The sequence below is a fragment of the Triplophysa dalaica genome, chromosome 11, assembly GCF_015846415.1.
Source record: "Triplophysa dalaica isolate WHDGS20190420 chromosome 11, ASM1584641v1, whole genome shotgun sequence".
NCBI lineage: Eukaryota > Metazoa > Chordata > Actinopteri > Cypriniformes > Nemacheilidae > Triplophysa > Triplophysa dalaica.
In genome coordinates, this window is record NC_079552.1 from 20465193 (window position 1) to 20609371 (window position 144179).

Genomic DNA, 144179 nt, shown 5'->3' on the forward strand with positions numbered 1-144179 from the left:
TATTATAGGGGTTCAGTTGAACAGTAGTATGCTGGAATCCATCTACAAAATGTTTCAAAGCATTCTCTTATATATCACCATGCAGTTTGTGGATAAAAATAAACAATGACCAGTCACAGCACCAAATTATACAGTTTTTCTCTAAAACATTCAAACCTTTAACCTTAAACCTTGGATGTGTTATGCTTTAGCTGGCCACATGACATGTTTTGTGTGTGAATTTCAGTATCGATTGACAGCATTAGTTTAGAGCACAAGGTTCCAATACAAATTTCCAGCCCAATGGCAAACTTAAAACCGCCCAAAACAAATAAAACCTTGCCCAATTATTTCTTGTGTCCAATCACAGTTGAAAACTGTGTGATTACCACAAATTGCATTAAAAATATATTTAGCATTGCTTTTCATTTATTTTACTTGGTCTTGTTTAGATTATCTTGTCTTGTTTATGTGCATTACATGTATGTTTGTATTACATACTACACCCTGCACATACCATAAATGAGCAAATTAAAATGAATTGTACTTAAATTTTCTCTTCCTTTCACTGCTTTCACTATTTCTCAATCTTATTCTGTCAACACCACGCATCAAATGACCGTATACTGCCATTTTAATATTGTGACCAATACAGTATATGCTTAACGGAGAACATGAACACTGCCCACTGCCCTGGAAAACATCCTGTTCTTGTCTGCCTTCTTTTTTTCAGATCTCATGTTGAACTTTATATTGCAAAACTGTGCTGCCTCCCTTTTATCACAGCTTTGAACTATGTACAGTCTTAGGGCTGTTTTCTTTTAGAAATCTGTGCTCTCCTCTCTACCCTCTTCAGCAGGTGCTGAATATATTTCAGCAGTAAAGAGGGATAGAATACAGTCAGGAAAATAAATATTTGAACCCCTGCTGATTTTGTAAGTTTGCCTGCTTACAAAGAAATGAAGGATCTATAATTGTTATGGTATGTTTATTTTAACTGATAGAGACAGAATATAAAAAATAGGGGGAAAAAAGTGATATAATTGTTATAAAATGATTTGCATTTCAGTCAGTGAAGTGAGTATTTAATCCCCTACCAGCTAGCAAGAATTCTGGCTCCATAGATTGGTTATGTGGCTATATGGAACACAGATTAGACCTGTCACTTTCAGAAAGTACTCCCTGTAAGATTTCCCCAATGGAGTAAAGATGATCATGAGAAAGGTTAAAGATCAGCCCAGAACTACACGAAAGAAGCATGTTAATGATTTCAAGACAGGTGGGACCACAGTTAGCAAGCAAACCATTGGTAACATGCTATGCCACAATAGATTCAAATCATGAAGCACCCGCAAGGTCCTCTTGCCCAAAAAGGCCCGCCTGGCTCGTATGAGGTTTGAAAATGAACATCAAAATGATTCAGAAAAGGCTTTGGCGAAAGTGCTGGCACTGCTGTGAGACCAAAATTGACTCCTGTGTTTGTAGGGAGAGAAATGTTGTTTATGACTAGGGATGTGCACATCGATGCTGCAGTATCGATATATCGATAGTCAAAAGATGCTATTTAGGTATCGATATTTTCAGAAAGTATCGATATCTGGTAACTAATTACATTAATAGTTTCAGCGTAACTAATTGTTGTTAGCTCTGTGCATGCCGATCAGTGACACTATGTTATGAAAGTACTAGCTCTTGCGACAGTTTGACGTCACACACGGATCGGTCTCCGGCTACGCAGCGCGGTCACATAGATGTGCTATTCAGCTCCGTAACGTACACATACACAACACGCATGCATTGCACACTTCCGCATTAAGCAGAGGAGAGAATTGCAAGATGGCTTAGAGGAAGCGTAAAAGTTAAGTTAATGTATGCACAGTTTATATTGTTTGTAATTTTATTAATTGTATTAAGATTTTTGTTAGTTAAGCAATATTTTTTCCTTCAAAATACAGTATATTACAGTACAAACAAAATGTTAAACCTAAGAAAAATTGCCTGTTTAAAAATAAGACGCAATAAATATGCAATTTTTTTGTTGGTTGTATTTTTGTTTATTTTATTAAGATTTATGTAAGAAGGTTGTTAAAACATTGTATTTATTTGTTTAAATTACTTTTTTAGTAAATTTGCTAATAATAGCCAGTACAAGTATGTAATTTCTCTTTAATTGTAATTATATTTTTATATAAAAAAATATATATATAAAAAATAATCTCCATCATCAGTATCGATATCGGTATCGATAAAATTTCAAGAAAAAGTATCGTTATCGTATCGCATCAAAAAAAGGTGGCATCACCCATCCCTAATTATGACCCCAAGAACACCATCCCTACAGACAGGGGCGGGACAGTTAGGACAATTCTAAGGGCCCATGACTGACAGGGGCCACAAAAATAGGTAAAAAGTAATATAAAATTATCAAACCATCATCATTCATTATATATATACAGTTGAAAGAAAAAGTGTGTGAACCCTTTGGGCTTACTTGGATTTTTTCATAAAATGTGTTATGATCTTCATCTAAATCACAACAATAGAGAAACACAGTCTGCTTAAACTAATACCGCACAAACATTATACGTTTTCATGTTTTTATTGAACACAACATGTAAACATTCATAGTGCAGGATGGAAAAAGTATGTGAAACCCTAGGCTAATAACTTCTCCAAGAGCTAATTGGAGCCAGGAGTCAGCCAACCTGGGGTCCAATTAATGTGATGAGATTGGATGTGTTGATTAAAGCTGGCCTGTCCAATAAAAAACACACATCAGTTTTGAGTTTGCTGTTCTGAAGAAGCGTTGTCTGATGTGAACCATGCCTCGCACAAAAGAGCTCTCAGAAGACCTACGATCAAGAATTGTTGACTTACATAAAGCTGGAAAGGGCTACAAAAGTATATCTAAAAGCCTTGATGTCCATGTGTCCACGGTAAGACAGATTGTCTACAAATGGAGAAAGTTCAGCACTGTTGCTACACTCCCTAGGCGTGGTCGTCCTGTAAAGATGACTGCAAGAGCACAGCGCAGAATGCTCAATGAGGTGAAGAAGAATCCTAGAGTGTCAGCTAAACACTTACAGAAATCTCTGGCACATGCTAACATTTTTGTTGACAAATCTACAATAAGGAAAACATTAAACAAGAATGGACTTCATGGGAGGACACCACGGAGGAAGCCACTGCTGTCCAAAAAAAACATTGCAGCACGTTTGAAGTTTGCAAAAGAGCACCTGGATGTTCCACAGCACTACTGGCAAAACATTCTGTGGACAGATGAAACCAAAATTGAGTTGTTTGGAAAGAACACACGACGCTATGTGTGGAGAACAAAAGGCACAGCATACCAACATCAAAACCTCATCCCAACTTTGAAATATGGTGGAGGGGGCATCATGGTTTGGGGCTGCTTTGCTGCCTCAGGCCTTGGACGGATTACTGTCATCGATGGAAAAATTAATTCCAAAGTTTATCAAGACATTTTGCAGGAAAACTTAAGACCATCTGTCCGCCAACTGAAGCTTAACAGAGGATGGACGATGCAACAGGACAACGACCCAAAGCATAGAAGTAAATCAACAACAGAATGGCTTCAACAGAAGAAAATACGCCTTCTGGAGTGGCCCAGTCAGAGTCCTGACCTCAACCCGATTGAGATGCTGTGGCATGACCTCAAGAGAGCGATTCACACCAGACATCCCAAGAATATTGCTGAACTGAAACACTTTTGTAAAGAGGAATGGTCCAAAATTTCTCCTGACCGTTGTGCAGGTCTGATCTGCAACTATAGGAAACGTTTCGTTGAGGTTATTGCTGCCAAAGGAGGGTCAACCAGTTATTAAACCCAAAGGTTCACATACTTTTTCCACCCTGCACTATGAATGTTTACATGTTGTGTTCAATAAAAACATGAAAACGTATAATGTTTGTGCGGTGTTAGTTTAAGCAGACTGTGTTTCTCTATTGTTGTGACTTAGATGAGTTCAGAACACATTTTATGACCAATTTATGAAGAAATCCAAGTCAGCCCAAAGCTTTCACATACTTTTTTCTTTCAACTGTATATTTATATAACAATACAATTAATAATATCTTTGTTTTTGGAAGTAAAAGTTAAAAATTCACATTGACCGATCACCCCACTGTCTCTGAATGAAATGGTTTGGTCCTGCCTTAGCGCTCTCAGTCAAGATGTTTTGTTGCAGTCAGTAGATGCGCCAGAAATACAGTGACGACAATGTTCCCTAATCAAAATCTGGTTTTCTAAAACTCAACTACGTGAGATCCACTTTAGTGCCGAGTTCAGCACCAACTCTGATAAAACACCTGAAGAGGCTAATCAGTGACTTCAGGAAACGACGCGTTCAACTTAATGTTGGGCTGCGCAGATTGTTTGGCATATCGCATTAAAGTACCGCGTGAGCGATTCAAATGCAAATCGCGCAATCTGCAATTGAATCTCATACGATGATAGATTTACAATACAGATTTACATTTACAATACATTTATGCATTTGGCAGACGCTTTTATTCAAAGCGACTTACATTGCATTAACCTATACATTTATTCAAGTGCAATCCCACAATTCGAATTCGAACCCACAACATTGTTAACGCAATGCTCTTACCACTAAGCTACAGGAAAACAAATGTCTAGTGTTAACCAACATTTAATCACCATTTACTTTAATAACCCTGGTGTGGAAATTCCATTTTACATGTCCCCTTTATTTTCTTGTTGGCATATATGTGCAGCTAAGTATAAAAAACTGCCGTTTTCATTGTTTTGAGAGGAGGATGTTACTTTTGAGTTTGTTCCTTTTTTTTATCTTTAATTTATAATCAATAATAATCAATAATAATAATTTGTTAAGATCATTTTACATTTTGTCAAATTTTACAATAAAAATACATTGAGACAGCAATTTTTTATGGTTGCTTTTAATCTTGCATCAAATAGTGAACTGCATAATAGATTTGCATGCATGTACAAATCACCAGCAGTAAATATTGTGCTAGTACTAGTATTGAACTACAAGAAGCAAGACAGTTGCAAGCCTTTAATTAGAGTTATGTAAAGCTTTTTATGGTTAGGTCCTAGAAATGTGGTGACAAAAGCTGCGCAGAGGGGGCCCAGTTTGATTTTTTTGTCATGGGGCCCAAAATTCCTGGCGGCTCCCCTGCCCACAGAGAAGCACAGTGTTGGAAACATTATGCTTTAGGGCTTTTTATCTCTTCTATGGGTACAGGATGACTTCACTGCATTGATGGGGCTGAGGGACAGGCCAGTGTACCATAAAATCTTGAGAGAACCTCCTCCCCTTAACTTGATCACTGAAGATGGGTCGTGGATGTGTCTTTAACATGACAAAGACCCAAAACATATTGTCAAGACAACCAAAGAGTGGCTTAAGGAGAAGTATACTAAATAACCTAGACATTCTCTAGTCCTATAGAAAATCTGTGAAGGAGGCTACAACTCCAATTTGCTGAGCGACAACCAGGAAACCTTAAAGATTTACAGAGGGGTGGAGTAAAATGTATCCTGACATATATGCAAACCTGGTGACCAGCTATCAGAAATGTTTTACCTCTTTGCTTGCCAACAAGGGTCTCTACACCAAGTAAAAAGTTACGTTTTACTCGGGGATCAAATACTTATTTCACTGACTGAAATGCAAATAAATGTATAACCTTTACATAAAACATTTTCCAAGATTTTTTTATATTCTGTCTCCATCAGTTAAAATAAACCCACCATAAAAATAATAAACTCTTAATTTCTTTGTAAGCGGGCAAACTTACAAAATCAGCAGGGGATCAAATGATTATTTCCCTCACTGTATGTGGTGACGTTTTAAATTCATGGCAGCAGATTTTTCTTCTTTGCATGTAGGCTCGGATCCTCATTATATTTAGCATAGAAATCTTCTCTGAACTGTTCCTGAGCTTCTTCTTTATTAGTGACATTTGGGAAAAGGAACACTGAACTGCTGCATTGCTGAATGGTAAAGCAAGAAAACAAAATGCTAATTTGCCAAGTTCTTTAAAGCTTCTGTCACCTGCAGTATCTGTATACCCTGCAACTTCTACCCAGAAGTCTTGAGTTTTGCTGTCCTCTTTATTCTCCAGTGTTGCTCTGCTTTTCCTACAACTCCCTTGAAGAGGTAGAAAAAAGGAAGATCATCAAACCTCAGCTTACCTGAAGTCAGAACATGTCTTGGTGACAGGACTTCGAGAGCCTCTAATTGTTTTATGTTTCCTGGAAGTCTCTTCCTAATCCCTTTAGATGACTCCAGCACATAGTTCCTGCACCTACTGTACGTTTCATGTCCTGTTCTGCTTGTTCGCTAATTCTCTTTGATTCAAGCAAAGCAAGCCGGTACTGGACCCCAAAGTCTGCATTGCAAACGTTTCTCATCAGAAAGGAAATTTATGGAAACTCCATAACAGTACTGAAATGTCTTTGGCAATGCTATACGTTCAGGAAGGGACTGGTAAAATGTCAAAAGTTCTGTAAGGAGCTTTCCAGGATTGGTTTTGTCAAGTTGAAAGATTTTCTTAAGTCTGTTCAGCTCAGAAACATCGTTTTGTCCCTGTAAATTTGATACTGGTTGACACACTTTCTGTCTAGTAATTAAAAATGCAGCGGGAAAACGGTCAGACGCTGTATTTTTATATCTCTTCTCATGTCATTTTAACGTTTCTACATCAACTGCATGATTCAAGAGTGGACTTTTATCCGTTATTTTTATGCATTTGGGACTTTTACTATTGCGCTGTCAGACATGGCGAGCAGGTTTTGCTCAAGCCGTTGATGAGCTTTCCCAGATAAAAGAAAACCATTTTACGTGTTTACATGACTTACAAGTTATCATCTTATTAAGCATAGTCGGAGTAAGACTGTAAGTAAAGGAATTAATAGTAGGGATGTCCCGATCACATTTTTTGTGCCCATAATGTATTAAATAGCAAAACAATTTGTGTTAATAATTGACACATCTTTTTTAAGAGTGTATGTTTCATACCAAGAGTGCTTTATCTCAATGGGACCCGATAGATATTGTCATAAAATAAGGAAACAATACATTTTTTGATCAACCCCAAAAATTGATACCTGTAGCTCAGTTGGTAAACCTGTAGTCCTTTGGTAAAGCAGGATTAAAGCTAAAGTTCACCCGAAAATAAACATTTTGTCATCATTTATGCACCTGATAAGGTTCAACATCGGTTTATGTTTGAAAAATGTCTTGTTGGTTTTGGGTCCACACAATGAAGGTCAATAGGGTTCAATGTTGTCTTGTCCCCACATTCTTTAAAATATCTCCTTTTGTGTTCTGCAGAAGAAAGAAATGAAAACATGGTGAATAAATAATGAAATAATTCTCATTTTTGGGTAAACTAACCCTTTAAAAAGGAAAGTGAATGTACAAATGCATAAAGAAAAATGTTGGTAACAGATCTCTCAATGTGTGAACCTTCAAAGATAAACTAAAGAATTGTAAGGAAAGTCAAACTTCCCCTATAGGTTCAGCCTGTTTTTATAGCTTTATTTATGTAGGCTATACATCAGATGTTGCTGGCAGCAAATTACTAAAGATAAAGAGGAAAATACAATACCCCATGCCCCACTTATTAAAGGTATACTTCACCCAGAAATGAAAAACAGTTCTGAGGCACTTTTGACAACCATTGTATTTTTTCATAGTATGGAAGTCAATGAGGGTCGAGATCTGTTTGGTTATAAGCATTTTTCCAAATACATTTCGCTGTGTTCAACGGAACAAAGACATTTATACAGATTTGGAACAACTTGAAGGTGAGTAAATGATGACAGAATTATATTTTTTGGTGAAGTATCACTTTAAGTTGCCAAACCAGATGTAAGAACTAAAATACGTTTCTCTTCAAAAGGTGGATTTCTGGGATTTGTGCAAACTATCTGAAATGTAAAAACTGAACAAAAAATTCTGTATGAATATTCAATGTATCATTGCTATAAAGTCAGAATCTGTGTAAGATGTGTTTGAGAGATACAGTATGAATTTTGTAACTTTAAACCCAAGCATGTACTAAACAGAGCTGATTTCATGAATTTCTGATATTCAGTTAAAGTCAGGGTCGTGTATTACAAAAAACATTAACACTACAACTGAAAACTGCTTCTTAAGTGGAATTAGGCTTTTACGGTCGGATGAACTGTGCTTGTTTATTGTTTTATACTGTTATATGAGGTCCACTTATGACGTTCGTGTGGTTTTTACATCCAAAAACATCAAAATCAATAAGTAATAGGTGATTTTCTACCCAGGTTTTGAGGCCAGCTCTGCAAAAACTCGATTTTAATTAATTAACATTAATAAAATGTCGCATTGAAGAAATTTGGAAGTAAACGCCCACCAATTTGATTGGATAGCAGTTTGCGTAGTTGGAGCCTTCTGTAAATTTGGTTTGAGAAGTAACGTTAGGTAACACATTAGCACCATTCACAGTTTTCGCAGGGCATTAGTATTATCTGAAGACCTCCTTTGATTTATAAATTACCTCCCCACATCAGTATTTCATGTGACGCTTTTGCGCGGGATGATTTTACTTAATTTTACTTATTTCCCGGATGTGATGGCAAGGCTTTGCATGTAGTTTGTATAGCCTATACTTGTATTGCGTTTCATGATATATGACCGTAATTGTTGGCATTTGAGACCAGTGATCCAAAACCAGACAAAAGATCACTGAGATTGTGGGTCTAAAATGTTCAGCAGTTTCCATTATAAATAAACAAATGGGAGACTCCCGGTCCCCAGGTAATACTAATCTCATGTGAATAATGCTCAGGGCACATCAAACGATCTGAAACAAAGCTTAGTGACGCATAGTACAAAAATTTTTACTCACATAAGATTGCTGCGCCATTCCTATTGGAATCAATATTGAAGGCACAACACAGCTTTTTAATTTTAAGCTCTCCACAAATTCAGTGTCGACCTGTGCCTTTCCTTGGAGAAATTAAACGATCACACGCTCCATGTTTTTCTCAAATGAGCTGGAACATCTTTAAAAGTAAACTTTAACCCCGCATTCCTAATATTGTAATCCGAAGGAAGGTTATGCAGTGACTGTATTCTTCCACAAACAGGGATGGATAGATGCTCTATTCTGTCATGCGCAAACCAGTGGCCAGGGCTAGAGAAGTAGTTATTGATATTGTCCTGTGGAGGTGGTGTTCAACCTATCAATGTGGTCATAGATAGGTGCATTCCAGAACCTGGCATTCGCTAGGCATGGTGTCAATAACAGATGTAATCACAGTAACAAGGGCGTTTTCAGTTCTGACACTTACAAGATGTTCGCATGAATATGGTTCCCTCTTATATAACAAAAGCTCGGGTTAAAATTGTGATTTTAATTCATGCCTCCTTTAAATGTTGTTTGAACTGGGGCTAAATAATTGATTATTAATTATACTCAAACGGCACCAAAGTTGGTTTAGCCAACTTTGATGGTGCGCCACCCCCAGTGATTACATAATATTACAAATAAATAAAAAATTGAGCAAATAAAAAGTATTTCAAAGTGCTTCAATGTGGAATCAAGACGTTTCCAGACAACAAAAGCAACAGATTTTTGCAACAATGCTTTTGTATGCTGCCACCACATGCTCACAAACAGATGTTTTAAATGATAATGAAATAATTTTAATTCAGCGTTGAGACACATACTCGCTGTAGCACCCCGTGTGAAATGTGTTTTGCGTTGGGAAGATCAGCCTCAAAAAACAGTCAAACACCCTAAGCGTTCATCCTCATGGAGGTGGTGTAGACTGGAGTCTTCACTGCACTGCTGACTGATGTGACAACAGAAATCTTACAAAGTCTAATTAGCTCATGGAAACCTCTTCATAAGGTTCAAGAAAAACAACAAATTCTAGTAGAGTAGATGGTCTGTCCTCTCCACTTTTCTCTCTCCTGTCAAGAAGTCGCTTAGTCTGATGAACCTCATGTTTAGGTCCTCTAAATTTGACTCAAAGATCTGAGCAAAGCCTCCTAACTTTTAAACGACTCGGATTGCTTAATATTAGATCTCTCTCAAATAAAGCACTTTTTGTTAACGATTTGATAACCGATCATAAAATAGACATGCTTTGTTTGACAGAAACATGGCTAAAGCCAGATGATTATATTACTCTAAATGAATCCGTTCCCCAAGATTATTACTATAAACACGAGCCTCGTCTAAAAGGTAGAGGGGGAGGTGTCGCTGCATTTTACACAAATTCTTTTATTACCTCTCAAAAGTCTAATTTTAAATACAATTCTTTTGAAGTCATGGTACTTCACCTATCGACACCTAATACTAAGGACAAAACATTTTTAAAATTTATTCTATCTATTGTATATAGGCCTCCAGGGCACCACACAGATTTTATTAAAGATTTTGGTGGGTTCTAATCAGAACTAGTACTGGCCACAGATAGAGTCCTTGTCGTCGGTGACTTTAATATCCATGTAGACAATGATACAGATGCCTTGGGACTGGCTTTCAAAGACACTCTTAACTCCATGGCCGTTAGTCAAGATGTGTCAGGACCCACTCACCTTCGTAATCATACTTTAGATTTAATACTTTCTTATGGTATAAATGTGGACGATGTTAAAATCGTTCAGCAGAGTGAAGATATTTCAGATCATTATCTGATATTATGTTTGCTTCAATGGCCTACGGCTGCAAATCAAACTCCTTGTTACAAATATGGTAGAATGATTACTTCAACTACCAAAGATGCGTTTCTCGATAATCTGCCTGAATTGTCTAAAATATCTAGCATGAGTAATAACGTTGACGATTTTGACACTACTATTGAAAATTTTAACTCTACTTTCTCAGAAATATTAGACACAGTTGCTCCTCTGCGTTTAAAGAAAATTAAAAATAGCAGCCCAACACCGTGGTATAATGAACACACTCAGACTCTAAAAAAAGCATCCCGTAAAATGGAGCGCAACTTTAAGAAAATGAATTTTGAGTTATTTCGTATAGCATGGAAGGATAGTACTCGAAATTACAGGAATGCCATAAAAACGTCTAGATCCGCCTACTTTTCAACACTAATAGAGGAAAACCATCACAACCCTAGGTTCTTATTTAACACCGTGGCTAAATTAACAAAAAATAAGTCGTCATCAACGTCAGATTCCGATTATCAGCATAACAGTGATGAATTTATGAACTACTTCACGAGTAAAATCCAAGATATAAGAGAAAAAATTATAACAATGCAACCTGTAGTGAAATCCGCTGAACAAACTAACTACAGCACCCCTAAGGAGAAATTGCAATTATTTTCTACAGTAGATCACGATGAACTGTCTAAAATCATTAGATCATCTAAATCAACAACATGCATGCTAGACCCTATACCTACAAAACTACTGAAAGAAATGCTCACAGAAATTATAGATCCTCTTCTTAGTATTATTAACTCATCTCTGACATTAGGACATGTGCCTAAAGCATTTAAGGTGGCTGTTATAAGGCCTCTTTTAAAAAAAACCAAACTCGACCCTAAAGAACTAGGGAATTACAGGGCTATATCGAATTTACCTTTTATATCTAAAGTTCTGGAAAAAGTAGTTTCAACTCAATTATGCTCCTTCCTCCAAAGGAATGACATTAATGATGAATTCCAGTCAGGATTTCGAGCATGTCACAGTACAGAGACTGCTTTGATCAGAGTTACAAATGATCTGCTTTTAGCGTCTGACCGTGGCTGTATTTCGTTATTGGTGCTGCTAGACCTCAGTGCTGCATTTGACACCATTGACCACAGCATACTTCTACATAGACTCGAAAATTACGTCGGCATTAACGGAATAGCATTGAAATGGTTTAAGTCTTATTTATCCGACCGTTTTCATTTTGTAGCAATAAACAATGAGGTGTCCCGCAAATCACAAGTCCAGTACGGTGTACCACAGGGCTCAGTCTTGGGGCCTCTGCTCTTCGCTTTATACATGCTACCTCTAGGAGATATAATAAAGCGACACAGAATTAGCTTTCACTGTTGTGCTGATGATACTCAACTTTATATTTCCTCGATGCCTCATGAAACCCAGCAGTTTCATCGAATAAAGGATTGCATAGTTGACTTAAAAATGTGGATGAGTAACAATTTTTTACTACTAAACTCGGACAAAACAGAAGTGTTACTTACTGGACCGAAAACTGCTATGCGTAACAACCAAGAATACTGCTTAACGATTGACGGATGCTCCATAAAATCCTCGTCATCAGCTAAGAATCTTGGCGTTGTATTCGACAGTACTCTCTCATTTGAAAGCCATGTCGCCAACACCTGTAGAATTGCATTTTTCCATTTTAAGAATATATCTAAATTACATCATATGCTGTCACTGTCAGATGCAGAGAAATTAATTCATGCATTCATGATATCAAGAGTAGATTACTGGAATGCACTTCTAGGTGGTTGCCCTGCGGGCCTATTACAAAAACTGCAACTGGTTCAAAACGCGGCAGCTCGAGTTCTTACACGCGTCGGTTCTGTCACCCTTGCACTTGTTACCTATGAAGCATCGCATTAACTTTAAGATCTTGCTTATTACCTATAGAGCCCTACATGGTCTAGCGCCGCAGTATTTGAATGAACTTCTATTGTATTACAGACCTCCACGTACATTACGCTCTAAGGGGTCCTGTCAGTTGGTAATACCTAGAATTTCAAAATCAAGTGCAGGTGGTAGTTCCTTTTCTTATCTAGCGCCTAAACTTTGGAATATTCTTCCCTGCACGGTCCGGGAGGCAGACACACTCTGTCAGTTTAAATCTAGACTAAAGACTCATCTTTTTAATCTTGCATACACTACACCTCCATAATATTAATCCTCAGAGGATTTAGGCTGCATTATTTAGATCAACCGGAACCAGGAACACATCCAACAACAAATGATGTACTTGTTGCATCAAAGAGTGCAGAACAGTACTCTACTCTCAGCCAGTCTTGTCTCTTTGTTCCAAGGTTACCGCAGGATGCAGTTCATGCCCAGACCTGATGGCAGAGCTGAGAATGGGAAGCGGTGACCTGACAAGAGCTAAGAGGATAGAGCTGGATAAAGGACGCGACAACTTTGTTTTTCCTACAACATTTCAAATGCTATTAGATTGTTAATGATAATCTTAAATCCTTAATTTTTATATTTTTATTAAGCCTTGTTGTGCAAGCATTGTTGAGCTTGTGCAGAGGCAGCAGCTTTTGCCAGAGGGGAACTGGAATCCCCTGGTTGGGCCTGGGTTCCCCTGAGTTTTTTTTTCTCGATGGGAGTTTTGGGTTCCTCACCACCGTTTGCATATTGTTTTGCACTATCTGCCTGGCCAGGGGGGCTGCTTTAGAATTCATACTTGTATTAAATGTGTCTCATGTACAGCTGCTTTGTAACAATGAAAATTGTAAAAAGCGCTATATAAATAAAGTTGAGTTGAGTTGAGTTAAACGTTGTACTCTTTGGGTTAAAAGACTGGATCGCTTGCATTATTTCACAATTCTTCTTTAAAATACACCTCTGCTTCTCAGCTGTGAGACTGTCAAGCACTTGATAAAAGGTAGCTCTTTGGAAGCTCTCAACATCACTTCACAACATCCGTCACTATTTCTCGGTCCTACGGTGCTCATCAATGAACCATTAAATCTTATGCTTGTTTTAAGCTGTCTTTTACACATTGTTTCTAAACATATTTTGCAGTACTCTGCAATCTCTTCAACCTCTTTCCACAGTTCTCTAAAGTAATCCTCACTTCTGTAGTCCTCTTGTGTCTGTAAGGGCACCTACTAAACCCACACCCCTTGCTAGGTCAAGAGAGCTTGATTGGAGCATGTCAGAAAGACACTTAGCATCACCAAGAACTTTACAAAGGTAACCAAAAGCCCTATGAAATGTAAATCTATCTGAGACAGAAATCCCTTGCCCTCCACTGATCTATTGTCACTATTTTCAAGTGCTATATCCTGTAACATTCTCAGCACTGTTGGAAGTCTGTCTCTTGGATTACGCAATGCCGTGTATCTGCATGCCCACCTTACATCTGTAAGGCTCTGTAGTTCCCTCCTGCTGCTGTGGATACAACTCTTTCTGAACTGCAAGCCACTGGAGATGAACATGTGAGCCAGATACAAAGGAATAAAGCTTCTGCATGAGAGCAAAAAAAGTTGACTGCCTCAGGCACTGATTTTACAGCATCGACAAGAACCAAATTTAAACAACTTGCATTACAGTGCACATAAAATGCAAATCGTGCACTGTTTTTAATGCGTGCAGACACACCAGAATGCTTTCTGCTCATAACGGATGCACCGTCAAAGTGATTATCTCTGGCTTAAGAAGGGGTGTTTTTAGAAACCGGAGAAGAGCATTTGACAAGTGGATCCTTTTTTCTTGGTCCTCTCCAGTTATTTAGTTTATAAGTTCATTAGTTAATTATTCTTTCTTTATATATTTTCTGTATTGTTAATTTTGAATTTTTCTTTTGAATAAATGTTTATTTGTTAAAACTTATTTCACTGTGTAGTGGAGTAGGCGGGGCGAGACCGTGGTTCGAGACCGGTGAGTAATTGTTAATGAGCGGCAGCTGTGCGCGCACCGGTCTCGAATCACGTAGGAGATCGGGAGCATATAAGAGAACGAGCGACCGGCCTGTCGAAGAGAGAGGACCTAGCCTGAACATGTTTGTATTTGTATTTATGTTTTGTCTGCCGGCGGTCGGCTGAGAGGGGCCGCGGGCTGTTATTACTTTATTAAATGTTTAAATGTCTTTTTTAAAAAAATCTCCTTCCTTCCTTTTATTGAATCTCTCCACATTGGTGCCGAAATCCGGGAGGAAGGTGAGACATGCTGTCTGAGTTCCCCGCTTCGCATGGTTGTCGCGGTGCTGAGGAGTTTGGGCAGCACGGATGAGGGACGTCCGCCAGCGCCTGCCCGAGGCGGTGGTGCTGGAGTAAAGATTCGGTTGGGACGGAGAGCTCGCTGCGACGCTCCTGGGCCAAGGTGGGATGGCTACAGTTAAAGTTGAGGGAGCGGAGGAGTGTTCGGCGCTTGCAGTGTGCCGGAGCCTGCTGCCGGCCGCCATATAAGGGGAGGAGCTGGAAGCGGGACACTCCTACCGGCTGTCCTCAGCCAAAAAGCCATCGCCAACCGCCAGGGGGCGGAGGAGGATCGGCCTGTCCACCGAAGGTCCAGCACCGCCCCATAGCACCGCAAGGAAGACCCTCTCGGTTGGGTTGAGAACAAGCGGCAGCATGTCGGGAAACCGGACCTAATTTATTTTTCTCTCTCCTCTCTCGTCCCTGTCGCTCCTGGTGCTCCCGTCTCCGTTCTCTTAAAGCACAAGACTTGTGCTCTTGGATTGTTTGATGTTGTTGAACTGCACGTTGTACCTCGTTCCTTTTGCTTGTACCTGTTTCCTGTATAGTTCAGTGTTTCTTGTATTAAGTTACCTGAAGACCTATGTTCCTTGTTCCTGTTCAACTCAGGAAGTTTTAGTTCTAGTGTTGTACAAAGTGTTTGTATTCCTAGTCGAGTGAGGCCGTGTCCTTGTTTTAGTTTATGATTAATTTTTGTCTTGTGCTCTTGGATTGTTTGATGTTGTTGAACTGCACGTTGTACCTCGTTCCTTTTGCTTGTACCTGTTTCCTGTATAGTTCAGTGTTTCTTGTATTAAGTTACCTGAAGACCTATGTTCCTTGTTCCTGTTCAACTCAGGAAGTTTTAGTTCTAGTGTTGTACAAAGTGTTTGTATTCCTAGTCGAGTGAGGCCGTGTCCTTGTTTTAGTTTATGATTAATCCTGTCCTGTTTTCCCCCTCATGGGTTTTTATATATATATATATATATAGGGTATTGTAATAGTAAATACAATACTTTTTTGCTGTATTTTTAATACGTTAAAATTCTTTTATTGTAAAATGAATTACAGCAGTTGTTTTTAATGTTGTATATTAAAATGAACTGCATTTTGCTGTACAGTAATAAAACAAAGATTAAAACATATCTAATAAAATACATAGATGCTTTTCTGTAAAGAACATTTTATACAGTGATGATACTATTTTTTGAATGCCATACTTCATCAATTACCACAAGACTCCAAATTAATTTAAAAGCGTTACTCGATAACTCATGGCAGGGAAAATGCAGATCCTACATTTCGGATAGGTCTACCTACAAAACAAAAACACGGAACAATTGTTGGGGTACAGTTTGTCTAAATGGGATTCATTTAAAAGCTTTAAACTAGGTTAGTTTCTGGAAAAAGATCTCAAACAGATTACAGCCAAAAACTAAGATTTAGTGAAACAAAGCTATAATTTAAACACATTTGATGATTTTTAGGTGTTTCTTCAATAGTTTTAACATTTCTTACCTCCGTATAATCTGAAGTGGCACACTCAGTTGTCTGAAAAAGGTTGGGAACAGATCTCAAACAGAGATAGAAACACATAAACTGCTGAACATAACTGATCTTACCAAACTGTGAAACAAAGCTACAATTTCAACACATTTGATGATTTAAGTGTTTCTTCAATAATTATAACATTTCTTACCTCTGTACAATCTGAAGTCAAAAAATGAGATAGAAACACATAAACTGCTGCAGTGTTATCACGGATCGCCTGAAATTCGTCCCAAGAAGATAGGTAACTTGTATATGTTGACTGAAGTTAGCCCATTTCCACCTGCGCTGCATGATAACACTGCGCCTGCTGCGGCAGCAAACCATGTTACAGCAGCAAACTTTGGTGATTATTACGCCGGAATAGGAGTACATATAGGAGTGAAATCGTAACTTTTAATTTTCTGCCTGGCTTAGTACTAGGGGTGGAAATCTTTAGACACTTCACGATCTGATCCGATTCTGTCCAATGTTCCAATGTCCAAAAAGTTTGATGTGGTCCTCGAGGGTGTTAGTTCCCTGACGCAGGCGAACAAGGGCCACTGATGGATCCATAGTTGGCCGTTCTTTCTGTAATAGTGAGATAATTCAGGCAGAGAAGCGGATCCAAGTACAGTTGAATAAGTATTACGTTTAATGAAAATAATACAAGATCCACCGCAAGATCCGCAAGATCTGCATATCCATGAAATCCACAGAACACCGGCAGTACAGAACACCGGCAGTACAGAACACAGCCAGTACAGAACAAAGCATAAAACAAAGAGCATGAAACAAATTCCAAAACCAAACAAATGAAACACTAGGGCTTAAATACACTAGGATAACAAGAAAAACCTGGGGATGCTAATCAACAAGAAAGAACTACAAAGAACTACAAACATGGCACACAACAGGAAACAAATCAAACGTCCAAAACAACATGGAAACACAGAACAGAATCGTGTCACTGAGGAGCTGCCTCCGACTTTTTTTTAAATCGAGTCTCATATCTGCCAAGATACCCACCTTAATCTAACTCTTAGCGGCCCTGAACCTGACAGGGGTGGGATGATTTCTATACATTAGGAGGCTATTTAAGACACCTCGTAAATAGGGGAGAAATGCCGCCCCGTTGATTCATACCATCACTCGTATCTCAAAAATTTACCGGCACTATTTGTGCAACTAATTTAGACCATTGACATGTGCCACATTAATCCAGTAATAAAATGCATTTGAGGTAACGTTACAGTGAATAGAAAAAAAGCGAACGAAACCGCACCCATCCATCACATGATTATTCCAATAATAAAATACACTTAAAGTAACTTTAGTTAAAGAAAACAAACATGCGAAATCGCACCCTCGTTGAAACGCGGGAAGGCTGTGGGTGCATTCTTCTGTGGAGAGGCAGAGAGTAATTCTGCGCGAGTTTAATGGTAATTAAACGAACATTGCAGCCGTTGCGTGTTTACTGAGTGTTAAGTTATTTACACGAGTGTACTTGATGTCCACTGTGGCCTCTAACTGTACTTCAAATAGATGTTTCTTAAAAATTGTGCTTCATAAGGGAATGTGCGAATCGATTTCGAACAGCAACGTAAGGCTGTAAATGTAATTTACGAGCAATACACTTTTATTCACTGACAAAAACATTCGGTTTCTTTATTCCAATCTTGCAAATATTAACCTACATGCATTAATACTAATCAAAAAGGTCCCTGAGAGACTCCTGCTTGTTTCTGATGTCCTCCAAGACTGAAAGAAATTCAGAGTGCGGGTTGACCGTTAAGGTGGTTGGTTGCCAGATGCATAATCCGGTTTCACTTTTCATGGCATCGAATTGTGTAAATCGCAACAGCATACATTTAATGAGAGGTTTTATTAATGTTATTTATATTATTCGTCCCTGCTGGGTTTGAAACAAGATCTGTCAATTCTTAGGCAAATAAAAAAAATCACAATTTACTGCCTAACTTAATGCGTTACTTATTAAATGCTTTCTTATATGACATCAAACGTTAAATTATCACAATAAAGTGCAAAGCGTTCTCTGTCAGTCTGTTGAATTTCACTCAATCTAAATTTAACAGTAAAATTACTGTCATTATTTTCATAAATTAACACCTATATACAGTAAATAGTTTCGAACGTATAGGGCTACACTGGAAATACATCTATAATACTGTTAAAGCTAAAAATATTATAGCAACACACTGTAAAGTGTTTACACCGTAACACATCACTGAAAATACAGCAATACTACTGTTAAAACAACAAAAATCATTTACAGAGTAAAACTTATTCTGACAAAATTATTTATTACAAACTGAAGCTAAAGTCTGAAATGGATGTGTGACTGACTGACTATCTGCAGGATATTCAAACCTGTTGGTGATTCTTGTGAAGCCTGACCACATTGACTCTGACTAGTCTCAGGTAGGGAACTGCTCTGGTGACCGGTGGTCATGCAAGGGTTGGAGTCTGTCTGCACCTGATTTGCCTCTTTTTGCTTCTTTAAAAAGACGTCTGTTATCTCTCCCTTTCTCTTCATATTTAATTGACCCTACTCAAACATATAGTTACATCTGAGCATCCAATACAGATGTTTTTTTTCAATTTTTATTTCCAGTTCCATAATAACTATAGTTTAAAATCAATTGAAGCATATATAATTAGATTACTTACATGGCTGTGCGTATCATGCAATAACTTAGCTAGCTGTATTTTCTTAGCCCTTTATGATATACAAACAGGCTATCTGCAATTGAGGTAGCGTTTATCTTTTGAGTAGCACGAGCGGATAAACAGTTTACTAATTTCAAATTTATCTTATTTAAGTGTTGTCCATCTGAATGCCATCTAATAGTTGAGCTATTTTGGTTCTAACTACTCGCACAAGATTAGCCGGGGACCTTGCGTGATTTTGAAATTAAGTTTGTATACACAGTATATATAGGCTGTGTTAAAGTATTTTGACATTATTTCGGATGCGTGGTCATATCCATACCTACTAACACTGCCGTTTTGGCCAGTAGCCTCCTATTTAGTTGTTTCTCTCGTGAAACTCTGTAGAGAAATGCACCCCTGCCAGATTATGCATCACATTCAATAACACGCTGTCCGATTGGCTAATTCTAACCCCTCCCCACACCTAATCCTAACCGCTCCCCTAACATCTAATCCTCACGCCAACCATTGTGGGGAGGAGGGTTGCATAATCTGGCAGGGGTGCACTTCCCAGCACAACAACGGAACGAGGGTCTCATATGCTGACAGGTATGGTCATATTGTTATACACAATAAATACAAACTATATGCAAAACCTTGCAATCATATCCGGGAAATAAATCTGTCAATTTGATTTAGACCACAGGCTTTACTTATCCTGTGCGAATGTGCGACTTGAAATACAGATGTGAGGAGGTAATTTCTAAATCACACAAGGTCCCTAGATAATACTAATCCCGTAGAATAGGCTTTATGGCTTTAGAGCTGTAGAGGCAAACACACAACTTCTTTCAAATTTTCAAATTTGCCCAAACATTAGAACTATGATTTTGGGAAACCCTGAATCCACATAGTTCATAGTTCAGTCAACAACAGAACTTTGCGAACATAGTTTACAATGCTTTTGGGAAACAAACCTGAGGAACATCTGGCAAGGGAGTAAGTAAGAGGAATATGAAATATACATTTACAAAAAAGTGTGCTTAAAGTGTATTATAGCAGAATAAGGCCAGCAGATGACAATACATTTATATCAACAGACTTCAATGAGCTTCAAATAACAAGAATAAAAGGGTATCTGCCTAAAAACTAGTAAATAACACAATTACAGCGTGAAATAAGCTTCTGATCCCAAATGCTTTTACCAGACCACATGGCATTACACTATAATGAAAGCAGAAACATTCATAAAACGACATAAAAGAGCCCTGCACATTTGGCTGCTTCTTTACAGTATATATGGCATGAACTAGAGAGTCTATGAATGGACATGTGCTGTCTACATTCATCACAATGTTGCACTTCTATTCAAGTCCAAACAAATACCATGGGTCTCCTTGATAAGAAAGGCATTAAAAGTGCATTACTGTTACATAAAGCTAGATAATGTTACTTTTATTCACATTTTTCTGGTTGTTCTTTGTGTAAAAGCATTGAGAAAGGCGCTCTGTGTGGGCCTCTAAGTGAAAACTGAGCAGTCTGAGAAGAAATTGAAAATTGAAACAAATTGAAGTATACGGGAGTTGTTTCCTTAAGACAGACACATCTCTTATAGTACTTTATTGAAGTGGAAATAATTCTTTTTTTGATTTTCATTGAATATAGGATATATAACTGATGAAATGCACATATAGAATCATACCGTGTAAAGGTGCAATGTCTGAAATTAAAGAGGATCTTTTGACAGATATGCAATGTTATATACAAAACTATGTCTTCACAGGTGTATAAAGACCCTAGTGAAGCTTTTGTAGTACTGTAGAACAAGCTATTTCTATCTACACACACCACAGGTCCCCTTACATGAAATGGGATGTGTTGCCATGTTTCAACAGTGGCCGTAAATGGCTCAACAGAGCGTGCTCTGTAAACATGTTATCTCCGGCAAAACATGCCAACATCTGTGTCAGCCACCATAGTGCTGCTAAAGGGAGGCAGGAGGGGTGGTTTTAGCTGTTGGTCTTTCACTTTATCACTAGATACCGCTGAAATTCACACACAAAACATTTAACCATTTCATTTTAATAAGTTTTTCTATATTAGATTGAGAGGAATTTTACTTCTTAAAGGTTCTTTTAGAGAGCTCTGAAGAGTTTCTGGGGTTTCTCTAAAAAGGTCTAAAATAAGAACAGACATAAATGCGTTATGTTGTGGACACACTTTATGGTAAGAATATTATTAAATTTCAATATGGATGCATCATATTAAAGCGTAAGTAGGTCTAGGAAAAATAGATGAGAAATCTGAGTTACTGAAGTTTCTTGACAGCAAACTTTATGTATTGACAAATTCGGCTTGTAAACAGTATTTAGGAGATCGTGCAGGCTCCATCCAATAGTCTCGAGGAGACAGCGATATTTTGTTTTCTCTAGAGAAAGAGGAGAGTTCAGCATTTAGCATAACAATGAGATTCATAGGATAAATGTGATGATAATGACACCGACATACAGAAATTTGAATCCAGATTTGGAATCAATTATGTTGTCAGAGGAACAAATAATTTGTCATTTATGATTTTTAAGACATTTGTTGAAATGTTTATACAGTATTTGTTTTGTTCTCTGTAATAAATAACAGATGAAAAGACCTTGAAAATGAATTCTGCTCTTAGAGTGCAAACTTGTCTCACAAATCAAACACAAAAAGGGGCACTGTTCCGTCTCTGTGTTGTTTTGGTAAGGAGTAGCCGGTGTGGTTCTTTTCCATCAGGTTTCCACATTTCAGAACAATTTAGCATCAACACAGACCTCGGTGAGCCTTTAATCTGAGCCGCAATCGACCTCTGTCTCTGTGAAAGCCCATAATAGCCTCCGGGTTGCCCTTGTCTCTCTGTATGTGCATGTGTCTGTGTGTTTTTGTAAACTCCTCAGGGCATTGACATTGGACCGCTGTAACAAGGAGTGTTTGAGAGGGAGGAGGGGGCGTGTAGTTGTTCTTCCACTTGTTTGCTGAAATCTTTTCACCACTCTATCAGCATTATCCCACAAAAAAACACCACAACCCCTTATGTGTATGCAAGAACATGCAGAATTGATCCCCCCTCGTGTGGTTTAAATCTGTATATGCCTCTCTCTCCTGTGGAACACAAAATAAGATATTTTGAGAAATGTCTCAGTGGTTACAATGAATTCAGTGGGGTTCAATGTTGTTTGATTATAAATATTCTTTAAAATATCTTCTTTTGTGTTCTGCAGAAGAGTGAAAGCCATATAGGTTTGAGAATCAGAGAGTTTTGTGATGGGGCCAATAAGCAGGTAAGCAGGTAGCAACCACCCAGAGTACCATAATCTTATCACCTTAGCAACTCCATAGCAACCACCCCCAATTATTGATAAAGTTTTTACAGTTTCACTCAAGTTCCCATCCAAATGTGTAACAAATCTAGCTGAAACTGTGTTAGGAAATTATACAATATTTTGTCATGGTAGAAGATCATTTGTCACGGTTCTGTCTCGTCTTGTAGAACTTTTCAGTCCTGTGGCAGGCTCATGACACTATCTGTTTATCCGTGACATTATTATGAAGAATTTGCTCTTTTTTAAATGTCATGTATCACATTTAACAAAGTTCCACTCATCTATGTCTTTCTCTTTTCTTCACACGTTATTTAAAAGCAATATCTCCTAATGACTGCCTAAGTGACATTTAGGAAACGTCGCCTGTAGGTCCACGAACACAAGCATTAAAAGCAACTTAACCTTATCTTGCTGTAATGAATGTGCTTTGCAGAAGCTTCAGATAAAAACAAACCACAATTACCCACACAAAGGTACCGCCAACACAAACATACACAAACTAATTTTCACTTGTGTGTCGTATTGTAGTTATTAACGGACACCACTGGAAAAGGTCTTTATGCGTATTTGTCTGGCTGACACTCATCGGTCCGAGACACCTTGAGGGATCCTTCGAAAATCTAAATTATATAAAATCTCTCATCTGTTTACAAGTCTTAAGTGGCACCTCCTCCCTTTCATCCGCAAGCTTCTCCCTCTTCAGAAATAATGTCCTAATAAGAAACCTCCCGTAAGGAAATGCTATCGAGCAGCGGTTATTTATTTCTCCCGGCCTGCTGAGCTGAAGGTGGCCCAGAAGTTAAACCAACCGCACAATATTATATCACACCGACCCTCAGGTACACACAAATTAAAATGGTGTTTCAGCAGTATAATTTCAAGCCGCGAAGAGGAATGGAACCATTAATGGCGACAAGCTGACACCTTTATGAGACTGTAACCTCAACACAAGCTGTAAATGCTATCTGGCAAAGCTCATTCAAAATATAAACATATTGTAAATGGCAACCAGTTTGTTTGTCATGCACAATATACAGGATCAATAAAATGGTTTAATGTCACCTGTTTTACGCGACTGAATAAAAACACACTCAGAGCGAATTTTGCTTAAGTGTCTTTGGGGTATCAAGTCAATGCTTTTTTTCTTTCACTGAAGTCTAAGCGTTTTTGCAATCCAGATGTGGGCTCAAGCCTGAAGGGACATCTCATAACTCATATTTGATTTGTCATTTGCTTTCACCCCGATATACCCATTAGGAAGTAGCAGCTGGTGGACAACACTAGTTGTCCTCATCTAAGCAAATAAGATCTCAAAATAGCAACAATTTATCCTGTTACTGAATGAATAAAATAATAAGGCCAAGTCCTTGGATGTGACACAAATGTGTTTTGTTGCCAATATGCTGAACCATTTCTTTATTTTAACCCTCAAAACAAAACCCCCGTTTAAAGGAGTTAAGACATCAGAAAAAGATGCAGAAGTTTTCTTTTAAAAAAGTGATATAAACATGCATTATGAATGTGACAAAAAAGGACACAGTTTTGGTAGACAACAAATTTGGAGGATTCCTGTGAATTAAAATGGACAAACCTGAAGCAATTTTACCCAACAAATAGAGAAGGGATGCCCCTTCAACGGACATAAAATAGTTATTTTAATTTTTATGTGCCCATTTAGAGGAATATGTACCGTTACAGATGTGACAATCCTGGAAATGGCAAAATCATGCACTAAAAATTAAACTAATGCTTCAGAATCTTGAAGAGAGAACTTGCATGGGTATTAGAAACCCTTAATGTTGATTGTTTCTTTCATGGTAAGCTTGACATTTCACTGAATTATATATACAGTCAGGGCCATAAATATTGGGACATCGACACAATTCTAACATTTTTGGCTCTATACACCACCACAATGGATTTCAAATGAAACGAACAAGATGTGCTTTAACTGCAGACTGTCAACTTTAATTTGAGGGTATTTACATCCAAATCAGGTGAATGGTGTAGGAACAGTATGCATGTGTGCCTCCCACTTGTTAAGGGACAAAAATTTATGGGACAGAATAATAATCATAAATCAAACTTTCACTTTTTAATACTTGGTTGCAAATCCTTTGCAGTCAATTACAGTCTGAAGTCTGAAACGCATTGACATCACCATACGCTGGGTTTCATCCCTGGTGATGCTCTGCCAGGCCTCTACTGCAACCGTCTTCAGTTCCTGCTTGTTCTTGGGGCATTTTCCCTTCAGTTTTGTCTTCAGCAACTGAAATGCATGCTCAATCGGATTGAGGTCAGGTGATTGACCTGGCCATTGCATAACAGTCCACTTTTTTCCCTTCAAAAACTCTTTGGTTGCTTTTGCAGTATGCTTTGTGTCATTGTCCATCTGCACTGTGAAGCGCTGTCCAATGAGTTCTGAAGCATTTGCTTGAATAATATTGCCCGAAACACTTCAGAATTCATCCTGCTGCTTTTGTCAGCAGTCACATCATCAATAAATACAAGAGAACCAGTTCCACTGGCAGCCATACATGCCCACGCCATAACACTACCACCACCATGCTTCACTGATGAGGTGTTATGCTTAAGATCATGAGCAGTTCCTTTCCTTCTCCATACTCTTCTCTTCCCATCACTCTGGTACAAGTTGATCTTTGTCTCATCTGTCCATAGGATGTTGTTCCAGAATTGTGAAGGCTTTTTTAGATGTCGTTTGGCAAACTCTAAACTGGCCTTCCTGTTTTTGAGGCTCACCAATGGTTTACATCTTGTGGTGAACCCTCTGTATTCTTCTGGTGAAGTCTTCTCTTGATTGTTGACTTTGACACACATATACCTACCTCCTGGAGAGTGTTCTTGATCTGGCCAACTGCTGTTAAGGGTGTTTTCTTCACCAGGAAAAGAATTCTTCGTTCATCCACCACAGTTGTTTTCCGTGGGCTTCCGGGTCTTTTGGTATTGCTGAGCTCACCGGTGCGTTCCTTCTTTTTAAGAATGTTCCAAACAGTTGTTTTGGCCACGCCTAATGTTTTTGCTATCTCTCTGATGGGTTCGTTTTGTTTTTTCAGCCTAGTGATGGCTTGCTTCACTGGTAGTGACAGCTCTTTTGATCTCATCTTGACAGTTGACAGCAACAGATTCCAAATGCAAATAGCGAACTTGAAATGAACTCTGGACCTTTTATCTGCTCATTGTAATTGGGATATTGAGGGAATAACACACACCTGGCCATGGAACAGCTGAGAAGCCAATTGTCCCATTACTTTTGGTCCCTTAACAAGTGGGAGGCACATATGCAAACTGTTGTAATTCCTACACCGTTCACCTGATTTGGATGTTTTTCCATGTCATCTCTGCAAATAAGCATGTGTAGACAGATGACATCTATTTTAGAAACAAGATAAAGAAACAGTTTGAATATTCACTCCGGTCAATGCTGTAGGAAGTCGAACGCATGCACTGCAGGGGCCTTCGATGATGTAATATTGTACTCCTGACAGTACAATAGTAAATCAATGAGAGAGATTAACTTTGAGTGATAGTAAAACTGACCAATCATATCATCTTTCTAAACGGGGACACTTTGTTTTTTGCTTACTGCCATCTGTGATGTGTCTTACCAGCAGTTCTGTAAAGCGGAAAACTTCAAAAGAAGAAATGCAGAAAACGTCTTTCTAAACATCATATGGATGAACTTTGTAATCAAGTCTCAGAAAAAAAGAGATAGGCTGATAAACGCGGTTAGCAAGAATTTGTTATCAAGTAATTTGATCATGAAATTTTAAGTTATTTTTGATTTATTAGGTTGCATGTGCGCAGAGGGCCAAGGCTCAAACGTCACAGTTCTTATACAAGCCTAACATGTCAATAATCTCCTGCATATTTTATTACCCCAGTATAAAACATACTTCACTACTCATACACGATATTCATCAAAAGTACGGTCTGGGTGTTGAATATTGGAGTATTATAACTACAAACATCTTTCCAGCTGGAAAATAATTATAACCTTATGATCTATCTATCTTCGAGTATTCAAGACATTTTTGTCTGTCAAACTGATTCACACAAAACAGTATAAAAACTAATCACAAGAAGCATAGGTTTAATGTTTAATTCAAGCATTGTTCATGAAAATGAAATGAATGCCACCTAAAGTTTTGATAGAAATCTGACAGTGCATCTGTATCAAATATATTTTCATTAGATTGTTATGTGCAGAATCATTTGCAGAATCTGGTCATTTATCTATCATCATCTGTGTATCAGATGCTCCTTCGTGCCAGTTTAGAAACAACATCCAAATATGAAAATCCAGGCTCAATGTGTCTTAAAATGGAAACTGGCTTCGTCTAGGATAAATATAGCCAAATATAGCCTTTGGTGTAGCCTAATGGTGAATCATGCTAAATAATACCAAGAATATGTATTTAAACACAAGGCACATTTCATATAACTTTGATACATTTTTGTGAGGCATTTTTGTGAGGCACTGTGGGAAGGGACGCTGTTATTTTCCAAGCCCCACACAAGAAGTGACAGCACAGATACAGAAATAAATACGAACAACGATGCTCCTGTAGCTGGTAGAGCATTGTGTTAGCAAATGGTTGTGAGTTCAAATCCCAGGGAACACACATGTGATTAAATGTTTTGGATAAAGCTTCTACCAAGAGGTTTATATGTAAACAATGTGACGGTGGTAAGAGACACGACACAGACATGGCGGTGGTGTAAGCAACCCCATCAGGGATTTTAATGCACAACTCATAAATAAACATAAACAAAAGGGTGTAATCCAGGGTGCTCTCCGCCGCTCCGTGCTTGGACAATCGGGTCCTCCATGTCCCCCTCGCTGGGGACATCCTCGCTCTCACTCGGGGGTATGTGAGACACAGCATATAGTGCTGTGTGTCCTGGGACCTCAAGTGCTGGGAGAAGGCGGCTTATATGCCCGGCAGCTAATCGGCGTCAGGTGCGCTCAATCAGCGCTAGCTGCCGGGCTGTGTCCCAGGTGACGCTGATCCCAGAACAGCGCCTCGTCACATTCCCCCCCCTAGCGTCAACCTGGTACCCGGGCAGCTCCTGGGTGTGCCTCGGGAAGACAAAAAGGGATGGAAGGGAGAATGCCGTCTGACAGCCGGTCCTATCTTGACGGGACCACGGCCTGCAAGACGGGCTGGACGACGGACTGGATCGATGGCTAACGCACAACCGGGACTCCCCGCTAGGCAGCACTTGCAGACGGCTGAGCAGCATCCTCTGTCGGCTCGGCAGCCATCCACGGGGCTGAGCCAAACTCCTCGGCATCTGGGCAGCGCTCTCTGGCATCTGTGCAGTGCTCTTGGGCGGCTACAGCGCTCTCCGGTGGCTGGGTAGCACAGTCGGGCGGCTGGACAGCGGTCTCTAGCGGCTGGGCAGCTCTGTCGGGCGGCTGGGCAGCACTGTCGGGTGACTAGGCAGCGCTCTCTAGCGCCTGCGTCATACTCTCGGTCGGCTGGGCCGTTCCCTCGGTCGGCTGGGCCGCATTTTCTGCCGGCTGGGACTGACCTCCAGTTCGGAGCCGTCGATCTCCCTCTCTCTTGCTTCTTCAATGTCCTCGGGATCCTCTCGAACGCGCAGAAAGTGGGTCTGTCCGTCCTTCGCTGGTCCCCGGAAACACGGAGGAAAACCCGCATGGTTGTCGTGTCGGTCTCTCACCTCTAACGCCCGCATTCTCCACCAGTTGTGACGGTGGTAAGAGACACGACACAGACATGGCGGTGGTGTAAGCAACCCCAACAGGGATTTTAATGTACAACTCATAAATAAACATTGTCCTCCATGTCCCCCTCGCTGGGGACATCCTCGCTCTCACTCGGAGGCTATATAGTGCTGTGTGTCCTGGGACCTCGAGTGCTGGGAGAAGGCGGCTTATATGCCCGGCAGCTAATCGGCGTCAGGTGCGCTCAATCAGCGCTAGCTGCCGGGCTGTGTCCCAGGTGACGCTGATCCCAGAACAGCGCCTCGTCACAACAATATAATAACAAATATTTGTTTGAAACAACAGTGATAGACAACTGGAAAGGTTTTCTGATATCTCAGACAACAATTTCAGTGATGTAAGGTAACAGGAACATTGTAATATTGCCTCCTAAAAACGCTAAGAACAAAAAATAAAGAACCCTTTCCTGACTTCAGATGTGCCAATTGAGATAAAAATGTATTGTTGTGTTTATTTTAGAGATGAAAGTTGTGTTCATTTAGGGTAGAAGGTTGTCTTCTTGGATCATATGAAATCTATCTTCATATGCCAATAAAAATATGAATGGAAAGCATGCAGCCAGAATGACTATCTCAAGCTACACTGAACTCTTAAATCCCTGAAAAATCTTGTTTCAAGAGAAGGCGAGAATTTGCCTGTAAGACGAAAACACATAATGAAAGTAATAGCAATGCACTTGTTTGAAAAGACAAAAACAAAACGAAGTTTGCGTGACAAACAAAGTTCTGCGTGAAAACTGCGTGCATGAAAATCATGATTCAGAAAAACTTTCGTACTAAAATTTATTCAAAACATAAGAGAAATATAGGAACAGTTGAAAGCACACGTACGCAAAAATCACCAATCTCTTTATTGCTTCTCTCACTCTCTCCCTCTCTCTTCCTCTCTCTCTCTCTCTCTCTCTCTCTCTTAGACAAAATTACGAAATGCATGTTTCATCTTAGGATAATAGTTCCATCCATCCATCCATTTTCTACCGCTTATCCGAACTACCTCGGGTCACGGGGAGCCTGCGCCTATCTCAGGAGTCATCGGGCATCAAGGCAGGATACACCCTGGATGGAGTGCACACACACTCACTCATTCACTCACGCACTCACACCCTACGGACAATTTTTCAGGATAATAGTTATTCATTTTAAAGTATTTATACATATATATATATATATAATTACGCTTAGATGTATCTATAATTTTAATAAGAGTTCATGATATACAGTGAAAGAATATTAAAAGCTGTGTTTAGCTCATGCTGCGAGGTTTCTCTGCATAGCAGCGCTTTTACAGCCGACTAACAAGAACTCTGTAAACTTTGTGTCTGTGTAAAAGGTGTTTCATTGTGTATGAACTGACTTTGAGGACTGTGCACTTGAAATTACTTGCGAGAACGCGTCTGTAGACAGCGTCACATGGGGTTGCCTGGGGTAACTTTGACTGAAATGACGAAAGGTGGTAAAGGAAAAGTTTGTTGGAAAGCCTTAATATAGGGGACGGACTGGGTGTCTTTTATGCAAATGACTAAAACTTGTGCACGCGGCCGCTCATTTATAATACTGCAAATTCACTGACATCAGGACGAGGTTAAGAAAAAATTCATGTACGTTTGCACGTGTTGAGAATTAGGTGAAACGTTTTCGTGGGAGGTTCAAATATCTGTATAAATACGAAAAACCTAAGCAATTACTAGTGAATGAGACCAAATGTTTTGAATGCCTTCTTAAAAATTGAGTATGCTAACTGAAACCTACTGTACCGTAAAGTAGATTACTGTGTTTTAGACCATTTTTAAAGCCATGTTGTATCCTCCACACTCAATCAATAATGATAAATAATAAGTTGACCTTATTCTGTTATGTTTGAGTTGCTGTTCATGTAAAGCTTTTCTAAGATGCTTTACATAATCTTTAGTAAGACCTGCCACGTGGAAGTCATGTCTGGTTTATACTTGTTTAAAAAAATTTGACATGACTTGTGACTAAACTGTCCAATGTGGATCTTTGATGCAGTGAAATGTATCACAAAGATGTACAGGTATTTCTGCATATGCATACTTCAATGCTGGCCAGTTTCATGTGTAAAGAGACTGTAATTATGTGGATGTGTGTATTTGCGACATCACAGTATTGTGATTGTCAGTAAAGTGTGAAAGATGTCATCAACATGTCACACCAGGGTTTAGGGAACATTGATGTAACCTTGAGCAGAAACCCATTAAAAACTCGCTGTGTGCCTTTCAAGGACCAAAGCAGACACATTTGACATGAACAATCCCGCAAGGGCGGATGACAAAGTGACAAAAGCTCTCTTTCTTTGATATGTGCTTTTATATTATGGAGTCCCAAGCTGCTCTTGTATGTAACACTTCATATTTATTTACGTTAATCTAAAGCTTTAATATAGAGATTCAAGTACTCAGATACACAGGTAATAAAAAGTATAAGAGATGGAGTCACACCAAAATAGGACAGAAGATATATGACATATTGTTTACATAATGGTATGATAAAATTATGCATGGCGCCTCATTGTCCATTCTTACAATCATTCAGAACATTTTCGACATTTATATTGATTTATATTGATTTAGAGAATGCATTTGCAGGTGTTGACACATCATTGATTCAATATTAATAGACCTTCTAGAAAACTTTCCTCCGGATTCACAAATTCCATTGGCTAAGAATTATAGCTACGCAAATTGCGTAGGCAATCTTGGAATGCCGGAATCCTCTGGACTTCATTCTCTGGTTTGGCTATATTATATTGTATAAAATCCATAAAATGTTAATAGACCACATTTTTACCAATAAATTAATCAATTTAACTGTTTTCACCAAAGCGTTTTCAGCTAGCTAAAATAACAATACCTGGCGTTCTTCTGAAAACCACCAGCTGGTGGCTCCTGAGTACTTTTTGAAAGCACTGCGCGTTATTCTGAAGATGCGTTAGTTGGTGTGATTTAGAATATCCGCAACAGTTATAACTTGTTACTAGTATCTTATTATTAAGACTCTTTTCAGACATTTTAAGACCTCATCGCCACAACAAGTTTCAACCGGTTACATAGGCGACACTTTAATTACAATTTTATATATACTGATTGTAAAACAGCACATCATAACAGTCTTAATTTTCAATACCTTTTTATTAATCCAACATAATCCAGAAGGGTGGGAACGAAGAACAAGATAATTAATGGAGTGATTTACCCAATGCAAGGTTTAGTAGAAAGAGAAACCAGGTTTGTGGCTAGCATTTAGCATTTGGGACTGGACAGTGTTGAACCCTTTTCCATCCATGAACAAGTATTTGATGCAAACTAAATGCTGCAATCTTCTGACAGGCTCCATGTAGAAATCATTAGAACCTCTTCTTACATTACCCTGGCAACATGATCATCAATAGACCTCTTTCACAGTACAGCGGTGGTGACCGGAAGTAGGGTAAACGTTTTTCTGGATGCGCCGATGTAGCTATGATCGGTATTCATTGTCATAATGGATTGCGACCTGACGTTTTTTCCCCAGTCATTAGCGCATTTGCCCAAAGATGCAATAGTGTATGTTGTGGGTTTTGTTGACAAACTTCAGGGAGATGCACTCAGATCAAAAATCGACAAAAGTTATAAATTGTATTTTGAGCAATTCATTTATGATTACAAAAGTTTGCATTACATTACACAGTAGCCATGATAGCTTACGGCTAATTTCCATTTTTTCACTTGTAATTTTCAAAACTAAAAAAAGACTAATTTGATGAAAACTAAGGTTACGTTTCTGTGTTTGGAAACTGTAGTCTCAAATATTATCACAGGGAAAGTGATAATTAGGGCAAGATGCAATTAGGATTGATGTAACGCCGTGTCATAAAAAATGTCTATTATCTATATATTTTATCTATCACTGTCTTCAGATCTCACATGAAACCACCACACCTCCTAAAATGACAGCATACACATGTTCTTGTGCTGCTGGAAAATGTTTGTGCAACCATCTGGTTGCATAACTTTACCAGACAAAACATTTTAGTACACTGGGTACCAAAAATGTTCCAGCTGCCCTTGCATGCACAAGCAAACACCAGACCTGGTATAGGCCCAGGTAAAATACAAAGAAAATTACTTTTTCTTCATTTTTTATGACAACAGATTAAAATTAATGTACAGTTCATAAAATGCAAATAAAATCACAATCTAGAGCAAGACATACGTATACACATTTTGTTAGGGCATCTCTCCAGAACCAGTGGATGAGCTTGGGGTGCGCAAGGCCAACGCATCTGGTAGGATTTGTGTGCAGTCAACTCTGTATAAAGCAGATGGAGGTAATCTTCAAACACACATTTAAATTAGATAATAAATAACACACTGAGACATGAGCAAGAGACATGACTCTTTGTTTTAGGACCTTTGCCTGACAGCGATGAGATTTCTGGAGCAGCATCCCTTATTCCCCTCCGACCACAACCACTCATAGCCAAGTTTGTTGATGGAATGTCTGCTATAACCATGGTGCCATCTAAATTTGGAGGGGTCCCAAAATGTTCACGTCTATCTTACCAGTGTCCAGCTTTGTTGCCCAAGGATGTAGTTGTTCACCCAAATGCTCCAATGTTCCCAACACCACCTGTCTCACAATGCACACTTCCACCTTATTATTTTGTGCCTGGTAGCTCGGCTGAACTTGTGCATATCCAGAGTCTGGAGGTGAAACCTGAAATGTCACAGATCATTGAAGAAGGAACACGGGATCAGTCCAAAAGCCCACTCCGAGTTAGCTTGCGTCGTATTCGGCTTACAGCAAGCTAATTCTACAAAGCAGGTCATGTTAGGTGCAAAGTCACATGCTGGCAGAATCATTAGAGATGCCCCCCAGACTAAAGCAATGCGTAGAGGACTGGAACTTGAGCCACAGGTTCTCCTGTGCTCCGGTGCCGGTTCACCTTTGATATAAATGTCCTTCCCTGTGGTCTCATATTCCATCTCGATACTTCACACCTCGGCGGCAGTCTTCACACCTCGGCGGAGTTGTGGACCCAAATGAAGACCCACCCTATGGTGTGGTAGAAGTCCCCTGATGTGAACAACATTGGAGAGGCATCACACAGTTAGATGGAGATCAAGAAAAACTTTAAAAAAAGACACACCTACCACTGGCAAGTCCAATGTCAGCTAATGGTTACTTGCTAAGTTTGGTGTGATCTGGTGACACAAACAAGAATTGATTTCACAGCAGAGAGGGTATGGCGAGATGATGAGCTGATCACAGAAATGAAAGCTAAAGTTGGATTCCACTTTGGCACATACATACATGTTATGCTAGGTGGAAAATATGCAAGACAATAGTGACAAACAGTGATGTTTCTATAATGTAGTTTTGGCAAAGTCCAGATTCCTGACTGCCTTGTCAACTTCTTGTCAGAGATAGATCCAGTGAACAAGTTTGATGCAAAGGTGATTGCACCACAAGGTGAAACTCCAATTAAACCTTTAATGGTGGTGTGGCTCTTGTACGTTGAAGACATTCAGAGTGAAGGTTAAGTGCATCTGTGCTCTCACATCTGAATTCTCTGCAGTCAATAATGACCCTGACGTTTGGGCAATACTGCTGAAATTTAACAGGCACTGTTCGCCTCACCAGCTCCTGGGTCATCCAGATGTTCACTGATCCCAACACAAGGAACAAGGTGTTTGACCAGGTGATTAACATGTGACTCACTGTGGAAGTACTCACTCCAAATATCTCAGCCAAAACTCTTTCTCTGAGGCCAACAGCGACTCGCAAGGAAAATATAAAAAAACTCATCAATGATAAGCTGCATCTCACTTTGAAGGCTTGGTTTAAGAACCTCTGTCTCTACAGTGGAAATTCCCATTCTCTTCGCTTTGGACCAGAAGACAATTTTAGATGCAGAGGGCTCAATGGAATGCCAGAAAACAAGAAATATTTTTTTCAAAGAGAATCTTGTAACATACTTGAAGTCTTCATCAGACACTCACCATCTGTCCAACAGAACCCCGAGAGATGGTAAGGCTTGACACCAGTTCTTTCATCTTCCTTATTTTTTCTAAAGCCTCATCAACTGCACCTAATTAAACAGAACCAAACAATAACCTTTTAATACATGCTAATTGTTCTAGGACGTTTCTAAACAAAAAAAAAATCTCCTTTGTTGCATATAAATAACTTAGAGGGTCTTTGATTGTTTTTATTATCTTTCTGTGTAAGAGAAACCAGCACAAAACACACAGAATAAGGTATAAAGAGGTGCTGACAAGGCAAAAGAAACGCATTTATTAGTGCGCAGCTTACACGCTTGTTAACCATATGCTAAAATATTAACATTTGCCTAGCACAAAAAATATACATATATACACATTAGACTTGTTGTTAAGGTGTATACTTATTGTGTAGTTTAGAGTTATATCACGTTTTAGTATGTCTAATGTTATCGACTTTTAAAGACTATTTCTAGTTAGCAACATGCTAAACTCACCCGGTTGAGGGCGGTTGTCAATCATACTCCTTCATTATCACTGCTGCATCAACATTCTCAATTTCAACATCATCTTCTTCCGTCCGACCACAAACATCTTCTTTTGCCATCCGTGTCGGCGTGCTTTCATTTTTCCCAGTTGTTCCACCTTGTGGCGAGAGATAACTCGCGATGCACATGACCTTCGTCATCCTTGAAGTGCTTAGTGCACACTAAAGTACTGCCTTTACAAACAGTAAATTCCACCCCCTTGTCTGTTCGAATTGCTGAGAAAGCTGTGAAGTGATAAATACTGTTGTTTTCGCTTGGAATTACAACATGAAGGTATGCTACACACCTGACTGTTCTCGGTCTCGGCCGACTAGCGTCTTAAGTAGAAAAACTTTAACCCTACTTCCGGTTGCCGCCGCTACCTTTTTTTTAGGCCTATTGTTAAAAAAAATAAAAAATCTGAGAGAAGCTATGGCGTCATGATTCCAATCATGAATCCTACCAAATTGTAGTAGGTCTGGCATTTTATTTTCTTGTTATAAAAATATGAGAAGCCGGATACACTTTCAAGTGTGAAGATGTGTTAAAAACCTTAATGAGCACAACTTGGGTCTCAGTAAGCTTTTAAAAAAGAGGTTGAGGTAGGGGTCCATGTTCTTTAAATGCATTATGTTTTGCGACTTTCATAAAGGCTTTAGCTGGACGCTATCCATATTTTTAATTCCATTTTCACAGAAAAAAAAAACTAGTATTTAAAATGCTTAAACCCGTGAAAGATTTATTTAATTTAGTGTATTTGAGTTTGTGACATGAACAATGGCAGGAAGAGAAGGAGGTTTAAAGCTTTAGAAAAACATTTTTTTTTTATTTGTGTACGAAATTTTTGTGATGTTAGCAATTCTGTCAGAGTGATGAAAACTGACAAGGTATTTTGATGAATCTCCTGACGTGAAGAAGAGTGAAGGGATAAAAGGCATTGGGCAGTTCTTCAGGGATTAAAGTGATGGCATTGGTCTGATTTATTGTGTTAAAAGCAGAGCAGCAGAGCAGAACACCACATGTTGAATGACTCCATAGGTTACTGGTACACTGTGTTCTCTTCTGCTCACTCCACTTATGGACTGTGAGTGCTGTGGCATCAAATGTCTGGAACGGACTGAGACTGGCCATCCTGATGACGGATTGACTCATCCGGCATGGGCGGGTTGGGGCTTAGAGCTTCATTATTAAAAGCACTCTGATGGCTTGATGTCCAAGGTGTGTGAACCTGATACTCAACTCAACTCAACTTTATTTATATAGCGCTTTTTACAATTTTCATTGTTACAAAGCAGCTGTACATGAGACACATTTAATACAAGTATGAATTCTAAAGCAGCCCCCCCGGCCAGGCAGATAGTGCAAAACAATATGCAAACGGTGGTGAGGAACCCAAAACTCCCATCGAGAAAAAAAACCTCAGGGGAACCCAGGCCCAACCAGGGGATTCCAGTTCCCCTCTGGCAAAAGCTGCTGCCTCTGCACAAGCTCAACAGTGCTTGCACAACAAGGCTTAGTAAAAATATAAAAATTAAGGATTAAAGATTATCATTAACAATCTAATAGCATTTGAAATGTTGTAGGAAAAACAAAGTTGTCGCGTCCTTTATCCAGCTCTATCCTCTTAGCACTTGTCAGGTCACCGCTTTCCATTCTCAGCTCTGCCATCAGGTCTGGGCATGAACTGCATCCTGCGGTAACCTTGGAACAAAGAGACAAGACTGGCTGAGAGTAGAGTACTGTTCTGCACTCTTTGATGCAACAAGTGCATCATTTGTTGTTGGATGTGTTCCTGGTTCCGGTTGATCTAGATAATGCAGCCTAAATCCTCTGAGGATTAATATTATGGAGGTGTAGTGTATGCAAGATTAAAAAGATGAGTCTTTAGTCTAGATTTAAACTGACAGAGTGTGTCTGCCTCCCGGACCGTGCAGGTAAGAATATTCCAAAGTTTAGGCGCTAGATAAGAAAACGATCTACCACCTGCACTTGATTTTGAAATTCTAGGTATTACCAACTGACAGGACCCCTTAGAGCGTAATGTACGTGGAGGTCTGTAATACAATAGAAGTTCATTCAAATACTGCGGCGCTAGACCATGTAGGGCTTTATAGGTAATAAGCAAGATCTTAAAGTTAATGCGATGCTTTATAGGTAACCAGTGCAAGGTTGACAGAACCGGGGTTATATGCTCATACTTTTTTGTACGTGTAAGAACGTGATACGCCACATCAGAAAACACAAATACTTTATTTTGCTTTTCCCATTCTGATTGGTTTGTTTTAAAGTTGGGCCTGGAGGGAAGGGCTAAAAATGCATGGCCGGTCAGTATAGTCCTACCTCTTTTTTGTTGCTGATATCATGTGGTGAAGAGTTGTTGGTGAGAGGGGAAAGGGAGCTTAATGCAAATGAAAAGGAAAAGGTGTGCACCGATGAATCATTTATAATAATCATTGCAACACTTTGAAAACACTTGGAATGTTCCTGTTTGATTTCATGGTGACTTTAAATTTCTTTTTTATTAGGGTAGTCACATGGCATGTAAAGCTCAGGTTAAGATGGCAGCAAGTGAGGCTGTGAACTTCATGCATTTGTCAAGCAGCTGTCATTGGGATGAACATGTTTCTCCAAGGATAATAGACCTGTCTGTTGGAACCATTAAGAGATATTTTCTGCATGAGAGCTTGTAAAAATATGCTTGAATTGATTCATGTTTACATCAACAGCGCACAAATCCATTTCTGTTCAATCAAGCAACCTGTGTCCCATTGTTGCTCTGATGAAAGACTCTCCTCGGGAGTGTCCAGATTGTGCTTCAAACTTTAACCAGTTTCAATAAAAGGACAAGATTTCATACATACTGGGAGAAAACTCTAGAAGCTTACACCTGGCTTCAAGATATGTCAAGTCCTGCCACGACAAAAGAACAATCAGCACAACATAACAAAACATTGACCCAACACACACAAACTTACACAATATGAAAGGATCCTGTCACCCTCACTGAAAACTTTTAACAATGCTCGTTTTCTGTTCATATCGAGATGTATATATAGATACTTTATACTTTTGTTTTTATCTTAATCTGTATTTGTGCATGTTTATATTACAATTCTCTGTGCTTTGGCAATGTAAACAATTGTTTTATCATGCCAATAAAGCTTTGAATCTTGAATCTAGAACTGAAATATTTTTCTTTTCTCTTAGTGAGAAGCACCTCCTTGGATATAACCCTAAATAAAATGATCAAATACAAAGTAGAAGACTGTGGAATGAGATGCAATTGAAGGACAGCTCAATAAACAATGCAGGCAAGGAATTTCTTTTAGAAATACAGTCAACGTTACAGACCTGTCCTTGACTATACAGAATGTATCTGGCCAGGGTTTTGTTGAACTCTAGTTTATCTAAAGTGAATCTGGTGGTTTTATAAGAGAAAAGTTTACTTAAGGCCCGGAGAGCAATGCATAAATAAGAGAAAGCGCTGAGTGTCTGCTTGATTTCATGGCTGCCAGTGTTTTCTGACAAGTGTGAAGGCACTAGAGACAGAATGCCTTAAAACGCTTGGAGGCCATCTGTGCTATGAATGTCTAAAAGTGCAAGCTACATGCATCGAATACATATTCGGAAAGGTGTCTTCAAAGGTTTGAATGGAACGCTGAACCTGTATTGACTCTGCTGGTATTGAATTAAACTTAAAGGTGTTTATAGCATGCAATTCCAATTGAGATGGTAAATCACTTCAATCAAGCGCTCTGAGGTCCACCCGTTGATAATCAGTCTCAAATCATTTTATGCATGAGAAAATGCATTCATATGGTCTGATCTTCTCGTTAACGTAAAAAATAAGAACCCAGTAATTTTATTTTAGTGTGCCTTTCTGTGCAAGCATTTGAGAAATCAAACCGTTCAGATTTCGGTCCGGTTGTGGTGTCCAAAGCAGATTTTATTATATTGTTACCACCCCTTATTCTACACAGTTTCACCCAACGCACTCCACAGTTGCTGTTTTCACAAGCGACAGCGGTTTAAGTGACACCATGGATAAAGTTCGTGGAAAACATGCAATGTAGTCGCTGCACAGAGTCCAAACCTAGGAGGAGACAGAAGTGGATTTATTTTATTTTTAATGGATCCCACAGACACCATAAGTAAAAACCGCCTTGTTTGTGCAAATCACTTCCAACCGGAGTGCCTTTTCAACCTGGGACAGTACAAGCAGGATTAGCTTCAAAGTTGTTCCTCAAGTGGTATCGAGACCGACTGAATTAGACAAAACTGCAGATGTGAGTAATAATTATTTGTGAATTGACGTAAATGTTCCATATATATGGGAGGGTAATGTTAGCACATTATAGCGAAGGGAGCTAAGTCAGTCACAGCCTAAATAGAACATTCAAAGCCAGTGTTAAACTTATAGTATATAAGTGCAGATGGACACTTGGAGTTTAATTGTGTGATTGTTAATACATTTTGTGCGTTAATATTCTTAGCTGCGGCAAGCTGTTTGTTTTGCTAATGAACAGGGGCGAACACTGCAGGTTAGTTTAATTTTCAGACTGAAAAATGATTTACAGCTTACTAGTTATGCTTTCACGTTGTGTGTGTAACAGTTAACGTTATAACTTGTCAACGACAAACGTTGAAGCCTTTTGTTTGAGCCATCATCTCTTCTGACCCACATCAAGTAGAAAGACTCATAAACTTCGGGTCATACGCTATTGAGAAAATGTTCTCTAGTAAAGCTAATTGAGTTTCGAGACATTAAGTGTTATTAATCAGAAGCTGCCATTACCATGTGGCATAAACATTATCATTAAAGTGGAAACTGCATTATACATGGTCATATTTACAATCTCAATCTGTCTTTCATAGACTTGGATATATTTAAATGCAGCGTGCGTTCACATCAATATCCATATAGATGTGATTATACAGAAGAATGGAGAGATGATTTTACATTTGTCGCTTTTATTAGCCTACAAAGCACAGCAACGCATTATGTGTGACTAAAAGGCTACATTTTGTAAAAAAATGGTTATTACTGTGCTCTACGTGCATTTCCATTAAATTGACACATTAGTGTCACTTTGCATTCCAGGCACACTCACAGTCAACAAACCCCAAACAAAATCCACAGAGATCATCTAGCAACATAGCTTACATCTATCTACGGAACATATTCAACATGTGTGGTTCTTTGAGTTGCTAACTTGGCTTTAACCTTGAATAATCTCTAGGATAGAATATATGACAATGATATGACAATATTTAGCAGTGTTCACTTTTATGCCCTTTGATTCTCTGTCAGATTTTTTTTTTTCTTTTTTGTTCAGCATTCTCGTGAAACTTGGCAATGTCATACTACACATATTGCGGCTCTTGTCTGACAAATTGCTTGTGACAGTTCTGATTTGTAAGTGACTTTGGATAAAAGCTTTTGCTAAATGATTAAAATGGTCATTTTTAATTAAATAAATTATTTTATTAATTCTCTAATCAGGCCTGCTCATGGTCAGACTGCATTTGGCTGAAAGTCCTGTCTCTGGGTGATCCAAACAGACAAAGTCAGTTGACATATGCTCAGCAGGGAGACGCAGTCAAGGCTGCGAAATAAAGAAGTGGCTACTGCCTCTTTGATGATTAAGATATACGTGAGATACAAGTGAGAAATGTCGCTTGCACAACATTTACAATTGGTCTGTGGATTAGCCGACACATCAGTGACGCGGTCTGATTTACAGTGTGCCATTATGAACCCTGAGAACCTACGTAATTGTGTTGTATGATTTAATTTCCGTTTTAGCAGGCACCTACACAGAGAGGAAAGAGTTCCCTTTCTGTCGGTCTCTCGACGTTGTGTCGAGAACGACAGATGGGGTTCGCCCTTGAGAACCAATCAACTCTGACTACTATAGAAAAGGCCAATGAAATTTGGCGAATGCAATTTGCATGCGGGACTCCGCCCCCGGAAATCCGGTATAAAAGGAGGCCGGCGTGCAGCATTCACTTACCTTTTGTTCTTCAGAGCCATCGCTCATGATTACATCTCAGGATTCTCAAATCCACTTCAAACTTCACTACCGGATCTTCGACGTGATGCAGCGGATCGTCCCTCCTGCAGCGACCTTCCCCTGGGCGTCTCGGTGGTTCCAGTGGTGTCAGAGCTATTTCCAAAAAGTCCTTTTCAGGACTCGGCACTCTACAGCGCGGCATGTCCCGCTGTTCTCTTGGGTGCGGTACCCTCATCGAGGAGGGGGATGGACACGATCGCTGTGTTAGGTGTCTGGGCGTCCAGCACGCTGAAGCAGCGTTCGTTGACACATCTTGCCCGCACTGCGGGCAGATTGTCATGCAGAAGTTGCGGTCACGGTTCGCTGTCTTCCTCCGGGAACCAGCCAACATTTCGTCTGCTACCAGGGTTGTGGCATCTGTGGCTACGGCCCCGATGTCCTCTCGTGTTAGCAGCGTTAGTGATTCGGGGGCTACTGTGAGCGTCAACCCGCCAGCCAAGCGCTCACGGGCCGTTCACACCCCAGCACGCTCTTCTGATCGTTCCCCAACCGGCGGTGGCATACCGTCCGGATCCTCATCCATTCACTCGGAAACGGGGCGTGGCGAAGATGAGATGTCTATCGCAGCATCGGAGGGAGATCTGCTGGCATCCGACAATGACGAATCCGAGCTTCCCCCTACGGGGGGCCAAGCTCTGGAGGAAGCAGACGTTGAGATGTCGGCCATGCTAACCCGGGCTGCCGCGAGCATTGGGTTGCAGTGTACGGCACTGCCTCTACCCCAACGCTCGCGGTTGGACACATGGTTTCTGGGGTCGGATCGTGGTGTCAAGCCACGCCCACCCCCGGTTCCATTCTTCCCGGAGGTGCATGAGGAGCTGTGTCGGACATGGAGCGCCCCACTCACGGCTCGCTCCTCTCAGTCCAGCTCCGCCTCCCTCACCTCCCTCGATGGTGGGGCGGCCAAGGGCTACGTCGACGTCCCCCAGGTGGAACGGGCGATTGCGGTGCACCTGTGCCCGCAGACGGCCGCCACCTGGAGGACCCGGCCTCGCCTTCCGTCCAAAGCCTGTAAGACTTCGGCATCCCTGGTGGCGAAGGCTTACAGTGCTGCGGGCCAGGCCGCCTCCTCTCTCCACGCCATGGCCATCCCGCAGGTCCACCAGGCTAAGGCGTTGAGAGAGCTCCACGAGGGCAGGGCCGACCCAGGTGTTATGCAGGAACTCCGTGCCGCCACTGACCTCGCTCTACGGGCGACTAAGGTGACGGCGCGGGCCCTGGGTCGGACGATGTCCACTCTGGTGGTCCAGGAGAGACACCTCTGGCTCAACCTTGCGAGAATGAGTGACGCCGAGAATGTCCGCTTTCTCGACGCACCCATCTCGCAGGGTGGGCTGTTTGGTGACACCGTCGAGAGCTTCGCACAGCAGTTCTCGGCGGTGAAGGAGCAGACGGAGGCTATAAGCCATATCTTACCGCGTCGCGACTCGGCCGCCCCCAGGCCTCCGAGTTCCCGCGCACCACCTGCTCCCCGACAGCCCCGGACCCCTTCGAGCTCTGCACCGGCTCAAGTGCACCCCCGTGCTGCACCCCGGAAAAAGAGCCCGAAGGGAAGACCTCCTCCTCGTCAACAGCCTTCTAGGAAGAAGCGGCCCTGACGAGAAGACACCGGAGGAAGCAACATCTGGCCCGACCCTCACAGTACCATCTCTGACCGGTCGGTATGGGACGATCCCTGCCTCGTCAGGGCCTGGCGCCCACTTACTCACAAAGAGAGTTGCTTTCCCCGGGCGTTCATTCCAGCCGATCGCACACTCCACCGGACTGTGCTCGGCGAACCGACCTCACACCCTGGCGAGGTGTGAGGCCGTACACATGCGACAACTGTCACCACTCTCAAACCGACAGTGCGTGCCGTTGTCCCGCCAGGCAGGCAAAAAGGCGGAGTCAACCATCCCTCCGGGGAAACCTCCGCGACATGCGGTTGGCTCTGCCTGCCAACGAACCACCCTCGGTCGGAATGATGAAGCAGGCCGTCCCCTTGGTCCCCCTGTCACAGTCCATGGGAGCTTGGCAAAAGTTGCCCACACTGTCTCGGTGGCTAATGCGGACGGTCCGTCTCGGCTACTCGATCCAGTTCGCCAGGGCCCCTCCCAAGTTCCGGGGCATCATCTCCCCCTCTCTCAGAGGCAGAGACGCCTCCGTGCTTCGGGCAGAGGTCTCCACCCTCCTGGCGAAACAGGCGATCGAGTCCGTCCCACAAGCCGAGATGTACAGCGGGTTTTACAGCCCGTACTTCATCGTTCCAAAGAAAGACGGAGGGTTGCGTCCCATTCTGGACTTACGTACCCTGAACAGGCACCTTCACAAGCTGCCTTTCAGGATGCTAACCCAGAGGCGCATCCTGACATCTATCAGGTGTCAGGATTGGTTTGTGGCAATCGACCTGAAGGACGCTTACTTTCATGTCTCGATTCTTCCTCGACACCGACCGTTCCTACGGTTCGCTTTCGAGGGTCGGGCATATCAGTACAGAGTCCTCCCCTTCGGTCTGTCCCTGTCTCCACGAGTCTTTACGAAGATCGTGGAAGCCGCCCTTTCTCCTCTCCGGGAGAAGGGCGTGCGAATACTCAACTATCTCGACGACTGGCTTATCTTGGCGCACTCGCGAGATCTGTTGTGTACGCAGAGGGACATGGTGCTCCGGCACCTAGATCGATTGGGCTTTCAGGTCAACCGAGAAAAGAGCAAACTCTCCCCAGTGCAGAGCATCCTCTTTCTCGGTATGGAACTCAACTCTGTCACCATGGCGGTGCAGCTGTCCGCAGCACGCGCCCAGTCAATGTTGAACTGCCTGGAACACTTCAGGCAGTCGGCGGTCCCCCTGAAACAATTTCAGAGGCTCCTGGGACACATGGCGTCTTCCGCGGGGGTAATACCCCTCGGATTGATGCACATGCGACCGCTTCAGCATTGGCTACAGAGTCGAGTTCCGAGGACGGCGTGGCACACCGGCAACAGGCGTATGGTGGTAACTCCTGTCTGCCGACGCACTCTAAACCCATGGTCTTCCATGACCTTTCTCCGAGCGGGAGTTCCCCTCGGGCAGATTACGAGGCACGTTGTGGTGACAACAGATGCCTCGCTGCAGGGTTGGGGTGCAGTGTGCAACGGGCACGCAGTAGCGGGGCGCTGGACGGGCCCCCGGCTGCGCTGGCATATCAATTGCCTAGAGTTGTGGGCGGTGCTGCTTGCACTGAGAAGGCTCCGGCCTCTGGTGCAGGGCCAGCACGTACTGGTCCGCCTGGACAGTACGGCAGCCGTAGCGTATATCAATCGCCAGGGTGGCGTACGCTCTCGGCAGCTAACACAACTTGCCCGACGCCTCCTCCTCTGGAGTCAGCAGGTGATCCGCTCCCTGCGGGCCACACACATCCCAGGCGTACTAAACGAGACAGCCGACGCGCTCTCTCGCCAGTACACGCCCTGCGGAGAGTGGCGACTCCACCCCCGCGCAGTTCAGCTCATTTGGGTACAGTTCGGCCAGGCACAGATAGACCTCTTTGCCTCCCGGGACAACACCCATTGTCCGCTTTGGTACGCCCTGACCGAGGCTCCCCTCGGCACGGATGCCCTTGCGCACAGCTGGCCGCGGGACAAGCGGAAGTACGCCTTCCCCCCAGTGAGCCTCCTTGCACACACACTGTGCAAGGTCAGGGAAGAGGAGCAACAAGTGTTAATGGTTGCGCCGTACTGGCCCAACCGCACTTGGTTCTCGGAGCTGATGCTCTTGACAACAGCTCCCCCCTGGCCCATTCCCCTGACAGAGGACCTGCTCTCTCAGGGGATGGGCACGTTATGGCATCCCAGACCAGACCTCTGGAACCTCCATGTCTGGTCTCTGGACGGGACGAGGAGATCCTGAGCAGGTTACACCCCGCTGTGGCTGAAACCATTGCACAGGCCAGAGCGCCATCCACTAGGCGGTTATACGCTTACAAATGGCGCCTCTTCTCATCCTGGTGTCTCTCCCAAGGAGCAGACCCACAGAGATGCTCGATCGGTATCGTGTTGTCCTTCCTACAAGAGAAATTGGAGACTAACATCTCCCCTTCCACGCTGAAAGTGTATGTAGCCGCAATTGCCTCTCATCACGACTCAGTAGATGGAAGGTCTCTAGGACAACACGACCTGATCACCAGGTTGCTAAGGGGCGCGAGAAGGCGGAACCCGCCTCGTCTCCGCTCCGTACCCTCTTGGGACCTTAACGTGGTCCTGGGGGGCCTATCCAGGCCTCCCTTCGAGCCCCTTGAAGCTTCCGATCTTCCTCACCTGACGAGTAAGACGGCCCTTCTGTTGGCGCTCGCCTCCTTCAAGAGGGTAGGGGACCTCCAAGCATTCTCTGTGTCCCCGGATTGCCTTGAATTCGGGCCTGGTAACTCTCACGTTGTCCTGAGACCCAGGCTCGGATACGTGCCCAAAGTTCCCACTACTCCCTTTCGGGACCAAGTGGTGAACTTGCAGGCGCTCCCCATCGGGGAGGAAGACCCCACCCGGTCCGTGTTGTGTCCAGTACGCGCACTGCGCCTCTACTTAGACCGCACACAGAGCTTCCGCAGCTCTGACCAGCTCTTTGTTTGTTTTGGAGGACAGCAGAAGGGGAAGGCTGTCTCCAAGCAGAGATTAGCGCACTGGATCGTAGATGCCGTTACGACGGCATACCGATCACAGAATCTCCCATGCCCACTGTCGGTTACGGCTCACTCCACACGGGGTCTGGCCTCCTCATGGGCATTGGCCAGAGGCGCGTCTCTAGCAGACATTTGTAGAGCTGCGGGTTGGGCTACGCCCACCACCTTCGCAAGGTTTTACAATCTTCGCGTAAACCCGGTGTCAGCCCACGTCCTACGTGGCGACATGTAGGACTGGCATCCGGGAGGGCGTATGCCTGCGAAAGCACCATCCCACCCTCTAGCAGGTTGGGTCAGTGTGCTATATATACCTTTTCTTCTTACCCTATCACATGGCTAAGGAAATCGGTACTTCACCAGCCTCCCTTCTTACCCAGACTCTGGTTAAGAACAGGCATTCCATCCATCACTAAGCAAAGCACCCCCTGCGGATTGGTTGGGCAGAGCAACCTTTCCCTTAGGCCGGGATACCATATGACCTATCACAGATAGTTCTAACCGGCCTGGTGCTGTCAGACGCATCAACACCCCCACCGTGGGTTGTTCCGTCTGCTATACTCTCATGACTATGGTTCCCACACATGGTAACCCATGAACTTCCCCAGGTGGACCTCCACCTCGCGGTTAACTACCCAGTCCGCACATTCCATGCGTTCTCCTCCAAGGACGAGACCATACTTTTATCCACCATATTCCTCCCCACGGGTAGGAGGTGGCCTCTGTAGCGCTTCTCTGATTAAGAGTCGCGCTTACCCGGTGTAAACTGATCCGGACGGCCTCTCGCCTATAGAGAGCTAAGGCCCCGTCCGTGAAAGTTACCGGTCAGGGCTGTACCATCTTTCTCCAAGAAAGCTCTGGAACCCCCCGACCACCACACTGGAAGGTTACAGTCTCACGAAAGCTTCGAGATGACACGCCCAGGCTTGTTACCGTCGCTTCGCTAGAGATTGTGACGCGATACAGCGTTGTGGCGTTTTCCATAGGCAACCCCATCTGTCGTTCTCGACACAACGTCGAGAGACCGACAGAAAGGGAACGTCTTGGTTACGTATGTAACCTCAGTTCCCTGATGGAGGGAACGAGACGTTGTGTCCCTTATGCCACGAACACGTATCGGATTCTGCTGCAGTTTGAGAGGTCTCAGGCTCTTCAGAACAAAGGTAAGTGAATGCTGCACGCCGGCCTCCTTTTATACCGGATTTCCGGGGGCGGAGTCCCGCATGCAAATTGCATTCGCCAAATTTCATTGGCCTTTTCTATAGTAGTCAGAGTTGATTGGTTCTCAAGGGCGAACCCCATCTGTCGTTCTCGACACAACGTCTCGTTCCCTCCATCAGGGAACTGAGGTTACATACGTAACCAAGACGTTTCTCTGAAAGAATCACAATACTATTGAATTCACATTTGACACAATAAAGAATTCATTTAATGATCACATGACATATCATATGATCAAGAGACTCTATATCAGCATGATTGTGTTTTACAGTCACAATCCCAGTGGGATTTTGGATTTATATTCTTCTTTAAATAGAATAAAACCATTCATATTGTTCTTACACTCAGCATTTTGGACAATTTCCTTTGTTTTCCAGGGAAATGGGGGTTCTGAATGGAAATAAGGGTACAAAGACAAATAATTAAACAGAGTAAAAAATTTGAGCAATGTAGAATGTGAATACATAGTATAGTGAGCAACTTGAACCTACATGCTTGCCAAGCAGAAGTGGGTAAAGCTTATGAGAACTTTTGAAGATGGGATGTATTTCAAAATCAATTCAAAATGACATTAAAAATGTGTTTTATTCAAGTTAATATTTGTCTAAACAGTTATTACACTGGTCAAGTAAACTATTGGTAAATGTTAAACTACGGAATGTATTCGAAAATAGAATCGTAAATTATTTTTAATGGCATGGCTTACCCCAATCCACCCAATGGAAATCTCTAAGACATTCTAGAGTAGCCTGACTTTTATTTCATCTGTAAAGCTTTTTTGAGAGGTGGGGGTCTTTGTTTCCATTCTAGCAGAGATTCTCTGATTGGTGTATGGAAGGAGTGTTTAGTATGTATTTTCCAATCCTGTACGTAAAGGCACCCCAATATTGAACATGTTTGATGTGTCTTGCTGAGCTCTATAGCTTCTGACTAACCGTCCCTCAGGAGTGTAAAAAATGAGGCTAACAAAATGTATAATGTTGAGGGATGCCTCCAGAAACAGCTTTGGGATTCATTATACCCAGTGTCAGAATAAACATGCCAAAAATACAGTAATATGTGACCATGGACACCACAAACAGTCTGACGTAGCAAACGACAGCAAAACATTGTATGGGTAAAAATGATTGATTTTTCTTTTATGCCAAAGATCATTGGGATAGTAAGTAAAGATCATGTTCAATGGAGATATTTTGTAAAATTCCTACCATAAATATATGAAAAGTATTTTTTTTTGAGTGGATACAGCAATATCGACCAGAAACACGGCTACAAACTTAATTCCCTGCTGCCTGCTCTTTGAGAATTACACCCTCAAGATTGGTATCCATGTAAAGCTTTGAATTTCTGCTTTCGGGTTCATCTATTCTCCACAACATCACAGGTAAGAGAGTTCACATACACTCTTCAACATTACTCTCAGATTTATCATAAAAATAGTTTTCCACCTCCCAAACAAACAAAGTGAGATTGTTTCTGCAATAATAACACACTCATGCTCTCTCACACACATAGATTCTTACATAGCTCAAATCATTGTTTAGTTCTGCAGTAACACGTGTGAATTAGTAACAGTGGTTTGAGTCTTCCCAAGTAGAAATGCACTTTTGAAAATTCCAGCACGATGCCTTTCCATTTTGAAAACACTTCTTTAAAGATTTACACATTATGTATTGCTTTAAATTAACTAGAGAAATATGGGATGTTTCTCTTCTGGAACCCTGCTGTTGCACCACATATCTCGAAATCTCTCACCATTATCATCTGCCTGTGAGAACGCACAAGCATTTCAAAGGAACTTATAAAGGCATCACAAATAGAAAATGCAGGCGAGATGATCAATAGAAGATTTCAGTTTGCACATAAGTGTAAGGTTGCTGGTCTGTGAGTCACGGCTACAGAGCTTCTGTGTGGTTTAGAGCTACTGAAAAACAAAAAGACAGAAAACAGCCCTGATATTGTGTTAATTAGCAATACTTTAAAAACACTAAAGAATGAAAAATAGTAATGTTATAAGAAAATGATGTTGTCTCAGACAAGATTAACATAAAAAAGATGCTATTTTCATAAGCAACCAGTTGTACTAGATTAAAGTATTAAATTGTAATCTCCATACAAATGAATGCCACAAGGATTTCATAATTATAGGTGGGTAAATCCGAATTTTCTCAGATTTTAGAAAGACTTCTTAAAAATTAATCTTAAAAATTAACAAGGTAAAAAAATCATGGCAGAATAAAATTTGTTTTGATCATAATTAAGTTTGATGACTCTCAACAACACTGCACCTGTTAAAAGTTCAATCTAAAAGGTAAAGATGACGAATATTGAACAGTTGTAACATCCTGTCTACTCTAGACACGAGCAAAATCAAATATTACTTGGCTTTTAATCAATGATGCTGTCTGTACTGGAAGCCATTGTTGCATCACACCTTTTGTGTGAGGAAGCTCTGTTTTATTTTTTAAGTGCTGCACAGCTACTCCAACCAACCACTTGGTTCCCTGTATGTCTAAAACAGAAAAATGTGTATATTATTTAAATGTGAGTGGTATTTTTTTAGTAATTTAGTACAGTATATATTTAAATAGCTTTCATTCATTTAAAGCCAGCAGAGAATCATATCTGAAAAATAGTTGTCAAAATGAATGACAAGCAGAAAGAGCTTCTGTCCGGTTAATTGGAAACATTCCCATTTATTTTTACTATAAACATAAAGAGATTTAATTTAAGTGACACTCATTTATGCTCTAAATATATTTGCATACACATAATTTCAAAGGTTATCAAGGGAACAAAAATATCTGACAAATATTATCATGTGTTTTTACTATGCAGATCAGATATTTAATGATGTTTCCATGAAACATCTCGAGTACATTGAGCAATAATCCTCAATAGTTGAATCATTATATGATTATGAACAGGTTTGAGAGAAGTCTGAGACTGCTGTTCGGACTATTTGTTTTGACAGTGGCTTTGCATAATCCTTGCTGTGTGTCAGGTGCAGGTGAATTTATCCTTCATTTTAACAGAACTTCCAGAATGGCTGTCACTGCAGTGTGATTATGCATCAATACTTTACAGTAATGGTATGGAATGCTTTCAAATCATACAGCTTTGGAAAAGAAATTAAAACACCACTTCAGATTTATCATTAATCAACATTTCTACATTTATGATACTCTGGCTGTTTCATTCCGGTGAATTTCAACAATTGCAGAAACCTCAGGAGTGACATAAAGTCTCCCAACAGCGATATGAAAGACTGAGAGCATGACAAGACAAAGGAAATCTGTAAGTGAAAATCAGGCTTTTCCCATCAAATATTACTTTTTTTGTATATGAAAAAACATAATTTTCTTTATGCCTTTTTAATTTTTGGACTTTTGTTCACATAGGACTGCGGAGAACAGACAGGAGAACAGGGATGAATGATAGAGGGGAGGTGACAGACATGCATGTCGGGACGTGTGCACCAACCACTACACCACATGATCTGAGACAATGCAAAAAAAAAAATTGTTGTTTAAAAAAGAATATTACCTCATTTTCCTTAGTATTCCAGGTCTGAAAGAATTCCACATTTTTATTTTGGCAATTTTTCTCCTAATACAATCAAATAAATATATTTGCAATTTGGGAAAAGTTCTTATTTCACAGAATGCAAGAAAAAAATATTTATCAAATGTATCATAATTTGTGTTTCTGGACTAGAATCTCACTGCAATGGTGATTACTAATGTAATATAAAATATTTTTTGTAATATGGTAATGTCAGATGATATATTGTATGTCCCCCTCACTGTTTCTCTGAAGCATGCACAATTTCTCAGTGTAGAAGTTATTGGATGATTAAACAGAATCTTTGTATTATGGGTAATCTGGCCTTGGATTTCACATAAATTGCAAACCTGCATTAAAGGGCATGCATGAAGATGATTTCTCCTTTTGCACATGGCACAAACAAATATTTCAACAAACAGATCAATACGCCTCTTAAATTGTGAATATAAAGTTCAAGGACTACATGACACTGTTTGGATCTTACGATAACTTTATTTGGCTAGAATGCATGCAGACATATGAATCAACACAAATATTCATTATTTCATAATATACAAAAAAACCTTCTAAACACATAGTGGTGGTTCTCCAAGACTATAATTGTATTTCTACAAATGTTGCTTTAAACAAAAAAATCTATATACTGTATGCTTCTGTAAAAGCCACATGTAAAATAAAAATCATGCAAATTTGCCTAAATGACTAAACTACCAAAACTTGTGAAGAAAGCTCCACTAGTCACAGAAATAAAAATGCTGAACAGTGACATTAATCCTATAAAACACTGAGAATGTAGAGTTAACTTTCCTCATCCTAAATATGCAATAGACTTAAATATATATTGTTTCTTTTATTTTTTCCCATTTGATTATTTTATATACTTTTTATATTTTTATATAATCAATAACTATAAATAATATATGAATACAAATAATATTTTTATTGTACAATCCCTTTTGCAATCATGTAAATGATGAAGCTTCAAATAACATCTTTGTATAATACATATCTGCATACCCTCGTCGTTAAGATCTCAAAGATTTATTCCTTCAAAGCTACAGTTCTCATCTGGCTGGTTTGGATCATGTGTTATATATTTTTTCATGTAATTCTTCCATAAACAGATTGAAAATTACCTAATTTTGTGCCAAAGAATGTACCAAAAACATAACCCAAAACCAAAAAACGCTTTCGAACAAGGTATGGATATGGCATTTCAGAGGATAAACCACGACATTAAACACAGAATTTGTATCTTCTTAAATCCTTAAGATCCAAGATTTAGATCCAGTCAGGAAAATGACTATTTATGTTATTCAAAGTCCACTTTCTTGTGACTTAAGCACAAGGCAAATAGAGAGACAAGGGGATAATAGAAAAAATTAATAACGCGTTTAATTAAATAATCCTATTTACGAATCAATACTCAGTCTGATTTCGTCTGACCAGAAACAGATTCAGCTTGTGAAGACATCGAAAATAAAGTAGAATGGGAAATAATAATATGAAGAAAATATGAATGAATGCATATGAGGAGAAGCAAGAAAAACAACACAGCACACTGAAGTCAGCATTGTTAGATATGGTTGATAACACACACATTTACAGGTTGCTTTTAAGAATATTAGATCCTTCGGTCCACATAACAATGCATCCTTCATAACCCGTACATGCAGCGGTCTTTAATCATCTGTAATGTGGGTGACATGAAATCCGCTCAGTTCAACTCCCTTTTTACATTCACTAAGATTGGGGTTTATGTCTGTCTCATCCACAGTCTTTCTGGACGTGTAGGTGGACTTCCATCGTAGGAGGACGATCCTCTTGAAATACTTCACAGTGTTGTTCTTCACACTGACGAAGCAGAAAGTGTTGATCATACTGTTGCTCATGGCGATGCACTCGATGATGTAGAAAGCCACCAGAGAGTTCTTCTCTCTGGAGATGAGCGTTGGGTGAAAATCACGCAAGATTGTGTAGCCGTAGTACGGAGCCCAGCAGAGGATGTAAGCCGTCAGAATTCCGATGAGAACCATGACCGTCTTCCTGCGACAACGTAGCCGCTTGCGGATCTGCTCCGTCTGGAAACCTGGAACGCTCTTGAACCAGAGTTCCCTGGAGATTTGCACGTAGCACAAGGCCATTGTGAGCACCGGGCCGACAAACTCTACGGCAAAGATGAACAAGAAATAGGAACGGTAATATAGCTGTTGGTCCACAGTCCAAATCTGGGCGCAGAAGGTTTTGCTGTGGTTGGCTCCGTTAGGAACCTTGGTCGCAGAGGCAAAGTAAGCAGAGGGTATGGAAATGAGCACTGGAACGATCCATACACCGGTTATGAGGAAGTATGCCGTCTGGTACTTCATTCTGGGCCTCAACGGATGAACGATGGCCATATACCTAAACACAACATATGACTAGATTAGATGTGTCATGGTCATTTTTCAATAGACATCTCTGTACAATTTTTGCTTTTGTGGCACAATGTGTGTTCAGTAAAAATTTCTCAGTTACTATAATTACATAGAATGCATCTTTTTTAAGGAAGATGAGTCATTCTGTCTGCATTTCATTTACACACAATGGTATTAACAATATCCCAGAACAACACTATTTCTTACTTGTATGTCCTTCATTTAAGTGCTGATCTAATTATATTTGTCCCTTAGATCAGAAATGTCCTATAACTTTTAATCCTTGAATTAAAGGGAAACTTCACCCAAAAATTACAATCTGTCATCTTTTGCTACCCTTCGATAGGTTTCAAATAAATGTCTTTGTTCTGATGTACACAGAGAAATACATGCTTATAACCAAACAGATCTCGACCCCCATTGACTCCCATAGCAGGAAAAATTACCTTATCATTTGCTTTGTTCTGTTGAACACAAAAGAAGATATTTTGAAGAATGAAGGACAGCAAACAGTTCTGGGGCACTTTTGACTACCATTTGATCTTTCCTACTACGGGAGTCAATGGGGGGAGAGAATATGTCTGTGAGTAAATGTTTAATTTTTGTGTGAAGAATCCCTTAAATGCACTACAGTCATTACAGTTGACAGGAACCTCAAGGCATTTTTAATCTGCTTGAGGCTCTTATCACAAATTTGAAAAAAGAATGTGAGGAAGTTCAAACAAATTCTGGACTGTTGTAATGGGGCCGTGTCCATAAAGTGTCTGGGGAACTACTAAAGCTATTTCGATTAAAAATATATTATGCTACTGATTTCAAGACATTTTAACTTCTGTTTGAATAAAAGGATTGTAAAAAGAGTAGTAAAACATTCTCTAAAGATGACCTTTAAAATAAAAATAACTCACAAAATGTTTAAATCAAAAGCTAATTTCATTGACCTCCCTTATTGAGGTCACCTTAAAACATTCCTGAGAAAAATTCCTTGTCTGGGTTCAAATTCACTGATAATATTAATGAAGTATTCCAAACAGTCTTCCATATGTCACCATTAACACTGCATTTTACACATGGTGTTTGGAGATTTACTTTATTAAACTGTTTTACTTACTATAAATTCTGAATGCGCTGTTTTGAGGTGTTGTAGAAAGCCGATAAACAACACACACTATATTTATGCAAAATGTTTCTTAAGTATGTAAGCCATAAAACAGACAATTTAATAAAATATATTACCTGATGGGAAAGTGTTTTTCTAGTTTTTAATATTACTAAATGTAAATATTTTTAGAAACAACTGTAGGCCACTGTTAAAATTACATTTTTGCATGTTTAATAACATGGATGTAGCAAAACCTTTACAGTACACCTCAAATGCGACCAAGGCCGTCTTGTGGGTCAATTTTTTAATTGAATTTTTTACATCACTGGGAAGCTGAATAATTAAGATTTCTAATGATGTTAGGATAGTACAATATCTGGTGGAGATACAACTGTTTAAAGAATCTGAGGGTCAAAAAATCTTATATTGAGAAAATTGCCTTTTGAAGTTGTTAATCAGGGGCACTGTAGCACCATCCTCTCACAAAAATAAAGTTTTATAAATTTAGGTCACAAATGTCTCTTTCTTGTTTAAAGGATTTTTCATTATTGCATTATGAATATTAATTGCCTGTATGAAGTACAGCTCTGTATAAATAAGTGATTTGTTCTCCATGTAAGATTATGGATACCAGTGTAATAAGTCATTAACTGTAAAGCTCTGTTAAAGAGTATATACACATTTTGGTGCAATATTTGAAGTGGTCTGTTTGTCGACCATGATGCATAATGCATGAATGTGGAAAAACACAATATTTTGCCCAGTTAATATGTGACAGCAGAGAACAGACTCCGGCTGTCTGTCTCTTTAGCACCGTGTACTGCTAACATGAAAGATTTTCCAAAGCAAACCAACCTGTCAACAGCGATGGCCAGTAAGGCGTTTGTAGACACATACAGAGACATGGTCCTGAGGTAGTTGACAGAGGCACACAACACCTTCCCATGATCCCAGGAGAGCTGTTTGACTACATAGTAATCCACCAGGAAAGGGCAGCAGACCACAGCCACGATGAAGTCGGAGATGGCCAGGTTAGCGATGAGTAAATTAGTAAGGTTCCTGAGTTTTTTGTACCGGGCCAGAGTGGCGATAAACAGGAAGTTGCCAAAGCCACACACTAGCATGATACAGATGAGGACCACTCCTATGACAATGGTGCCAACGAAATATGCCAACCCCTGTGTGGTGTCAGGCATCTCATCAGCAGGAACGCCATAGTCCATGTCATAGAAGTCTGCGTCTAGAGAGTCATGCACATCAAGAATGGGCACTCGATTATGAGGGTTCACAAAGACAGCTGCCAAGTGAGTGATGTTTGTGTTCTCCATTTCAGAAAAGATGTCTTCTGAGTCTTTCTCTAGCTGTTACAGGTCATGATCCGGGCTTGCTCAGGTGAACGTCTTGTAAAAACGAATGAGATTTCATGTCCCATGAGAGTAAGCAGGTCACAAACTGAACATGAAATAGAAAACGTAAACACAAGTGCACAACATCATTGATATTATTTCATAACAAGTACACTCTTTGAAATAAAGTTTCCGTAGAGTTTTTTTGTCAGGCATATGGTTCTCTAAAGAAACTTTAATACCCAAAAACCCTCCAATACAAAGACTGGAAGGTAATGAAAGGTAAACAATATAAATAGTTATCTTAAGACCAGTTGGCCAAAAGGTTCTTTGGGGAAAAAAGTTACTTCTATAACTTTGTGTGCAGCGCATTGTTTTGTATTGCTGCAAGTGTAATGAATGCAAATGTTGTAATGAAATAAAATCCCTGAGAAAATATGACCTCATTTATTTTTTGTTTAAATCTGAATCTCTTTGCTGCTACTGCCATCCTGGAAATTAATGACAGATTTCAAACAGGTTTCACGGAGACCTTGAGGATTTTCCATCGATTGGATATAAAGTCATATCATTGGTTAAGTTTTCATTCAACCAGGCATCTTCACACAGCAACAAACACAGAAATGTTTTAACATCTACTGCACATGTTGTAACAAAGTTGTTGAACAGTAGAATGTATAGTATATTGAAATGAAGAAAATTATTAATTCCTCCTTTAACAGTTTTAGAGTACAACCGATGATGTTAAATATTATGAAAGCTTTAATCCTAATATCACTTATCCATTTATTAATGGTGTTTGGTGGTTATATTGTTCTATTAAAAGAAAAGCATCCTGAATCAGTGAGAAGATATGGCAGCTCTGTAAAAAAGCTGCATTTAGCTTTCAGAGTGAATATCCTCTGTGAATCAGACACACTCTGTCAATGACAATTTTCTTATTTCTTATCAGAAATGACGTCTTATTTAATTACTCGGTCTACGTGTTATTTAGTGTCTGCTGCTGTGTTATGTGAAAATGCATTACTTTTGTTGTTCAAACAGCATGCATGTTGTTGGAGATTGGACTAATGTAAAAAATTGTTTAATGATGATTTTACCAGTAGAAATATAGTGACATTAGAAAAATGTGTTGGTTTGTTTTGCTTCCCAAAAGGCATCACAATAATAATGTTTAAATACGATTTGTATAACACACCTTGTAAATCATAATAAGGGTGTTCACTGAAAGAGCATACATTATAATAATATGGGTTGTTACACCACTGGAATTCGATCCGTTAGGATGAACGATGAAATTTGATGCACAATTATCAAGCATTTTATTTTTCTAACGTACAACGACTGATGCAATTAAATGTGTAATATCTGTAGATACAATTATTCAAGATGATTTACCAATAACTATATTGCATTACAGAATAATTTAAACATTAGTATGCTTAAGTAGGCGATAGAATAGGCTACCTATACATGCTTCAAATAAATATCTAACTAAAACAAGAACACTTAATCTTACGCATAAACGAAACAAATAAGGATTATATTAAATATCTAGGATAGATATTTGTTCTTGAAATGTAAAAACTACGATTCCGTCTGCTTCAGTACTTTATCAATTGTTACTAAAGAAAAATAAGTAGATAAATGACAGACACTTTAAATGAAAATAGAGCAAATGTAAGAGTTTTTTAGAATGAGCAACTGAAAACCCGATGCATCTCAGTTACCCTGTATTTTAAATTTATTTTCATATACCACGTATTTAACCCAGGTCAAAAGGATCTTTTTTTTCATCTAGTATATGCTGTGCATAAACTTACCGATTTTAAAAACATCCGTTATTCCTGCCATAGTCGTTTTTCTGATTTCTCTTATATTTCTGTATAGCATTACATGTAGTACAGACGTACACGAAGATTAGCTGCTGAGTTCGTATCAGCTCTCTCTCCCTCTTGTGGCAGATGTTAAACTCTGAACATTGACGTGTTTCGTGCTCGAGCACAGATGACACCCACATGTTCAGAAGATGACGCACTCTCGCAATCTTTCAAGTGTTGCTATAAATCTCATGAATAGCATACTCCACTTATTAAATATTAAATTGATATGTGGAACATGAAGAGTCCGATTAATTAATGGATAATTTGGGCTTTTCTATGTTTCACATATCTGTATCATTTTTTTTAAAACATCAAATAATTACATTTGGACACTATAGACAATATATAAAATATAGATTATGCATAGTAGGACTTGCTTGCACCTCTGTCATAATATCAGACAAAGATTTAGACTTGAAATTAACTCAAGTGAGCTTTGAAGATTATCAAGCAAACAGGCTAATGTGTGACTGTAAATCTTATTTGTGGATTCAGCTGAAAAAAATTGACATTAATATCTACTGTTTGCCATGAAGCACTGTGGGAAATCTTACAGTATAATGGACCAAAATTAACAACAGCCACTGTCTTAAACACCTCTGTCTGACAGTTGATAGGACTGTCAGAAATGTTATATGTAACAGATATGTCAGATGGGACTGATTTAATGATTTAACATATGATTTAATTTAATTATTCTAAAAATAAAAAATAGAACACCACTCTCAGATAATGTTTTGTGGTCAAATGTGCAGTGTCATCCCGATAATAGATATTAACAAGATGTGCAACTGCAATACTATGAATTGGGGAGGGAATGCAGCGTTTCATGAGGCTATTTTCAGTAAAACGAGCCAGTCATTAAAGGGGGGGCTTAACACTGTTTCATGTATTCTGACTCATTTGCAATATTAAATGTGCTGGCTTCTCATGCTTGACATGATGAACTTGTCACAAAAACGAGTTGGACGTTTGACGTAGTATTTCTGTGCTCGATACAAGGTTAGTTTACTTTTCGGGAATGTTTTTACTTTTCGAACATGAAATTCTGCCAGCGGGAGAAAGAGCACACCCACACGTCTACCAGCGAGAGCAGGGGGAAAGAGCATGCCCACACGTCTATCAGCGAGAGTGAGAGACAGAGCAAGCCCATCAATGTGCTTCATTCGTAATACAGATTTTCAGCTGTGTTTGTTTGTTCACTGCATACGGGTGATGAATGTTATATAAATGGTGGATATGACGCTGGATTTGGAGATTGATTGATACTAATAGATGTCTGATAGTCCCAGCGCTAAAAGATGCCGGTCATGAACCGCACACGGTGAGTGAAACTGAGTCAAATGTCTGTGTTTAGTTGGCAATCGGTGTATAGCCACGGACATACATGAGGTAAACAACACAAACTTATATAACTTATAGTATATCAGTAAACTGATATACAAGAATAATGCAATGATGTGTTATGTGCTCAGGCTTAAGTTCCACTCATTGCACGCCTACAGGAGCTCGACTGGTCATTCAAATATATGGTGTGTCATGGGTTACATTCTAAGTGTATGTCCGTGCATATAAGGGTATTTTTAGCAAGCTGGTAATTCACGAGGACCTCATCAAGTGTTTAATGCAGTCAAAATAGTGGAAGGAATTCCACTGTAACATGTGCATGCACAGATCTAATAAAACACTCCTTTATTCCGTATCATATATTGTTATCACTTCATGTTTTTGGTTCATTTGGCAGACGGTCTGCGGCCATTTGTTTGGTGCCCACCACGGTTCAGGTGGCAGTGTTCACACTTACAGTCGCAATCCCACCAGAGTTCATTTTAATCAAACCAAACATGGCATATGTGAACACACCCTTAATTGACCTATTGCTAAGCCCGCCCCCTTAAATACTGTTGCTAGCTTAGACAAAAACACTGAGTTCGTTTATGTCTTACAATGAGAGAGCTGTCTGTCTGAAAGCCTTTTCCCAAGAGACTTTTTCACACATTTTGCACACACTCTTGTAGGGGGGCATTCTAGTGGGACTTTTATACATCATGGAGGAATATATAATTTTTTTCACAATAAATATGATAGATAATAAGATTAATTTGGAAGCGATAGTATACAGATCACTATGCAATTGGGAGAAGCCGGCCACCATGATCGCAAATGAAAGTATACTCAACTCAACTCAACTCAACTTTATTTATATAGCGCTTTTTACAATTTTCATTGTTACAAAGCAGCTGTACATGAGACACATTTAATACAAGTATGAATTCTAAAGCAGCCCCCCCGGCCAGGCAGATAGTGCTGTAAATGTGCCGCAGGGTAAGATTCAATTAATTTACATTTTACCAGTAATATGGAGATGCATTGACATGTAGACCTTTGTTTTGACCTGCAATGAACATGACGTGAGAACCGTTATCTATTAAGGTTTGTATGTTAGCATGGACTCGTTGGAGCACAGTAAAAATAGTAAATTAATTAGAGTATTCCAACCGTTTTCTTTAGGATTGAGGTTGAAACAGGTTACTGCGCCCAATTTTGTCTTGTTTAGGTTTAGCAAATGGAATAAACAAAATTATTCCCGAGGATACCTGGAATCAGTGTAACAAGTAGGCTACCCCAGGCACATAATTTTACCATTCGTATAGCATTAAGACCGTCAAACCGACGAGAGCTTCGGATTTTATAATGCTTCTCTATGGCCCTGAAAATTGTGTCTAATTATATAACTATTTATATTTTATTTTACTTTTATTATTGTTTTACTGTATAATAATCATATTAAATTAGCGACTTGTTGAAGTTTGTTGTATGTTCATTTTATTAAATTAACAATTTGTTGAATGGGTCCTGTAGGTTTGGTTGCATTTAAAGAAACCGTATGGTACATTGACATCTGGTGGTTGAGCTTGGTATCGCAGTCTAAATAACAAAAAATAGTGATTCATCTAATGGATATCTCCTTTTTAAGTTTAAAGATGCTCTCGATGGTGTGGAACAAGACAACTCCTGCAATTTCTACACAAAACCTCCTAGACTGGGGAAGTCAATACAATTTTAAATAAAAGCAGACAATTCAACCCAACCCATTCAGAAGACATTTAAACTAAACTGAACAAATAACGATTTTTGATGTCCTTTTTTTGGAGGAAGAATCTTAAAGCATTTGTGTGGAACTGCCTTATCAATGAAACATCAGCTTAAATTTTTGAGATGCTACAATATATCAGAACTGTGTAGAGACCAGCAAGACGGAGGGATTGATCTGCGTACATCATCAGCATCATTCTTTTATCGTTGCTTTCAAACAGAGGCCTGAAATCTCTTTCTATCAACCCCATTTGAGACCATGTTAGACAAATTCTGTTGATTTTATAATTTACAAATGCAAGACATTTGAGTGCATAGCACCTTTATGACGGCGCCTAATCCATCTCATTTAATAAAGAGCTCTAGTGTCTATGCCCAAAAGAATAAAAACAACAGTACCTCCTCCACCTTAGGCCGTCAGCTAATATCTACTGGGAAAGGATACATGGTTTGCGGTTAATGCTCAATACATGTTAAATAATTTATTTGCACCAGTAAAAAAACAGAAAGCTGCAAAGGTGCAGTGTAAGAAAATTGAGGAATATCATATTTTATCAAGGTCTTGTTATTGCGTGAAAAACTATGTCTTTTATTCGAAAAAAAGTTGTGGATTGGAGTTAGTTGCAGTCGTGTGGATTGAGGTAGAAAACTGCATGACCTAAATTGGAGTGTCGTTCCCAGTTAGGTGAGTGGTTAAATGTCAGCAGGCATTACATTTACAAGGTCAGATCACAGATCAGCGGCATCAGAGGACAATGAGCTACACAGAACAAATGAGAACGAAAGGCTGAGAAAGGATGAGACTGATGGATCCGCTGCAGTTCATTTCTGATGTTAGGATTCTTTGAAAACAGCTTGTGATCCAACATCAAGTCAAAGTAATGTGCAGACAAAACCACAATTCTTCCCATCTTGGGTATTTCAAGACGTTTATGACATTGCAGCGGTTGGCTTTTATTTTTGGCATCATGCACAAACATCAGACACAGAATATAAAATCAGTTTTATGAAAATATACAAGGATTATTAGGAACACCATACTAATACTGTGTTTGACCCCCTTTCGCCTTCAGAACTGCCTTAATTCTACGTGGCATTGATTCAACAAGGTGCTGAAAGCATTCTTTAGAAGTGTTGGCCCATATTGATAGGATAGCATCATGCAGTTGATGGAGATTTGTGGGATGCACAAAGCTTCCGTTCCACCACATCCCAAAGATGCTCTATTGGGTTGAGATCTGGTGACTGTGGGGGCCATTTTAATACAGTGAACTCATTGTCATGTTCAAGAAACCAATTTGAAATGATTCAAGCTTTGTGACATGGTGTATTATCCTGCTGGAAGTAGCCATCAGAGGATGGGTACATGGTGGTCAAAAAGGGATGGACATGGTCAGAAACAATGCTCAGGTAGGCCGTGGCATTTATGCCCAATTGGCACTAAGGGGCCTAAAGTGTGCCAAGAAAACATCCCCAGACCATTACACCACCACCATCAATGCATTAATGAGAAATTGAACAGGTGTTCCTAATAATCCTTTAGGTGAGTGTATAACATTCCATTTTAAAGCACCAAACATTGTAAGGTTTCTTTAAGGTAGTTATCAAATAGGTCATATCTATGAGGGGTGATGTGGTCATGAAAGTTAAGAAAGATACTGTGAACTTCTTATTTGATTTTCTATAGTCGAACTCAAGAATACTAAGCAGTAGGTTTTGTAACTCATGGTCCCAGCCACTATAAACTTTAGTATGTTTTTGACCAATTTGATGTAAAATGGTTTGATGATAAAATGCTTGTTTTGTTTTGTAATAATATCTTATATTATGGTGCAATTATATTTTTCTCCACATACAGTTACCAATGTACTAATAAATATTTACAGCTGCTAGAAAAATTTAAAGACCATTCCAAATTTTCATTTAATATATAGATGTATTGTAGTCTTTCTAGTCCAGTGTTAAATTTCAACAAAATCAAACCTCAGGAGTGGTGATGATAAAAATCCGGGTTATCACATAAAAAATGTACAAAGTGTTGTATTGCCTAAAAGTGATTATGAACTTTTTGCCGAATTTGAAGTCAGTACAGAGCATCTTTTCTGTTATTTTCACCTGTTTCTCCAGGTCTCATTTTCTTCAAATAAATGCAAATAGAAACAATATTTTTATTTTGACATTTGGTAAAAATAATAATTAGTAGTTTGCAGAATGAAACAAGAACAGTAATTTTACCTAAATATAAATAGTGAATTCAGAAATCTGAAATGATGCTTGAACACATTTGCATTCAACAAGGCCAAGAGAAATCACAAGCCATCAAATACAGTAGAAATACTGTAACTATTTTCAAGTTAAGATACCAAGAAATTAATAATTCCTCTTGGTTACGGTACACACACACAGAAAATAGACATTATTGCAGTCTTTTGCAGCGCTGTTGCCCTGTGGGTGTGCTGCAAGAGATTCATGCAGCCTGAATGTGTTTATTCACTCTGTTTGAAAAACGCTGTCTGTCAGCTGTCACATTTCTGCAAAGTTCTGCACATCACTGTGAAAACTAACTGCAGTAGACACAAGAAAATTCAGCATTGTGGATTGTCAATTCTAAATGACACAAATCCCATTGATCTCTCTGTTGGGGTTGAATAAATAGACACCCAGTATTACAGTTCTTTTCACTCTCCTCTCCTTTGCTTCCGGTGATTGACGTCTCTAACAATGTCAAAGGAGAGCATGTGCATTTGAAAAGCAGACTCTTCCCTTTAAAGTAACAGAAAGGGCAGTTCTGCCAGCCTTGGCTTTGAGCAGTCACTTGAGGCTGCTCCAGTGTGATGATAATAATTCATTATGGCAGAGGGGAGAATCATCTCTAGTCAGACCCTCAAAGCAGTGATGGAGATGATTAACCCTTCAGTTTCACCTGAGCAAGGCCACTGAGCCCACAGAGTGCCAGACACATCACAGACCGCCGTGAGCTTATTAGTCCCCAACAGCTTCTAATAAGCAATGGTGTTCACTCCGAATTTTAATGGGATGAAACTAAAATGCACACCTGTCGCCACACATTCAATGTTAATGCACATTACTACATTGCTTGGAGAATGTCAACAGTCTACAGTGAGACTATATCATTGAACACGCTATATTATAATTATTGGTGAAATTACTCAACTTCTTAATTATAAAATCAATAAATGAATAAAACACATTTACTAGTCACTGCTGGATTGACAAAATAAGGCATTGTGTTTTATGGGTGCTCTATCTTTTGTGTATTCGTATCGGTAAGCTTTCTTTGGTTCTTTACCTTGTTTAGTTTTAGTCACATATTTGTTGACATATTAATTATATATTTTCCTTCATCATGTAACATCTGTGTCGTTTAGATGGCTCTTCAGTTACAGTGTTTGCGTTTAGTTATATGTCTGTCCTGTGCTGTTTTTGTTTACATTTATCCCATTATTCTCTGAGTATTAGTTTATCCTTTTCATGCCTGATGAATTTTTACTAAATTACACAGTATCAGTGTATTTCTGATTTCATATTTGTTGTTATACATTAAGTTATTCTGTTATATTGTTATAAGTATTTAGGTCAGGCATATGGACACTTCCTCACCTGACTCCTGTGGAGGAGTTCCCCAAGATCAGCCATGTAATGATATGGGATGATGCCACCATAAAGACAATCTTTTGGAGTGGACTGAAGGACCACATCTTCGAGCAATCACCAACAATCACCTCTCTAGCTCGATATATTGACACTTTGCTGTGCATATGTGGGTCACATCGATATATTGACACTGTGTTTGAGGCGGTGCTGGAATCATGCTGTTAGAAGACTTCCAGTCCACTCCAATCTTCTGGGTACAAGCGGTCTTAATATATTCCACCCCTGCTTCGAAGCTCCGCCAAACTCCACCTCCTGTCCTCTGCGATCCATCCTCCATCTCTCAGCCCTCCACCAACTGCTGTTCCTGAGTGGAGCTCAGAGATCACCACCTTGGCCATAATAGTATTAGCAGCTGGATGTGTCAGGTGGATGCCTCTGAAATATTGGGGGGCTCTCCCCGGGCTGGATTGGTGCCATATAGCACTGCTTCCACATAAAGAACCTGTTACGCCCCTGTATGGTTCTTCAGTGGTTCTTTGGGGTGTCTAAGGTGCAATATCACCCCTGCCATACAAAGAACCTGGTAACCCATTCAAGCCATCTGTTACATGTTATGATTTTCCGGGGGAGAACCCAAGTGCAGGCAAACACAGGGATGAAGGGGTTAACAAGGAATTTATTATACAAAATGAACACTACAAAAGGACAAAACAAAACCCACGAGGGGGAAAACAAGACAGGATTGATAATGAACTAAATCAAGGACACGGACTCACTCTGCTGGGAAAACAAACAATTTGAACAACACTAAATCTAAAATTACAAGACAAGAGCTAACAGGAACAAGGAACATAGGTTTACAGGTTTACAGGTTACTGATACAAGAACCAGCGTACTTTCTCAGTGAACAGAGTACTAGGAACAGAGCACAGTACAGCAACATCAAACAATAGACAAGAGGATGCTTTAGAGGGAAACAAACACAGGATAATTGGCAAAGGACAGGTGTGGGTAATTAAACACTAATGGGAAGGTAACAAGGAAACGAGATGGCGGGAGACACAGACAAGACATGAGAAAGCGCATGTCAGCCAATATAAACTCAGCAAAAAACGAAACGTCCCTTTTTCAGGACTGTGTATTTCAACAATAATGTTTTAAAAAATCCAAATAACTTTACAGATCTTCAATGTAAAGGGTTTAAACAATGTTTTCCATGCATGTTCAATTAACCATAATCAATTAATTAACATGCACCTGTGGAATGGTCATTAAGACCTTAACAGCTTACAGAGAGTAGGCATTTAAGGTCACAGTTCTAAAAAACGCAGGACACTAAAGAGACTTGTCTACCGACTGTGAAAAACACCCAAAGAAAGATGCCCAGGGTCCCTGCTCATCTGCGTGAATGTGCATTAGGCATGCTGCAGGGAGGCATGAGGACTGCTGATGTGGCTAGGGCAATAAATTGCCATGTCAGCACTGTGAGACGCCTAAGACAGCGCTACAGGGAGACAGGAAGGACAGCTGATCATCCTCGCAGTGGAAATACACCTGCACAGGATCGGTACATCCGAATATCACACCTTCGTGACAGGTACAGGATGGCCACAACAACTGCCCGAGTCACGCCAGGAACACACAATCCCTCCATCAGTGCTCAGACTGTCCGCAATAGGCTGAGAGAGGCTGGACTGAGGGCTTATAGGCCTGTTGTAAGGCAGGTCCTTACCAGACATCACCAGCAACAACGCCGCCTATGGGCACAAACCAACCTTCGCTGGACCAGACAGGAGTAGCAAAAAGAGCTCTTCACTGATGAGTCACGGTTTTGTCTCACCAGGGGTGATTGACGGATTTGTGATAATCGATGAAGGAATGAGCGTTACACCGAGGCCTGTACCCTGGAGCGGGATCGATTTGGAGGTGGGGGGTCCGTCATGGTCTGGGGCGGTATATCACATCACCATCGGACTGAGCTTGTTGTCATTGCAGGCAATCTCAATGCCTTGCGGTACAGGGAAGACATCCTCCTCCCTCATGTGGTACCCTTTATGCATGCTCATCCGGACATGATCCTCCAGCAGGACAATGCCACCAGCCATACTGCTTGTTCTGTGCGTAAGTTTCTGCATGACAGCAATGTCAGTGTTCTGCCATGGCCAGCGAAGAGCCCGGATCTCAATCCCATTGAGCACGTCTGGGACCTGTTGGATCGCAGGGTGAGGGCTGGAAACATTCCCCCCAGAAATGTCCAGGAACTTGCAAGTGCCTTGGTGGAAGAGTGGGGTAACATCTCACAGCAAGAACTGACAAATCTGGTCCAGTCCATGAGGAGGAGATGCACTGCAGTACTTCAAGCAGCTGGTGGCCACACCAGAACTGACTGGTACTTTTGATTTTGAGCCTACCTTCAGTCAGGGACACATTATTCTATTTCTGTTAGTCACATGTCTGTGAAACATTTTTAGTTTATGTCTTATGGTGTTGACTCTTTTAGTGTTCATACAAATATTTACACATATTAAGTTTACTGAAAGTAAAAACAGTTGAAAGTCAGAGGACGTTTCTTTTTTTGCTGAGTTTATAAGCAAAACCATGACTTTCTCACACAAACCCAAGGGCTATGCCATGACTCCGCTGCAAGACAAGAATAAACATGACATGATAGCGGAATCATAACATTACAAGTCAAAGAACCACTGTTATGTGGCTCTACGCTTGTCCATTGCCTGACTGCATTAATTCAGCAGGACTAGTGCTGTTCCATGACAATACTAAGGCCCTGTCCACATGAACATGGGTATTTTGAAAACCACAGCTTTTTCTATTTTTGCTATCTTCTTTGTTTAATGTCAGATTCCAGGCTTCTGATTGGCCAACATGGCTTTATGGTTGTTATATCAGCACCTGTTGGTTTGGCATGCTTTTGACATGTACAAATTGTGTTTTTTTTATATACAAATACCCGTGTATGTTTGGACTAGGCCTAACTTGCATTATCCTATGTACTGATATATTATATATGCAGTCAATGGACAGATTACTGACTGTGTATGTGTGGCATTGCCAGACTGTGGTCAAAATGTTGTTTGTCCCATGAAATAGCAGGCTGTGCAATTTTTCATTGTCAAAAAGAGGGCCATAGAAGTGCATCATTGTTTTTGTAGAAAATGACATTGATCAGAAAACAAAAGAACCACTAAATAGATTCCTTTCTACAGCAAAGCCCTCAACAATGACAATGCTTTTTCTAGCCTTATGCAGAGGACTCCGCTGGAAGAATCCACAGGTGATCTCATGTAAAATAACAGGTTTGAAAAGTGTTTTAGCTATTTGGCCCAGTGCCCCGAATGGGCAGAGTTTACTCTAGCATGAGACAGTGGAGGGGGAGCATCCTAGTTTTCACACACTAAAGGTGCTGTGGGGTGACGCACACAAGCAGAGGATCGCGGAGGAGACCATCCCGCACACGCCATGTTCAAGACCAGGTACCTGCACGAGGTGCGCAAAGATAAGTATGAGCGCTCTGATGTCTTTGAGGAGCCCAGCAGCCCTCAAGCTTCAACCTCTGGGACCTCTACAAAGTCCGTTCCTGGCTGGGAGAGCCTTCAAGAGCTGAACAGCCGCTTTGCACGTTACATCAATCGGGCTCGCGTGCTGGAGCAGCGCAATGCCGTGTTCCGCAAGCAGCTCGAGACTCTTCAGCGGATGGAGGAGGAATCCGGATTGGAGGAGGCCTTCAGCCAGCAGATCAACGTCAACCAACAGCGCATCAGAGAACTGCAGTCTGAGCGAGCCAAACTGGAGAGAGAGCTTAAAGATGCTGAACGCATGCTGGATGAGTACAACAGCAGGTTAGAACACTTGAGAAATACATTTTAATACATTGCACTCAGTGAGAACTATACGGTCACAAAAAAAAACTTATAAGAAATACAGAGATTAGGGATTTTGGGGGTTGACAGTGACTGTACCCTTTAATTGGTTGCTTACCAAAAAAAAATAGATGTTAAATTTTGACTTTAGTTTAAATAATTGTATTATCTTTATTATTTACTAAACTGAATAGTGTATTATTACTTTCTATTAATCTGTTCCACATATAGTATGTGATAACATCTCTAGAGCACCAATACTGCTTAATGGAGAACCTGGCCATGAGTTGATACTTTTGTTGAATACACTTCTTTAATGTCTGCAGGTTTATGTCATGTATGGTCTATCTTGGTTCGTTCAAGTTTTGTTGGATAAAAGACAAAATAATAACAGCTAGCCAAATGTCTTTAGTCAGTGGAAAACATTGTCTGGAGGCTGGTCTGGTTCATGTTTTCATTGTTTTATAACACAGAGATCTACGAGACAGCAAACTAAAGAGAAATTGTATCACTAAGTGCAGTGCCGGCTTGATCAATAACACATCTTGTTCACACTGGTCACAATAAGACTGATTAACTCACATGACTTCTGAAATTACCTGTACAAAATGTCTCACTGTTGTTCACAGATACAGAAATGAATGTGAATATCAAGAACAGCTGCGGCGCTCACTGGAACAGCTTAATAAGGTAAATAATATACAGCACCCTTCCATGAGCCACAGTTTCATAGGAAAACATTAATGCAATGCCTAAAACAATTAATCTTGAATGTGGTAAATTTTGATTTAAGTGAATTTCAACAACACCAAAATTACAAAAGCCACAAATGCTCATTAATTTACACAATGTTTTACTGTAACAATAGGCTTAATAATAAGTTCAAACAATTATTCTTCCAATAAATATACTGGTTTGATAACTGGTAATATGAAAGATGCTGGAAGTATCTCTCAAAGCTCTGCCCTCAAATCTCATGGCAGCAAAATGGATTCATGTCAACAAGACACAGTCGCCAGGGTTGAAATGTTGAAGCATACATTTCTTAACTACTTCTACACCCCTGTTGGGTGTGTGACATTATCAGGAGAAAATATTTGTGTGACACCACTGTGATCCCTTGCTGAGTCCATTTGCTCTCTTGTCTGCAGGAAGCCGATACGGTGCTATTGAGGAACCTTGAGTATCAGATCCAGCTGCAGTTCCTCCAAGATGATGTCAATGCAACCAAAGAGAGGCACAAAAAGGTAGGTAGGAGGTGACTGCAACCCACGCTTCGGTCTGTTTAAAGAGCCACGAAACACTAAACAACATTTATTTAGATACAAACAATGTTGGTTGTGTTGCACATAATAGAAAACAATGTTAGCAACTGTAAGTTATTAAAGATTAGAGAAAACTAATTAATTTCTAGGTTTTTTGTGCTAGTTTTGCCTCACGGCTTTAAAATCCTCACCTGGCTAACGTCAAAGGATGTGACGTGGCGATGTACTATAGTACATATAGTATAGTACTATAGTACATCAACGGCACATCCGTGTCTCTTTAATATTCATGAAACTGTGTTTTCTTGACCAATGAGAAGACATTTCTCCTAATTATTCATTACATGCATGACCTTAACATGAACTGAAAAGATTTGCAGGAGTCAGTTATTTTGATATCTTGTTATTAATGGGATTTCCTTCATACAGTATAATGTGAAGCAAAATATTTCTTGAGTAATGAAATGGACCATTCAGTCTCATTGGTCAGGTGTATCTTCATTCATCCATTCTCTTTTTTTCTCACAGAACCTTGCTGAGATTCAGACGTATCTCAACATTTTGCATCAGATCAACCAGACCATTCCTCTGTTGGCAAACGTTTCGGTTTCAGAGGTAGGGTGACCTTGTTATTCTCAACACCTCGGGGAGCAAGCTGATTCTCTTTTGTCACACAAAATAAGAACTGGGTGTCAGCGGTGCCATTAAAATGAGTGTTGTGATCTGAATGTGTCCTCAGTGATCAGTCTCTCTGATGCACCTTTAATGTTCATGTATCTCAGGAAAGAACAATATGCTATTGCTACAGTATTTTCTCTGAATCATACGTTTAATTCCTTCTTTTGTATTTTACATTTTTGTATTTAAATTTTGTTAGTGGTTGACGATATGGCCAATGCTTATTTGTTAATAAAGTACTCATCTACTGGGAAGGGTTCTCAAGGGTTTACAGAGAATGGATTTAAAGGGACAGTTGACCCAAAAATTACAACTCTGTCATCATTTGCCCAAACAGATCTAATCCCCCACTGACTTCCATAGTATTTATTTTCCTACCATGGCAGTAAGAGGGGGGTGAGATCTGTTTGGTTGCTAACATTCTTCCAAATATCTTCCATTGTAATAAGCAGAACTAAGAAATGTATACATGTTTGGAACAACCTGAGGGTGAGTAAATGATGACAGAATTTTCATTTTTGAGTGAACTTTCCCTTTAACAAATATCTCCTGAGCCGAAGTTCTCTTTGTAAAAATATTTAGGGTCTTCTGCAGAATTGCAATATTGGGGGCTTGTTCTAAGCCTAAGCAATTGCACTAGTCTTCAGAAGCATCACTATAACCATTTAAAAGAAATAGTGTACAAAAAAATTTAAGTCGTTCATTTGTTATACCAAATGTTTTCAGAAATGTTTAAATCCAGAAAAATTTGGCAATTTATTAAGCGTTACACCACTGCTCATTGCGTTGCCTGTCAATGGCGTCATTGTCCACGATATTCTCGGTTTTAACTTTAATTGCTGTAGAAATTGTAGGTGTGTTCACTGCAGGACCGATCGGCGTATGACATAAATGTATTAGAGGGGGATTTGAAAGCAGTACCGTTGAGTTGCGTTTGCTTTCCATGATGTCCTACGCCTATCGATCTGCCCAGCACCGGATGGAGTCAAACGCTCCTCAAGCTAGCAGGGAAAATGAATTAGTTCTGTGAGCATTTACTCTGCTTTCAACCCTGTATGACTTTCAGTTCAGTTTTTAGTGGAAGAAACAACAAATGGCATTGGCCACCACGGCACCTTATGAATCATTAAGTATTCCATTGTGTTGAATCTAACCCAAGAGTATATTTATCAGATTATCTCTTTCTTTCTTGTAAACAAATACTATTGATTATACATAGGGTTGAACAAGTAGCTTATGCCTCATTTGTGCAAGAACATGAATGATGAATTGTGACCTGCTGAAGAATTGTAATCTATCCCATTATTTCAGTGCAATTCTAAACTTAAAGACATTGTTTTTTTTGGTTGATGAAATCGTCAAAAGCTCAAGCAGCGAGAAAGCACACACTGTTGGGTGCTTTATTATGAGTTGGTGTGAGTCATAATGTACTACTGAATCCCCCAAACCAGATCGAAAAGACGACACAGTCTTCTTTGGTCAAACAGGGTTTGGAGTTTGAAAGTAAATGATGACAGAATCATCATTTTCGGGTGATTTATTACTTTAATCATTGAGCTAATATCATCCACCCTGTGGCCATGTGGTAATTGGGTTCTTTGACAGGGCGACATGCTATCAAATTCAATCTCCCTTTCAATCCTGTGACATTTCCTTGCTTCTCAAAGGCCACACAAAAGCATTAAAACCTGTAATAGCTTTACAAGGCTAATTCAATTTGGACTCTGTAAATTTATGACTGAAAATGTAGTGAAAATGCCAGTAGCAGCCATAAAAGTAGACTTCGGGCTGTCGATTTAGCTTGTATTAGTGATGCAATAACACTTGCACTTTCATTAGATGGTTGATTCAGTCATCGGTATGAATAAAATACACATTTCTAGAAGTGATGCAGTAAGAAAAGAGTGCAGAAGTTAATACCCGACGTTTGCCTAGATGTAAGTGCCATTTTAAATTCAATCCCGAAATCACTAAGCAATTACTGTGGTTAAAACAATGTTACTTCTCAGAGAAACGTTTATTTACCAATCATACAAAGTGCATGTAGTTCCACAGCACTACAGATGTAACAAGAAAGTGGAAAGTGATCCTTTTTGTACATAACAGTCAAATTCAAACTTATAATAGAGACCCTGATGTACTGGGTCTTAAAAAATATATAGCCTGTGTTTTAATGTCAGATTTAAAAATGTGATTTGATAGTTCACACATAGCAGCCAAGCGTTAGACTGAAATGCCCAAACCGTGTTCACATTAGTGTTATGTACTGTATGTTAATTAAAACCAGAGTATTATACCCGTGGTCTTACCAATGACATGTTGATTCCTTGATTCTTGAAGTGGCACTCGAAAGATCTCTATGTCCTTCTTATACTTAAAGGCTAGCTTTTGGGCATGTTTGACCTTCAGAGCATCAAACTGTTCAGATTGTCTAGTGTCTGTACTTGACAGCTCTACAGTCAAAGTGACTTATTTTACTCTATGTGATCCGACTACGAAAGACCCTTGCCCTTTTTTCCTTTCTCTGTACAGGAACAGGAGAGGTTGGTCGCTCAGCGGAGGGTTCCTGCCCTGAGGAGTCAGCTGGAGGAGTACAAGAGCGCCATCTGTCAGCTGCAGGCTCAGAAGCAGCGCCTGCAGAAGGAGGTACTGTCATGTGACAGGGGATGAGGAAAGATTGCTGCTCTCTAACTGAACGCACTGCTCTTAGAGGACATCTCATAAAAATGTTTACATTTCATTTAAAATCATTACAATATTTGTAAACTAAAGTAACAGATGCATTATGTGAAATGTCTTTGAGCTGTGATGCAATAGCTTGACAGTAGGAAGAGAAACGTGGATTTAACCTTTATGAACTTATAATGTCTGATTTGGCAAAATTGTACAATGTGACAGATGATTAGCTGTACTGTTGCATTTGATTGAAGGCACCACATTTGAAAGATATGATAAACTTAATGGATTTACTTCTTTCATAAACTTGCACAGTTAAACAATTAGTTTACTGTATTAAGCATTGTCTTCCCCATGTAACACATCAGCTTAATAGTGCAAAATAATTTTAATTTATATTATAGCTTTAATGTAAAAGTACATTTTTATTTTGTAGCGTTATACATATAATATAGTTATACATTTTTATGAATTGTATTTTTATTTATCTTCATCTGTTGGCCATGTGTCTGTTTCTCTTAGACCTCCGTGTTGGAACTAACCATCAAGACCACACAAGAGAGCTACGATGATGAAATCCAAATAAAGAATGAACAAATCGAGTCCCTCAGGAAAGATATTGAGGAGGCAGAGAAGTCGCTCGAGAAATACACCAACAACTGTCGACAGCTGGCTGTATACCAGACCTCTCTGGAGAATGAACTTGAGAGGAACAAGAGAATCATCGAGAACGAAGACAGCAGGTGAGAACATCATCGGTGTATTATGGCAATGAGACTGTATGGACTGCAGTGTGAATAATCTTGTTTGTTGTAAGATTCACTCGCATGTTTGCGGTAGTTAGAAGTTTGATTGTTTGTTGTTTTTTTGGTTATTGTAGGCTATGCCACACAGTGGCAGTATAACTACATTTATATCACCCATGAGATTTTCTCTTGACATTTTCTCTTTTGCTCTACAGCAGATATTTTAGTATTCACAAGCCTTGGATGTTTGTAATGGGTTCTTTCCAAAAATGTTTTGTGTTTAAATATGCATTTTGCTTTTCTACCCTGACTGTCACAGGTTGAATTCAGCAATAATTGGAACACCCATTACCTTTTTACCAATTGACTACAAATACACGCATATTCCTACCACAATCAGGAAAGGAAAAGGTGAGAATCTCAGGGGGGGTTTGGGTATGCATCATTATCATAGTCTTGCAGATTCAACAAATCATTAGCCAGCAGCTGCCACCTAAAGCAAAGATTTCCGCCCACTCAGCTGTCAATCATTCCCATCCTGTGTCTCGTGTTATGCTTCTCAGACGCCTTGAATTCAGAAACACAGTCCAATTGCTTCTAAGGTCATTGGTTTGGCCCTGTTAACAGTGATAAATGACAATGGCCTTTACGTTTGTGAGAGTTCATGGTCCCACATTGAGTTGTGAAACGTTTGAGTAATTGTTGTTTGTACCGAGCCACATAAGGTTTCTTAAGAGGAAAAGAAAATGGTTTGAGTTGCATTTTGTCCTTGTGCTTGTATACATGGGACATTTAAGACATTTAAACATCTCAGCTGAAAAGACAAGCTTAGATCACCATAAACTGCCATGAATGCTATCAAACTGGTTTATGATGTTTATATTTTCAACAGAAATTGATAAAACATTTGTAAAACTTCACAATAAGGTTGGTTAGTTAATGGATTAGTTAACAATGAGGAATTATTCCACACTACAGCATTTAATAATATTAGTTCGAGCTCATTTCAGCATTTACATATATAATCAAATCAAATGTTGTAAGAGTTAACATTAGTTAACGGACTATGAATTAACATGAATTACTGTATTGACATTAAAAACTAACATTAACAAAGATACATGTTGTAAGACATGCTGAAAAACTATAATGCTATAATGTTAGTTCATGTTAGTTATTTTATTTACCGCATTTAATTTGTACAAATACAACCTTATTGAAAAGTGTTACATAAGTATCTAAATTATCTTCAGTTGATACTGAATAATGTCTATAAAGAAGCTAACCTAAACAATAATCCTGCTGGTTTTAAGTTAATTATTCAGGCGTGTTGTCCAATTTTTGTTTTTAATATATTGTGAGAAATGTTATGTTTTATGTTGTTAAATTAATGAAAGGGATAACACACGATTTAGTTAAAAGTAACAAAAAATGTGTTGTCCTTAAATAGACAGACATGTGTTCGGTTAAGGAAAGATTGTGTTGTTTTACCACATAAGTTTATATAGTCTTAAAACAATTTATACAAAAGTGTTTTGGTGGACACATGGTCTAAAAATTGATCAAGATATTTTCATGCCATCTCTGGACTAATTACAGTTAAAAATATGTAGTACGCTTTTTATAACTTTTAATAACTATTGAATCCCTATTAATTCGATGCCATAAAATACAACATTTTTAAACATTTGAGGATAAAGGTTCTTTAAGGAACCAAAAGGTTCTTCTCTGGCATCGTGATCCACCTATATTTTTAAAAGTGCATGTTAAGTTCAAAAGCATGTTTTTAAATGTTTTTTTTAGACATCAACCAAGTTATCCAAGACATAACCAGTGTAAAGCCTCGTCAGAAGACCTTGGCCAAGAAAGTGTTGAAAAAGAAAGAAATAACTTCCAAAGGAGCTATGGAGAGTGGACTGGAAAAGAGGACAGCAGAAGAGTTTGAGAAAGAGGAGAAAGCACAAATGATGGAGGAACAGCCGGTAAGAAGTGAGCAGTGTGTTCCTTGTGAGGACGTGCCAGATGGAGCCCAGATCAGCAAGGCCTTTGATAGTCTTTGTAACATCATTCGTGACCGTATGAGGCGAGTTAGGAAACCTGAGCCCATCGCTGACTTTTTCAACAAGGGCCATTACGTCCTGGTCACGGGCGACTCAAACTATCTTGATCCCTGCTTCATCACAACCACCCCCTCCGCCAGTCACGTCTTTGTTACTATCCGAGATGGCGCGATGCCTCATGGTCCTGACATGACTGTTACACCGAGCCCCAGCCCACCACCAAGCCCTCGTGACAGCAAAAGCCACAGTCCTCCTCCAGGTCCCAAACCGCCCTCAACCCAACGTGGCAGCAAGAGCAAGACCCCAGAAGAACCAGGCGATTTCAGAGGCCCTCCACCCATGCCATCGCACAGCTCCATGAGCTATGAGAAGGTAGAAGCTGTGGAGTCTATTGAGAAGCTCTCACCAGACAAAAAAGTGAAGGGCTATGAAGAGACGACCACAGTAGTTGAGACCATGATCGAGAAGACGAGCAGAAAGAAGCATTCTGACAAAACTTCTTAAACGACGCTTGCTGGCCATTCCTACCATGGACCTGCTCCAGTTTCACCTCCAGCTTGCTGTTGAGTAGTGCTGTTCCTTTTTTTGCCTGCAACATTGCCTTTGACATTTACTGTCTGAAAACTTGGGAAGTCAAAAATCAAACGCCCCATCTCCCCCTCAAATGAATAGAAGATGCATATTTTAAGTCACAGGCTCTGTTCCAAAGCACAGTAAGCAGCCTTGCTTTCTATGGTCGGCTAATTTAGAAGGTTTCACACAGGCAGCAACTCCATTCAAAACAAAACAATTGTTCATTAGAGTTAGCCCGTTGATAAGCTAACAACACCAAGATTCATTAGCAACTGTTAATACGGATATTAATCAAAAAAAGATTTGATGTGATTGAACCATTTTTTACTTTTAAATATTTATAAGGACATTTTATAGAATCTAGATTTTTTTTATTAACAATCATTCTCTTGCTTTGTGTGCCATCTTGAATACAAGGGCTTTTTTGCTATGGATTCTAGGATTTTCGTTTCCATTAAAGACAAAGTACAGTACAGTAAGCTACAATGATGTTGCCTTAAAATTTTGCTAGGATTAGTTGTTTTTACCCTTTTTACCTATATTTAGCTGTTTTGGTGCCAGGAGCACACCTAGAATGCCCTATCACGCTACCTACTATACATAGGCAACTGGCTAGGTTTTGGAACAGAGCCATCAAGCTACCCCGATTACAATACATCACCCTCTTTCACCCTTTCTCTATGGTCACACATAGGCAAATATTTAGCATTTTATTTGGTATGATTTTCTTCATTTGGGATGCCAACATCGCCACCACAATATTGATGTGTATAAATTGAGCCACAAATAAAATTAAAATACTTCTCAGCTTGTGTTGTCTGTTTGGTGACTCACGGCATTACCATTCTTCTAATTCATTTTTTTTAAAGGGTGTTCACTTAGATGAAGACTCTGTCACATCAGTGGAGTACAAAAGGCTGTTTTATTTAAAAAAAAAATGGTCAACCTTCAGGATGACTCATTTTGTTGTATAGTGTTTGTTTAATTATATCTCGGTCACACCCCTATACCGGAATAAATTCTTTAAGATGCAGTGACAACAGTAACCAAAAACCTTTTTTTTGTGAGTGTTGCTGTTTTCTGTGGCCACTCAAAGGTTCCAATATTATGTATAAACTGATGGTGTAGGGGCATTTCAGTTTAAGATTAAGTGGAAATACAGAAAAAGGGATATCTGAAAGCACAACATTTCTAAATTTATTTTGACATCGAAGTGCATTGCAACCAAAGTTCACATAAATGTGCTGTCACAATTGTAAAGCGATGCTTTATTCATCTACATCTCTCCAAAGGAAAATTAACTTCCTATGACATGCTTTCAAATAAGTTTTCCCTATTCACTTTAAAACTTCAGTGTTTACGTGCCCTAAAGTGCACCGCCAGAGGCAACAGTGTGTATGTGCCCTGAAGTTGATGCATTGAAAGATTAGAGGACTATTAATATCAGAGTATTAACTGTTTGGTAAACAAAAATCATGCCCATCAGTGTAAGGTTGCTTCATTGTGTGAGCCAGGCGACAAAATAAAAGTCATCCATTTTTCATGAAAATGACCTCGTGGGATACAGATGTCACCTCTGCATAACCCACTCTCAGAGGTCCACAGAAGAAGAAAATACGTGTATCCTACTGAAATATCACATTCAAAAGGCCTCTGACTGCCACAAAACACTATTCTATCAGATATTTTTTTATATTTGTCCAAAGGAATTTGTGAAAAATAGACATGATAGATATTTTCAGACAGATATGGTGACTCTTTCACACATAGTCTAGACCATGGGGGTCCACTACTGTTTTCTCACAGTAAATATTCAAACAATCTATATTAACAATACAAATAATACACAGAAAAGTATGTAGGCTATGTGCAACAATAACAGTGCTTATGTAATGTGTTAACACAATTCTTCCATGACAAATTGTTTCAATTTAAAATGCTCTGTTCACACATTTAGTATAAGGGGGTCCCTGCTCAATGCATCTCTCATCAAAGGGGTCCTTGAACCTAAAAATGTTGAAGACCAAAGGGATCACAAGGGTTTCTCTCTTTTATGCACCTACATCGTTATTTAAAGGAGCTGCAGGCCTTTGTAAGATTTTTACTGTATAAATCAATAAACAACTTTGTTCGTAGATATTTAGAAAGCATGCTTATTTGTGATGCCCCTGCCGGTTGTTACATGTCTTTTGTTTGGTCTGTATTTCGTTTCAGGGAATTGGTTGGTTAATTGCATATTGGAAACACAGACGCAAGGGATGATTATCTAATGGCTGGAATACACTACAAAACTTTTAAAATCTGAACTGATTTTTATAAACTAGACATCATACACTTGTAGACTTTTTGAAAGTTTCAGATAGAAACACACTAACTGGTCAAATCTGCAGACTGGGAAATTCAGACTGAAAATCTGGGCAAAATCTGAGCAAAAGTCTTCACCTGCCAGATGGGGTGTCCTTTCCTTTTTGGACTACACATAACGTTTATTCGTTTGTATTGTTAACTTTTGTCTCGAGCTGTGTTTAACGAGATCTTCTTTTTAGTATGCTTTTTTATTAATAAAATGTGAATTTGCCGGAAGTATGCTTGTCTTCTCCCGTTTTATGTTGTGATTTTATAGAATCGCAACAACAATGCTATATCAAGTTTTTCTATTTTTAAATGCTTGTTCCGTGTTGGAATGTCTGTTTTTGTTTTGGTTCCTGTGACCCCACCCACTGCCAATTTACCCAATGGTGCATTTCGACAGTTCCGTTGCCAGTTGGCGACAGTCACATCATATTGCAGCCATGGTAGTGATAAACAGATCCGAAGACAAGTTCTACTCTTCCCAAAAAGCCTACACATTCATCGAAATTAAAAACAAAAACATTGCGTGTGTAATTTATAATTCATAAATGTATATATATTTGACCAACTCTCACCACTCAAAATGCAGCTTGGTTTGTACGTAATGTGTGAACCTGTCCCTTACCAACCATTTCCCCAATATTCAATCCCCAGCAGACGTTTTGGATAAATGATTTACATATTATCAGTATGCGAAAATGATTGTCCTAATCACTCAAGTGCTTTAACAAACAGAGTAATAGATTTATTATATGTAGTGAATGCTCTGAAATATGCTTTGTTTGGCCATAAACAGTACATATAGAATGACTCACATCTCACATTCTGACTCTTCATTGAATAAAAATTGTTCCCACACAAAAAATGTTTAACAGAAAGAAGTATCACTGTTCTGTTTGCAAGTTACTAAACTTTAAATATAGTCACACAAACTTACAGTCACAAACTGTACAGCAGAGGTGAAAGACAGCAGCATAAGCAAGAACATATTAAAGTATCGATATATTTGGTTTATATACATTTCTGTCAAGAGTAAAAAAGGAACATCAAAAGTAGGATTTCATGTTTTCTGTGTGGGACTTACAGCAGCTTTAAGAAGTATTTGGATGCACATTTTAAAAATGTCTCAATGGCAATATCAAGATGAATGTGGCATTTACAAACTACAACTTTACTTTACTATTAATTTCTGCCTTTTAAATAAAAAGCCACTTGGTTTGAGATTTGTGACATTTTTGAGGAACTGAAGTATTCAAATACTTGATTTAGCTACTGTACCGTTCATAAAATACGCTGTAATATGAGGGACTCGCATCATACATACATTCATCAAATAATCACAAGGTAAAATATGACCAAAGCAGAGAAAGAATGAGCTGGGTATATATGCCCATACAGAAAGAAGACAGAGAGAGAGAGAGAGAGAGAGAAAGAGGGAGAGAGGCCAGATATCATGCACATGGCTAGTTGTTTTTACTCAGAAGGCTTTTCAAGCTCCTCTCCACCGCTTCATCTAACTCCTCCTCCAGCTCTTCTTTTTTGGACATGGCTAGTTTGGATTGGTAGTCCCTCACCACCTGGTCTATGTAAGGGGCACTTTGTGTTCCGTGCAGCATGAGGGTCCATTCCTTCAGCGCGCCGCTCTGTGGGCTCTCCCCCTGGAAGCCCACCTCCAGGAGCCAGGTGCCGCGTGGGTCCTCACCCCACGTGTGGCTGGTCATGAAGGGCCATTTGTCGAAGCCCACCTTGGTGTCGTCATCGCGGGGTCTGCGGCTCAGCAGGATGGATTTGGTGCCCATGGGCGATGTCATGTTGATGTTCAGGTCTCCGCGGCGACTGGCGTTGACGGTGATGACAGCCTGCACGTGCTCCAGATAGCGCACAAAGTTGTCTTTTCCTTGGCAGGCGTCGGTTGCGATTGTCAGCACCAGTTTATTGCCTGACTGTATTTTACTGCAGGAAAAAAAGAGAGCAAGATGGTATAACTCATACATTAAATACCACTATAAAGCCAGAGGCTACAGAAATAAACCTGGTTGTGAATGATGATGGGAGATACTGTCTGACTGGCTTATACACAGGCAACAGATGGCATTTTATCAGGTGCATTTCACATCAACCTCTGCTGTATCTCTGGCACCACACTAAAAGGATTTGACATTGATGGAGAAATTCTATAGAGGACCCTTAGGCAAGTTGTGGGCTTTTACCAAGAAAAATGCTACACATGTTTGATCCAGATTCACCTCTCTGGAACAATGGAGACATACAGAGAAGATATACAGCATTTCATTGGAAAATATGGTCCTTGCTGTCATAGAATATGGGAAAAAAGAACAAAAACGCCAATTTTACCTCTTACCTCTTGTTTTTTTAATGTTATTTTATTGTAAATTATGACTCCAAATCAAGAGTCAGTTTTGTTTTTAAATTGTCTATGATAGTCAAAAAAACAGGAAGTGTGTTGATTCTTACTGGGTCTGGCTATTAGATCAGATTATAATGTACCCAGTGACATTTACAGAGTTATATTAATGTAGCCGATAAACAAGAACAAATCTGAAGCTCTCTCTAACCATAGCGTGACACAAAGAAAATTAAAAATGTGAAATGAATAATCATTCAAATGAGCTTTTGTGTCCAATGAACTAAAATCACCCAGAGCTATGCTTTTGTGCTTGGATTGAGAATGGCCTAATGTTTCTACGGTTATGAGCTACAGCCGTCTCCAAACAAACAGTAAAACCAGGCCAAAAAATGATTACATGTTCCTCTATTTTCAATACCGCACCATCCTGGTGCCAACAATTGTTTCAGTCAGATGATGGCTTTTTCGTCCTTCATAAGGCTTCTTTGTTGTCATGTGAGGACAAAGGCCCAGCGAGGGCTGCTGACTGGCTGTTTTGTGCTGCTGTGATGATAACAGCAGAGGACTTGAGTGACTGACCATAAAGAGAATGTAATGGCATTATCAGACGCACTTTTCCCAGCCTGGCCCATTACGGCACTCCGATTATAGGGTTTGTTTGTGAGGATCTCTTGAGTTTCCCAGGAAACTAGTTTATACAAGTACCCAAAGAGCACACGACAAAACACATGGGTGCGTCTTTGGTTCCTAAATGCTCAACAACAATGCTAAATGCTGAAAACATCAGAGACATAGTTTTAGACAATCAAGTACATTTTAAGGTACATTTAATCACAATTATTTTTTATTCCAAAATGATGTCCTAAATAGCAATTTTGTTTATTTCATCCTATCTTACAATAAACACATTTTGTTTTTGGGTTTGCTTTCGAAGAAATTGTTCAATTTTGCAACACTGTCAGAAAAAATGGTTTAAATTAAAAAGTGCCATTAAAAGAATAGTTCACCCAACAATTAAAATTCTGTCATGATTTACTCACCCTCAGATTGTTCCAAACCTGTATACATTTTTCAGATCTCATCCTGAATATTTGCCTCCCATAGTATAAATTTTCCCCACTATGGCCGTGAATGGGGGTTTAGTTCTGTTTGGTTACTGACGTTCTTCCAAATATCTTCCTTTGTGTTCAACAAAAAAATAAAATGTATGTAGGTTTGGAACAACCTGACGGTGAGTAAATTATAACAGATTTAGCTTTTTTTTGGTGTACTATCCCTTTAAGGGTATCGTCATCTATCCACCAACAACATTTGGTGAGGGTGTTGTCATCATCATCATCTTGTCAATGCAATCCTGTATTATTTTTCAACATTTTGTTCTTCTTTCCATTTAGGATCTTGATAGATCTGGCAGTGTGAGGCGTCATACTAAGGAAACACAGCCTAAAAAATGTTTTAGTGTTACTCAGTAGAAAGAAACTCTGTAACATGAGGGCGAGTAAGCGATGGCTGTATTGATTTTGGTAAAGACATTAAAACTCAGCTGTGGTCTAGAGGCTATAAAAGCATTGGCATAAACTGGCATTTGGCCAAGATGACATTGTGAAACTGAGATGTGGGATTTTAGGAAGATTTAATTAACGCTGTTATTGGTGTACTAGCTAGGAAACAAGGAACTGATGGGTTCTTTTTAATTACGGCTCCGGCACAAAAGGTGGCACACTGTGTGTCATTTGCCGCCTGCAAATGGCTTGTTTTTCTGAATAGCTTTGTGGGAGCACAGTAACGAAGAACCAAAAATGTGCAAACTAAACAACACTGTTTATGTGCTGGTTCATATATTCATATTAAAGGTGTACTTCACCCAAAATGACAATTCTGTCATCATTTTCTCACCTTCCTGTTGTTCAAAATCTGTAATAATGCATTTGTTCTGATGAACACAGACAAAGATGTTTGAAAGAATGCTTATAACCAAACATATCTTGCCCCCTGTTGACTCCCATTGTTGGAAAATTTACTCAAAATAAATATTTTGAAGAATGTAGGACAGCAAACAGTTCTGGGACCCTTTTGACTACCATTGTCTTTTTTCCTACTATAGAAGTTAACATCTGTCTGGTTATAAGCATTCTTCCAAATATCTTTGTCTGTGTTCATCAGAACAAATAAAATTATACAGATTTGGAAAAACTCGAAGGTGAGTAGATGATGAGAGAATTTACATTTTTGGGTGAAGTATGGCTTTAATGTCATTCCTTAATGTTCTTTTTAGTTAGATTGACTGTACAAAAATAAAATGAATTTTACCTTTCAATTTTGAGCAGGTACAGTAGGCCTATTTCCATTTTTCCCCTGTTCATGGAAATTAGCAGTGTACCAGTTTACAAAATGCCATATGACAATTTAATAAGAAATTTTAGCTGTTTATTAATTTCTTTGTTTTTCTCGATTCAAACACTCTAAAAATGTCTGGGTTAAAAACAACCCAATTAGCAAACCAGCGCTGGGTAAATATTGGACAGAACACATGCTGGGTTAAAGTAACCCAGCACACTGGGTTACACATGATAACCCAGCATGCTGGGTTATTGAAAAAAACCAAAATGTTGTCATTTTAACTATTCATGTGTTTAATTCTGGGTTGTTCTTGCTGGGTTATTCTTAATTTCTTCTGTACTTCATTGTCAATCAAGACAATTGACATTTATTTTTAAAAATTCATTTTTATTTGACTGTAAAAATAATTGTTAAGAAATGTTTTAACTTTTACAGCCAATAACAGCAATATTTTTAGATTTGCATGATTTAAAGAAAATGGTTTAATTATAATAAATAAAAAAAATTCATATCAAACATTAACAAGCATTATAAATAACATTACAAAATAACTTATAAAAATCTCCACAATATGTAGCAACAAATGTCAATTAATAAAACTAACTAAATACATATAAATTATGTATAATACATTATGAATTACACCACTTAATACACTAAGAAACCACACATGCAGCAAATCAACTCATTAAATACAGGCTACCACACTCGTGTTTCTTTATCATATGCACAAACCTTGAAATGTTTGGTTTAAAACAGAGGGAGCAATATAATTGACTGGCCGCTTAATATCCAGAGTGGACACCGAGAGAGGCGTTCCTGAACCGTGAATGCTTGACCGCGCTCGAGGGGCACTCGCCGGTTTGACTCAAATTTTGTTAAATTCTCACTAAAGTTCATAACTTAGCTTACATGTGATGGGGTTCACTTAAATTGAATTAATTCGCATTGTCGCGCATGTTCACAGGACTATGCGAGTCAATTTACATCTGAGGTAACAGTTGCTGGTCGTCAAAATTACATCACTAACGTTAGTTAAGACTTGCAAAATGTTAAAAATTCTGCCCATTTCAATAAATATTCCCTTAAAACTTAAAAAACGTAGGCTACCTTTAAATTGCTCCAACCAGTGACTTTGCCCCTTTGATCATTATTAAAATGAAAGTTGCGTAGTACACTCAACGTCTTCAGGGCGGTAAACGCGCGAGACTCTTCAAACAACCCAGCGGCAGAATCAACCCAGCACAATAACCCAGCGGGTTTAACCCAACACCTCGAAAACTAAAACTACCCAAAAAGTGTTTAACATGTGGAAAAATAACCCAGCAAAACAACCCAACGGACTCAACCCAGCGGTATGGGTTAAAAGATAACCCAGCCATTTTTAGAGTGAAGGTCAACAAAACATTTGATTGGAAAGACTGTTTAAAACAATTGTGCAAGCTTTATGGAAATTACCACACTAGCATATTCATGAGTTTAATGTAAAAGTCCAAAAGAAACTGTATAATAGGAATGTGATAAGATGTGATAATGCATTCGCTTTCAGTGTTAGTGAAAAGGTTTCATTGGATCCCATAATAGACTCTAGACAGCAGTACATTCAGGGGACTCCCACGAAATCAATTAAATCCCCATTTTCTTCCATCTATGGTGACACTACACATTGTTCAGTGAAGGTTAGTTGCACATATACGCTTGGAGGGATTCATTAGCCGACACAGATGTGAGCCTTATCGCACGGTAAACGCTCCGCATGCTTCTACTCATTATATTTCAACAATCTCTTCTCCTCCTACTGCTGCTTAACTGCTATTCTCGCCAGAACTAGAACTCTCATGAACTGTGTGTTAGGTATGATATGAAGGTTGGCACTTTGTTTATGGGGGTTTTGAGGGACACTTATACACACAAATAAGAATACACACATACCAATTTTACAACCCCATCATTGTGCCAGTGAAACTCGGTGTAATTGCGACGGTTGTCATAGCGTGCTATGCCCAGCAGTGAGTAGGCGAGGACTAAATATAGCAGATGTGAGAATGAGAGGTGTGTGTGTGTAGAGAGAGAGTCAGTGGGGGGGTGACACATGCAGTATGCCATCACACAGAGCTAAGAGAGCCTTAGACCTGGCTGACATAATCTCACAATGATGCTTGTTACGAATATGGAAAAATATCACTATTATGGTAATAATACTGGCACAAATTTGTGATGTCGAGTAGTTGATGTGCTGCGGTTGGCTATGGTCATCTGAATAACTAGGCAATACGTGAGTTTTGAAGCAATATTCTTTAATACAGATCTTTAAATACATGTATGCATGTGAAAGACACTGATGTGCATTCAACATTCTACATGTTATCAGTATTTGTCCTCCCTGGGAATCAAACCCTTGGCACTGCTGATACAATGTTCAACCAGCTGAGCTACAGGAACACAGCTTGAGCTCTGTCTATAACATTTGTAGCAAAATGTTGTTCACACTAAAAAATAATAAACCGTGGATAATTATAGCCCTAAGGATAAAGGGAGAGTTGTGGAATTTTATAATAACGCCACATTATTTGGACATGGTTGTTTAAGTTCACTCAGTTCAGTTTAGTTCATCATACATTACGTTATCGATAACATACTTCCGTTGTGTGGAACCACTGTCCATAATTGTATTAGTTAGTTTAATGTATTGTTTCTTTTCAGTGCATATTTCCTGTCTGTTATTTTCCTATTTTATCATTATTTTGTTATTTCAGGTTTAATATGATACCTGTCATCTATCATGCTAATGGATTACATGTCTTATATTCTAATACTCATTATTAAGTCAAAGTTTCGCAGACAAGGCTTAGATTATCCATATGCCTTAGTTAAATAACATTTATCAGTTGCTTTTATAAAAATGCCTGCTACAAACATTACTAGTGTGCATCTCGAGATAAACAATGGCACTGACATATTTTCAGATATGTTAGGGCAAGTTATTTTCAGTTATTTTAGCATGGGACAAGCATTGTCTTTGAAACAATAGTGTTTTAGTAGGATATTTTAGTATCTTGATGCACTCTCCTATCATAAAAGCGTTTAGATATGAATGAGCCAATTGTTATATTTAAATTATTTTGTTATTTCCATAAAGTATTTTTTTATGCATCTACCTGTACTACTGATGTTAATATATACCATATTCACTGTAAAGATGCAACAATGCTACATAATAATAGAACTTAATATAATTTCCATTTTTCCTAAAATGTTTTCTCACACTGTGAAACTAGCTACATAAATAAAATAAAATTCAATTAATTGAACTAAAATAAATTAATAAAGAGTTTTCATGGTACTCGCTATAATATACTGTATATTGAACGCAACAATTTTACTCAGTACAAAAATCATGCCCAACTCAGAATGTATTTCATCTAACATCTTGCATCTACATTTTTCAATTTGTTTCAGTTAAAGTTGCCACTAGTGATAATTTACAGTTGTGCAAATTGAAAAATGTACATGCAACTAGTCTCAATAAAAAGTTGAGGCCTGATTTTTCAATCCAATGAATTCCCACTATTAAAATTAAAGTTCCATCCAACATGTTGATGTTGTTGAATACTTTCACTAAGAAGTAAAATGATTGGCTTTTTGCCCTCTTATCTGCACTTTAATGTTTATAATGTGTACTTACTGTATCTCTTGTATGGATCCAGCCACACAGTGAAAGCGCTCCGGTACGGCCTTCCATTCACGGGCGAGTTTGACCATGCCTCCAGCATCCAACACACCATAACCAAACAGATGGTTGAACTCCAGACCCACACCGTTCCTTCTCCACTGGTGAACCTCATCGTGCAGTTTGTTCCTCTTAGATGTAAGTACAGTCAGGTGCTGCAGGTCTCTCCAGGTCAGGTTTGGACTACACACACATTTAAAAGACAAAAAGGTCACTATAAAGTGGATGACTGTAAATTTAATTGCGGTTGTCATACGCAGGAAACGTTTAAGCCCTCTTAAAATCTACTAAACCCAATAGTTATTGTGGCAATTTAAAATACATGTGTTCTGTTGAGTCAGGGCTTTCCTAGAAAAGTTCAGGTAGCATGAGAGCAACAAAACCCTTACAGCTGCACTTGGATTCTTGAAGCTCTTCTACTTCAGATGAAGAGCAATTTGCAGGGCGCAGTACAGACATCAGATGTTTAAAACAGTTTGACCTGCAGTGTGACCTAATTAGTACATACAGTATATCAAGGTATGAGTATTATTATACCGTTATATAAAAATAACTGTGTCTTGTTTTATTGTGTTTTCTTTAGATTTGAAACTTGATAGTAAGCTGTAACATATGACGTCATTGAAATGTAAAATATTCCTGTAAGTCTCAGACCTCAAAACTAGTACTCAAAAGTACAAAATGTACTAAGAGGTACAATGCAAACACTGAATTAACCAAGAAACAAAATGATAAAGATGCATGAGATATTGTTTCTTTACATAATTTGTTGTTAATGTTTGCAGACAGACTGAAATTAAAGATTATGCAGTGTCGACTATTTTGGATAAGACAATTCACAAATCTGAGTAACCCTGTTATTGACCTTTTTTAACATTATTCTTTTAAAATCTTGCTGACAAAAAGTGGACATCAAGGAATATTTTTGAGTTATTGTAAAAAATGGATGTTTCTGACTTTCAGTTCTGATTTTGTGAGCCAAAATCAAAACCAATTTAATTCAACTTCAATGATCATAGCGACATTGGTAAGCAACCATAAACATCTCCACTGCATTGTGCCAAACACAGACCTTAACTTAATGCACACTTAAGTCACTTGCACTATTGTATAGTCTAAATTGTTATCTGTTCATATCCATCTGTACATTAATGTTCACAGTATATATCCTTCTGTATATATTGTCCATAGTACATACCGACTGTCATATTGTTATAGAACATTTGTATAGTATTTCCCTAATATTGTATTCTGTATTTATTCACACTGTATATCCTGCACTTGCTAATTGCACTTCTGGTTAGACCTAAACTACATTTCGTTACACTGTACTTGTATATGTGTAATGACAATAAAGTTGAATCTAATCTAATCTAATCTAATCTTAACTGTGCGTTCACACTGCCGCCATTCAGAGCGTCAAAAATCGTTCTGGCCACCCTGACAACAACACTAAAGACAGATTTGTGGACGCTCTGGTGCTCTGACGTAGACCGAAGTTTGAAGCACTGAATTATCTGGAATCCACTCAAGCAGGGACTTCTACGTTCCGATTGGTTGCCTACGAAACCGCGTCATAGGACATTACCATAAAGTTGACTTGATTTCTCCTCAACAGCCAAGGAGCGCCGCTGCTCGCTGCTGCCGGCTCACATTGAAAATGAATGACTTCAGGCCACTTTGATGCAGAACAGAGTTACGACACTGGAAGAATGGAATGCGGAAGTAACTTGTGTCATGGATGGCTCTATAGTTCCAAACATTACATTGAACTGCATTCATTTCACTCTTTCCCAAATACATACTTAGGTGACTTGATAAAATAAATATGTGTAAAACTGATGTTTTATTATGAGGATGTTTTTGAAACAAAATAATATTTTCCTAAATAAAAATTGATTTTCTGCATGTCTGTATGTGTGATTGAATGATTTTCTATAAAGACTGCACATTAAATAAAATGTTATCTACCCTCTCCCTGTATAAATTATATAATAAAAACTCTTTCTAACTGAAATTGTTTGTCTTGTTCATTTTTCAGTGTTCTTTGTGGTGCCATTACTTGCTATGATTGATTATTTATTGATTAATTACTTGTGCATTTTTTTGTAAATGTCTCAAAATAATTTAACATAGGTGTGTACTGATGGTCATAGAAGCATATGTTAGTATTTAGTGATTTTTGCAAATACAGCTGCTTCCATTGTCTAACCATTCAAACAGACTGAACGTTTGGAACTATTGAGAACTCCTTGAGCCACGTGATCACATGGCGACGAGATCAAAGTGTGTCGTAACTCTAGCAGCTATGGGAGAGACCAATTAAAATGTGGGCGAAACGTTACCCCCTCCTGCCTTTGAACTATACAATGAAAGAAAACGTACAGCAAAATCTTTAACGGATAACAGTCTACAACCGTTTTCAATCCACATTTACTTTTGCCTGGACAGAGAAGACCATTCTCCTGCCAGCTACATCATTACTCAGTACTGAGCAAACACAAGGCCTTTACACAGGGAAGGTCATGTCAACAGTTATTAACACCAGTTCTAACACATAACACCCTACTAAATGTGTGACACAAGTGCCTCCACCAGTTCATTCCACACAAAGCTTTCTCAATCAGACTCATGTTTATCACAGTTGGTGTTTAAATCCCTGTTGATTTGGTTTCTTGGATTTCAATAGAAGCAATAAATAGAGCAGTGGTATCCATGTGTGAGGTGTCAGAATCATTTAACCAAGTGAAAACCAAAAGTACTTTTTCGTGTGTACCCATAACCTAATCTAATGTAATTATTTAGGCAAATTACATAAACGAGGAGAAGAGAAGGAGGAGGAGACATGCCGAAAGACTGGAGGCTGGGATGAGGCTTTTTTAATATCATGATAATTTAAGAAGATTGGATTCCTCAAATTTACAGTAAATATCCTTATTTACATTGTAATGAAACAGACCCGATATATTTATATTCCCTAGCTTTGAAAGCTCTGCCACTGTTGTGAAACTTTATTGTTATGTTTTATGACTTTGATTTCTTTAGCCATTTTATCACCAATCAAATCTGTAAAAGAGAATCTTCTTGCTGGTTTGTTACAGGGAAGCTCTCTGCCCAAGACAGTCTGTGAAGTGGAACAATTGTTCATGTGACGATGAATTGCACTTGCTTTACAAAAGATCAATAGATGTGTTTGACTTTATGCGGCGTTGTGCAGACCGATCGGCGGCTCACTGAAAGCAGTGCAGGCTGGTTAGAAATTTGAGCCACCGTTGATGCCTCGTCACTCTGACGTTTGACATTAAAGTACCGCTAGATGTAGCGCTTCACTGGCTAGACTGATGTGAATTTTGTTTTAACATAACACCATCAAAAGGAAAACTATTACATTTTTAATAATCTGTTTTGGTTCAGAAAAAAAAGCCATACAAGATTGCAGTTAGGGTAAATAAATGACTTGTCACATTTTGGACGAACAATCATTGTAAAGTTCCTTTTAAAAGGTTGTACAGTATATTGTATCAAATTATTCTTGTGTGCACTTGAGTGTTTGGTTGCATATTTCGTCATTGATGATGTATCATTTTAATTAAAAAACATTGTTAAATTAAAATGTATTTCTCTTAAGATGTAATCATTGTGGTACATTTTTTTAAAGATCAATTTTATGGTCTTTTTTGCCTGTGACAGTGGAGAACAGACAGGGAAGCATTGGATAGAGACAGGGGAGTGGGACCGACTAAAAGTGCTGGAGACGGGAATCGAACTGGTGCACTTGCACTATATGGCGGCAAAATAACCGCAGCAATAGTCGTGCCGTCTTGGATTCATTCTTGACTTGAAATGTAAAGGTTGCTTTTCTGAAATATTGACGCTGACAAACGCAGCCTTCGAATTGAGACGCAGCTATGGATTTATCTTATAAAGGCTGTATACAATTGATCTTGTCAAACGAATAAACTGACAAATATAGAAAAAGTGTTTGTCCAGTCTATTTGATTAGAATGAATGCATTTGCAAATCAGTTTTTCATTTTTACCACAACAGACTTTCAAAGCCACACAGTTTAATATGCACACATTTATTCCTAATCTCATCCCTAAAAAACTGCTGAAAACAGCTCGGTTACTATCTCCAGTCTTGTTACACTGATAATTGCATTACATTACATAAATCACATACATCACATATTTTCCATTTAAAACAGTATTTAGTAGTTTGCGTCAGTGGATCCTATGGCTCAACATTTCCTTTGTTGTAAAATACTGATTCTTAAGCCACTAATGTCGTCAGTTGCTGTGGAACATTGTCTGTCTTCTTTGATTGGTCACCACAATGGATCTGTAAACAGTTACTCCCGCCCTCATACATTTGATTGGCCAATGGCCACATTATTATGACATCCAGGTCCACTGCAAGACCACTGTTAGATATTATTTTCCCCATAGATAAATGAGCCCAAATAAATGAATGAATAAGTGTAGCCTATGTGTGGTTTTAAGGCTCACAGAGTGGATAGCTGCTAGCTGAGCAGACAGCTGGCTAAATGTGGAGGAAGAGGATTCTTTGTCTGACATGCTATGTTTTCTATACCTTATTTGGTATAACCAGTGTCTTATGGCACACTATAGAAAGATGTTTCTTCCATATAGTTTCTATACCTCATTTGGTATAACAGGTATTTTGTTGTGCACTATATAAGTATTTATCATCCCTGAAATAAATGTGTTCAAAAGCTGGACGCCTTTGTGTCTAGTTCTTGTGCTCCCAGATCTGCAGGAGAATTCTCTCACAACATCCATCCTATTTCTGATTTGATTTAAGGGTAATCCAAAACACAGAAAGACACTTAGTGTTCGAAAGGAACCTGAAGTTTAACAACCGCTTAGGAAAAAATTTGGCATCCCTGGTTAATATAAAGTGTTTCAGCCAAGTGACACAGAAATCACCACTGATATGCAGCTTGCCAGGCTACAAACCAGAAAGAACAATTGTGCTGCACTTCACAAAATATTAGAAAGTTACAAGCTAAAAAAGGAAAAAAGTACCTGGCTACATTTAAACTACTAAATATTTCAAATATCTGTTCATATCACCTCGAAAAGGTTTGTATTTTCATTGTTGTGTATTTTCTTCATTCTGTAAATACAATGCTGAAATACAATGTAGACTGATGTCAAGCAATAGACACTATAGCTTTGCGTATAAAAGAGTGAAGGCACAAAAACATCACATGTGCTACAATCAATCCATCAGTTGATGTGAGTCAAGTGAGTCATTTGCATTCAGCATGCTGAATGGTTCAAAATGAACCTCTGATTCTTATTCTTTTATATTGGCAAAGTTAACGTAAAGCTTCTTATCAACTGCTAATAAAAAACAACCTAATAAAAAATAGACTCTCACATCTATACTGCGGAAAACAGAAGTGTACATACTTGGCCTCCAATGCCAAAGCAAACACGCCAGCAGCCTCAGGTGCAGCGGCAGACGTGCCCGAATGACGCAGTGTGCAGTTTCCATACAGATCCGTGGTGGCCTACAGGCAGACACACAGAGACAAATACAAAAATATTCTTAATTAAACATTAGGACCATTCAAATCCTCATTTTGAAGATTAAACTGAAATGTAGGTGCCTTTAGCAAATAGCAGGTGACTAGAGAGCATACAATAGTGTTTTGGTTAACCCAACATGAGTAAAAACATGAGACAAGTAGCTTAACTACATCAATGTGTAGTTCTGTGTTAAATTTAGTAGCCAGAAATGAGTTTGGATGCAAATTTGAAATATCCAAATGAAATCAATTACTTTTGTATATTAACAGCTGGAATATGTGACTTCCTTCAACATTTGGGATTTTAAACTAGAAATGCATACTGTATAAGTATACAGCGATCATCTGTCACTCTGACCCTGAACACTTTTCAGTCACTTCAAGTGTTTAATCTAATAGTGGCAATAATCCAATAAAACATTCAAAAACACATGTCATACAAACAAAAACATCTCAAACGACACTTTGATGTTTTATTTTGGTTTCAATAGTGCAGATCAGCGCTCAATTGAAACTGAAGGGATAAAGTGATGATCGCTCTGACAGGATCCAGACTGACTGAGGCAATTCCCCTCCTGACACGATCAAGGCTGACAGACTAACAACCATCTTCATCTCAGATCCTGTCTCTCAGCCTGAAGATATCTTCAGATTTAGTTCATAACTTAATGCATCCCTCCGATTCCATTTTCAAGTCATTGTTTGGGAACGAATTGGATGAAACAATTAACTTCACGTCACATTATCACTATCAAACTCTGCATTATTATGCTGTGGAATAAAGGATTGCCTTTCTAAAGGATGGTTTAGGGCACCTAAGACTCTCACACTCTGAGAGCCAATTGAGTCAAGCATTTAAACACCGGCTTTAACAATTTCCTGACAGCATCAGAGGCAACATCGCAAGATTGAAACCATTTGATTTCACCATACCATTATACAATTCACATTAAACATTAAACCATATAGAAACGCATTTGTGACTCAGAAAATGATAACGTTTTATTAATTCCAATTGGGACATTATGGACAGTGGTAGTACGCTTAGGAAAATTTCTTCGGAGAAACCAATGGTCATCCGCCCACTATTCGAAATAAGGTGGTACGCAGTTATCTTTCGGGCCAGAGAAAAAAACATGGCTAGATTCTTTAACTGGACATTTTAAATGTGGAGGTTGTACACATTGTGATAATATGGTGAGAACGAATACGTTCACTGATGTGAATTCTGGTAACTCCTCTTATGTAGAATACAGATTAGAATGTGAGTGTGGACACTTCTATATTGGTCAAACAAAAAGGAAATTATGTTTGAGAGTATCTGAACATATGCTATTCGTATTCTCACAGGAAATATGGTGTACCCTATGGCGAGACATTATATTGAAGCTGATCATGCTTGTGCGAGTTCACTTAAAGTGATTTGAATTGAATCCATTCCACATTCAATAAGAGGCGGAAATAGATTGAAGGTTTTACAATGAGAAACTTTTTGGATTTACACGCTTAAGGGCACTAAGTCTCCTGGAGATAATAAGGAAATGTATTTTTTAAGTGTTCTTGTAATTATTATATATATACTGTATATATATATATAATTTTTTCCTCTTTCTCATCATAAAGATTGATAATTGATGTTATGTTTTTTGTACACAGATTATATTAGAATGGTTTATATTTTTCTGTTGTGTTTAAGATGTAGAGCTTTCGCCAGTCCTACGAAGTACCCAGCTGTTTGTGATTCCTGCTTAAGTAGAGTAACGTGCACTTGATGTGTGTCCTGAAGAAGGCTGTGTATGCAGAAACGTGTAGATTGACTGTTTCATATTTTCAAACCATGTAGTCCTGTCTATTAAAGGCTTTGTAACTATACCACACAAGGATTTTTTTATTTTTGATACGGCATTACCTCGGATTATCCAAAGAGCACCGTTGATGAAATAAAGAGACCCGCGTGGCCGTTTTTTGAATTGATCAAACACAGTATATTTAAAACCCTTTTAAAACGCAATTTAAGAAATCATAAAAGTGAAACAACACAATAACACCGGATGCATGCACAGACATACTCACCACACCGGCTTCAGGGTTTCGTTTACGTCCGTTGCTGAAGGTGGAGGCTAGTGTGGATGAGCAGCTTTCATCATAAAGTGCAGTGCGTCCATCATTGATGGCTGAATTAATAGAGATGGTCCACATGCTGGAGGCGTATCCGTCACAGTTGCAGTCGTCATAGCTACCACCATCTCCCGAGGCCCACACATATATGCTGCCTTTCCCACCGCGGCCCTGTTGGACACGTCAAGCAACGCTAGTTAGAACAGCAATCACGCAATACAAAGCATTTACAAGATCTTTATGATGATGTTCTGTGAGCCATTTACTCGATTTATCATACAAATTACGTTCACATAACAACAAGTAATTTACCAAATAGATGGAGTTTGAAGACCTTTTAAAGACTACACGGTCTCCTCTGAGTGTCGATGATGACCTGACGGGGAAATTCAGACAGTGCAATTGTGGTGCAAAGAGGGTGCTTGATTATTGTTATTTTTACAGTGCATGGTCATTTACTATCCTTACACACCATGAACAGATTATGGTCTTACATGGACCTAGAGCAACAGTATCTTCGGAGTAAACAAATAGGAAAATAAGGTCTCATGCTCTCTTAAAATGGCACTTGTATATTCAATTATTAAGAAATAAAGAAATGCAACACTGTAAAAAAATATTCATTGTTTTTTTTTGTTCTTGGTTCAACATAAAATAGGTACCTAAAACTTTGAGTTAATTCCACTTTAGCATATTAGTTAACATTTCTGGTCAAGTTGACTAATATGTTTAAGTTTATTAATTAACTCAAAACTTTAAGTCACCCAGGTAACACATTTTTTCAAGTTGAACCAACAATCTTTTTACAGTGAAGAAACCAAGCAGTGCACACCGTGTTACAATCTGAAATAAATGTCAAAACTAATAATCTGTTACATTTATGCATATGCAAAGCAGCTTACATTACATTGAATTGTGCACTTTTTTTTGTTTCTGACTATATGCAATTCTCTGGGATCAAACCTATGACCTTGGCATTGCTAGCACGATGCACTAACCACTAAGCTACAGGAAATCTTTATGATATCCACTAAACAAAATGCAGGTTTGGGTAAAATATGGACACTTTAGAATTATGTGCCTCCCCTTCTGCAGCTTTATACGATGCAAAGGTCCAAAAGTGGTTGGGAGTGTCCATATTTTATAGTTTTCATGTATAGTGTATAGTTTCATGTATAAACTATCATGTATAGTTTTATGTATGCTTTCATTAGTTTTAACATAAAGCTACAGTTTGTAAAATCCGCCGCTAGAGGGTGCACATTCAAAAAAAAAACAATGGCGTTGCTTAATGACGCTGTGGAATGATGGGATCTGTTTTCTTCAACTCCACCACAGATGGCCATCAATCAGAAGGGAACGAGATGTTTATCAAGTTTTTATGTCAGTAAAGACGATAACAAAGGGTAACGCGGATATGACGCAATTGACATGCGACTGCACAAGTGAAATGTTGGAAACATTTCAGATATTGTAAGTACTCGACTGAAAAAAATATATAACACTGGCCTAGTGGTTTTTGGATATTTTACTGCAAAATTGTTACAAACTGTACATTTAAGTGAACATGTTGAAGAACAGCTACTGTAAGCTCAACAGGACTGAACTGTATTTGGCGTATCATTAACATTCACTGGGCATCCTACAAATACATAAATGAAGGATACGAGAAGTGTTTGCCATCTGCCCCTCGTGATGATTAAACAGCACTCAATATTACCCTCAGCGTCAGGCTTACTCCTCTCTGACTGAAACAAATAAGCCGAAGAGACAGAGATGGTCTTCAGCCATCATTGCTGTCCCTGTCCTCTCTGATTTTCATTGCAAAGAGCTGTTTAAAACATGCAGAGATGACTCTGAGTGATGCTTCGCTTGACAATTTGCCACGGCAATTTGGAATTGCAAATATTGTTCATATCGCTGCAAAAACTGTTTGTCACATTTTATTCTATTATGCATACATTTTACCTTTGTCCCTCTGCCGTAGGCGTTTTATAACTCTTTTTTTCCACTAGTTGGCTGCTGTTAAAGTTGATCTAAAGTGGCAAGGGACCAGGAGGAATATGAACCTCATTTTTTATTCGACTGAACCAGCTGTTACAATTCTGTACCTCTCTGTTCTTCTCTATTTTTTCTCCACACAATAACAGGTGTTCCATCTTAATTAAAACAATAGAATTCATGAGGGAACACATGTTGCTGTGCTACACTTGTGGGAACATTCTAGACAGCAAACATTCTTTCAGAAACTAGAATGAGCATTTCGGTTTACAGTATCCTACCTTATTGACACCATCCGCCATTGCCTGCAGGGTGAGCTCACGGGGGCCGTCCACTGTTTTGCCGTCATCGGTGGGACCCCAGCTGGCGCTGTAGATGTCAATGACCTGCGGCATGTGGCTGATGGAAGAGGCCTCGATGATGTCCGTCATGAAGGGCTGGTCCAGCATACGAATACCTGGACGGAGACAAAATTGAGGAGCCCACTTTTATTTCCAGCTCAATAATGCTCTACAATGGTAGTGTAGAAGTATGGAAACGGGATCAGAAGATATTTGCTTTGGCACAATGTAGAGCAGTTTGGAAATCTAACGGCCGGCTGTTCCTCAGTAAAGTTTAGCTAGTGATGCTGGTTGACCAGCATAGTTTTTGGTAAATCTAGTTGATGATTAAAGTGTCAATAAAGTATATGCAGCCTAATGGAATTTTATCAGCATTTATTGATGCAGACCAGCATTTCAATTACAACATATGCTTGTGAACATCCAAATTGTTTGTGTATTCTTTAAAATACTGGAAGTGCTTCTGGACCAGTATTGTTGAAAAATGGTCCCAGTTGAGCTCTTTACTGACAATAAAGTAGGTTACCTAGGTTAAAACATCCACTAGAACTAACTGTAGCAGAAAGGCTAAAGATCAATGTGACACACAATATATGTATTCTGTGTATAGAGATCCTTTTCATCCTTTCGTGTAGGACTAAAGGTAAACAAAAGCCATTCGTGGCCATTAGTTAGTCTCCTTTTCGTTTGTGGCCATTTGAATAGAAAGAAATCAATGTGTAGCAGAGCATAATGACGTTTTTATTGATGCTGATGTTTGTGTGCTGGCTTCTGTGAATAAGGGAAAGGTGGAAGTTATCAATTCAGCTGTTATTCTATAAGGCTTAGAAACAACGGCATGTCGCAAATGAACTCACGTCATTTATCACTGTAACCGAGCACAACTCCCTCTAACGAAAAACAGCTAGAAATGTTCTGTGTATCAGAGACCTGATAGATTTCTTCCACAGTGGTTGAGGCATATTGCTTCTGATGTGAGCTGCATGTTAAATGAGTAGAAGTAAGAAAGGACTTTGTGCTCATGGTATTTTTGTTAATAATTATAAGAATAATTACATAAGGGAGTCATAGTCCGGTCATCACATCAGACATGAGAACTGTACCTGCCACTTTGGAGTTGAAGGCTACGCCCACTCCACAGATGTTGTTGTTAGACACTGCAGACACTTCTCCAGCACATCTTGTGCCATGACTGAAAAATTAATACAGAGATTTAGGAAGTTTTGTATTTTCAAAGCTGAAATGCTGCACAGATAATATGTGAGGTTGGCTATTGATTGAATTCTATCGATTCTGCTTATGGATTCCAATTCTTATCGGGAACCAATTTCGATTTAGCTGAAGTAAAACATAGATATCAACCTGTAAGGTCATTTAACCTACATATTGACTGGTTTGCAAAAAATATATTTTAATGCGCTCCGAATGTACACATAGCCACCACGTTTTTCAGATTTATTCAATTTTGTATTTCCATCGATTTATTAAAATTTGTATTACCATCGTTTAACATAAATTATAGTTCAACTTGAATTAGCAACTCTAATAAAACTACGGTAAATTTGTGATTCTTGTCCTTTATCACAAGCTAACAAATGCACATTTCTGAAAATACATACACAGGAATAGATGACAGGTACTTAAGTATTGAAGTATTCGATTCCTATTCCTTTCGATTCCGACTTGGAATCGATTTTCGATTCCCAACCCTAACTATATGTAGTCTATATATTGAAATCTATGTCAGTCTTAATAGTATTCAAGTATTCAAAGTGTAATTAATGATCGGGTATTATGCTATGTCATTCTGACTTCTATACACTGTTAAACGTGCTTCTCATGCTTAACATGGTCATCTTGTTAAAATATGAGTTAGACATATGATGTAGTATTTCTGTACTTGATCCTCTCCCCCAACTTGTTTCGGAAAGTGTTTTTAATCGTCACTGGGATCCTATTCCTATTATTGGCCATTCTCCCGGCAAAGTAAGGCAAGGTGAAAGAAAGATTCCGGCCACAAGCCGACCGATTAGCGAGACCCGCTTACCATCAAGGTTGTCTGTACTGGGTCAAGATGGACCGCGCTGCACTGCTGCTTGTTACTATTGCAATATTACAAGATAGGTTTGTTCACGGCATGTCAGTGATGGAAGTTATATAAATGTTGTACATATAACGCTTTATTTGGAGATCGTTTGAAACTGTTAGATGGTGTGGTCCCAGTGCTAAAAGATGCTGGACCAGAGGGTAAGTCAAACTAGAGTCCTATCCGCACAAGATTAGAATTACCTGGGCACCTCTGGTCATTTGTAATAATTGCAGAGATTGTCTGTGGTCTTAATCCCGTGCGAATCGGCCATATCTGTAATTTGTAAAGGAAAAATTCCCCCACAAGTTACCTACCATATTCTTACACCGAGGTCCTGTGATAATATCAGTCCCGTGCGAATCGCCATCTCTGTGATTTGGAGGGCTCATATATCATTTTTCAGGGTTTATTCATCGTTTGTGAATAATGGAGGCTGTGTCGAAGTGTTTTGATATTAATTTGGTTGCTGGGTCATTTCCATACATTGCCAAAACTGTTGGTTGACAGGGGGTCTCCCTGTTTATTTATTTAGCATGGAAACGCTTGTAACATTGTCAGAATTTGAGACCTGTGATCGCAATCCAGACAAAAGATCACCGCGATCGAGGGTCTCAAATGGTGACATGTACAGTCATATATAATTAAACACCATACAACAATAGGCTATACAAACTATACGCAAAGCCTTGCCATCACATCCGGCTTAATTTGAGTAAAATCACAGGCTTCACCTATCCCGTGCGAATGCGCCACATAATCACAGACAATCTCTGCCATTATTACAAATGACCAGAGGTCCCCAGGTAATAGTAATCCCATGCGAAAAGGGCTGAAGTCATATGTCTGTGTTTTGTTGGCAAGAGGCGTGTAGGTGCATAATGTACAAAACACGAATGGATGATGTGTTGCTTGCTCGTGCTGTAGTGTCATCCCCATTCTCCCCACTACTCCCACCTCTAGCAACTCATGTTTTTCCGGTAATAATTGTACAGCTTTTTTATAAATTTGATCAAAATAAATACTCTTCGAAGATAGGAAGGATGTGAAGGCTTTCAAGATTAATATGAGATTGGCAGAAACTGCCTGTGAGGCGCGATCTTGAATATAGTATTAAAAAAGAATAGTCAAAGAGGCGACAGTTCTTCTTGTGATAAATACCAGTGGTTGAGATTTTACAACACACTTAGCCAGACACAATGTGGGGAAATAAGTCATCAGTGACCCAGTATACAGTATAGTTAGCCAGAGTCCTTTCTAGCACCCCAACCCATGTACACGATATACTTAAACAACCTATGGACCTATGGAGCTGATTGAGACGCATGGATATTTTACGATAACACATTGAAGGCTTGGGTCCTAGGTGGACTCACAATTACTCACAACATCGGGTACATTACTGACCTCATGCTACTCAAATAACACCCCATAACACAAAATACGCTGCTAAAATGGTTTGAAAAACAGCAAACGGCATTATGAAGCACATCAATGTACCCCTCCTTCCAGACAGACAGTGTTTCTATTTATATGAGAGCGTCTGATAATGCTGTAAGTCTGCAGCACAGATAGTATTACTGCTGCTCTCACCACACAACCCAGCCTGCTTCACAACCGAACCAACAGAGAAAAAGCCCTCATCTTCTTTCTTATTACATTGTATGTTCTTGATGTGTATTCAGTACAGTGTGAAATCTTGAAGCAGTATATTTGTGTATTCAAGCTTGCTGCACTGTAACAGTCGGCTTGCCAATCTTCACTGACCTTACCTCCCATAGGGCACCTTCTGTCCTCCATACACATGCAAGAGAAATGCAAGCGCAGCCACAAACACCTATATACCTAAGCCAAGACAACAGCCACCCTTTTGTTTATGATATATTACAGTTTTTTATATTTTTGGCCCATTTACTGTATACTGCTGCTGGCTTTTCACTTTATGTTTGAATAAGGATACGTCAGGGATGTAGGGAAGTCAATAGCATTTGTGTCCCAACATAATTCTTGCAGGTGCTGGCAGGGTTGCCAGGTCCAAGAAATATTTCCAGCCCAATAACCCCTCAAAACCCGCCGAAAAGGAATAAAAACTAGCCAAATTTTTTCCCTCTGTCAAATCAAAGTTTACAACTGCCTAAAGACGTTTCTATTGCCATATTTTTTATCTGAATGGTTTCCTATGTATTGTATATATTGTTTTGTTCTGTTGAACACAAAATAAGTTTTGGGATATTTAGGAAAGCAAACAATTCTGGGTCACGTTTGACTACCATTTATTTTTTTCTGCGATGGTAGTCAATGCTGCCAAAGAATTTGCAGCAGCTAACATTCTAGCAAATATCGTTGTGTTCAACCGATCAAATACATTTATACAGGTTTAGAAACAACTAGTTTCATAACAGAATTTTCATTTTTGGGTGGAGTGTCCCTTTAAAAGTATCCCACGTGCACGTAAATGGATGAGAAACATGTTTTCTCTTCGTAAGACATGCAGAAACTTGGTTAAGAAATAAACATGGATACATTTATTGCATAATGTATAATCTGTACAAGCACGTCAATGATTTAGTTGTTCTAGACTGCGTATAGCGCTGATCAAACGTGATATTTGGCAGCCGGAAGAATCAAGTGTTGTAAACTCACGAGTGATTTCTTTCATTGTGCAACGTGACATTCACCTGATGAAACATTGTTAAAAACATAATTCGGATGTACTGTGTCTAATACCACCGCTAAGTTTTCCTCTTTGGTTGAGCTGAGCTCCCGCGTCCCTCTCTGTACTGTAGCCTGCCTGTCAGACTCGTTCCCCACACTTTTAAGACCGGGCCGGTCCTGGAGTTGGCAGGTATTCATTCGGAGTGTGAATATACATTAAGAACTCATCAATTAAAATGTATCCTTAGAATATAAATAAACATTTTGGCGGCCGCGGAACATTATGAAAGTAGCCCAAAAAAACGCAACCCGCGGCTCCATAATTTTTCCCGCAATTGCATTCTCAAAATAGCCCAATTGTGCGGGAAAACCGCGTACCTGGCAACACTGGGTGCTGGTGTATAATTCAAGCTTGTTGCACAGCAACATCACTAAAGGCCATGACTTTGGTATGGGACATCCAACTAGATAAATTTAACTCTTGTTTGATTTAGTATGAATTTGTATAACTGTACAAAACTAAGAATATCCATCACTTGGTGAAAATTCGTATTCAAATTCAAATTAATGTAGCCGTCTTGTAAAATGGTTACGAATTGCCATGAGTGCTTGAAAATCTGACTTAACATGTCAGTCGGGCAGCTTCTCTCACCTTTCATACAAACAAATGTTCAGTCTACTGTTGTTGAGGGTGGAGGAGACCACGGATGGAGGCTCCGAATCAATTTTGACGCATACATCATTCCTATTGGAATTACCTACGACCCTTGGTTTGATGTGTTACATGAAGCCACGCTAGCTGGGGCATGATGCATTGTGGGTTTAATTCCCAGGGAACACACATACTGATAAAAGTACACTGTGAATGCACTGTAAGTCTCTGGATAAAACCATTTGACAAATGCGTTAATGAAATGATGGGCATCATTTGCTCTTAATCTTCACCTCTGGGTGTTTTCGGTCAGACCTCGAATGCTCTGATAAGAGTTTGTAAGGAAAGGCTGAGAGCGTTGTGGCACAACGGCTGTGTTAATGCAGCTGGGCTAAGAGCCCAGTGAGAGATGACTTAATGGGGCTACGTGTAAGGAAAATCAATACTGAGAGGCAAGCAGTCCTTCATCCAAGCACTGCTAGGAAACATACTTTCTGCTCCATAAACCGCCTGCTTGGAAAGGGTAGACCAAAATTTTACATCACTGTCATCTTGTAGTAATTTTATTTTAAGTTAACACCGCATATTTAAGTAGTTATTTCTGCATAATAAAGAAAACCATTAAAACACTCATTAACCATGTGGTAGTGGGCATATGACATGTTTTTAGTTGGAAATTGGTGGTTGGACACCAAAACACAAGATTATTGAATGAACAATGCTACAATATTGTATGTGACAGTAGGGTTAAATAAAGTGCAACGTTCTGTGACTAACCTATTTCTGTATAAATGTGCAACAATTTGCTGTATTTTCCTATTGCTCCATGTTTAACAATGAAATAATGAAAAGTAGTCTCTCCTAATAGATGTGCAAGTTCTAGCAAAATCTCCAACCTCTGAAAAACGTGTACCAAAGCTTACGTTGTCACATCATTCTTTCTGCAAACCATCTTAAAGAAACAAGGCCAATCCAACTGAGACTCAGAGTCCTCATTACCTGTTAAACCAGTCGTCCGTGTAGCGGGGGTAAGGGTACGGGTCATTGCTACTGAAGTCAAAGCTGGCTTCTGCGTTCTGGAAAGAAAACAAAAGAAAAAATGTATCAGCCATCATTGTTTACAAATGAATAAGAACTAATTATGTCAAAACAAACAATGAACTGCATTTCATTTGATTATTTAGAGCCCATCTCTGGAATTTCCATTGTGCGCATCCCTCTGTGTGATAGGAATTGTTAATTCGCTCTCTTCACGCTGTAAATGATGTCATTTGGCACAGCAGGAAACAAGACATTTACGCCTAAATTATGTGTGAACTTGCTTTTGGAAAACAACTGGCAGAGAAAAGAAGTAAATAAAGAAAGGTGTGTGCAAACCTAATCCCTGAACATGAAATGTCGAAACCGGTATGAACTATTTTATTTTATCGTAATTAGAGCATTAATATATTTTTCTGGAAATTCAGTGGAAGGTGTGCTGTATGTATTAAAAACAGAGTGGTTCCAACTGTTTATTTTTTACAAAAAAATATTTTATTTTACCTTATTCCAAAATAAAATAGAATAAATAAATGAAAAAGAATAAGGGTGGCATCAACACAAAACTTAAGCTGAAACAGAACATGTGCATAACAGATGCAAAAGCTTCAGTAAACATTTGTCACAGGCACATAAATTCAGCCCATGCAATCAACAAATGACCCTTTTTTAGACAGAACCCTTCGAAAGAGCGCTGAAAATCGCTTTCTCGCTCTGGTCTAACAGCTTTTCACCCGACTGTCCCGGTCACCATACACTCTTTCATTATCTGGAGCATTCATTACCCGCAGAGGAAAGAGCGTGGCCTTCGTTAAATCAGAGCTGAAAACATTGTTCACTGGGAGACTCAATGGCTTTGGCTGATGAGAATGCAGTCTTGCCATTTACCAGGATGAGTCAGTGGGAGACAAAGCGAAGCCTCTCATTCCTGGGACCTGACTTAATGACATTTGGAGGACGTAACCGGGAGAATGGAATGACTTGGGGGAGGTTTTCGTTCTGGCCGTATAGGGATAGATCTTGGAAACTGGATCCAAGTCACACTGCTACATGCCATTTATTAGTAATATAGATGTAATATAGACAAAACAGAAGTATTACTTATAGGACCGAAAACCCGCTTTACTTAACAACCAAGAATACTTCTTAATAATACTTCTGATAATCGCGATAATCGTGACTAAACAAAGGACGCCAATGTGAGTGTGCACACGGAAAGAGTATTTTCTTTTAAAAAGCCTCTGGTTTTTTTTTTAGTTTGACGCGCCACATTAAAAACTGGCCGACTAATGAGATTGGCACTTTTGTTAACATGCCTGGAGCTGCGGAAGTTACAGTAAACCACTACTTAGTGGCGTTCAAGCACGAAACTGTCTTGCCGAGCACACATTGACACAGAGGAAGCAAGATGTATTCTTCTTCTGTTCGACAAGTGAGTGTCAGAAGCATAAAGTTGTGCAGCACCACCTTGCGTAAATGGGTTTTTCATTAAGCGCCATCTATGTCAGGTAGTGAATTTGCATGTTCAATCGGCTCATCACCAGTGAAAATCGTCTTGAAAAACGTTGGAGATAAGCACATGCGATTTGTAAAGGTCCAGTTGAGAGCACAGTTTCTTTCAATCTCATATAAATCTTGAGAACCTATAGTAGTATTTTGTTTATACTTTGTGTCTTCGAATGGTATTTAGTTTGATCACATTTTAAAAAGATAGACACAAATGTACTATTATTACAGAAACAGGAACAAATATTAATGCATGCCTCCATTATCCATCAAACAATCCTGGATCATTATTCATATTGTGGCATTCAAAAAACACATCTAGTGCTTATACTCCAACTACACAAGATTGCAGTTCTTCTTTGCTGTTTAAGATTAATTTATGCAGAACAAGATAAAACACTCAATGAAATACTCTACATCCCTAATCAATGTTTATATAGAGGGTATGTACGTGTCATTACATTCCTATGTGATTACCACTGCTTGTAATTTCAGCAAATAATTGCGTATTTTAGTCTGGGTTTCTTTATTTCTCCTATTGAAAGCAGCCATTTTGATGAGTGTTTTACCACTTAAGGTAGCATGCCCAGGCATGTTAACGTGGGAAAGTGATGTCATCAATGTATACCCTCTATAGCAGGGCTTGTCAACTGGCGGCCCGTGGGGCCAAATGCGGCCCATCAGTCATCTTTACCTGGCCCGCCCTAACATTTCAAATAGCTGGAGTTACATTCATTCACAATATAAAAGTAATTCCCGTGGCTCATTATGATTGACGTTTTACAAACCGGTTTGATTGGTCTGTCCAAGAAACTCAATGTGACTTATTTACAACAAAATATTCGTCAATTTACAGCCAACGGCAGTCGGTCTCTAAAACGCGTCTTGTGCCCTTGGAAGAGAGGCTAATTGCAGGAAGGGTACACCACGTGAACGGTTGTCTCAGATATTTCTATTACTTCATTCATTATGTATGATTTAAACGGCTATATTTACTAAAAACAGCTGTTCATCTCCCTCCAAAACTCGCACTGCAAAGGATCTGCCCTTCTAAGTGTGTATGGCACATAAATAAGATTGGAACTCACCCGAAGATGTGATACATTTTCTTGTGAGGACAAATTGGTACGCTTTATAAGACGCTAATTTAACATCACACAGGGCAGGAATTACTTTTGTGTTGAATGTATTAGCGTTTTTGACTTTTATTGATTTAACTTTCATTCATTCAACCAAATATCTTCATAAATAACTTCTTGAAAAAACAATGCCACCCACGTCTTGGATATACTATGGGACTGTGGGTGAGTAAATTAGCACATTATTTGTAAAGTAAATAAAGTAACACATTAAGGAATATAAAATACCATTAAAAAGACAATATTCCTTTTAATTTAGTATCATGAAAAGACACAAATAACGGATGCAATATTTGTGTGCATGTTCTAATATATGACCTATAAGCAAAAGCAACAAAAACAGTATAAAAGGAAGAAAACGCAAATAATGAGGATATGGTAAAATAGATTGCCCGTATCGTATTTAGATTTTTGTAATCTTTTTTTTTTAATTATTTTATTGTTAAAGTACAATAAAGCTTGATGGTTTCCTGACAAAAGATTCACAAATAAAGTTTGAGTGTAAATGCACTGACACTGACCATGAAACACAAACTCTTCATGATGCAAATATTGTATTCCTGTTCAAAGTTTGTGAAGGGGTGAAAGTTTAAAACACTCAGTATGACATCACTTTATCACCATGGTAACCGAACATCATAGAGAAAAGCACTTGTAGGTTGAAAGATGCCCATACGACACACAGAACGTGCTGCCGTCTGTTCTTTGGCAAACAGCCATTTGGCTTGAGATTGCAGTTAGCAACGATGAATTAAACCCAGTCCCTTGTCAAAAAATCCTCCAAATGCTTATGCAAATTCACTCCTTATCCCACATTAGTGGAATTTATCCTGAATATATTTTTTACCTCATACGCTTGAGGGGTTTCAAATGTTGTTTTACATCCTGTATATCGCAGAGGATATTTGAATATAGTTCTGGTAGGAAAGTGAGTCTGTGAGGAGTCTATGCCGTGGAGGACATGGGAAATTAATGCTGGGCCTAGTTGGAGACATCAGACGAGTGAAGCGTGCATCAGCATCATCCACCATCTCAGACACAAACTGAGGTTATTTTTGGGTTAAAACTCATCCGTGTTCCACATTCAGCCCTTCTGCTTCCACAGTGCACAGCCGGTCTCAAAACAACAAGGTCTCGATTTCTCTGCCTTACATCTAGCTTGATGCATTTATTAAACATTTTGTCAGAGATAATCTTTGGAATTCTAGCTTTCAATTTTAGTCACAATTAAAGATATCAGTTAATAATTCTTAATAAACAGTATACGAAGATAATAATTAAAGATGCAGCATTTTGCACCAATATTATGCAATATTAAAACAAATACTTAGAATAGAATTCATTGCAGCTCACTGTATATCGGAACAAAAACTCAAAATTACATGGAAATGAGCTTTTCTAATGTGCTGCTACTTGTGTTGAATCAACCAAACAAACACATATTTATACAAAAGAAACACAGCCTGTGACTTCTTTGCACTGCCCTCAAAATAAACACTTGCTTTGACTTCTTCCCCATCATGAGAATATATGCCCCCTATTGCTTGGCTGCGACTGTTTTATGGTCTTATCTGGATCGGCGGTGTGGATTTTCCCCCAATTTAGACAGCCAAGGACTAGTGGCAACAAAATATTTTTGGTGAACACACACAGAACAAAATTGTATAATAGATAATAAATAATAATCTGTATATTGTATATACGGTGTATACTGAATTCCTGTCTATACTATCTATATTGGATCACTAACAATATTGTGTATTTATTATGTTTAGGACTATGCACACGATATTCTCACTCCTTTTCATCTGTGTCAAGATGTGATAATAAAAGGTAGAATAGTTGAATACAATTGATATCTAGCACATATTCAATTGTTTCTTTTTGATGTTAATTCAACAGTGTTTTTCGGCACTCGCTTAACCCATCTTTAATACATCTAAGAACGTGTGGAAATGTCATCTGCGCTGCTTTCTCCTGTTTAAATCACTCGAGAGCTTGTCTGCAGTGTGCTATCGGTTTTCTAAAAAATTATATTTCAGTTCGTTGTGGAGTAGACACGCCTGGAAAAAGGCATTTAAAACAAATAACTTTAATGGGATAATTATGCACGCCCAAAACGTTCCATACCACATTTGACACTAGCATTTGAGATTTACACAAAGCACTCCTCTTTTTAATTATATTATGTAAATGATATTGCAGAAAACAGAGCAATAAAGAGGCAAGAATCACAAGTTAATGACTGTTCATGTTAGTCACTGATGTTTATGTACTATTTATTAAGAGCTTCTTTACTCTCAACACTGTCACTGTGTGCCGTTTACTGGTTTCAAGTGGATAACATGAATAATCAAATTAAGCGCAGATATTCGAATACAATTTTAATGAAAAAAGTTCTTACTTTAAAAACTAGTTAATAATTGGTTATACTGGAGTAATAATCAGGTAATAATACAAACAATGTTATTTTTAAAAAGGAATTAAAAATGTGTAGTTGTTATTCTTTTACTTCATGTTTATTATTTTTCATGTTATTTAAGATAAACAGGAGGTGGAATTGTGCTTTCAAAAATGTTTTTTTTTATTAATTTATTTATTTTTTATCTAAAATCTCACTCATAGGGAACCAAAGGAGTCAGGGCGGCCCCTATATTTAAATGTCTAGTCCTAAACATACTAAAAAAAAACTAGCGATTACACAGTCTCACAAGCCTTCAATACAGTATGCATAATCCAATACTTCCTCAGCAGGACATGGACATACGTGAGTATTCGATTTGTAAGAACCTGTTTTTGATTTCAGACACTAGTCAGAGGAGAAACGGAAATAAAACAACAGTACCTCCTCAGGAAGACACATGGAAAAGACTAGCAAAGATGTTAAGAGATCTACAGTATTTCGTGTGATGTGTGGCAGCATCTCATAATTGCCAAGGTGCAGCAACTCCCATCTCAGCGGGGGAAGAGAACTCAACCATTAGCTGCATATTTAATAGCACACAGGACGCAAATGTGTCATCTGTTTGAGGAAAAGAAAGACTGTCTTTGCAACCACTTACAACAGGGATCATGGCCACGCATTGAATTTAATATTAAACATCAATCAGATTAAGAGAAGAAAAATGCTATCTTTGGACAGAGGAGTGGTGATTCAGACTAGAGAATTTAGCATCAACGTTAAACAAGTGTGTGAGAATTCTGTCACCAACTGGCATCTCAATGTGTCTGGAGATATTGAACTTAACGTCAGCCAACTCAAGACCTGTGCAACAGGTAGACAACCACCCAGAGGATAAAAATAGTTGTGAGTAAAACTGTTTCTGATTATTTGTTTCATGTTTCAGATTCTCAGATGCTGAGATGTTTCTCACAAAAAAGCTAATTTAAAAAACAAATTGAAATGAATTGATTTATTGTCTTTTTTACTCAGAGCTCGATAGACACAAACCATAAGATGATTTATAACATGTGAGTGTATGTCTTTCATCACTCCAAAAAAAGCTTTATTTGATGCACCTTTGACATTCAAAACTGTTTTTGAAACAATATTATGCAATACATACAGTAATTTCAATGAGATGCACTCACATCCGCTGTAAAGTAGCTTATATGTTCACACCTGTTTCTCTGCATTTGTTTCATTATATATTCATGCAGCAAATTACAATGTTGCATGGCAACCATAAACATCAAAAGTATGCTTCCCATTTCACTGCTTAACTCTTCCCACACCAGCATTCATTTTAAAGTTGCAAGTCAGCACCAGGATTATTTGATCCTTTTTATAAAAGTGTTTTGGCCCCCATATTATTGTATTATATGAATATATGAACAAACAATATATAGTAAATGAAAAAACCCTCTGTCTTTCTTTCTTCATTCGTTCTTTTATTACCTCTTATATGTGGGTAGATTTCTTAAAAAAAACGTATAGGTAAAAAAACTGAAAAAGATTTCAGAACGATAATCAAAACATTTACTGCTTTTGGTTTCAAAGATGCTGTACAATTTTAGAAGATGTGTAACATGGCCCCCTATTGTATGGGAGTGAAAACATGGATTTCCAAAAATGTCTGTCAATAGCAGTAGAAGCATTGTTTCGTGAATGACAGAAAATGAAAGGGATAGTTCAACCAAAAATGAAAATGATGTCATCATTTACTCCCCCTCATGTAATTTCATATCTGTATAAATGACCACGACAACAGGACCTTTTTTGCACACACATATGCATACATTGCACATTGTAAATAATTGCATTCTACAGATATATATATATACATATATTGCACAGCACCTGCACTTTACATGGACACCTCCTCACTCCCCAACACTATTTATATTTATTTATTGTTTATATATAGTTTAACCTTCCTTCCTTTCCTATTTCCTTTCTATTCGGACAGTCGAAAAAGAATTTTACTGTATGTCGTAGTATGTATGGTTTTGTAGGGTGACGAATAAACTTTTAACTTGAACTTTGTTCTGACGAACACACAGAAAGATATTTGGAAGAAAGTTAAGAAATGTTCTCTTCTTGGACATAATTGGCTACCAAAGTTGGACAAATTAAAAGGTGCCCCAGAACTGTTTGTTTTTTATACTATGATAGTAGAATATGTCCCAAAAGTGAAAATTGGCATTATCTTTGTGTTTAACAGAATAAAGAAATAAGAATTTCTTTATTTGAAACAAAACAACCTGTGGGCTACTAAATGATGACAGAATTTTCCTTTTTGGGTGGACTATCCCTTTAATGCTGAGGAAAGAGTTAACAACCTATCTCTATTAATTGTTCAGAATATGGCCTGCTCTGACACATTTGTACTGTTGCATGTTGGTATAACTGTACTTTCCCGCTAAGGGTATCTCATTATTGTCTATATTCGCTTAGCAAGGTCCTAGCTTTCAGCCCAACATGAGAAAGTAAAATGAAATCAAACAATCAACTAAAATGAAACTTACGTAATTTAAGGCGAGGTCTGGATGTAGATAATCAATACCTGCAAGATAAATCAAAATCAGTATAAATTTGACCCATCTTGTGTGTACTTTATTCACAATATCAAGATGAAGTGTGGAATCTGAAAGTGATCACGCACCATCATCCATGATGGCAATGGTGACACCTTTGCCGGTGTAGCCCATAGTCCAGGCCTCTGCCACATTAAGGTCCAGCCCTGGAGTTCCATCCGCTTGACCTGTATTTATCTAATCAAACGACACAAACACCTCACATGAGTATCCGCCGTACACCAACTCTGCAAAAATGAGAAATCACGAGGGAGACTGCAAGGTGAAGGAAATAAATGTCAATCATGACATGTTACACTGTGCTGCAACCATGCAGTGGAGTGTTTAACTCTGACAAACTAAGTTAACAAACATTTTCATTTGCAAAACAGGGATGTTTGTCATGATAAGGCCTGGAGAAATAAAGAAGCCAGCTTTTATTTTATTCTGGCTTGAATGTAAATTTTGATGAGCAAAAACCATTTGAATTAAGAGCCATCAGTCAATCTAGATTAATCCAATACACAAAGTCACAGTGTTGAAGGTCAGATAAAATGAGGACATTATGAACGGTAATTACTCACAAGATACCACTGCTTGGTGAAAAGCGGGTCACTCATATTGACGTCAAAGTTACTGATGTCTCTGTAACCCCTCTTTTGACGGCCAAAACCCTCCTGAGGAAATACATTTTTCACCTGAAAAACAAAGCCTTTAGTCTTTACTGCTGAATAGACAAGTAACGGCTAGCAGCTTCAGCAATACTCTATAATATATCTAGAGGAAAGACTCATACAGTGATACTAAAAATAACCTTGCTGGGATGACCAGGATATACAATCATATTATGGTGATATATATCAACTACACATTTGGAGTTACAATTGCAACCAAGCAGACAGAGATGCGAACAAGTCATTGCATTGCAAGTCACAACAAGTAAGTCTCATGTCTTTGCCTGCAAGTATTGAGAAGTCAAGTCCCGAGTCGAGAAAATCCTGTCCAAGTCGAGTCCAAGTCCTCAAATTTTAACTTCAAGGCTTTAACAAGTCATTAGTTTCCCCAAATCCTCTTTCCCCAAATCAGTTTCACTCTATTAAATAGTATTGTAGATTTATATTTATTTGTCACAAAGGCTTTACAATCTTTTATTCAAGATAAAGTTCAGTCTACATTTCAGCTTATAGATAATAGAGGTATGGGACTCACCAATATATTTCAGTATATGTATTTCTTGTTCTTCAAATGCTTTGTTTCTTGAAGTGAAACTTTACACAGCTTCTAAATTTAAACACTACATTTTACAGTTATACATTTCAGTTAGCTTTTATTTCTGTGAGCTAGTTAAAAAAAAATATGGAGCTTGTATTCAAGAAATGTGTTATGACTGTTAACTAAAAATGTAATGCTGTAAACTTCGGATTGCACAGAATGAGCAAGGTCATGAATTATAAGCATGAGAACAACCGTTAGCTAGTATTAGAGAGCAATCATCTTAGACATTGTGTATATTGAATGCATTTAGGCAGGCTAGCAAACAAGTTGAAATCATCACAAAAAGACCTTCTCTGAGCTTTTATAAGGCATGTGTCATAAAACGAAAAGTTACCACGCATGCGTAGAATGCATTTCTTACACAATTGGATGCGTTTTAGAATAATAAAATGTTGTATTACTGCTGTCTCCGAAGAAGTTTAAGTATTTTAAATATATTTTTAACAGTTCACTAGCGCTTGTGTGTCTAATTTACGGCCTAATTGTCTGAAATATGAAATAAACAATATGTGGTTTAAAGCACCAAACTGTTTTGATAAATGACATCTGATACATTGCCAAACACAGCGGGCAGCTCTGTGATCAAAACTTCGATGGTTGGTTATAAAGGGGTCATATGGCACGAATACATGTTTTGCTGTGTCTTTGGTGTGTTATAAATTACCCATGCATGTATTAAATACGAAAAAATTGCTAAATTTTAAGTGTTGGAACAAAAGATGCATTCTATGGAAAAGCGAATGCTCACCCAGACCTGCCTGAAACGCCTCGTGTAACCACACCCCCACAAATCTACGTCATTTTGTGTTATGACTTGACTAAGACCGCCCGAATCTAGATGCAAGTTAGGTGGGTGTACCGGTAAATCTCATTGTAGGAGACGCTGTGTGTTTTCGTTGCGAAAAGAAAGCCTCTTTGATTGCACTTCCAAAAGATGAGACAACTAAAAAACGAATGGTTACATTTTATTTACAATACTCATTCAGAACAGTACAATCCGAATGTTTAAGTGCGTGCAGTGTATTTCACAGATGATTGCTTCATGAACCTTGAAGAGAACAAGGCAGGCTGTGCAGGAAAGCTTTTGTTAAAAAAGTGGGGCAATTCCAACCATTACAACTTCACAAGGACAGTCTGTCGCTTCAGATTTGCAGCCTGTAAGTATAATTTCATTGTAAAATATTTTTTTATGGTATAATAAGGGTTGAGTTTGTCATGTGTTTGTAGCGCATGTTGTTTCTCTGTGTGATCTGCAAATGCAGACACGCGCGCAACGTGAACATAAACAACATAAATCCTAATAATCTGTAATAATGTTCCACCAACAAGCAACAAATGTCGTGTTTATAATGGGGTTTATTGTCTTTGTAGAGTCGCCCCGAGATATGGCGTAACACTGGTTAACCACTAAAGGCAAATCTTTATAACATTGTATATAAATGGTAAAACAGTTAGCTATTGTTTTTAAAACCTTCCTTTACATCCTGCTTAAATCTCGCTGGCAAAGTTGATGCATTAGCTGGATCATCTTCATTTTCCGGATCAGATTCAGTCTCGAATTGATAAGAAATACCGATGACAGTGTATCATCTGTCAGTACAATGTCAGTACAATTGCTTGGGAACCTGATGTTCCAAATATGTTAAGATGCGTTCAATTTTCGTCACACGCTTGCAGTATTCGACCAATCACTATGCACTGGTTAACTGGCCAATCATAGCACACCTCCCTTTTCAGAGCTATAAACTTGGGGAGAGCTTTTTTTAACCTTAAATCTTGTATACACATTTCATTACTAATTGTGTTCAAGTCTAAGTCAAATCAGGAGTCATTGGTGTCCTAGTCTAAGTCAAGTCACAAGTCTTCTTTGATTTTGTCGAGTCGTAAGTCATCAAATTTGTGACTTGAGTTCGAGTCAAGTCCAAGTAATGGTACTCGAGTCCACAACCCTGCGAGAAGATGTTTAAATCAACTAGTAGTTAATAGAAAATTTAGGGGGCAGTTAGGACAATTCTAAGGGCCCACACGCTTTTGAGATAACTCATTACCCCTTTAATCACCAACAACAGCATGACCTTCCACCTGAACAGTGGTGGAAGCCCTTGGAAGCCCACCACTACCAAACCATGACGTCAAGCATGTCCAACAGACAAAGGAAACTGGAATTAACCTTTCACATTTGCATGTTCTTCACATAAAAACAGACCAGATCAAAGTCAATACTGTGATTTGAAAAGCGCTTTGATGACGGCTCAATCTAGCCCTCTAGACAACTAAAATCCCAACATCAAATGATGCTTGTTCAATTGCGCTTTGATCTCCGTTGAAACACTAAGTGTAAAAGTAAAATCACATCATATAACAATTTATTTAATGCTCACAACATAGATACTGTACCTCATGTTTTTTTCTGAACATGTCCTCCTAAAAAAAAAAACGGAAGTAAAAATGATCGCACCGTTGGGTTCACGGGGCCCTAAAATATGCAATATGACTAAAAAGTGCTCATAAATAGCTGTTTATAGCTGTAGCCCCGCTTGAAAAAAACAGATGCTTGGACCCAAAAAACGGAATTCCTTATGTCACCACTTAACAACCGAATAGAGTAAAATATGTAATAAAGAATTGTTCAGTGTTAGTAGCATAACAGTGGTAATATGTTTTAAATTAAGTGCACATTCTTATTTCAGCAATACAACTTTGTTTTAACCAGGTATAAGATTCAAGGACATGGTTATGTAATTGTAAGAATGTGAGCTTAAAGAATGTAAAGTGACAGGTACAAGTATGACCTTTGAATTAAATTGAATTCATTGGTATATGAGTTGGTTCTGTCTGCCGTAAAGACTTTAACATCAGCAATTTGTATAGGCTGCGCTATCAGTTTGGAAGATTTATTATTTGTATTCATTTTTTTCAGTTTTTGCAATTAATTCTGTTGTGTTTCATGATCCGTCACAAGGGAGAGCAAATTGAATAATTGAAAGTATAACCTCCAGAATTTTCAGCCTCTAGTATGAGTATATGGTAGCAGTATAGTTTGAGATGCATTTAGTTATGATGGTCAGCTCGCTCCTTTCAGCTCTTTGTGTGTGTGGGGGGGTGGCGCTTTGGTCTTTCCTGTGGGTCTGCACTGAGAACAGCCTGTCTTATCTCACATCTGACACATTAGTGACTCAGATGTTGCTGCTCAAAATGGCACCGAATGCTTCAAATGTGCAGCATGCACCCCACTTTTATTTTTATCTGAATATAGATTTTTGTTTTTTTAACATGATTCAGAACTCCATGTATTATCAATGTACATTTTTACATGTGTTCCTCTACCAGATGGTTGTATCTAACTTGACTTGCAAATGAACAAACAAATGTGTTTTATCCAAGGGGGGAATAATACAAGTAATGCTACCACATCAAATTTCACATGAATACTATTTGCATTTCCTCTTTGCATGCTTATGTTTCTTGATTTTATTAAAACGTTATTAATCGCGCTTAACTATCAACTACTTATAAGCTAGACTGTCTTTGTATATTATTGCCATCGTTTGGTTCTTCTGGGTTCTTCTTTTGACACATATCAGTATTTCCCAATGTTTGCTTTCAAGCAGGTTTTCTGACCATTCCCCCATTGGCCATTAGTTAGCCAAACAGATTTCCCTGACCCATTCCAGCCACTGGTTCAGCCATTGAAAAATCTTCTGAAAGCACACAGACCCATGGTGGTAAGACTTTCATTATTTGTTGTGGCGTGTATTGAGCTGGGATAAGAAAAAGGATTTCATTATCAAAACATTACACCCTTCATCTTTAAATCAGAGAGGAAGATCATTAAACAAGGGAAACAATAACAGGCTGTGTCACAGAATCAGTTGCCGTAGCCAAGGACTATATTACTATATTACAACATCTCCAGCATGGCTGAGGATTGTCCAAATGAAGAGCAGAGCAAATATTAGCTATTCCTCAATGTAAACAGGCTGAGAGGAGTGTGTGAATGACAGAGCGTAAAAAACAAGAAACAAATCAATACACGCGCTCCATGACAACACTTGAGATGAAAATGGTTTTCTGCGACAGAGAAACCCCTTTTCATCCTTTCGCATTGATTCTGAAATGCCTTCCAGGGTTATTCTTATGGCTCTTTGCTTGAATAGCAATGAGACGATATATTTGTACCAAGAAGTTGTAAATCCATCACAGACAGCTTAAGTAGTTCACAATGCTCATAATGATGTGTGTGTGCGTCGTGATGTCAAGATGATGTGTATAACCCCAATTCCTATCAGTGTGTTATGGTGACTCTGTGGCTGTTGAATTTATTACTTAAATCAGTGAAACAACATGAATTTCAAACAAACCTCTTGACTATGTATTATTGACACCATCCATGCAGTACAAAGAAATAGCACAGATTTATGCTAAAATCCATTGGCTATAATTTGTAATGTATTGTGGTTTGCCACCCAATGTACTTCCATAACCCATGTATTTCCTGGTAAACAAGGTTAATCTGAACAGGAAAAAATGTTTGAGGGGACATTAAATTATCCATTGGGAATTGAATGGATTATAATGAATTGGATTGTGAATTGAAGTGGCCATTACCAGAATGGTTGGAGGAGTAAAACAAATAAATACGAGGGCTTGGTGAAGATAGCGAAGAAATGAGGGCATTTTAACTAGTTATTAATTTGATAAATGTTTGCAATAAGAAAAGAAACATTACGATTGGAATAACACGCATTGATAAATTATGCACAATAGGACAGTGGACATTAATGTTTCAATATTAACACATAATGTAATAGATTTATTTATTTTAATAAATAGTCGGTAGAGCTATTTTCTATTATCATTACAATCCATACCACAAATTCTTTCAACTGTTATCAATGCCTTCACATTAAGGTGTAGAAACGTATCAAAAAGGGCAGAAATATTCTCGTGTGGGTTCATTCTGTACAGCTTTTACAAAATGAAGTAGAATGATTAATGCATCAAATTTACTCAAAATGTACAAATTAAAATATTTCTATTTTAATGTTCACTTAGAGCAGAGTGGTTTTATGATGAAGTAGTCCTAGCCTCAGACGGCACATAAACAAAACGCAAAATAAAAGCTTTTCGCAGGTGGATCTCGACTGGTCCTTGTGAAAATACTTGTGGCAGGTTTGTGGCTGTAAATGATTGAAAATAATTCAAAAGGTTTTGTCTGATAAACATATTCTAGCGAGCACATCAGATATGCATGCATGTATATTACAAGAAGTCAATCCATCATCTAAACTACTAAATGTCATGACTTCCTAAGAAATACCGAAGCGAAGATGAAACCCAGGTTGGAACCAAAACAAACCTGATTGATGCTGTATTTAAACATTGGATTTGACATCAAATAGTGTTGTTTTGGCTTCCCATGGCTGGGCTAGTTTCCATACATCACTACATTGTAAATTACAGGTCTTACCCGCTGATCCTGGGTCAGGTGGTGATGGCGGCGAAGGCTGCGTTTCCTCCGTGTTTTTGGGGTGTCCTGTGGGTACAAATGATATAACCCCTCGCCAAAGGGAACCTGAAATTAAACACACTTTAATTAGAAGAGACAGTGTGAAGAACATGAATGATCTAAACCCAGAAAACAATTATGCATGTTAGCCCTGGTGTGAACAATTTAATGAAATGTCAATGTTCCCCATGCGTTTAATCTTTTGTAAGGTTAAAATGTCTCTATGTTTGTGCAGCAACAGTTAACATTCAATTTATTCCATAATCTATATATTGAAGGGAAAATACCAATATTTTAATTAATATTTTTGGCATGCATGTTATTTATTTAAAGCTATGAAATTTGCTTTGACAATCCAAAACTGTGAGAACTAAAAGTCCTAGAATGCAATATTAATTTGCACTTTCTGTGTCAAGGTAGCAGAGAATTACGTAACGCAAGATCAGCTTCTACAGTCTCTTGACTTAGATTGTGTGTTGGGGATACATGTCTGAATGGATCTCTTATTAGACATAATCTAACGTACTCCAAAAAAAAAAACACTGCGAAATCAGCAACCCATATTTAACTATCTCGCTTCGAAAGGTGATATTTTAATGCATGGCCACACACGAACTGCTGAAGCAGTGATGTTTTGACATTTGACAGGGCTGATTTGTCAAACTAATCAAATCTTCAGTTCTGCTATAAACGTTCCTTTGTGAAGATGGAATAAATGAATATGGCTATTTCAGATGATTGACACGTTTGCTGTTATTGTTTGCCATACTATTCTTAAACATTTTCTTACAGCTTACCTTTTGAAAACAAAAATGAACCTGAACAGCATGATATCAGCAGAATGATCAAAATGACAACCCCCGCGGTTTTATAATGAAATTCAATAATGTTTTAGATTCATCTGAGCTTGAATTGAAAGCCATACTCTGAGTGCTGTGAGTGAATCTTGTAGCAAGTAGTAAAAAGAAGGATTTTACTATTTTGGATTTCATAATTATCCTTATACATCTGGAAACAAAACTAAAGGATAATACAAAAAATCTTATTCCAATCTGAATCACTAAGAATCAGTAAAATATTGGAAAAATCTCCTTTGGTAAACAAGATAGGTTTCTTCTCTGGGCTAAATCCTTTCAGGACTTACTCCATGATAGCAGTCCCAGAATCCTGTAAACATTCCTTCATTATTTCCGTCTGAGGATCAGTTTAGTTTAGTAGTGTAGCCTAATGGTTTATTTGGCCATTAAAGAATAATAATAGTGTGACTTTATTAATTTACGTAACATAATACAGCATATTCAATATTTTATTTGAAGTTTTTTTTTTCTGTACAATCTTACATTTGCAGTTATTTTGCTTCTGCTGTAAACGAGAACATCTTGTACTCAAATGCATTGACATGTGTGATTTGATATAATTGCATACAATGAATTGAATGCATGCGTAAACGAAAAGCGCGCATTAAACAAACACTTTGGATCTCGTTTTGTCGCGCGTATAAAAGCGATCTTGCTACTCACCTTTCTCGCACTTCTAAAGCCATGCTCCAGGGCAAGTTGATGGGCATCTTCGTCTGTCCCCTCATGCAACTGAACGAGAAAATGATCCGTCAAGACGACCTCCTCGTCCGCTGCAGCTATATGCATTAATGCATGAAACAGTATGAGAGCCACCGCTGTCCCATCTCTAAAGAATCCAAGCATCGTGTGCTATTTATTTCTCCGTGCTGTTTGTGAGTGAATGCTGTCAAACAGAGAATGATCTGAATGCTCGAGCACTTCACCAGGGCTTTTCAGGATGCATCTCCTCAGTCATCGGAGGATGAGATGTGGGGAGTCGGACCGTGCGTCGTTCGGGTTGATGGTTTGTGTATAGGACCGAATCTGCATTTCAGCCTCCCTTTAATCTATAATTCATCGGCATAAACGTGTGGCTCTTTTCCACGTGACGTTCCACAGAAAGATGCCCAATGAGATTGAAGAGGGTGTGGCTGATGGCAGCCGTTCTCCCTCCCTCAGTGTGGATGAAGTACTGTACTTTCAGCACCCTGGACAACTCCTCCATCCCCATACCGAGCGTGTGCTAAAACTACGTTTCGTAATTAATTAATCATGCTCATTTTTATACAGTTCTTCTTATATATCTCTTTAAAGACAGTAAGAAAAGCATCATTTAGTGAAAGGTTCTCAAAAGAACCTTTTTTACCATTTTTTATAGTTATAACCTTTTTTTAAAATAATCTTTTGTGCGACATATGTTCTGTCAGGGTTATTAAACCATGTACCGTAGGCCAACTGAGAAGCTTTTAGGAACCTCTTTTTATCCAATGAGACTTGATTGAGCATTATAGGTATTTAAATCTATCATGTTGCTCTATGTGTTCATTACTTTTATATGTCTCATTCAAATAAATATGTATTTGTTTCTTTGATGTCACATAAAAGATTTTACGATACTGTTCACTTTAATTAAACAATTCATTTTGTTTCAACACCATTGTATTAGGTTTTATGTTAAAACACAATTGCATTGTGCTAAACGGACTAAAAACAGTAATGCTTTGGCTTAACTAAACGTTTACATTTTAAATGAACATGTTTCAATCAATAATCAGTAGTTCAAAATAATATTTTATGCTTTTCATTTTACTTAAATAATTCAAGTTAACTCAACACAATTATTTTATTTAAAAAAAAAATCAACTTCCCATCATTCTGTGCATCAGGCTGAAAAGAGAGAGTAAAAGTTGCAATAAAATGTTATTTTATACATTTTTGTATCAAAATTATTAAATGAGGAAATTTGTTAATGTCTAATAAACTTTTATGTTTGTATTTTAAAGACTTTCTGCTATGTTAATGTTTTTTGGGTGGTTACCATTGTGGTAAAGTGTAGAGCATGTGCTTGCATTGAGGACCTGCTAGCAAAAAAAAGATTGCTTTAATAGAATAAGCAAATACTTGAGGTATGCCGTAAATGCATCAACACCAACTTCTGGCTAACCTTCTAACAAAAAGAGCTATATTTAGCTTATTTAGTGTGTATTAAAAATAACAGCAACATCACAAAATATCTTACCTTAAACTAACATAATAAAATTATGGACATTGGTTCCACAAAATAGTAACATAATATCTATACTTAGGATATAAGTAGGATTAACTTATTTGATTCATGTTATTTGGATATTATTTGGACTTGGTTGTTTATGTTTACTCAGTTCAGTTTAGTTCATCATAAGCATTTGAGTAGAGACAACATATTTATGTTGTGTGGAACCACTGTCGATCATTTTATTTAGTTAGTAAAAAGCATATTTTTGTAACAAGATTCAATGTAGGGAAGGAAGGAGACGGGAACCGGCAAACATTAAAACATTTAATCAAATAATAACAAAGTATAAAAGACAGCCGGCAGCCCCTCACGGACGACTGCCGGCAACACAAACATAAATATAAACTTAACATATGTTCGGGCCCGGTACTCTCTCTTCGACGGTCCGCTCGCTCGTTCTCTTATATGCTCCCAATCTCCTACGTGATTCGAGCCCGGTGTGCACACAGCTGGCGCTCATTCCCACTTACTCACCTGTCTCGAACCACGGTCTCGCCCCGCCTACTCCACTACAATCTTCCTTCTGTGTATCCTGAAAAATGAAAGCCATGTGGTTGGAGGGTGGTTAATAACCATTGTTTTAAAAGCATATCGACTGACTTCACGTTAATAAAAGATTGCAAGGGTAAACATTTGTTTTATTTAAAGAACCATGCACATGCAGGAGACTGCATTAACAAAGTATCCAATGTCAAACTGGCTGTTATTTGGGTGAAAAATATGTTGTGCCAGTAGTCTCAATTGTTTCTTGCTTACATGTAAATGGGAAACACAACATTTCAGTAAATTTTCAAAGCCAAGGAAGATTATAAAGTCAATGAAGTCCATCATCCTAACTGCTGTGTTCTGAATAGACCAAACTGCCCTGATTTATTTCATGCTGGAGGCTGTTTTTTACCAACATCCATTACTAACACCAATTAAGAATCAAAACATGAGGTCAGGAGGGATGCATGTACAAACAGATGTTGTTTACTGAGCTGTCGTCTGTGGATCATCTTAGTCTATAGCGAAGGCATAACTGAGTATTATGAGTTTGCCTCAGACCTTCAGCAATGTCTCATCATCGTTTTGATAGAGACAGACTTTAAGTGAGTCTTTTATTCACTGTGATCAAATGTAGACATGATGTTAAAGGAATGTTATCATCCCTTTATAGTCACTCTTAGTGCGCTTCAATTGAAAGTGACCTTTACTGTCTATGGATCTGTTTGGGTGCTTAATATCATTCAAGGTATGAAATGAGTTAACGTGACATTTACTTTCACGGTGCTACTGAAAGATCAGTGCTGCATTTATACCTGTACTGCATTTTCATTCGTATTGACAGCAAATAATCCAAATGTTTTCTTGAACCATAAAATGTCCATTTTATATCAAATGTATAGCAGTATTAGAAAGATAACTGACTTTCTCTGTGATAGTCCTCAACCTAAACCGTGCAATACAGACATGTATTGAAGTGGACAGTTTGAAATCTGATTTCAATTTACTGCCATCATTTTAAAACAACATTGTCAATGTATCAATTCCAACGAAGTATTTGCTAATAAAGTAATTAAATATGTTTTTCTTCTTTATTGGAAGTTGCTAATAAGGACCCAAATAAGATTATTTTTTTACTTTGAATAGGGAACGTTTAACTTTATGTTGTTCATTAAACTGACAATGTGGAACTGTTGTCCTGTTAACTTATTCTGTCACTCTCCCATAAATGCGATATTATTTAAAATGCATAAAATTATAATACAGAGTTATAGTGACTATAAACTGATCTTTCATCAGCTCAAGTGGGTAAACTCAAATTATTCATAAACTGTCCGATTTACCTTAAACAGATGCTCCAGATATTATATTAGTAAATCGTGCATGTACACTCACATTATAATAACAGTAGGAACAGTCAAGCAATTGTGAATCAATCTGAAAGGCGGGGTTGTAATCTGTGATCAGGGTATCTCAATGCATTGGAGCGGAAACTCACACACCTGTAATTAAAAGAGGTGAGATCATCATGCGTGCTGTTTGGGGGTCTTTAATTGTCATTTAATAAAGAGAGATTTCTGTTCCATGATGCACATTACAGATTCAGAATAAAGAAGCTTCATTTTGAAGTGATAGAGCTATGGAGTTAATTCTCACAATTTTTGTCATTAGCAGTCAACTATTGGGGTCCATTCGTCTTTGAGAAAGGACATTTGGAAATGTATTTCTTTAAATAAATCTATTTTGGGATTAGGCATTTCACAATATCAGTATCAGTATCGACAATAACCGTGATATTAAAAACATTGATTATCGATAATCCTTGGACAATATTCTAATATCATAAATAGCTCAGCAGCTGTGTAATGTTTGGCCTCACTCTCTTAACAATAAAGTTGCTTAAAAAGTTTTTCACAGCAATGCCATAGAAGAACCATTTTTGGTTCCACAAAGAACCATTCAGTCAAATGTTCTTCTATGGCATCGATGAACCTTTTGAAGCACCTTTTTAGCAATCACTGTGGTCACAAACTATCTCTCTTTAATCCTTATACTTAAATTTTAAGAGTAATTTGTAGGCCAACAAAAAGGAGAAATCACAAAATATACTGAATTTCATATTCAATATCAAGAGTATAAAAATAAACTACATATAATAATAAACTAAATTAAAAAAGAATTTGACTCATAGCGTTATTTTTTTCATTTTAAAAGTAAAAACAGATCTTGAGATGATATCGTTATAATAATACAATACAACAAAGTGAAAATCGGATATCGTGACAGCCCTATTTGGGATGGCAGACAGGTTTTTCATCGGACTGCTCTGGAATCAATTTCAAGTCATCGCATGACACAAAGAAACTCCTGAATTCTGACGGTGTGCTGGAAATCAAGCAGAATAGCAATGTCAGGATTGACCTTTCACTGTATCAGATTCCCTCACCTGGTCATTCTGACCTTTTGAACATGATAACATATCGATCTGTTGTTTTCTGACGCTTGATACGCTGGAGGTTATAAACGTTATATTATTTCTCCTGTGCTTTCATTAAAGCTTTCCTGCACTAGGCATCTTATCAGAGATATCACTGCTGAGGATGAGCTTATGTGAGATATATATCAACACTGCAAAAGAGCTTTCAAAACAAAACTTGTGAACACAAAATCCCTCATTGTTGCCTGGGAAACAAGCAGGACTTCTGAGACTGGAAAGACTGAAGCTTGCATTTTCTTCTTTAAGGCTACTTAGAGAAATAGGAAGGATCTTCTGAAATGGGTGACAGTTCAGCCTGATCTTTGCGTGCACATTGGCACTTTACAGACAAACTACAGGTTTGTATACAAAGACAGATATTTGGAAGAATGTCAATAACCAAACAGATCTTACTCTTATTGGCTTGCATGGTATTCATTTTCCCTTATATGGCAGTCAATGGGGGGTGAGATCAGTGTGGTTATTGACATTCTTTCCGATATCTTTCTCTGTGTTCATCAGAGCAAAGAAATGTATACAAGTTTGGAACAACTTGAGGTTGAGTAAGATCCATTTAGACTAGCAAGAGGATATAAGAGACAGATTTGTAGTAGCCGACAGGGACTGACCCGTGATTCGTCATGTGATTCGTCACGCTGCTGAGGTAGATTTAATTAAATTCATCCGTCTCGCTTCACGTTCAGGAAACTAAACTGTCCTGCCACCATCTTGGTGTTGTTTATATTTTCAACTCTTTGTCAAATGACAGATAAGTCTCTTGCTTTGCTGTGAGTGTTTACTGCTCACTGTATGCTTCCATCATAAGGCTTGTTCAGGTTAAAGCACATATCTGTCATATCTCTCAATATAGCCTTCTATTACACGACTGCACTCTTAAAAAATGCCATAGAATAACCATGGTTTCAGAAATAACCTTTAACATCTGAAGAACCTTTCTGTTTCAAAAAATGTTCTTTGTGATGAAAAAAGGTAAGAAAGAGATGGTTCTTTGAAGAACCTTTGACTGAATGGTTCTTTGTGTAACCAAAAATGATTCTTCTATGGCATTGCTGTCAAGAACCTTTTAAGAACCTTTGTGCATTTGCGTGAACCAACTCAAGGATTTACATGCCTTTATATAATTTTTCTATTTTGCTCATATGTTAACTTTTGGTTTTATTTTCCATAAAAAATGCATTACTGTACATGTTGAACAAGAATCATTTAACAATTAACAACCATTCAAATGTTGGTAAGACAAGGAGGCACAACTCTTAAAACTAAATGTAACTTTAGCCCTAAATAAGTATATTGTGTAATGTGTAAAATCTTACTTAGTTTTATTATTTCGTTTTGATAAGAATTTTGATTTTTTCTTGAATAGAACAGATAATCCTTTGATAATTTTTGCATGAGATTTATATAATTATATATATTATATAATTTTGGGGTGTAACGTGACATGAACATTCTTGTGAGATTCACCTGAAAACGTCTTGGTTACGTCTGTAACCTCAGTTCCCTGATGGAGGGAACGAGACGTTGTGTCGAGAACGACAGATGGGGTTCGCCCTTGAGAACCAATCAACTCTGACTACTATAGAAAAGGCCAATGAAATTTGGCGAATTAAATTTGCATGCCGGTCTCCACCCCCGGATGACCGGTATAAAACGAAGCCGGCTTGCAGCATTCATTTACCTCTTGTTCTGAAGAGCCAGACAGCCTCTCACGACTGCAGCAGAATACGATACGTGTTTGTGGCATAAGGGACACAACGTCTCGTTCCTTCCATCAGGGAACTGAGGTTACATACGTAACCAAGACATTCCCTTTCTGTCGGTCTCTCGATGTGTGTCGAGAATGACAGATGGGGTTGCCCATGGAAAACGCCACAACGCTGTATCGCGTCACAATCTCTAGCGAAGCGACGATAACAGGCCTGGTCGTGTCAGCTCGAACCTTTCGCGAAACTGTAACCTTCCAGTGTGGTGGTCAGGGGGTTCCAGAGCTTTCTTAGAGAAAGATGGGTACAGCCCTGACCGGTAACCTTTCACGGACGGAGGCCTTAGCTCTCTACTGGCGAGAGGCCGTCCGGCTCGGGTTTACACCGGGTGAGCGCAACTTCCTTAATTAGGGATGAGCTGCAGAGGACACCTACTACCCGTGGGGAGGAATATGGTTGACATAAGTATGGTCTCGCCTTTGGAGGAGAACGCATGGCATGTGCGGACTGAGTAGTTAACCGCGAGGTGGAGGTCCACCTGGGGAAGCTCATGGGTTACCAGGAGTGGGAACCATTCTCATGAGGAAACATCAGACGGAATAGCCCAAGGAGGGGGTGTTACAGACGTCTGGTAGCACTAGGTGGGACCTTTGGGCACGTTTCCGGGCCTGGTTCTCAAGATAACATGAGAGTTGCCAGAGCCGAATTTAAGGCAATCCGGGACACAGAGAATGCTTGGAGGTCCCATACCCTCTTGAAGGAAGCGAGCACCATGAGGAGGGTCGTCTTACTCGTCAGGTGAGGAAGATCGGAACCTCTGAGGGGCTCTTGGGGGGCCCAGAGAGGCCCCCCCAGGACCCACGTTAGGGTCCCAAGAGGGTATGGAGCGGAAATGAGGTGGATTCCGCCCAGGGGTGCCGCCAGAATTTCTGGGCCCTATGGAAACCAAAATTTCTGGGCCCCCTACATTTTTTACAGATAAAATTTAACCCAATAAACATGCCCTGTATACTTATAAAAAAGATAATTAGCAAATTGCATAGTTAAAATGTTTAGGATGAGTACAAAGCCTACAAAAACAAGAAAAAATATAGAAATATGTACTTGTTTACATAAAAGGGAGGACATTTATTATCTCAATTGCATTTGCAAGCACAACAGAACATTATGTACACATATTGACATATACTTTACATGAACAAGCTTTAGCTGGGTCAAACTGCTCAATCAGGAAACACCAGCTACAGTAGAGACACGTTTTATTCAATTTTATATTCTTTTTTTCTGGGGCATTTTATTCATATTAAGAACGTCAAGTTTGACAGCATCTATCGTAGCAGCAGCACTGTCACTTCACAGAACACACGACACGGCAAACTGATTTTGTCGTTTTAGAAGCGTTTAGATTACTTTTTGTTTTGGAAAGTTATCATCATGTGGCGAATACAGTAGATAAGACGTGTTTACAGCCTAAAATCTTCGCGAAGTTTCGCGCTCAGGCTCACCTTGTTCGGCTGATTAAGACGGGGACGTGGGGGAAGGAGGACGTGGGTGTGCAGCAGCCGCTGATTCTGTGTTCATAATTCAGTAAATATTTTACTAAGCTAGCTAGATATAAGCAGGTCATGTAGAAACAAAAATAAGTTTTGGAATACAGGAATAGGTCAAGCTACCTTTCTTTTTGAAAAACTGTGTGACATACTGTCGACTTTGGCGTTCTCTGTCTTCTCTTTCCTTCTTTTCTTTCCGTATTTGATGCCCTGACTTTTGATGTGACATGCCTGCGTGTGTCACTGTCTGCGCCGCATCATAACAAGTCTAATAAGCAAGAGACGTCACACTAGCGATCGTAGCTCGGACAGCGCAGGTGGAATGAACCATTGTGAGAGGGAGCAGGGAGGGGTGTGACTGAAAGAGTAATTACATTATTTGTTTTTTAAATATTAAATCTATGGTCAAAACGGACAAAATACACATTTAGTGCACGAGGGCCCCTAGCACATTTAATGTATGTATTAAAAAGAGAAAAGAAATAGGAAAATAAAAAGGGGGTCTGCTCTTCTGGGCCCTGAATCAGGCTGGGCCCTTAGAATCGTCCTAACCTTCCACCCCTTTACGGCGCCCATGATTCCGCCCTCTCGCGCCCCTTAGGAACCTGGGGACCAGGTCTAGCTGCCCTAGAAACTTTCCATCAACTGAGTCGTGATGAGTGGCGATAGCGACTACATACACATTCAGTGTGGAGGGGAGATGTAAGTCTCCAGTCTCTTAGGAAGGACAACATGATCCCGATCAAGCACCTCAGTGGGTCTTCTCGTTGAGAGAGACACCAGGACGAGAAGAGGCGCCATCAAGAGGCGTATAACCACCTAGTAGATGGGGCCCTAGCCTGGGTGTCTCCGCCATAGAGGGGGAGTGGCCATCTCAGGATCTTCTCGTCCCTTCTAGAGACCAGACATGGAGGTTCCAGAGGTCTGATCTGGGATGCCAGAACGTGTCCTCCCCTCGCTGACCAGAGCATCAACTCTGAAGCCAAGTGCGGTTAGACCAGTGCGGTGTAACCAATAACACTTGGTGCTCCTCTTCCCTGACCTTGCACAGTGTCTGTGCAAGGAGGCTCCTGGGGGGGAAGGTGTGTTTCCGCCTGTCCCGTGGTCCGCTGTGCGCAAGGGCATCCGTGCCGAGGGGGCCCTCGGACAAGGAGTACCAAAGCGGGTAATTGTGGTGTTGCAGGAGGCGAACAGGTTTACCTGGGCCTGTCCGAACAGCATCCAAATGAGCTGGACTGCGGGGATGGAGTTGCCACTTTCCGCGAGGCGTATACTGACGAGAAAGCGCGTTGGCTGTCTGGTTCAGTTTGCCCGGGATGTGTTGCCCGCAGGGTGCGGATCACCAGTTGACTCCACAGGAGGAGGCGTCGAGCAAGTCGTGTTAACCGCCGTGAGCGTACGCCACCCTGACGATTAATGTACGGCACAGCTGTAGTGCTGTCCTTGGACCAGCACGTGCTTGTCCCGCACGAGAGGCCGCAGCCTCCTCAGTGCAAGTAGTACAGCCTTGGCAATTGATATGCCAGCACAGGCAGGGGGTTCGTCCAACGTCCCGTCCAGCGTGCCTGTTACACACTGCGCCCCACCCCTGCAGCGAGGCGTCCGTCGTCACTACGACGTGCCTCGTAACCTGCCCGAGGGGAACCCGCCCGGAGTAAGGTCATGGAAGACCAAGGGGTTAGGGTGCGTTGTCAGCAGGGCGTCATCACCACTCGCCTGCTGCCGGTTTGCCACGCTGTCCTTGAAACTCGACTCTGTAGCCAGTGTTGAAGCGGTCTCATGTGCATCAACCCGAGGGGTATTACGAGGACGCCATGTGTCCCATGAGCCTCTGAAATTGGGGGACCGCTGGCTGCCTGAAGTGTTCCAGGCAGTTCAACACCGACTGGGCGCGTGCTGCGGACAGTCGCGCCGTCATGGTGACAGAGTTTAGTTCCATACTGAGAAAGAGGATGCGCTGCACTGGGGAGAGCTTGCTCTCCTCTTTAGGTGCCGGAGCACCAGGTCCCTTTGTGTACACAACAGATCTCACAGATGTGCCAATATAAGCCAGTCATCAAGATAGTTTAGTACCCTCAGGGAGATAGGGCGGCTTCCACGATCTTTGTGGAGAGGGACAGACCGAAAGGGATAACAGGTCGATTGCAACGAAACCAATCCTGACACCTGATAGATGTCTGAATGCGCCACTGCGTGAGCATCCTGAACGGCAGCTTGTGAAGGTGCTTCGTTCAGGGTACGCAGACCTATGGGGCACGATTCGCCTTCTTTCTTGTGACCCACTGAACATTTTGGTTTTGAGGGACGAACTCTATGCCTGTTTTGCCAGAAGGGGGGTGACCTCTACCCGAAGTACGGAGGCATCCCTGCCTCTAACAGAGGGAGAGAGGATGCCCCGAAACTTGGGAGAGTCTCTGGCGAACTGGATCGAGTATCCAAGAAGGACCGCCCTCATTAGCCACCGAGACAGTGTGGGCAGTTCTCGAGCTCCCAGGAACTGTGACAGGGGACCAAGGGGGCGGTCTGGTTCATCATTCCCACGGGGGGTGGTTCGTCGGCTGGCGGAGCTAACCATATGTCTCGGGGGGTCCCCAGAGGGAAGGTTGGCTCCGCCTTTTTGCCAGCCTGTCGTGACAGCTGCACGCACTGTCAGTTTGAGAGTGGTGGCAGCTGTCGTGTGTGTACGACCCTACGCCTCGCCAGGGCGTGAGGTCAGGTTGCCGGGCAGAGTCCAGTGGAGTTTGCGATCGGCTGCAAGTACGCCCGGGGAGAACGGAAAAACTCTGTGAGTAAGTGGGCACCAGGCCCTGAAAAGGGTCCGGCTTTGGTGACGAGGCAGGAGCCTTCCCGTACCGACCGATCAGAGCCGCGGCTGGGGTCTTCCCGTCAGTGTCCCTTCTCTCCCGGGCTGCCGGGAAGCAGACGTCACGCGGGTTCTCGGAGGCCTCTAGGCAGCCGAGTCGTGGTGCGGTAAAGTGCCCAATTGCCACTGTCTGCTTCTTCAACGTCAAAAACGCTGAGCGCAGTCCTCGACCGTGTTGCCAACAACCCACCCTGCGAGACGGGTGCATCAAGAAAGCGGACTTTCTCGGTGTCACTCTTCTGCGCAAGGTACAGCCGGGGGTGTCTCTCCTGGACCACTACCGTGGACATTGTCCGACCCAGGGCCCGTGCCGCCACCTTGGTCGCCCGAAGAGCGCTGTCAGTGGCGGCACGGAGATCCTGAATTATACCCGGGTCAGCCTTACCCTCGTGGAGCTCTCTCAACGCCTTGGCGGACCTGCAGGATGACCATGGCGTAGAGAGAGGAGGCAGCCTGGCCCGCGGCAGCGCAAGCCTTCAACACCAGTGATAACGAAGTCCTACACGCTTTGGACAGTAGGCGTGGCCGATTCCCCCAGGTGGCAGCCGTCTGCGGCACAGGTGCACCGCAGCCGCACGTTCCACCCGGGGGATCTCGACATAGCCTTTGGCTGCCCCACTATCGAGGGAAGTGAGGGAGCCGGAGCTGGTTTGACTGGATCGGGCCGTGAGTTGAGCGCTCCAAGTTTTCTACCGCTCCTCATGCACCTCCGGGAAAAAAATGGCAACGGAGGTAGGCGCGGTTTGCACCGCGCTCCGACCTCGAGAAACATGTATCCCCGGGTTAGCATGGCTGACATCACTTCTGCTTCCTCCTGAGCTCGACCCCCCTGGGGGAGGAGCTCGGATTCGTCAGAGTCGGATGCCAGTCTCCGATGCTGCGAGCGACATCTCATCTACGTCACGCATCGTTTCCGAGTGCTTGCCTGAGGATCCGGACGGTATGCCACTGCCGGTTGTGGAGCGTTCAGAAAAGCGAATCGGGGTGCGATCGGCCCGTGAGCACTTGGCTGGCGGGTTACGTTCGCAGAGATCCCAACGTAACTATCGCTGCTAACACAGGCGGACTTCGGGCCGTAGCCACTGATGTCACGGCCCGGGTAGCAGACAAAATGGTGGCTGGTTCCTGTAGGAAGACAGCCACCCGTGACCGCAACTTCTGAATGACAATCTGCCCGCAGTGCGGGCAAGATGTGTCAACGAACGCTGCTTCAGCGTGCTGGACGCCCTGACACGTAACTCAGCAATCGTGTCCATCCCCCTCCTCGATGAGAGTGCCGCACCCAAGGGAACAGCGGGACATGCCACGCTGGAGAATGTTCAGTCCTGAAAAGGACCTTTTTAGAAAAAATCTCTAACACCTCTGGAACCACAGAGACGCCCAGGGGAAGGTCGCTGCAGGTAGGGACGATCCGCTGCTCTACGTCGTAGATCCGGCAATGTAGAAGATGAAGAAGAAGTCGTTGAATTTGTTTTGTTCGTAGTCATGAGCGAAGGCTCTGAAGAACAAAAGGTAAATGAATGCTGCACGCCGGCTTCCTTTTATACCGGACATCCGGGGGGCGGAGACCGGCATGCAAATTTAATTCGGCAAATTTCATTGGCCTTTTCTATAGTAGTCAGAGTTGATTGGTTCTCAAGGGTGAACCCCATTTGTCGTTCTCGACACAACGTTGAGAGACAGACAGAAAGGGAACTGTATGTTTCACAATACCCAGGCGAATGTGGTTTTAATGCAGTTTGAACGATATCTATGTTCTTTTATATTAATTTTGATGTTCTTGTACTAAGCAGAGGAATTAGAAAAAAAAATGGTTGTTCCTTGCATACCCATCAAGTCGACTTAAATTAATTGATGAAAGGACAGAAATGGAAGGGTAATGAATAATCAGACTCATTCCCACCTCTCACCTCAGTTCTTGGAGGGAAATGAGCACTTAGCAGCTCTAATGAATGAATTGCTGATGTCAGTCTGCATTGGACAAAACAGAAGTATGTGATTCACAGTACCTCGAGAGAAAAATGGCAAAACCTAATCAAAGGAAATTACCTTGATAAATATGACATCAGGCACATTCTTAAAACCCACAGCAAGATTACCATTGTAACGTATTGCAAACATTAAAAGTGTAGGCGTCTGACTGTGTCTGCCGAGGTGATGCTGGCTAACTGGCCCATTTCATGATACCAATCAAATTATGTTCTATTTCATTTAGCTGGCATATTTTAATATGAGTAGAGGGTCATCATGTATTAAGCTGGCATAAAGTCAAAAGCAAATTCAAATAAACAAGATTTTCTTAAGAAACATGCTGATGCCCTCTCACTGGGTCACCAGGACATTTCACTGGACTGTTTAGGATTCTTCAAAAATTCCTCTAAATTTAAAAAAGCCAAGACAAAAAACAAATCTCTATCCCAATTCCATCTTGCAATATAAATGTAATACACTTGTTTATGTGTTTATAAATACAAAATGATACTGCTCAGTACACAGACATATATTTTGTAAATCCAAACTTTTATTCTGGATGTCATTAACCGCAATGAATCATTTGACAGCCCGACAAATTAAAAAAGTGGGTAACACTTTATAATAACTGCACGCTATGAATCATTAGTTAAGCATCAGTACATAGTTAATTAATCATTTATGAAGCATTGGCCCCACATTAATAGACATTAGAAAGCAGTTTATAAATACAGCTATTAATGCTTTGTTCTTGATTTATAAGCATGTATATAATATGCTTGATAATCAAATTTTCATACTTTATTAAGGATGAATTCATCATTTCTAAATTGATGATTACATTACTTACAAACCAGTTAGTTAGGAGTTGTCAGTGGTTCATGAGATCATTTAGAAAGTGTAAGTAAATGATTAATAAACTCTTTGAATGCACATTTATACATCTTATTATTCTGACATATAGTAACAGTTACTTAATTTGTTAATAAATGCTTTTTTAACACACATTCCTGCTGTAATTCATGATTAATTAAGGTACTTATAAAACATTTACTAGTTGTCAGTTAACTATTTTTGTGAGCTCATCTAAAGTGAGGACTATGTATGTCTTGTAAAGCGTTTACAAATAAGAGTTAAAGGCTCAGTTATCTTCCAAACAGAAATAGGAAAAACACAACACCGAGGGATACAGAACATAGAAATATTTATTTCAAGATGCAAAAGAAATTAATCTGTACAACTGTACATATTAATGAATATAAAACGATTTAATATAAAATAAAAAATAAACCTCTGCAAAATTAAAATTGTACAACCGAACATATAAATTAACATTAAATGAATTGATATAAGATGAAAAATAAACTTCTGAATTTTTTTTAATTCCTGCACACCTCCAGAAAAAATATAACCGTGAAGTGATATGCAACTCTTATTTGTAAACGCTTTACAAGGCATACATAGTCCTCACTTTAAATGAGCTCACAAAAAATAGTTCTCTAACAACTAGTAAATGTTTTATAAGTACCTTAATTAATCATGAATTACAGTAGGAATGTGTGTTAAAAAAGCATTTATTAACAAATTAAGTAACTGTTACTATATGTGAGAATAATAAGATGTATAAATGTGCATTCAAAGAGTTTATTAATCATTTACTTACACTTTCTAAATGATCTCATGAACCACTGACAACTCCTAACTAACTGGTTTGTAAATAATGTAATCCTTAATTTAGAAATGATGAATTCATCCTTAATAAAGTATGAAAATTTGATAATTAAGCATATTATATACATGCTTATAAATCAAGAACAAAGCATTAATAGCTGTATTTATAAACTGCTTACTAATGTCTATTAATGTGGGGCCAATGCTTCATAAATGATTAATTAACTATGTACTGATGCTTAACTAATGATTCATAGCGTACAGTTATTATAAAGTGTTACCAAAAAGTGTTATCCAATGAAAATTCTGACAACCAAAATTCTGATGTCTAGAAAAATAACAGCACCATTTTGATTTGCAACTATTTGTTTCTGTACCACACTGTAAAAGGTGTGAGACAAGCAAAATGCCCAAGTTTTATGATGATTTAAGGCTGATTTATATTGTGTTGTATGCAGACATAACTCTCGAAAAGTGTAACTTCTAATACACGTTACATTATCATTTAGGGCCCTATTTTCATGATTAAAGCGCAGAGCGCAATTGCACTCAGGGTGTGTCCGCTAGTTTAAAGAAGTGAAAACAGTCAGCGCGCCCGGGCGCATGGTCTAAACATTTCTCTCAATGAGCAACGGGTGTTTTTTGGGCGTAACGTGCAGTAAACCAAGCAGAGTCTCATTTCTCATTCCCTTTAAGAGCCAGTTGCACGTCCATACCCTCTATTTACACGGCAGACTTTGCAAGACCAAAGACTGGACGCTTCTCCAGAGAGGAAATTTTTATCTTTATGTCCACAATAATCATCTTTTACATTGTAGTCCATTTATTTTTATATTTGGCATGTTTGTGTGCTGCTGCGCTTCCCTCTGTGTAATACATAAAGTGAAAGCATTTTCTACTAACGCGCTCTTTAAACAACAAAAAAATATTGAACCATTGACTTTAGACCAGCTTTGAGTTGGTCTATGGCGCAGTCTATTTTCAGTTCGCCAACAATGTGCCTGAAAACCCCCCTTTTTTAGACCAACACGCCCATTGGCGCACAAATGAGCACAAATGCATTTGCTATTTAAACAACACAGCGCAGGACGGGAAAATGAGAGCTGCGTCGTGCTGAAACTAGCAAAAACACTTGCGCTGCGCCTTGCGCTGCGTTGCGCCGGGTTAATGATAGGGCCCAACGTCATGTAACAGACACTTTTATCAAAAGCGACATTCAAATGAGGTAAACAATAGAACCAATTGAAACAACTGCTTGCCTTTGAGGACAAAGTGTGATGCAATTAGATGCTTTCTCACATGCAATAAAAGCATTCCCCTTTCCTGACACTTCCGTCTTTCAGCAGAGGAAACAATGCAGTCAGGCAAGGCCAACACTGGTCATGGATGTAAGACGGCAAGGGTTGAACTACCAAAAGGCGAATGTCCTTCAAGATCCAATAGTGCTCTTCACAGATGAAAGCATATGACAGTATGACACACATTAAGATGCTCTTTGAAAATGACTACTGTAAAAGTAGGTGATAGGGGATAGGCTCATTGTCAAGATCAAACTGACACATGAGAATAAGTTTCAAGAAAATAACCTAATTCTGCAAGCAACAACGTCAGATGAAAATACAGTGATGTCCTGTTAGGTGAATGATAAAGTGCTTCAAAAGATTAAAGTATTAAACTAAAAGGCCTGTGTTAACAGTTCACATTTACTGTAACTGGAAAGTTGCATTTACAGTCAAGCACATGCAATAGAAGCTTACAAAGTGATTTTTTGGTGAAAGATTAGACATAACCAGGTTTCAATTTTATTTTATATTGTAGAAACTTACCTCCCAAGAAACAGTGAACAGTTGATTTACAGTCAAATTACCTTTTTTAAATGTGTTGCTGTAAACAAGTTTATTTTAATAACCTAAAGGAAGAATCTTGATCATCTTCATCAACAACTTGTTTTAACTTGATTCCCGAACATTCCCTTTAGTATGAATGATTGATGTCTGATTTTATCCCTGTTTAATATTATTGACAATAAACCAACCAGATTTAAGTAAGAAATCTGACCCCTGATTTGGTTCAAAGCTGATGACTGTATCTAAGTGTTTCAGATGATGACACAGATCCACGTGTGTGTGTGTGATGTTCTTTCCACCTCCAAATTACATTAGCGGAATCAGTAATGGTACCTCACTGTTCTCTGTCTGTACGCTGTACCTTACCCATCACAGAGGCAACACCTGACCTTCAAGAACACAGTCCATTAGAAAAGCAAACAGTTTTTATCAGACAACCCAAAGGCGTAAAGCTTAAGTTTCCACTTTTCCTCACCAGAGTACACCGCATGTTTGCTCATGTTCCGCATGTCACTGATAAGCCTGTTTGTAAAACAATGCTCACAAATGGAAAGTGTGTTTTACATGTGTTTTAAAAGTAGCCTCCATTGTTATAAAATAATTAGTAAATGGGGAACTGTACACAACCTCAATTTATATTGTTCTCTTATTTCAGTTAAATAAAAACAGATTGCATGTAGTTATAGAGTCTAAATAACAGAGAGACAATACAGTCCACCGTAAAATATGTTTCTTAACAGATTCAAATTTTATATGACGATGTGTACAATGGTGTGCGTCCTTACAGAAGTTGTAAGGCAAGAGGTCAAGTCGCAAGCCCTGTGAAGAAGCAAGGTTGACACTGTTGTGAGTTGACTGAAGTGCTCTTAGCAGGGAGGTGTGAGGCTGGTAAAATGAACCCTGTCACATTAACCATTCTCAGCGTGGAGAGATGATGTCTATGTGTAGTATTAGCTGTGTTCAGTTGGTCTCGAGTTATAGTTAATATAAATTCTGATATAAAAATTGTGCAAGATAGCTAAATTCACCATTTGTCGCTTAGTAAAGAAGCATATGACAAGTGCATAAATGTAAATGTATTCAGAAGCTTGGTAACCTTCAGAACCAGTTGATTTTCTGCTGTATGTGCATTTTCAAAATGATGTTTTTTAGTCATTTTTAATTGTAATCTTGAAAATAACCATGATTTGCATAGTTTATCTTTGTTATTTGAGGTAATATTTACAAATGGTAATCAAACTGCCGAAATGTTCTGGCAGGTCACATGAGTCAATTACCCTGCTCCATCCCCAAATCCACTTCACATTTATAATCAGGAAGCCACTTTCTGATATTCCTCCTTATAGGTCTCGATTACCCTTTAATTATGTGTTACACTTAAAAGCCATTAAGAACTAACGGCATCTGTTTTTATGTGTACTGTTTACCCGAGGGGGGTCATCACTGCTTTCCCTTCTATCATTCATGCTGGCTGGATGAAGAGGTAGTTTTAGCCCAGAACAAAACTATGCCGGCAGTCTAAACTTTATGCTAATTGTCAATCATTTTTGAGAATATTTTTGATGATTCTGCACAGAAACATGGTTATTATGCTTTTACCATGTTTCGTTTTCCTAAAATCTGAATTAGTCTGACGCCATAGCTTTCTCATTGAAGGATGTTTTTTCAATGTTTTTCTGTGACCTGAAGTTATTTAGTGTTATGGCTATAACTGATGATATAAAGATGAACATGTGAATATTACAGACAACATTGTTTTCCAATGATACCCAATAGAGATGCGCAGATCAGCTCAAATGTCACTGCTTCAAACAAATCATCCACCCGCACCCATACTTTTTTCTGATCTAGATATACGCACCCGATCATCACATTATTTATTTTGATTTAATTTTTTTGTTTTAAGCATGATGTCAGTGGATCATTTGTTTTTAACAACAGCCTCTGTGACATTAGAGCTCATTTGAGCATCTCTGATAAATAATACGCTGATCATAGATTGCTTTTAAAAAATGACTTTTTATTATCTACAGCACGCATGGATAAAACCGCAATCCCCACATCAATACTACCCAATGATTCAAACTTTTCCGATGTAAGGCCCCTTTTGCACAGATTGGATCGCTTAGCGGCCCCCCAAATAAAGATTCAAAATCTTAAATAAAAAATTTGAATTAAACCTTCCTGAAACATCACTTATTTTGGTTGGTGGGCATATTTTCCTGATGTTTGATTGTATAAAATGTACAATAAATTCCAATATTTTATTAAATGGCAAAAATATGTGGCCCCCCTGCATCCATATTGGACCACCCAGTTTGAGAACCACTTGATTAAGCGCTCCGGTAATCTCCTGTCAAAAATATAATGACAAAATGGCTGGTTTGTTACTTCTACTTTTCATGGTTCTGCTCGGCTAAAAGAAAGACAATTTAATTTCTATTGAGCTGAATCCTGTTGGCACGCTCAGAGTCTGATGAAAGGAACCGCTGGTTCAATACCTTGCAGACTGCTTGCTTAATCAGACATCTGCCAGAATAAATAACGCTCTCATAAAGGACATTTTACAGCACTCAAAACAAACCGTGCATTAGACACAACCTGGGCTATAAAACCAGAAAGGTGCCTAGATATCTAGATTTAAAAGAGCCATCCTCATTCCATTCCAACAAGTAGGTACACACACGTCTCAATCAATGAAAAGGCCATTAAGTTTAACAAACCTGCTGAATCTCTAAACTCTCTATTGACTCAAGCAAATAAATAAAAGCACAACCGGGTTAACAGACAGGAAGCAACCCACACATGTATTTGTTTGTGTGGTTGGTCATGTTTGCGTAGGCACTACAAATAAGCTTGTGCCATTTCAGTGGGGCTTGAAAATAATTCATAACGTATTTCCTTTGTATTTTAAATTGTATTTACTTATCATTTTTGGACCTCACCCTTTTAAATTCTTACAATAACAGTTTAGTGACATATTATTAAAGAAACTTACGTATCTGCTCTCTTCGGAAGTCTTATGAAGTCGCAAAATAACTTTGGGTTGGGAACTTTATTCACAGACATTTATTCCTAATCTTTCCCTCTTCAGCAATTCGCAAATGACACTCAAAAAAACATGTATTTCTTAGAAATTATTCATGAAATACAATAAAAATGTCTCCATGTATCTTATGATTTCAGGGAACTCCGCATTAATAAATCACAATCCTTTTGTGATCCATAGATTATACATCATCACAGGGTAAAATAACACAGATTTGAAATAAGGGTGACTAAATAAAGACAGTTGTTTTCATTTTGGGTGAACTATGCATTTTTATTCCATTAACACGGAGCAGTTTCCATTTCGTATTAGTTCAAGGTCTGCATCACTAAAATCAACACAATTTCGTAGTAAAGCTTTTGTGGTTCATGCATTAGAAAGGCCACTTGTGTGGGGTATGTTTGTAAAGTGTTAAGCGGTGTGTGACTCAACTCTCTCAATCTTTCCACTGGATTCTTTTCCTCTAATTACTCCTCTTCAAGTAAGCAGAAAAAATTTATATCAGTCACAGCGGTGAACACGCAATTCAGCATCAGCGTTTAATTGCTTTACTTAGCCTTGTTCCTCTTGCTACGGTTCATTGGTTGTCATGACAAGCTTTACATGCAGCAGGTGGGAAATTGAAAAAGCCACCATGGGAAATTAAGATTAGAATGGCTAAGAACATCGAAGCTCCTACAAAGAAGTGTGCCACGTAGGCTTACCAAAAGAAGAAGGCCTTATGTCAGTATTTCCATTTTGTAGGAAGAATTCGTTTTGTTTGTATATTATAGGAATAATATGTTCTGGTCCTAGTATTTAAAACTGCAGTGGCACTATAGTAGGTTGCATACATTTATTACAACTGAAAAGCAGTTTTCTGTGATATAAATAAATATCTTTAAAGCAAATGCCATCTGATTTTTCTATAGGGTGTGAATCGAGGTAACTGTATTTAAATGTGACTTCTAACAAAAAGACATTCCCTGTTGACCTTTGAATTCTGTATTGGGCTCTGTTTCAAAATTGAGCTACTTCATATGCAGCATTTATTTAAATAAAAATGCCCATATTATTATTTTCTTTGTACGAGTGTGCCATCAAAGATTATTTTTATAAAACTTGATGGAATATATTTTGTTTTTCCATAAAATTATTCTGTAATTGTTTGGTTTCACAATTCAATTGTTTTATTTTTATTTTATATATTGTATATGTGTCACATAATGCTTGTTGCCAAGAGAACAAGAAGTAATCAAGAGAGTCTCTTAATAATCCATCAGGTTATATCGCACAGGAGAACCAGGAACACAGCAAACATTGACATATATTAGACGAGACCTGACAAAGAACAAAACAGGCTATATACTGATACTGTGGAGGTGACGAAGTAATGGCTGGCAGGTGTGTTAATTACAGATCTGGTGCAGGTGATGAACTGTAGGGAATTCTGGGAGATGTAGTGCACTGGAGATGACTGATGACAGGGGAACCATGACAATATGCATATATTACTACAATACTTACATGTGCTTTGTGTGTAGTTCAAATAAGTGCCATTTGCATTTGATGGACAGTGATCTGTTTTGTTAGCAAGAAATAAAATTTCCAATGTCATGTCATTTAATAGATGAGTGTACCCTGGATTTGTCAACTACCAACACACAGTCTTTAGGTCACTCTTTTAAGTCTTATGAAGGCTGCTGTCTGACCTTGAACAGTATGTCTATTGTGCCTGTTATGGTGGAGCAGAAAACCAGAAGCTAAATGGTAATGCTGAATCAAATGTCAGACTGAATCACTTCCTGTACTTTTACAATAACAACAGTAAGAAAACACTTTAGGTCACTTCATCATTAAAAACCACATCCTATTGCTGAAACATAACTATTCATGAATATAAAACAGTTTTCGGCATCATCTAAGGCGATGATGGTAAGAAATTATAAAACATAACTATAACACTGACACATTTTCTCAATAAACGTATGGATGTACAAATGTATGCCTACGTGAACAAAAAACAAACTTATTGCAATAAGACAAAACACACCCAATATCAAATACAACCTATATCCAAAATAAAATGGTATATATTGTCTGGAAATTCCTTTATTTAGTTTTAAAGGGGGAAAATGTACTGTATAACTGTATATTTACAGATTATAGTCATGAGTTCCTAAATAAAGATGCATGCATCTGTAGTCCATATTTCCATGAAATAACCTCAACATGTACAGTATCATGAGTCACCTTACTCCTCTCCTCTACTGATGCCAACAAATTTAAAGAAATTTGCAGCTTACCTTTCAGTTATGATTCATTTATACACAAAAACAATAGAGTATACCTATAGTGATTCCTCCATTACACATACCACTTCACTACTATGTTTTTGCTATTATACAATCAGAAGGTTCTAATCAAACGTTTTCTAAAAAAAATGTATTAGCCTGGTCTCTGTTTTAACAATAAATAATGCATTAATTGAAAATGTATTTAAAAAATGTATTGCAAACATTTTTTTGATAGTTTTCAGTGGGTAAAAATGGTTAATTATTGCATACGTATTAATGAGTACGATTAAATTATCTAAAAATGCAAACTAAAAAATAAAAGATATTATTAAACAAAAATATATTACAATAAGTTAAATTTTTAAGGCTTAGGTCACTTTTGACCGCGAAGGAGCCAAGTGTGACCCCTAAACGAAGAGTCCCAGAGGGTTAAAGGACCATTCAGCCTATCAATGTCTAGCACATACTGGATGACTGAAATTCATCTGTATGGATATTTCAGTGTTAAGGCTAGCTGGCATCAGGAGTGAGCACATTACTGTCACCTCTAGTGTGGTAGTCTGAGTGTATAACGTGACATTGCTTGACAAAGCTGTAACAATTCTCCATAAAAGGAAGGAACGAGGCGGGAACCGGCAGACATTAAACACAAAGTTTTAATATAAATAATAACAGCCAGCGGCCCCTCACGGACGACCGCCGGCGAAATAACAAACAACAAATATAAATATAAATACAAACGTAAAACAAGTTCGGGCCCGGTCCTCTCTCTTCGACGGTCCGGTCGCTCGTTCCTTTTATATGCTCCCATCTTCTACGTGATTCGAGGCCGGTGTGCGCACAGCTGGCGCTAATTCACAATTACTCACCGGACTCGAACCACGGTCTCGCCCCGCCTACTCTACTACAAAAGCAATATCATGTTTTAAAACTTCTGTATTTAATCCAGGCATTGCATTCTTTAAGAAGTATTTTGCTGTCAAAAACTTGGCTTAAACTCTTTTTGAGTATCCACATGCTGAATACATGCTTACAGCTTGAGTCAATTTAACGGAAAACATTTCAATTGAGGGTGAGTGAACAACAGAACTACTGTTATGCTAAATAGAGTGACACAGATGACCTTTGACAGAGGAGGTAATACCTCTTTATAAAAAGGGTCAGTTCTGGTCCTTGATTCTGATTGGTTGAGCTGTCTTCAAACCTAATGTGTAATACCTGATTGGTAACTACCCACTGCATTACACAGACTAGTATTGGCCTTAGTCAAGCCTAAGTGTTTCTTTGCCTTGCTACACATATAACCGTTTTATAAAAGCAATAAGCCCCACAAAGCTATGGGTTACAAGTGCACTCCACTTCTTGTCGACCCTAACAACACCCCTTAGATGTTATGAAATGCACCGTTACCCACTGCTTCTTGTGGTTTGTTGCTTTATTGTGAAGTGAGAACAGGCAACATACATGGAGGAGGAGCTGTATGTATTTATACAGTCTTAATGGTCCTAAAGACTACCAGGTTTGCTTGATCGGTACAGTAATTGGCTCGGATGACAATCTGGCAGATCTGTGACAACTTCAGGACCTGTTCACACAAACATAAAACCACAGCTTTTCTATGCGGTTTGTACCCAGTCACTGAAACAGTAACTTTTGAAAACCCCTTGTCACGGAATGCTGTCCCTGTTGAAAAGATATGTTTTGATGCTGGTTTGAGCTTAAACCAGCAAAGGATCAACACATGACCAGTTTAAACCAGCACAAACCAGCATCAAAACATACCAAACCAACATATGCTGTTTTTTTCAACAGGGGTAGTAACAATGCACACGACAAGGAGAGTTCATCCAAAAGGGGTCTTTAATAAACTTCATATCATGTTTTTTAGTTTTTTTATAAAATATGGAAAACTCTGTTATAAAAATACCTGGTTACATGTGGACTAGGCCTCAGTCACACTTTGGCATGCTTAGATGTTCATCACAGGCTTAAATGTTTATAACCCCTGATGCTTAAGAAGAGTTTAAGATCTGAGCTTTTGACTTTTGACATGACAGCAACGAGTACATAAGTAGAATAATCACAATCTAAGTTAAACTAAAAACTATTTCAGCACAGAATGGAAAAAAACATAAAAAGAAAGATGGATTTATTAAGGATTTTTGTTTTCTTATTCGCACTGTCAACTGACTTTAAATACTGTGTAAAAATTGTATAGACAAAGAGAAAATATACACGAGCACACTATGTAACCAGCATTAGTCAAACTAAAATGTCAAACACAAATTATTTCGCTAGTGATGCGATATTGTTCTTATTTGTCACGATCATTGTTTTGGCCTTTCATAGTTGTAACAGAGGTACAAGCCAGCCCTGTGAGCAATGCATATCTCTGGCAAAAACCATAGATCAATAGTATGGGGGGGTGTGACACGAGTAACAGCAACTGTTTTGCAGTCGTGTCAAATGTGCACAAGCAAGACATTCACTCTCTTTCTCGCTACAGCATTAAATAGAGACCACATGCTTTATTTTGGCATGAGACTAAACATTGCGTGACTTAACGAAATGAAAGAAATTATTTCACTGAGAAAACGGCTTGTAATGACCTTACCTTGACAACAGTGATGTTTTGTATTGTTAGAGGAAAGGAGCTAAGTGGTGAAATGGCATGTGTCGGAAGTACTGCAGCCTGCCATTACCTGTTTCTGGGCCATTTCTCTGAAGGAAGAAAAGCAATGACCATACTATATTTAGGCCAAGATGTGTCCTCAAACATGCCGGTAACTATAGTGAAGACCATAACATGGTAATGGGTGAATGATTTTATCAGGCGTGAGTACTGTTGTATGTTGTATGTCCAAATAACCCTTTATTTTCGTGTCCTGTCACTTTTTCTCACTCCCGCTGTTAAAACACAACACAAACCCAAGTTTCCTTCAATCCTTTCATAAGAATGCATTATCAAACTGCTACAACCTCAAAACATTGTGATTAGGAGATTCAAATGAAACTGCAATATATTGCATGAAATGCTGGAAATCAACATAGAAACTAGAGGATTTACTCACTTGTTTTGAGTAAAGAAAAACAGAATGTTTATTTTATCGGAACTCAAATGTAATGTCTTGTGTTATGCTGATACAAATATTTCTGGGAATAATTCATTTAATTACATTTCAACAGTTTTCACAAATGCAGAACTGTGATTTAATGCACAAGCCCTTTGATTTCATTTATATATTTATTAACACATCCATAAAAATACACTTTTAATAAATAAAGGTGCTTGATAGAGTTATTCGCAGCGATGCAGTTTTGGGTCTCCAAAGAACTTTCAGTCAAAAGTGATCAAAAGAAGAAAAATCTAGTCTGTAACTTTTTTTTCCACTACAAATATTTTTTTGTGGGGCTGAAAGGCTTTCAAGATATTACAGGTTCTTAATGAAGAATACTTATTCCAGCCATTTATTTTAAAACGGCCATTCCCCGTGATCAAATTTTTCAAACTTTAGTTAGTGTGTAATATTGCTATTATAGCATAAATAATACCTGCAAAATGATAAAGCTCAAAGTTAAATGCCAAGCGAGATATTGTCTTTAACATATAAAACTGTTTTGTAATAACTTTTCTTAGTTCCTTATTGGAAAATTCTTCAGACAAAGCACACGGCACGGCCACAAGAGAGCAGGAGAAGCAGCATGCGCAGACGTCACTTTCACTTGTAACAGGAGAGAGAGAGCATACGTTCTCATACTGCTAACGCAAGGCTCTACCGCCGAGGTCTCAGAACTCCATATCAACGTGCACATTAAACCACACAAAACATCAAGGCAAAGGTTTCTTTGGAATCACCTGATGCCAGGTGGAGGATGTAATTTAATTTGAAGAAAGTGACAAACAAG

General features: G+C 39.0%; 3 protein-coding genes across 4 annotated transcripts; 1 reads left to right on the plus strand and 2 right to left on the minus strand.

Annotated features, from left to right (window-relative positions):
• Window positions 1-51913: 51913 nt before the first annotated feature.
• Window positions 51914-59600, minus strand: prokr1b (prokineticin receptor 1b). 2 transcript variants are annotated; one of them, XM_056761402.1, is made up of 3 exons: window positions 59574-59600; window positions 54603-55199; window positions 51914-52631 (listed from the first exon to the last, which is right to left on the minus strand). In XM_056761402.1, the coding sequence occupies exons 2-3, from the start codon at window positions 55073-55075 to the stop codon at window positions 51914-51916; spliced, it is 1191 nt and encodes a 396-aa protein (XP_056617380.1). In that variant the 5' UTR covers window positions 55076-55199; window positions 59574-59600. The 2 variants fall into 2 exon arrangements, with proteins under 2 accessions (XP_056617380.1, XP_056617379.1); XM_056761401.1 differs by lacking the exon at window positions 59574-59600 and adding an exon at window positions 56917-57030.
• Window positions 59601-67164: 7564 nt separating this feature from the next.
• On the plus strand, window positions 67165-75494 carry LOC130432084 (filensin). Its single transcript, XM_056761320.1, has 8 exons — window positions 67165-67544; window positions 68195-68255; window positions 68717-68812; window positions 69359-69445; window positions 72041-72154; window positions 72707-72927; window positions 73250-73341; window positions 74734-75494. Exons 1-8 carry the CDS (start codon window positions 67165-67167, stop codon window positions 75492-75494), a joined length of 1812 nt encoding a protein of 603 aa, XP_056617298.1.
• Window positions 75495-78635: 3141 nt separating this feature from the next.
• pcsk2 (proprotein convertase subtilisin/kexin type 2) lies at window positions 78636-119146 on the minus strand. The gene is made up of 12 exons (XM_056761500.1): window positions 118767-119146; window positions 117208-117312; window positions 111047-111160; window positions 110552-110660; window positions 110415-110452; window positions 102763-102839; window positions 97474-97562; window positions 96311-96486; window positions 93984-94199; window positions 91792-91892; window positions 86309-86536; window positions 78636-79868 (listed from the first exon to the last, which is right to left on the minus strand). The coding sequence occupies exons 1-12, from the start codon at window positions 118947-118949 to the stop codon at window positions 79379-79381; spliced, it is 1926 nt and encodes a 641-aa protein (XP_056617478.1). The 5' UTR covers window positions 118950-119146; the 3' UTR covers window positions 78636-79378.
• Window positions 119147-144179: the final 25033 nt, after the last annotated feature.

Bases quoted from the DNA above. Each gene is read 5' to 3' on its own strand.
- prokr1b (XM_056761402.1), bottom strand. From the start codon at position 55,075: ATGGAGAACACAAACATCACTCACTTGGCAGCTGTCTTTGTGAACCCT. The intron at 52,632-54,602 runs GTTGGTTTGCTT...TGTTGTGTTTAG, and splicing joins CTGGCCATCGCTGTTGACAG to GTATATGGCCATCGTTCATC.
- LOC130432084 (XM_056761320.1), top strand. From the start codon at position 67,165: ATGTTCAAGACCAGGTACCTGCACGAGGTGCGCAAAGATAAGTATGAG. The intron at 67,545-68,194 runs GTTAGAACACTT...TGTTGTTCACAG, and splicing joins CTGGATGAGTACAACAGCAG to ATACAGAAATGAATGTGAAT. The intron at 69,446-72,040 runs GTAGGGTGACCT...TTCTCTGTACAG, and splicing joins CAAACGTTTCGGTTTCAGAG to GAACAGGAGAGGTTGGTCGC.
- pcsk2 (XM_056761500.1), bottom strand. From the start codon at position 118,949: ATGCTTGGATTCTTTAGAGATGGGACAGCGGTGGCTCTCATACTGTTT. The intron at 110,453-110,551 runs GTGCGTGATCAC...TTTATCTTGCAG, and splicing joins CATTGCCATCATGGATGATG to GTATTGATTATCTACATCCA. The intron at 79,869-86,308 runs GTAAGTACACAT...TTTTTCCTGCAG, and splicing joins GGATCCATACAAGAGATACA to TAAAATACAGTCAGGCAATA.